Source organism: Neoarius graeffei, chromosome 2, assembly GCF_027579695.1.
Source record: "Neoarius graeffei isolate fNeoGra1 chromosome 2, fNeoGra1.pri, whole genome shotgun sequence".
Lineage (NCBI taxonomy): Eukaryota > Metazoa > Chordata > Actinopteri > Siluriformes > Ariidae > Neoarius > Neoarius graeffei.
In genome coordinates, this window is record NC_083570.1 from 74526465 (window position 1) to 74636735 (window position 110271).

Consider the following 110271-nt stretch of genomic DNA (forward strand, 5'->3'; position numbering starts at 1 on the left):
TTCCCTTTAGCCTGCATGAACTCGGCTATCTCTTTGCGCAATTTGTAGAACCGTTTGAGCACTGCGCCTCGGCTCAACCAACGCACATCGGTGTGATAGGGAAGGCCCTGGTGGATGTCATTTTCAGATAAAAATGCATCGAATTGCCGGTGGTTGAGCCCTCTCGCTCTGATAAAATTGACAGTGGCAATATAATTTAAAATTTAAACAGTCTGTGGAGCGAATTGGACCAATGCAAATGGCAGGGCCATCAGGCAAATCTCCGCCTCTGACGTCAATGCGATCGGCAGTGAAAGACAGGTAATTGTTCTGTAATAATTGTTCGATGGGGTGCGGCAGACATTGATGGCTCTCTGCCGGCCGAACGATTAGAGGGCCATCAGCAAGGGGGCCGGATTAGATGTTCATTTGGGCCGGATCCGGCCCGCGGGCCGCCACCATGGCACCAGTGATTTAGAGATTTGTACACCAGCAGCAATGCTTTAAAGTCAATTCTGTAGCTTACTGGAAGCCAGTGAAGGGACCTTAGAATTGGAGTAATGTGCTCTGTTCTTTTTGTTCGTGTGAGAACCCTAGCCGCTGCATTTTGAACCAGCTGAAGTCGTTTGATGGTCTTTTTTGGCAGGCCTGTGAAAAGGCCATTGCAGTAATCAACCCTACTAGAGATGAAGGCATGTATTAGTTTTTCCAGATCATTTTTTGACATAAGTCCTCTTAGTTTGGAAATGTTTTTTAGGTGATAAAATGCCGTTTTAGTGATTGCTTTCATGTGACTGTCAAAGTTTAGCTCGCTGTCAATGAAAACACCAAGATTTTTAACCATTTCTTTAGTTTTAATCCCTTTTGTGTCAAGAATAGTGGTAATCCTGAGTCTTTCATCTTTTTTTCCAAATAGAATTACTTCTGTTTTATCTGTGTTCAGCTGAAGAAAATTTTGTGACATCCAGCTGTTGATTTGATCGATACACTGGTAGAGACATTCAAGGGGGGCATAATCATTAGGTGATAGAGCAAAATAAATTTGGGTGTCATCTGCATAGCAGTGATACAAAATTGAATTTTTATTGATAATTTGCCCCAGTGGGAGCATATAAAGGTTGAAAAGTAATGGTCCAAGAATCGACCCCTGGGGGACACCACAGGTCAAGGACATTGACGTTGAGGAACAATTTCCCAGGGTAACAAAAGCTTCTATTTTTTAATTATGAATTTAACCAGTTGATAACTTTACCAGTCAATCCAACCCAGTGTTCAAGTCGATATAGCAGTATGTTGTGATCAACAGTATCAAAAGCTGCACTGAGGTCCAGTAATACCAGGACCGATGTTTTGCCTGCATCAGTATTAAGACGTATGTCATTTATAACTTTAATCAGCGCTGTTTCAGTGCTATGATTGGCACGAAATCCTGACTGAAAATTATCAAAACGGCTGTTTGATATCAAGAAGGCAGTTAATTGATTGAAGACAATTTTTTTTCAAGGATTTTCCCGACGAATGGTAAATTTGATATTGGCCTGTAGTTATTTAATACTGAAGGATCCAGATTATTTTTTTTAAGTAGGGGCTTTACAATGGCTTTTTTTTAGGGACACAGGAACAACGCCAGTCTCCAGGGATGTATTTATAATTTGAAGCACATCTGTAATTATAAGATGAAGAACAGACTTAAAAAAGTTGGTGGGCAGAATGTCCAATTCAGATGTTGAGGAACTGAGATTTTGTACAGTTTTTTCAAGAGTCTCATAATCAATTAAACAAAATTCTGACATTGTGTTGAAGTTATCTATCTGTGTCATTGGTGATTGCAGTTTTTCAATTTTTTGCAACTGAGATATATTATGAGGAATATTCTGCCGTATTTTATCAATTTTACCTTTGAAAAAGGATGCAAACTCATTGCATTTATTAACTGAGAGAAGTTCAGGTGCTAATTGTGGTGGGGGATTAGTTAGCTTCTCTACTGTTGAAAATAGCACACGGGCATTGTTCATATTCCTGCTGATGATGTTGGAGAAGAAAGACTGTCTTGCTTTACGAATTTCATAATTATAATTACAAAGCATCTCTTTATGGATTTGATAATGGATGTGAAGTTTAAATTTGCGCCATTTTCTTTCAGTCTTTCTACATTCTCTCTTTAGCAGTTTAACAGCCAGGTACTGCTTCCATGGTGCTTTCTGCTTATCATTGACTCTTTTGATTTTGAATGGAGCAATATCATCCATAATTTGGGTCATATTTAAATTAAAAATTTCCAGTAAATCATCTACAGAGTCTGACATTTTGGTTGAGTTCTGAGAGAGAGCCTGCTCAAAGAGAGCACATGTGTTGTCTTTTATGACTCTCCTACCTATAGTCGTTGAGCTGTTCTGAATGTGAGGAGACAGAAACATCAAAGAAAACACAGAAATGATCGGATAAGGCCAGGTCAACAACAGTATTAGAAACAGTAAGACCCTTTGTGATGACGAGGTCAAGAGTATGACCACGAGAATGGGTCGGCCCCTGTACATGCTGTACTAGGTTGAATTTGTCAATAATTGCAAGTAGTTCTTTGGCATAAATGTTATCAGTATTATCTACATGCAAGTTAAAATCCCCAGATATAATAAGACAATCAAACTCTAAGCAAATGACTGATAACAGTTCACCAAACTCTTCAAGAAAGACTTTGGCTGACTGTCTCGGAGGCCTATAAATAGTTAATAATAATATGTTAGGAGAGCATGTAACAAGTGCACATAAGTGTTCTGTTAGGGTTTTGCTGGGATTTGAACCTGGTTCGTTGGTCTGATAATCCAGCAAACCCCCACTAGGCCACCAGGGGGATGACTCAAATGCAGAGGCGTGAGGCAGAAGTAGAAAAAGAATCAAAAGGTTTATTTATACTATATACACTATATACAGGGCAAAACAAACAAACAAAAAAAAACAAAGAGTATAATCCAAAAAACACAGTCACTACTAAATCCAAAAGAAAAGCAAAGTGCAAAAACAAAGAACACAGTACAGAGGAAACTGGAGATAAACATAACAGCACAAAGACTCCACAAGAGGACTGAACTCAGGGGTATAAATACACAAACTAATTAAGGACACAGGTGAAGATAATTAGGACTAAACAGGCAATTAACAAAAACACAAAACACAGGAACAGTGGCGGCCTCTAGAGGCCAAAATAAACATGACACGAAAAGGAAATAACAGCGGCCTCTAGAGGCCAAAACAGTCCTAGTCCTAACAGGACCCCCCCCTCTAGGAGCATCTCCTGACGTTCCCAGGGCGATCCGGATGGGCCGAATGGAAGTCCCGACATAGTTCTTTATCTAAGACATCCTGAGCAGGAACCCAGCAGCGCTCCTCAGGACCATAGCCCTCCCAGTCCACCAGGTATTGCAACCCGCCGCGGACCCAGCGGGAGTCAAGCAGGCGATGCACAGTGAACACAGTCTGCCCCTGGAAGATGCGGGGGGGTGGGGGGTTCCTAGGGGCAGGGGCATACGTAGACGTCAGTACGGGCCGCAACAGGGAAACATGGAAAGTGGGGTTGATCCTCAGAGTCCGGGGCAACTGGAGCCGGTAGGAGACAGGGTTCACCCTGCGCACCACCTTGAAGGGGCCAATGTAGCGAGGAGCAAGCTTGCGGTTCTCCACCCGCAGCGGAAGGTCCTTAGTGGACAGCCAAACCCGCTGCCCAGGGCGGAAAGCGTGTGCAGGTCTTCTATGGCGGTTGGCCTGAGTCTGGTTGGTTCTGGAGGTCTGTATGAGGGTCTTCCTGACCTTGCTCCAGGTCTTGCGATACCGTCTCACATATTGGTTGACCGAGGGCACCCCCGCGTCCTCCTCCTGGTCCGGGAACAGAGGTGGCTGGAACCCGAATTGGCACTGGAATGGCGACAGCTCGGTGGCCGATGACTGCAGGGTGTTGTGGGCGTACTCTGCCCATGGCAGCCAGGTGCTTCACGATGTCGGGTTATCCATAGCCAGGCCTCGCAGGGTGGTTTCCAGGTCCTGGTTGAGCCTCTCCGTCTGACCATTGGACTGTGGGTGAAACCCAGAGGAGAGGCTGGCAGTGGCTCCGATGACCTTACAGAACCCGTGCCACACTTGGGAGGAGAACTGGGGCCCTCGGTCTGAGACGATGTCCTGTGGAAGACCAAAGACTCGGAAGACATGATTGAACATAAGTTTAGCTGTTTCAAGAGCAGAGGGGAGTTTGCACAGTGGTATGAAGCGGCAGGCCTTGGAGAATCTGTCAACTATGACCAAAATGACCGTGTTACCTTGTGACTCAGGGAGACCTGTGATGAAGTCGACTGCCACGTGGGACCAGGGACGCCGGGGAATGGTCAGAGGATGCAGGAGACCCTGGGGATGCTGTCGTGGGTTCTTGGTTCTGGTGCAAACCTCACAGGACAGGACAAATGACCTTACTTCCTTCTCCATGTTAGGCCACCAGAAGCGTCTTTTCAGGAAGTCCAGGGTCCTCCGAGCTCCCGGGTGGGTGGTGAGAGGGGAAGAGTGACCCCACTGGAGAACCTTGGCCCGGGCTTGATGTGGGACGTACAAGAGGCCCGGTGGCCCCGTCCCAGGACCGGGGTCCTGGTGTTGGGCTCGTCGAACAGCCTCCTCAATACCCCAGCGGACAGGGGCCATAATCCGGGACACCGGGATAATAGGCCCAACTTCATTCTCCCTGTTAGTGGCAGAGAATAGCCTGGACAGTGCATCAGGTTTGGTGTTCTTGGAGCCGGGGCGGTACGAGAGGGTGAAGTCAAACCGACTGAAAAACAGGGCCCACCTAGCCTGTCGAGGGTTCAGTCTCTTAGCTTGCTGGAGGTACTCCAGGTTCTTGTGGTCAGTCCAAACCAGGAATGGATGTTGCGCTCCCTCCAGCCAGTGCCTCCACTCCTCAAGGGCCAGTTTGACCGCTAGCAGTTCTCGATCCCCCACATCGTACCGGGACTCCGCAGGACTCAGGCGGTGGGAGAAGTAAGCGCAGGGGTGCAGCTTTCCTTCCGAACGTTGAGAGAGCACCGCGCCGACACCACTGTCCGAGGCGTCCACCTCCACGATGAATGGTTGGGAGGTGTCCGGGAGGACCAGAATGGGTGCCGTGCAGAAGCGGTCCTTGAGGTCTTTGAACGCCTTTTCCGCCTGAGGAGACCAGACATAAGATCCACCTGTCCTTTTGGTGAGGTCTGACATGGGTGCTGCCACAGAACTGAAGTTCCTGATGAACTTGCGGTAGAAGTTAGCAAATCCTAAGAACCGCTGAACCTCCTTAACGGACTTGGGAGTAGGCCAATCCCGGACGGCCAGGGTCTTGGCAGGGTCCATTTGGAGTTGGCCTGTCCGTACAATAAATCCCAGAAAGGAGACCTCGGGAACATGAAATTCGCATTTCTGGGCCTTGGCGAACAGATTGTTCTGTAGCAGCCTCTGGAGAACCTGGCGGACATGGTGGCGGTGCTCCTGCACGGTCTTGGAGAAGATAAGGATGTCGTCGAGGTAGACAAAAACGTACAGGTTAATCATGTCCCTTAAGACGTCATTGATTAGGGCCTGAAAAACAGCTGGTGCGTTGGTGAGTCCGAAGGGCATGACCTGGTATTCGTAGTGCCCAGACGGGGTGTTAAAGGCAGTCTTCCACTCGTCTCCCTGTCGGATACGGATGAGGTGGTATGCGTTCCGTAGGTCCAACTTGGTGAAGACGGTAGCGCCTTGGAGCAGGTCGAAAGCAGTGGACATCAGCGGAAGGGGATATCGGTTGCGCACAGTGATCTTGTTCAGGCCCCTGTAGTCAATACATGGTCGGAGCCCCCCATCCTTCTTGCCGACAAAGAAGAAGCCGGCACCAGCAGGTGAGGTGGAGGGTCGAATGAACCCAGAGACCAGGGCGTCTTTGAGGTATTCCTCCATGGCCTTGCGTTCTGGCTGAGAGAGGGAAAACAGTCTGCCACGAGGAGGGGTAGTCCCAGGGAGCAAGTCAATGGCACAGTCGTAGGCCCGGTGTGGAGGAAGAACGGCGGCCCTGCTCTTGCTGAATACCTCCTTGAGATCCCAGTACTCTGTGGGAACTTGAGATAACTCGGTGAGATCAGGGGGCTCGGCAGGAGACACAAGAGAGCTAGAGAGCAGACAAGAGGCATGGCATGCAGGGCCCCATTCCACAACCTGGCTTGTTACCCAGTCTATGCGAGGGTTGTGGCGAGTAAGCCAAGGAAGGCCTAGAATAACTGGGAACTCAGGTGAAGGAATCAGGTGCAGGGATATTTCTTCCTTGTGACCTTGAGACTGGAGGAAGACTGGAGAAGTAACTTGGGTGACTCTTCCATCACCTAATGCTTGGCCATCGAGGGCAGACACAGACAGTGGGACTTCAAGAGGGGCAGTCGGAATATTGATGCTTTGGGCGAAGTGAATATCCATAAAGTTCCCAGCCGCCCCTGAGTCTAACAAAGCTTGACAAGAGTGGACAGACTCACCCCAGGAGATGGAGACCGGGATGTAGATTCCTTGGCCAGGGAGTCCGGGAGAGAGGGTAGGCCCCGTCACAACCCTCCCTCAGCTGGACGGGGCGGTCCTTTTCCCAAGAGTTCGGGACATGATGCTCGGAAGTGACCAGGCTTGCCACAGTAGATGCAGCACTTGTCCCTCCTTCTGCGCTCCCTCTCAGATGCGGAGAGGCGAGTACGACCCACTTGCATGGGTTCTGGACAGTCACTGAAGGAGGTAGACGGTTTCCAGGTAGAGGTAGGGAGGCTGGGGGGGCTCAAGGCTTGGTGGAGTTCTCTCATCCTGTTGTCCAGACGAATAGCATGTGAGATGAGGGTTTCAAGGTCACTTGGGCATCCAATAGAGGCCAGACTGTCCTTGATGGGGTCAGACAGACCATGGTGGAAGGCTGACACCAGGGCAGTCTCGTTCCATCCACTTACTGCTGCGAGCGTTCGGAACGAGATGGCGTAATCTGCGACGCTTCCTCCTTGCCGGATGGACATGAGCTTTCGGGCTGCATCGGTACTGATGTCCGCCTGATTGAAGACCCGAAGCATCTCTTCAGAGAACAGCTGGAAATCAAGGCACTCAGGTCCCTGTCTTTGCCAGATAGCAGTAGCCCAGGCTCGCGCCTTACCAGCTAATAAGGTTATCACAAAGGCAATCTTGTGGCGATCCGTAGTGTAGGCGGTAGGCTGAAGCTCAAAGGTGAGTTGACACTGGGTAAGGAACTCTCGGCACTCACTGTGCTTGCCATCGTACCTCTGTGGTGCAGGAAGGCTGGGTTCGCAAGGTGAAGAAGGCAGCATGGCAGGAGGCACAGGAGCAGGAGCTGGATCAGGAGACGCAGGCAGAGATGTCAGCTGTGCCAGGGTTTTCCCGATTTGCTGAAGCAGTTCCTCGTGGCGAGCAAGGGCCTCACGTTGGCTGGTGAGCGTACATCCATGAGCATCCATGGTTGCTCCAAAGCGTGTCAAAGCTGCCATAATTCCCTGAAGGTTGGCTGGGTAGACAGTTGAAGCAGCCTCTGCTGAGTCGGTCATGACGGAGTCTTTCTGTTAGGGTTTTGCTGGGATTTGAACCTGGTTCGTTGGTGTGATAATCCAGCAAACCCCCACTAGGCCACCAGGGGGATGACTCAAATGCAGAGGCATGAGGCAGAAGTAGAAAAAGAATCAAAAGGTTTATTTATACTATATACACTATATACAGGGCAAAACAAAAACAAACAAAAAACAAAGAGTATAATCTAAAAAACACAGTCACTACTAAATCCAAAAGAAAAGCAAAGTGCAAAAACAAAGAACACAGTACAGAGGAAACTGGAGATAAACATAACAGCACAAAGACTCCGAGGACTGAACTCAGGGGTATAAATACACAAACTAATTAAGGACACAGGTGAAGATAATTAGGACTAAACAGGCAATTAACAAAAACACAAAACACAGGAACAGTGGCGGCCTCTAGAGGCCAAAATAAACATGACACGAAAAGGAAATAACAGCGGCCTCTAGAGGCCAAAACAGTCCTAGTCCTAACATGTTCAAAGGACGTAAAATCACCAAGTGAGGATTGTTTACATTGAAAAGAGACTTTGAATATATTTGTGATCCCTCCACCTTTCCCTTGTCGGGTAACATTCAAAAAATTAAAATTTGGGGGAGCTGCTTCAATAAGGGTGGTAGCACTATTTGCTTGATCCAGCCAAGTTTCAGTTAGAAGCAAAAAATCAAGATTGTGTTTGCAAATAAGATCATTAATTAAAAATGACTTGTTTAAAAGTGATCTAACGTTCAGAAGAGCTAGCTTTACAGAAAGTCTAGAAGTAATATCTGCTTGTGCACTCTGATGTTGTTTTAAAACAGGAAGGAGATTAGATTGGTTCACCCCCAGGGTTAAATGTGCTCTATGTTTTCTGTTTCTTATCAACACAGAAATAGAGAATGGCATAGGCACATTGGGTCCCAGCTGGTTTTCAAAACTACCCCCATTTGCAGGGACCCAGAGTACATCAAACAAGACTTTCTAAATGTTCCATTTGGTTTGAGGGTGAAAGGATTGGAGATGACATGTATCTTTTGGATGGTGAAAAAGATTTGTAGCCAGCTGAAAGTCCTGGGCGAACACAATTTTGATGAACTGGGTACACTGCTTGTCGCGACAGATTGGGGCTGGAAAAAGAAAGTGTAGCCATTGGGAGCAATTTCTTCATGCTATTTGGGAAATCCATCCGCGGGGAAGTGGAGTCCTCTGTCTTTGAATCTTGGCAGTCTTGCAGGTCAGATGTCTGTGTGTCCTTGATGATGACTTGCAAAGATGATTGTTTAGGCTTTGTAACTATGTCAGTCTGTGACATCTTATCAACTGTTTTCCTCAATGCTGGCTGAGAAAAGATTGCAAGTCTGTAATGGTCTACTAAGGCCGAATCCCATTTCACCCCTTGGACCAACCCCTTAGCCCTTCCCCTCCATTTTGCGCGTTCATGTGAAGGGGTAGGGGTATCCCAATCCCAGTTAACGCGGAGGGGTAGGGGAAGGGGGAGGGCTTCTGTACCCCTCCAAACGGAGATTTTCCTGGAGCAGACTCCGAACGAAGGGGTTTGAGTGACTTCCCACAATGCCATGCGGATTTCAGAAAGATGGCGGTTCCCGCGGCGAAAGATTGTCATAAATGTATTTTCTCCATTATTTACGTGTTTTAAGTTGTTATCCAGAGGAAACACGCCGCTTGATTCGCTTTCGAGCTGAGAATGAGCAGCGATTTCTGAAATCCAAGCTGCTGCTAAAAAGCTTTGGGAGTGAGTATTGTTTTCGGTTGCTTTACTGCGTACGTTTTGTTCTGTTATTCTCGCTTTTATTGTTTACATGAGTGTTCTGACACCTCATTCTGTCGGATGTGGTGCACGAAGCGCCAAAGATATCCCATTCAGTGGTGTTAGTTAACAAATCACACCCTGCCAGCAGAGATTTCTGTTCTGGCTCTGACTGTAGCGGCTGGTCGCAGCCAATGACGCATTTGGTCGCGTTTTGCTAACGTAAACGCTGACGGAGGTACGCGATGACGTATGCGATCGTTGAAGGGCTATCCCAATACGTAAGGGTTGAATTTCAAGCCCTATCCCTTGTAGCTCAGTTTCAAGGGGAAGGGCCAAGGGGAAGGCGGAGGGGAAGGCGGAGGGGTAGGGGTAGAAATTAGAATTGGGATTGGGCCTAAGACTTTGGCTCCAATCCAGCTGAGTTCAGTGCTATTTGGCTTGTAAAATTCTCTGCGATTCCAGAAAAGGTTAAAATTGTCTATGAAGTTCATACCAAATGAAAAACAAGTTTTTCCAAGCCAGGTGTTAAGACTGAAGAGTCGAGAAAAAGCAAAACTTCCTCTCGCTGGAAGTGGGCCACTGATAAAAGATTGAATTCCAGTCTTATAGAGCTCAGAAAAAAGTTTTCTGAAATCATCTTGGACAAACAGCTGTTCTCTGAAAACATCATTTGCTCCCACATGCACAATACGTTTAATAGTTTTATGCCCGGACATGAGTTTCAAAATGCTGTCTTTGGTGTCAGAGATGGATGCATTTGGAAGGCAACAAATAATCATCCCATAACCTTTTAATTGTCTTACAGTGGAATCACCAAGAACAAGGGTTGTGGGATCAGGTGGTGTTACGAGCTGCTTTTTGCCTCTTCCCACAGCTCTTCGATCTTGGTGCGATCTCTTTTTACTATGTGTTTGTCCGCTTGAAAAATCCTCTTCCACATCCCTGAGGCATTCAAATTTGTTCTGAAGCCTTATGGGCTGTGGATTTTCCATAGGATTGTAGATCCTATTGTAATTTGTAGAACGAGCTGGTGTTGAAGTAATTACTCTTCTGTTTTTATTTTTGGGCTTGCCACCCATCATTTGCCAGTTTTCTGTACTCACATTTTGCCCAGCTTGATTGATGAATTCATCCACTTGATCTGCAATGCCATCGGTCTGTCAGAGTGCAATCTCTGCATTCTCAGCCACTGTTTCTGTACTCCTTTCCTGAGATATCGCTTTTAATTCGTCCGTCTTTGGCAGAGCATCAATCTTTGATTCCAGAATAGAAATCCTCTGTTCTAGTTCTATGCATTTTCTGCAGGATTTTTTGCTCCCTGGCATTTTGTTTTAAAAACTAACTTATCTTATAAAGATGAAAAAAAATAGTGGAAATTAAATTAAAATTAAAAGCTTATAAAGATGAAAAATAAAATGAAAAAAAAGTGGAAATTAAATGAGAAAGTAAAGTATAGAAATAAAGAAAGCAGGAGCAAAGCAAAGAAGCGTCCTACTCGCTTGAGTAGGAGGAGCAAGTACGGTATAAGTACATTTAGTATGGTATAAGAAGGAGGATGGGGCAAAACTGGTGCCAAACGCTCAGTAGGGGCCGAAGTCTCACTCCGAGGGGTTAAACCCTGACGTATTAGAGGGCATGTTGATGTTTTGGACTGAGGATGCTGGACTGGTGGAGGCTCCCTCATACGATCAACCACTCTGTCAGCTGTCAATCATATGTAAAAATATTTAGAGGATGCTCACGCTCACTCAGAAAAATGCTTCCTCAAGGGTCCTCTGGAAGGTTAGTGGTTCTAGCTTTTTCAAGTGGTTCTATGTGGAACCTTTTTAAAATGGTGTGTGTGCTATATTTTTTATATAATATATACAGTGGGGCTAAAAAGTATTTAGTCAGTCACCAATTGTGCAAGTTCTCCCACTTAAAAAGATGAGAGAGGCCTGTAATTTTCATCATAGGTATACCTCAACTATGAGAGACAAAATGAGAAAAAAAAATCCAGAAAATCACATTGTCTGATTTTTAAAGAATTTATTTGCAAATTATGATGGAAAATAAGTATTTGGTCAATAACAAAAGTTCATCTCAATACTGTGTTATATACCCTTTGTTGGCAATGACAGAGGTCAAACGTTTTCTGTAAGTCTTCACAAGGTTTTCACACACTGTTGCTGGTATTTTGGCCCATTCCTCCATGCGGATCTCCTCTAGAGCAGTGATGTTTTGGGGCTGTCGCTGGGCAATACGGACTTTCAACTCCCTCCAAAGATTTTCTGTGGGGTTGAGATCTGGAGACTAGCTAGGCCACTCCAGGACCTTGAAATGCTTCTTACGAAGCCACTCCTTCGTTGCCCGGGCGGTGTGTTTGGGATCATTGTCATGCTGAAAGACCCAGCCACATTTCATCTTCAATGCCCTTGCTGATGGAAGGAGGTTTTCACTCAAAATCTCACGATATATGGCCCCATTCATTCTTTCCTTTACATGGATCAGTCGTCCTGGTCCCTTTGCAGAAAAACAGCCCCAAAGCATGATGTTTCCACCCCCATGCTTCACAGTAGGTATGGTGTTCTTTGGATGCAACTCAGCATTCTTTCTCCTCCAAGCACGAAGAGTTGAGTTTTTACCAAAAAGTTCTATTTTGGTTTCATCTGACCATATGACATTCTCCCAATCCTCTTCTGGATCATCCAAATGCTCTCTAGCAAACTTCAGATGGGCCTGGACATGTACTGGCTTAAGCAGGGGGACATGTCTGGCACTGCAGGATTTGAGTCCCTGGCGGCGTAGTGTGTTACTGATGGTAGCCTTTGTTACTTTGGTCCCAGCTCTCTGCAGGTCATTCACTAGGTCCCCCCGTGTGGTTCTGGGATTTTTGCTCATCGTTCGTGTGATCATTTTGACCCCACGGGGTGAGATCTTGCGTGGAGCCCCAGATCGAGGGAGATTATCAGTGGTCTTGTATGTCTTCCATTTTCTAATAATTGCTCCCACAGTTGATTTCTTCACACCAAGCTGCTTACCTACTGCAGATTCAGTCTTCCCAGCCTGCTGCAGGTCTACAATTTTGTTTCTGGTGTCCTTTGACAGCTCTTTGGTCTTGGCCATAGTGGAGTTTGGAGTGTGACTGAGGTTGTGGACAGGTGTCTTTTATACTGATCACGAGTTCAAACAGGTGCCATTAATACAGGTAACGAGTGGAGGACAGAGGAGCCTCTTAAAGAAAAAGTTAGAGGTCTGTGAGAGCCAGAAATCTTGCTTGTTTGTAGGTGACCAAATACTTATTTTACCGAGGAATTTACCAATTAATTCATAAAAATCCTACAATGTGATTTCCTGGATTCTTTCCCCCATTCTGTCTCTCATAGTTGAAGTGTACCTAGGATGAAAATTACAGGCCTCTCTCATCTTTTTAAGTGGGAGAACTTGCACAATTGGTGGCTGACTAAATACTTTTTTGCCCCACTGTGTGTGTGTGTGTGTGTGTGTGTGTGTGTGTGTGTGTGTGTGTGTATTATATAGTACTATGCAAAAGTTTTAGGCACATGCAGTGAAATGCTGGAGAGCAAAGATCCCTTCAAAAATACAACCCCGATTCCAAAAAAGTTGGGACAAAGTACAAATTGTAAATAAAAACGGAATGCAATAATTTACAAATCTCAAAAACTAGATATTGTATTCACAATAGAACATAGACAACATATTAAATGTCGAAAGTGAGACATTTTGAAATTTCATGCCAAATATTAGCTCAATTGAAATTTCATGACAGCAACACATCTCAAAAAAAGGGGCAATAAGAGGCTGGAAAAGTTAAAGGTACAAAAAAGGAACAGCTGGAGGACCAAATTGCAACTCATTAGGTCAATTGGCAATAGGTCATTAACATGACTGGGTATAAAAAGAGCATCTTAGAGTGGCAGCAGCTCTCAGAAGTAAAGATGGGAAGAGGATCACCAATCCCCCTAATTCTGCGCCGACAAATAGTGGAGCAATATCAGAAAGGAGTTCGACAGTGTAAAATTGCAAAGAGTTTGAACATATCATCTACAGTGCATAATATCATCAAAAGATTCAGAGAATCTGGAAGAATCTCTGTGAGTAAGGGTCAAGGCCGGAAAACCATACTGGGTGCCCGTGATCTTCGGGCCCTTAGACGGCACTGCATCACATACAGGCATGCTTCTGTATTGGAAATCACAAAATGGGCTTAGGAATATTTCCAGAGAACATTATCTGTGAACACAATTCACCGTGCCATCCGCCGTTGCCAGCTAAAACTCTATAGTTCAAAGAAGAAGCCGTATCTAAACGTGATCCAGAAGCACAGACGTCTTCTCTGGGCCAAGGCTCATTTAAAATGGACTATGGCAAAGTGGAAAACTGTTCTGTGGTCAGACAAAACAAAATTTGAAGTTCTTTATGGAAATCAGGGACGCCGTGTCATTCGGACTAAAGAGGAGAAGGACGACCCAAGTTGTTATCAGCGCTCAGTTCAGAAGCCTGCATCTCTGATGGTATGGGGTTGCATTAGTGCGTGTGGCATGGGCAGCTTACACATCTGGAAAGACACCATCAATGCTGAAAGGTATATCCAGGTTCTAGAGCAACATATGCTCCCATCCAGACGACGTCTCTTTCAGGGAAGACCTTGCATTTTCCAACATGACAATGCCAAACCACATACTGCATCAATTACAGCATCATGGCTGCGTAGAAGAAGGGTCCAGGTACTGAACTGGCCAGCCTGCAGTCCAGATCTTTCACCCATAGAAAACATTTGGCGCATCATAAAACGGAAGACACGACAAAAAAGACCTACGACAGTTGAGCAACTAGAATTCTACATTAGACAAGAAAGGGTTAACATTCCTATCCCTAAACTTGAGCAACTTGTCTCCTCAGTCCCCAGACGTTTACAGACTGTTGTAAAGAGAAAAGGGGATGTCTCACAGTGGTAAACATGGCCTTGTCCCAACTTTGAGATGTGTTGTTGTCATGAAATTTAAAATCACCTAATTTTTCTCTTTAAATGATACATTTTCTCAGTTTAAACATTTGATATGTCATCTATGTTCTATTTTGAAACTTCCACATCATTGCATTCTGTTTTTATTAGGGCCCGAGCACCATTCGGTGCAAAGACCCTATTGTTTTTCGAAGGATTATTATTATTATTATTCTGCCATGTTTGGCCTTATTTGAGGCATTTCCCATGCACGAAAACTCATGAAATTTGATACACACAGTCATTGTCACTGCTACTCAGCCACAGACTTTTAGCCCCGGGCATGGCCCAGGGACTTCATAGCGCCCCTTTTTCCATTTCCCATTGAAATGAATGGGTAAAACTTTGGAATGATGATGTCATAAGGCCATTTGGAGTGAAATTACACATGGTCATTTTTAACATACTCCTCCTAGACGGTTCATCAAATTCATGTCAAACTTGGCAAACATGATGCCAAGATATTATTGAAGTTGAATTGCTAAGGGATTTTTGATATGTTGTAATATGTTGAAATGTTATAACATACGCCAAGATATTGCTGAATGTTGAACTTGATATGTAATATGATTCTGATACTCTGGTTTTGGGGACATTGTGGCTCAGGTGGATAAGGTGCCATACCATAAATCCGGGGACCTGGGTTTGATTCCGGCCCAAGGTCATTTCCCAATCCCTCCCCGTCTCTCTCTCCCACTCATTTCCTGTCTCTACTCTGTCCTATCCAATAAAGGTGAAAAAAGCCCAAAAAAAATCTTTAAAGGAAAGAATAGGGTTTTGAATACGTGTCTTTTGACACATGAATTTTAACATGCTCCTCCTAGACGGTTCATGAAATTCATGTGAAATTTGTTATACGTGATGCCAAGATGTCGCTGATATTAAATTGCCAAGGGATTTTTGATATCTTGTAATATGTTGAAATGGCCTTATGATTTTAATATCTTGCCACATAAACAGGAAGCGTGTCAGAAAGCCACAGTGCATTGACTGTATGGTCGGACACTTCTTACTTCAATAGATATTATGATTATTATGATAACCTGACACCCAATGGGCCTGCCTGTTATAGCGCCACCACCTGGCCAAGCAGGAAATGTGCCAGAAATTGGCAATGCCTTAACTGATTGATCTGACACTTTACAAAATATTGTGTATTATGATTGTGATGATATTCACGTGTAATTCAGATGCCTAGCACAGCGCCACCATCTGGCCAAGCAGGAAATGGGGGAAAAAATGTTCAATTCATTGATGGATTGATCTGAAACTTTACAAAATATTGGATATCGTGAGTCTGATGATATAACATATACAATTCTGTGCACACTCATACACACACAGTCATATGCATATTTATGCATATATACATACACTCAAGTATGCACTCACATCATCTATGAGCACACTCTCTTTCACACACACACACTTTCGCTCTCTCTCCCTCTGACAAACAGACACACACACACAATAATAGCGGAGCTCCAGCGGATGACCATACCGAAGAAAAAATTGTAAACCCATCGAGTCGATTTTTTGTGGTTTGTCCGTGTACCACCAGTCATACGCACCGCCTCGTGGTCAGTGTTAGTAATTACCAGTCATACGCACCGCCTCGTGGTCAGTGTTAGTAATTACCAGTCATACGCACCGCCTCGTGGCCAGTGTTAGTAATTACCAGTCATACGCACCGCCTCGTGGCCAGTGTTAGTAATTACCAGTCATACGCACCGCCTCGTGGTCAGTGTTAGTAATTACCAGTCATACGCACCGCCTCGTGGTCAGTGTTAGTAATTACCAGTCATACGCACCGCCTCGTGGTCAGTGTTAGTAATTACCAGTCATACACACCGCCTCGTGGTCAGTGTTAGTAATTACCAGTCATACACACCGCCTCGTGGCCAGTGTTAGTAATTACCAGTCATACACACCGCCTCGTGGCCAGTGTTAGTAATTACCAGTCATACACACCGCCTCGTGGTCAGTGTTAGTAATTACCAGTCATACACACCGCCTCGTGGCCAGTGTTAGTAATTACCAGTCATACACACCGCCTCGTGGTCAGTGTTAGTAATTACCAGTCATACGCACCGCCTCGTGGCCAGTGTTAGTAATTACCAGTCATACACTAGTGGTGTAGTGGTTAGCGCTTTCGCCTCACAGCAAGAAGGTCCGGGTTCGAGCCCCGTTGCCGGCGAGGGCCTTTCTGTGCGGAGTTTGCATGTTCTCCCCGTGTCCGCGTGGGTTTCCTCCGGGTGCTCCGGTTTCCCCCACAGTCCAAAGACATGCAGGTTAACTGGTGACTCTAAATTGACCGTGAATGTGAGTGTGAATGGTTGTCTGTGTCTATGTGTCAGCCCTGTGATGACCTGGCGACTTGTCCAGGGTGTACCCCGCCTTTCGCCCGTAGTCAGCTGGGATAGGCTCCAGCTTGCCTGCGACCCTGTACAACAGGATAAACCGGCTAGAGATGACGAGTGAGACAAACCGCCTAGTGGCCAGTTAGTAATTCCAGTCATACACACCACCTAGTGGCCAGGGTTAGTAATTACCAGTCATACACACCACCTAGTGGCCAGGGTTAGTAATTACCAGTCATACACACCACCTAGTGGCCAGGGTTAGTAATTACCAGTCATACACACCACCTAGTGGCCAGTGCTAGCCAGTAAAGAAATAAAACAAATGGCTATGATAAGAAAATTCTACAACCCAGAAACAGATGGGAGCTCCGCTTTTAGGCAATGCCTAAATTAGTGACCTGCCATCACTGTGGCAGATTACAGCGTGAGATAGAGATAAGGAGGAGACACATGTATAGTTTTGTACATACAAACCCCGAAGTTTCAAAAGTCCATATTTTATTCAGAATAGAACACAGATGACATATCAAATGTTTAAACTGAGAAAATGTATAATTTAAAAAGAAAAATTAGGTGATTTTAAATTTCATGACAACAACACATCTCAAAAAAGTTGGGACAAGGCCATGTTTACCACTGTGAGACATCCCCTTTTCTCTTTACAACAGTCTGTAAATGTCTGGGGACTGAGGAGACAAGTTGCTCAAGTTTAGGGATAGGAATGTTAACCCATTCTTGCCTAATGTAGGATTCTAGTTGCTCATCTGTCATTTAGATGGTTAGCTATAATTTAATTCAAACCCAGTAGGCCTGCCTTATTGTAATGCCAAGAATGAGGTCAAGTCTGCTTGTGTGAAGTTATTTTTTATGTGTCACCGTTGCTTGACACAGTGTGATTTTGTGTTATCAAGTTTGCATGATGCCATGTCATACCTGTTCATTGTGTGAAATTATGAATATTCTTATTTTTAAACATACAGTTGAGTGTCACTATTGCTTGGCACAGTGGCATGTTGTGTTACATCTAAAACTAAATAAAAAAGGAAACACAAAAAGTAAAATGCGCCCATAAAGTCATTGTTGGTGATAAATTGTGTCACATTCATCTCATTATCTTAGGCATAGCAGTGGGTTTAAAAACAGGCTGATGAATATATGGACTAGTTGAATGAGGACTTATTGTTGAGTCTCTAAAATAGTCATTGAATTAAGTGACTTTTGTAGGTAAAATTAGGTGTTTAACAACCTGTTAAAAATACACCAGAATGCAGGAAATGGCATCTAATTAATTAAACATTTTCTGGGGGAGGACCCCCCCATTAAAAATGCTTCTGACGCCCCTGTCTATAACAAAAGTTTGTACTAAAAAAAAAAATAAGGTGCCCAAGACTTGTGCACAGTACTGTGTGTGTTGCATTATACATTTCATACACACACATGAAACATGGCACAAGCATAGATAAAACTTGCTCTATGCCAAGTTTTCTTACTCTGTTGCAGCCATGGATTCCTTCTGAAGTAAAACAATTTAGTTAAAAAAATAAATTATCACAGACCCTCCATGATCACAGTAGATTTACTCTCATGAAATCAATGTATAGATATAAGACACATCAAGCAAATATGCACCATAATTTATTGGAGTCATGAGCCCTTTATCATCCTGAACTCACCAGACATAAAACTGAAAACAGTTATAAACAAACTCAAAACGTTTTGCTGTAAGGGACTTGTTTAACTGTAAAATAAATCCCACACTCAACTGTGCAAATATTAAGCTCCATAATCGTGTACAATAATATTTTGCCCGTTTATTGAACCTGTTCATTCCTGAACTTTGCACCAACAGAAGACATGAGGTACAGATTGACCGGATTTATAGGTTACATGTTTTTAAGACGTTTAGATTTGGATTCAACTTCTTTTCAAAATGACAAATTCAAATGAACACTTAAATACATTAACAGGTCTAACTGTAAGAATAATCATCTTCTCATTATCTCTAGCTGCTTTATCCTGTTCTACAGGGTCACAGGCAAGCTGGAGCCTATCCCAGCTGACTACAGGCGAAAGGCGGGGTACACCCTGGACAAGTCACCAGGTCATCACAGGGCTGACACAGACCCATTCACACTCACCTTAATCCAATCGAAATGTTGTGGAAGGACCTGAAGCAAGCAGTTCATGTGAGGAAACCCATCAACATCCCAGAGTTGAAGCTGTTCTGTATGGAGGAATGGGCTAAAATTCCTCCAAGCCGGTGTGCAGGACTGATCAACAGTTACCGGAAACGTTTAGTTGCAGTTATTGCTGCACGGGGGTTGGGTGGGTGTCACACCAGATACTGAAAGCAAAGGTTCACATACTTTTGCCATTCACAGATATGCAATATCGGATAATTTTCCTCAATAAATAAATGACCAAGTATAATATTTTTGTCTCATTCATTTAACTGGGTTCTCTTGATTTACATTTAGGACTTGTGTGAAAATCTGATGATGTTTTAGGTCATATTTATGCAGAAATATAGAAAATTCTAAAGGGTTCACAAACTTTCAAGCACCACCGTAGATCAAAGAATATTCATGTGTTAGAATGGCCCAGTCAAAGTCCAGACCTAAATCCCATTGAGCATCTGTGGCAAGACTTAAATTGCTGTTCACAGACGCTCTCCATCCAATCTGGCTGAGCTTGAGCTATTTTGCAAAGAAGAATGGGCAAAAATTTCAGTGTCTAGATGTGCAAAGCTGGTAGAGACATACAGTGAGGCAAAAAAGTATTTAGTCAGTCACCAATTGTGCAAGTTCTCCCACTTAAAAAGATGAGAGGCCTGTAATTTTCATCATAGGTATACCTCAACTATGAGAGACAAAATGAGAAAAAAAAAATCCAGAAAATCACATTGTCTGATTTTTAAAGAATTTATTTGCAAATTATGGTGGAAAATAAGTATTTGGTCAATAACAAAAGTTCATCTCAATACTTTGTTATATACCCTTTGTTGGCAATGACAGAGGTCAAACGTTTTCTGTAAGTCTTCACAAGGTTTTCACACACTGTTGCTGGTATTTTGGCCCATTCCTCCATGCAGATCTCCTCTAGAGCAGTGATGTTTTGGGGCTGTCGCTGGGCAACACGGACTTTCAACTCCCTCCAAAGATTTTCTATGGGGTTGAGATCTGAAGACTGGCTAGGCCATTCCAGGACCTTGAAATGCTTCTTACGAAGCCACTCCTTCGTTGCCCAGGTGGTGTGTTTGGGATCATTGTCATGCTGAAAGATCCAGCCATGTTTCATCTTCAGTGCCCTTGCTGATGGAAGGAGGTTTTCACTCAAAATCTCACGATACATGGCCCCATTCATTCTTTCCTTTACACAGATCAGTCGTCCTGGTCCCTTTGCAGAAAAACAGCCCAAAAGCATGATGTTTCCACCCCCATGCTTCACAGTAGGTATGGTGTTCTTTGGATGCAACTCAGCATTCTTTCTCCTCCAAGCACGACAAGTTGAGTTTTTACCAAAAAAAGTTCTATTTTGGTTTCATCTGACCATATGACATTCTCCCAATCCTCTTCTGGATCATCCAAATGCTCTCTAGCAAACTTCAGACGGGCCTGGACATGTACTGGCTTAAGCAGGGGGACACGTCTGGCACTGCAGGATTTGAGTCCCTGGCGGCGTAGTGTGTTACTGATGGTAGCCTTTGTTACTTTGGTCCCAGCTCTCTGCAGGTCATTCACTAGGTCCCCCCGTGTGGTTCTGGGATTTTTGCTCACCGTTCTTGTGATCATTTTGACCCCACGGGGTGAGATCTTGCGTGGAGCCCCAGATCAAGGGAGGTTATCAGTGGTCTTGTATGTCTTCCATTTTCTAATAATTGCTCCCACAGTTGATTTCTTCACACCAAGCTGCTTACCTATTGCAGATTCAGTCTTCCCAGCCTGGTGCAGGTCTACAATTTTGTTTCTGGTGTCCTTTGACAGCTCTTTGGTCTTGGCCATAGTGGAGTTTGGAGTGTGACTGTTTGAGGTTGTGGACAGGTGTCTTTTATACTGATCACAAGTTCAAACAGGTGTCATTAATACAGGTAACGAGTGGAGGACAGAGAAGCCTCTTAAAGAAGTTGTTACAGGTCTGTGAGAGCCAGAAATCTTGCTTGTTTGTAGGTGACCAAATACTTATTTTACCGAGGAATTTACCAATTAATTCATTAAAAATCCTACAATATGATTTCCTGGATTCTTTCCCCCCATTCTGTCTCTCATAGTTGAAGTGTACCTATGATGAAAATTACAGGCCTCTCTCATCTTTTTAAGTGGGAGAACTTGCACAATTGGTGGCTGACTAAATACTTTTTGCCCCACTGTACCACAAAAGACTTGCAGCTGTAATTGCAGCAAAAGGTGGCTCTACAAAGTATTGATGCAGGGAGGCTGAATACTAATGCACATCACATTTTTCAGATTTTTATTTGTTTAAAATTTTGAAGACCATTTATCATTTTCGTTTCACTTCACAATTATGTGCTACTCTGTGTTGGTCTATCACATAAAATCTCAATAAAAAACTTTTAAGTTCGTGGTTGTAAGGTGGAAAAATGTGAAAAAGTTCAAGGGGTATGAATACTTTTGCAAGGCACTGTATGTGGTGAAAGTAGAAAGGAGGTTGAGTTGGGTTTGGAGAGATGGAGGGATGCATTGGAACAAAGAGGAATGAAGGTGAGCAGTAGCAAAACAGAATACATGTGCATCAATGAGAATAGGGATGAGAGTGTAGTGAAGATGCAAGGAATAGACGTAAAGAAAGTTGGTGAATTCAAGTACCTGGGGTCAACTGTGCAGGAAAATGGGGACTGTGATAGTGAGGTGAGAAAGAGAGTGCAGGCAGGGTGGAGCAGTTGGAGAAGGATTTCGGGAGTCATTTGTGATCGGAAAGTCCCAGCAAAAGTGAAAGGTAAGATGTATAAGACAGCAGTGAGACCAGCTGTGATGTATGGATTGGAGACCGTACCCTTAACGAACAGACAGGAGGCGGAGTTGGAGGTGGCGGAGTTGAGGATGTTAAGGTTTGCGATGGGAGTGACAAGGTTGGACAGGATAAGGAACGAGCACATCAGAGGGACAGCACATGTGGAGAGCTTGGGAATTAAGCTAAGAGAGATGAGACTGAGATGGCATGGGCACATCCTGAGAAGAGATGCAGAGCATGTTGGAAGGAGAATGTTGAGGATGGAGCTGCCAGGCACATGAAAATGAGGAAGGCCAAAGAGGAGATACATGGATGTGGTGAGAGAGGACATGAAAGTGGCAGATGTGGTAGAGAAGGATGTGGAAAACAGGGAGCGATGGAGACGAAAGATCCGCTGTGGCAACCCCTAATCAGGAGCAGCCAAAAGAAGAAGAAGATAAGCTTGCTTCCTTAAAAAACCCACTCAAAATGAACTAATTAAGATCATTTTCATTTAACTCTTACTTAATATGTAATATTATTTTTGATTTGTATTCAAAGTGGGTGGACCCCAGTCTTTTGGTTATGTGATTACAACTTATAAAAACTACCAGTTAAGGTATCCAATTTTCATTAAAATATTTTACAGTTTTATTCAGAAGTTAATAAAATATTCAAGTGACAAAAAGATGTGGTAAACAACAAGTCTGCTGAATTCTCGAATCTGATTGGTCAAAAGGTGTTGATTAATTTTCTGTAACAGCAGCTCTGACAGTGCTTCCAGCTGTAATTCAAATCACAGGTTTATATTTATTAACATTTTCTAATACTTTCTATAGTATTATTATGTTTTCTATAGTAATAGCGCTTCACAGGGATTTATAGTGGACATTCCACCATAACCAAATAAGGCTAAAAATAAATGGATTATAAAATGTTATTTAACAAAGACAAGTCTATGCTGGGGGCGGCACGGTGGTGTAGTGGTTAGCGCTGTCGCCTCACAGCAAGAAGGTCCGGGTTCGAGCCCCGTGGCCGGTGAGGGCCTTTCTGTGTGGAGTTTGCATGTTCTCCCCGTGTCCGCGTGGGTTTCCTCCGGGTGCTCCGGTTTCCCCCACAGTCCAAAGACATGCAGGTTAGGTTAACTGGTGACTCTAAATTGACCGTAGGTGTGAATGTGAGTGTGAATGGTTGTCTGTGTCTATGTGTCAGCCCTGTGATGACCTGGCGACTTGTCCAGGGTGTACCCCGCCTTTCGCCCGTAGTCAGCTGGGATAGGCTCCAGCTTGCCTGCGACCCTGTAGAAGGATAAAGCAGCTAGAGATAATGAGATGAGATGAGATGAGAAGTCTATGCTGGTTGATATGGTAAAGTTTTCTACTAGATGTTTATTTTACACATATAGAAGGAGTCTTCAGTGTCAGATCTTTTGTAATGTCAGTACTGTTTCTACCATGAGAAAGTCTTCACAATAAATAAATTAGCATTTTCTACTTTTTTTCTGTTATTCACTTCAAGCAACAAAAAAAAAGATAGGCTGACTATTTATAGCAGTTATAATTAACAATTATTCACCGAAGCTGAGGTGAATATCAGTGAATAATAACAGATGAAGTCGAAGTTATTATTCACTGATATTCACTCAGCCTGAGGCAGATAATTGTTTTAGTATGAATACACAAGGGTTTTTTTTAGTCATATAAAAAACTATTTATTTCAAATTTCAAAAGCGGTTTGCAAATGTAACGTGGGCAGGCTTGTGTCACTTATCTATGCCGACTCACATAAAATACTTTGTTTTGAAATCGATCAAATAAATCCCAGTTCCACCTTACCTTTGAATAGTTTTAGACCAAACTTTGTAGCATCTTTAGTGCTTTTAGGAACAGTGTTTTCTTTCATAATTTGTAATTCTTCCACACTTATGGTGATAAAGCAATTGGCAGCCATTTTGCTGAATCGCTTGAGGTGATTATTGAGAAATAGTTTGAATTTCTCGACCAATCAGTGAGTGTAATCTTCTATAATCACCTGCGTATTTATACTAACAAGTATTAACAGGAGGTTACTGTAAACACCCACTTCGGGGCGATAATGCTAACTCCATATCAGGCTGTCTTACACCACCGGTTTATGATCATTTAGCACAAAAGTCTTTTCACAGAAATCTAAAGTACAAATAAACTGACTTGACTTGGCATTCCACATTGAAATAAGAGTTGTGTGAAATGACTTTAGATTTGTGTGAAAATACTTTTGTGCTAAATGACCAGATACCACACCACCACATTGATTATCTTCCTAGAACACAGCCAAGAGGATTTGTTTTATTCCTTACTTGTGTTTGTATTTTATCTGTGCAGCCAACGGTATTCACTGTGTAGTTACAAAATGTGTGGTGTCCATGGGCAATAAATAAGTTACACACTATAGATTACTGAACACAAGCTAATTTTATTATAGTAACAGAGAAAGGTGGAAATGTAATTAACAGCATGAGGGCTGTAAATCAGTGCTTTAACTGAGACATTGGGACTCATCTTGAGACTCATTTAGGAAACAGTAAAATCCTGAAACATAAATACAAAGGTATACAGTACATGTCAATCAACTAAAGTCCTTATTACACATTTCTGTTCGAAATGTTTATCCTCCCAACTGGAATAAATTACATGGACTTAGTCTGAATAAACGCACAATTTTGTATCTCAGTTGACAACACAGTAACTAAGCGGCACTCATAATGCCATCCTTAGGCTCATGGCAAAGACACTGAAAATGTACTATTATACTATAGACTTATTACTACATATTTTTGCATCAGACAACTGATAATGGGGTGGATCTGGGAATTACATTTACCTTTTATTTTTAACAATTTTTAAAGTAAAAAGGAGCTACATAGCAGTGGAATCTGCTATGGAAAAATGTCTATAGGCATGTGTTCACGTGTGCGCGCGCACACGCACATACTCGCGCACACACACTGAGGTATTCTGTTGTGTTCATCATTTTTACTCTGCTTTCTTGCCCGGTTTCTCTCCTTTCACTGCCACGCAGATGCTGGACCACACCTCAGTGTAGAGCAGCATGCCCAGGAACACCACTGCTGTACCAACCCAGTGCCAGGCTGTGAATGGGTTTTGGAAGTACAGTATAGAGATGATGAGGCTCAGAAATTTACGCAGAGTCACTACTAGTGTAACAGTAAGGGAGGTACACTCTGTGGTTAGGATGAATACACCGCGAATACACACATATCTGAGGAAGCAACAGTGTTAAGGGCTGGATTAACTGATAAAGTTAACAGGTTCTTTAACGACAGTTGTATGCTTGAACAGAGCAATAGTGCATCTTGGGTGTGCACATGCATATGTGTGTGTGTACACTGCCTGGCCCAAAAAAAGTTGCACACTTTCATTGGACCCTCTTTAGCTTTGATTATAGTGCGCCATTCACTGTGGCATTGTTTTGACAACCTTACGCAACATCACAAAATTTATTTCCATCCGGAGTTGTATTAATAGTTTGCTGAGATCATGTATTGATGAAGGGAGAGTTGAACCACTCTGTAAAGTCTTCTCCAGCACATCCCAAAGACTTTCAATAGGGTTAAGGTCAGGACTCTGTGGTGGCCTGCATAGCATGTGTGAAAATGATTCCTCATGCTTCCTGAATGATGCTTTATAAAAATAAAGAAAGAAAAAAAAGAAAAAAAGTGTGGTGTGCTGCACTGGTGCCTTGCAAAAAATAATAAATCCATGGTTGCTCTTTGGCAAAAAGAGGTCATGTCTGGTCAAATAAAAAAAGAGAAGCCAAGGCACTCGTGGTTAATTTTAAAAAGCCTTTATTTTAGTGGGCTCAAAACATATTAAAACATATTTAAAACTGAAACCCACTCTTTCACCATTTGAGCATGACAAATCCTGGTACTGTTGTCCTGGAATATGCCCGTGCCACCACGGAAGAAAAACCCATTGATGTGATACCCTGGTCATTTAGTACATTCAGGTCGTCAGCTGACTTCATCGTATTGCCCCATAACGTTGCTGAGCCTCGACCTGACCAACTGAAGCAACCCCAGATCATAACACTGCCTCCAGAGGCTTGTACAGTGGCCACTATGCATAATGGATGCATCGCTTCATGTGCTTCTCTTCTTACCCTGACACACTCAGGAACAGGGTAAATCTGGACTCATCAAACCACATGACCTTTTTCCATTGCTCTAGAGCCTGATCTTTATGCTCCCTAGCAAATTGAAGCCTTTTCTCCTGATTAGTTTCACTAACACATGGCTTTCTTATGGACACACAGCAGTTTAGTCCCAATCCTGTGAGTTCATCACACTGCGAGTGTGGCAATGCTCTTAATTTCACTATTAAATATAGCCGTGAGTTCTACTGTCGATTTTTGATGATTTGACATCACCAAGCATTTACACGTGATCTCTGATCATGGTCAGTCAAAATTTTTCTGTCCACATTTCTTCTGTGAAGGTGATGGTTCACCACTATCCTTACAGCTTTTAAAAATGTGTTGGACAGTTCTTAACCCGATTTCAGTCATCTCAGTAATCTCCTTAGCTGTTTTCTTTGCTAAAATTGGCCCTTCTGAAACACAGTAACATCTTTTCCATGACCACGGGATACATGTCTTCTGACACAGTTGTTTAAAAAATGAGAACCTACTCACTGCATCAGTTAGGGTTAAAAGAATTGCTGCCAGCTGAAACACATTAACCACAATCCATTTTTGTAGCCAGGCAGTGTATATATACATAACATGCGCGCACATGCACTTTATATAATAAAATATAATATCAAAACACATATTGCAGAATGTGTTGCAAAGGATACTGGGTGATGACATTCATTGCTAAATGCAGCCACATAACTGGGACAGTTTGACCAATCACAGGGATTTCCACAGGAGCTTTAAAAAAAAAAGATATTAAGATATTTAGAGGAATCAGAATAAACATGTCAGCAGTAGGAGGTCTATTCACACAGTGATGCCTGGCAAAATATTCAAAACCTTATTTTTCTACTTATATTTAAATCCCCTTCTATTTCTAGTTTGAAGAAAATACAGGGTGCTTCAAAAAATTTGATGTCATTTCACAGTCTAATAACTTTGCCAATTCTCGTTCAATTGACCTCAAATTAACAGCATGTGTGGAAACGGGTCGAAATTTAATGTTTTTTGATTTTATCCTTTTAGGTATAGAAATGCCATTCACTGGAAAAGAAAAGGCGTTTTGTGTGTTAGAGTCGAACAAAACTGTGCAGCATGCATTTATGAGAGAATTCTCTAAAAATGCAACAACTGCAGTGCAGATTTGGACACGGCACAAAAAGTTCAAGAGGAAGGCTGTCTCTGTGTGTGTGTGTGTGTGTGTGTGTGTGTGTGGTGGTGCGCATAACGAAAATTTGTGAAATTGTTCATGGAATCCACATATCTGTGAATTTCTCATTCAAATTTTGAGGAATAAATCTTCTATTGGTCAACATTAAGCCTGTTCAGTTTTATTTGCCTAAACTATGTAGTTTCTGGGATATTTACATCTCAAATAATATCAAATTTTTTGAAACACCCTGTATACTTCTGCTTTACAATTTAACACCCCCCAATAAATAAATAAATAAATAAATAAATAAAATATCTGGCAAGTTCAAAATAAAACGTGGCTGTATTCTGCAATCTGACAATTTTCTCATATATAAGGAAAAATTGGGGGGGAAAAAAAAACAAAAAAAGTTAAGGTATTGCCATGACCCTCTCAGTCTCCTGATTTGATCTGAAGAAAGCAGTGTATAACATCTGGCGGAGTTACAACAGTCAAGAAAAATGGAGCTCATATACGAGAATATTTGTAAAAGATTCAAAAAATAAAAAGCAAACTTGTGAACTAATATTTTTTCATGATCAATATTTTACCATCCTTCTGTTTTATGATCACTTATTTGTGTGAAACAGAAACACACTAATTTTCTTGTTGATTAAAATAATTTCGTCTTCTTCAAAAAAGTCGCTGAATGGTGAATTTCAGTACACCTGTAGGTCTCCGGCTGCTTTCGAGGATATTGCCACATACGTACTTGGAGAACTTTTTTTCATCTTGCTTCACAGCCGATGAGTTCATGATTACTTTTGCTCACTGTTCAACCCCCACGGGGCTCAAACACTCACTTAACTATGAAATGCATATAAAGAGGAGCTGGACTCACTGGTTTGACTGAAGAGCACAGCGTGGTTATAGATGTCATTTGAGAGCAGCAGAAACCCTGGCAATGGAAGGCAATGCTGAAAGAAGCAGAGAAATTACTCAGACAACAAAATGACCCAGAAAATCAATGCACATTAAATTTGGAGCCCCGTTCACACCTGTGCATCATTCAATGTCATTGTGTAGAAAAAGCTCTAAATTTGGAGTGTGAGAACACAAGTAGAATTGTTATCGTCAGGGATTTTCATCACAGTGCTGTTATAATCTCAGATCTGTTCCTTCGAAATCGGAAGGTGTTAGCAGTATGGCTATCATTCAAATCAGAGACTTGTATTTAAGTAATGTGCTTGTACTAATATTTTTTATAGTAACAAGCAGCTCATTCACAGGGACTTGTATGATGAATGCTCCACATAATTTAAACTTAATAATGAAAACGATTTAAAAAGCTTGATATTTAACAAAGAAAACCTTTAATCATTGATCTAGAGACGTTTTCTGTCAGGAGCTGTTTAAGCATTTATGGACGGAGTCTTCAGTGTGAGCACTTTGTAATATTCAGAGGAAAAATCTATTCTTTAAGGTTAGCGTCTAACGATGGAGAACTTTTTACTTCTTAGTAATTTTAAGAGAAAGTGAGGGAACAACTGATTTTAGTTGCTATAGTGTAAGTGAATAGGAATCAACTTAAAGGGTACCTGTAGTGAATTTTTATTACTAGCTATTTCAAAACATCACGTATGATACCAGTGGTTCCGTCATGTAACGTTCGTCATAAGCTCTTGTCAAGTATGCGCGAGTTTTAAGTCACTGCTCCGCCAGTCAGGCATTGTCAGCAACATGTTGCCTCCTTCATGGGCTGTTCCGGCACCGGTAGTGATGCACAGTCGTTGGTTTGTCCGATTAGCTGGGCTGCAGTGGACTGGTCACTGACCCCGTGCTGCAAACACCAGTCTAAGATAATACATTATCAGCCAATCTGCTCATAAGAAATAGAAGAAATATTTACACCTACTCGAGATGATCTTTGGCTGGATCGAGTCGAAGTTTCAAAAATAAATAAATTGATTAAATAAAACCTAAATAAATAAATAAATAAATAAAAAGGCCACCATTCCTCATCAGTGTCGCAGTTCTCAAGATTGAACCAAGTCGCTGTCCTGAATCATCCAAAGCGCATAAAATCCGCATGCCATCTCACAACAAGTTTTACCTCCAAATAGCCCAAACTATGTCAGACAGATTTTATCCTTTTGCAGTGGGCGTTCCCACTGCAAAAGAGAAACCAATCGAAACCGAAAAAGTGAAAGTGATTTTCATGCCGTTAACATCCCTGTGTCCAAAATTGCTCTCTCGTTCTCTACTCCCTATGGAATTCTATATAAAAAGGACTATATAGTGAGCTCATTGGCAAAATTAAAAAACACTTTTGGACACTAGTAAGTCGCGCTGATATTTATGTCATTATTGTCACATGATTAAAATGTGCCAGATCAGTCGGCTGGTGGGTTTTCAAAATAATAAATACATGCATGTATTTTTTTTTATAAATCCATATTATACTGAGCGTATTTCCCACATTAATCAATACAAAGTACCTGCATCTTTCAGTTTTTTTAAATCAAAGCCGAATACTTTCTTCTTTGCCGCTGCCTTATATTAAATCAAATTCGAGACGTTTAATTTGATTTCTTTCAGCATGACTGCAATGCATGATGGGATATATTGCTTGGTTAGTGACCATCAGTTGTACACTACTTTGCGTGCACTATATAGGGTGTAATAATCCTCACTATCGTTTCGGACAGCGCTACAAAATGGCGTCCTCACCATATAGTGCCCTACTGTATATAATGAGTAGGGAGCGATTTCAGACACAGAGCATGGGAACAGTCTTTTATGAATGCGTAAGTGCGCACTCAGCCTGCCGACTCCGGTGTGACCGAGTAAGGTGACAAATTTTATGTTTCATCTAATTTAGGTAATTTAAAAACTATAATATATATTATTTGGCAGTGGGCACATAGGAAAGTGTAAAGCTTCTGTCAATATGTTTATCATGCTTGTATGATAAAAAAAAAAAAAAAAAAACTTGAAGATATTTCTCTCAATACATGACCTACTCATTCTAAACCTGTCAAGCTTCGCTGGCGAAGCTCTCGACCGCAAAGTACAATCAAATCTACTTGCACATAATGGCAAGAAATAACAGATACGTGCCATAAAATAAATATCTATTACAAGTATTAGATCTATATTTATTCAACGTGTTCTGAAGTTACTTGAGTGGGAATCTCGACCCACAGAACACTGCTTGTTTACTTGCACCCGATAACCCGGAATCAACGACTGTACGCCACTTCCAGCCGGCAATGGCTGCTCCCCGTGGTTCTGCCTCCGCGGGTAATTCACGGAATACAATTGTCCACAAAAGTGCTTTAGTGTTTTTTTGACTGAATGTGCGCGTCTTTTGTCTATAAGTAATACAACCCCAATTCCAAAATAGTTGGGACAAAGTGCAAATTGTAAATAAAAACGGAATGCAATAATTTACAAATCTCAAAAACTGATATTGTATTCACAATAGAACATAGACAACATATCAAATGTCGAAAGTGAGACATTTTGAAATTTCATGCCAAATATTGGCTCATTTGAAATTTCATGACAGACACTACTTGTTTTTATCTATGTCTATTTGTGTATATTTGTAAATGTAAATGTCCGGTCTCTGTAATGATTTTTTTGTTTGTTTGTTTTTGTTCGTTTTTCTTCATTGTTCAATAAAAACTAAATTAAAAAAAAAAAAGAAATTTCATGACAGCAACACATCTCAAAAAAGTTGGGACAGGGGCAATAAGAGGCTGGAAAAGTTAAAGGTACAAAAAAGGAACAGCTGGAGGACCAAATTGCAACTCATTAGGTCAATTGGCAATAGGTCATTAACATGACTGGGTATAAAAAGAGCATCTTGGAGTGCTAGTGGCTCTCAGGCTACGTTTACATTAGACCGTATCTGTCTCGTTTTCTTCGCGGATGCACTGTCCGTTTACATTAAACCACCTGGAAAAGCCGGGAAACGGGAATCCGCCAGCGTCCACGTATTCAATCTCGATCGTATCTGGTCCGGTGCTGTGTAAACATTGAGATACGCGAATACGCTGTGCTGAGCTCTAGCTGGCGTCCTCATTGGACAACGTCACTGTGACATCCACCTTCCTGATTCGCTGGCGTTGGTCATGTGACGCGACTGCTGAAAAACGGCGCGGACTTCCGCCTTGTATCACCTTTCATTAAAGAGTATAAAAGTATGAAAATACTGCAAATACTGATGCAAATACTGCCCATTGTGTAGTTATGATTGTCTTTAGGCTTGCCATCCTTCCACTTGCAAGTAGTAAGTGATATGCGCTGGGATCACACACACAGCGGCTCAGTCCCGAATCGTGGCTTGTGCACTTCACTCGCGCGCTGTGTGAGCTGCGCAGGGCCGGAGTGCGCACCCTCCAGAGGGCACTCGCTGTTTAGGGCGGAGTGATTTGGAGCGCAGGATGCCTACGGAGCCGAGCGTATCCGTGTATTGGTGTTGCTGTGTGCACGGCTAACGGTTTTAGTGTAAACGCGAATCGTTTTAAGAACGTTAATCTGATGATCCGCTGATTCGACGTAATGTAAACGTAGCCTCAGAAGTAAAGATGGGAAGAGGATCACCAATCCCCCTAATTCTGCGCCGACAAATAGTGAAGCAATATCAGAAAGGAGTTTGACAGTGTAAAATTGCAAAGAGTTTGAACATATCATCTACAGTGCATAATATCATCAAAAGATTCAGAGAATCTGGAAGAATCTCTGTGCGTGAGGGTCAAGGCCAGAAAACCAGACTGGGTGCCCGTGATCTTCGGGCCCTTAGACGGCACTGCATCACATACAGGCATGCTTCTGTATTGGAAATCACAAAATGGGCTCAGGAATATTTCCAGAGAACATTATCTGTGAACACAATTCACCGTGCCATCCGCCGTTGCCAGCTAAAACTCTATAGTTCAAAGAAGAAGCCGTATCTAAACATGATCCAGAAGCACAGATGTCTTCTCTGGGCCAAGGCTCATTTAAAATGGACTGTGGCAAAGTGGAAAACGGTTCTGTGGTCAGACGAATCAAAATTTGAAGTTCTTTATGGAAATCAGGGACGCCGTGTCATTCGGACTAAAGAGGAGAAGGATGACCCAAGTTGTTATCAGCGCTCAGTTCAGAAGCCTGCATCTCTGATGGTATGGGGTTGCATTAGTGTGTGTGGCATGGGCAGCTTACACATCTGGAAAGACACCATCAATGCTGAAAGGTATATCCAGGTTCTAGAGCAACATATGCTCCCATCCAGACGACATCTCTTTCAGGGAAGACCTTGCATTTTCCAACATGACAATGCCAAACCACATACTGCATCAATTACAGCATCATGGCTGCGTAGAAGAAGGGTCCGGGTACTGAACTGGCCAGCCTGCAGTCCAGATCTTTCACCCATTTGGCGCATCATAAAACGGAAGATACGACAAAAAAGACCCAAGACAGTTGAGCAACTAGAATCCTACATTAGACAAGAAGGGGTTAACATTCCTATCCCTAAACTTGAGCAACTTGTCTCCTCAGTCCCCAGACGTTTACAGACTGTTGTAAAGAGAAAAGGGGATGTCTCACAGTGGTAAACATGGCCTTGTCCCAACTTTGAGATGTGTTGTTGTCATGAAATTTAAAATCACCTAATTTTTCTCTTTAAATGATACATTTTCTCAGTTTAAACATCTGATATGTCATCTATGTTCTATTCTGAATAAAATATGGAATTTTGAAACTTCCACATCATTGCATTCCGTTTTTATTTACAATTTGTACTTTGTCCCAACTTTTTTGGAATCGGGGTTGTACATAAAGCATGATTAATGTTGTAAGCATGACCAGTACCGGTACACTAATTCTCATGTCGAAGATGACACGAGTATCCCATGACACATTAGCGGTGAGTCTTTTCATGGGAATGGAAACCAATCCTAGAAAAACAAGCTTGATTGCAGGTGCTGCAGATGTAAGAGCAGCATGTCATAATGTTGGTGGAACTGGCCTTTCTCTTTGCCCTTTCCTCATCGAACTGTCTCTTCCTGCTCTTCTCAAAAGTCTACACGCCTTTGCAACAAATGATGCACCATGTCGCGCGCTCTGGAGCAGTGTTTTCCCAGATGTCAGGGTTGATGCCGTATGCCTTGAGGTTGTCCTTGTACTGTAGCCTTGGTCTGTCTACTGGCCTTTTTCCGCTGCTCTAAAGAGAATCTCTGTGGGTATTCCTGTGTCTTCCATTCTGGCGAGGTGTCCTCCCCAACGAAGCTGTGCCTTGATGAGCTGGCTTTCTACACTGGTGACACCACAATGCTCTCGGACCTCAGCATTAGAGACCTTGTCCTGCCACTTAATACCACAGATGGAGCTCAAGCAGCGTTGCTGAAACTGCTCCAGGAGTTTAATGTGGCGACGGTACCGGTAGATTGTCCAAGTTTTGCAGATATACAAAAGAGAAGTGAGAACCACTGCCTTGTACACATTAACTTTTGTCTACAATCTAATGCCATGCTCATCCCACAACCTCCACCTTAGCCTTCCCAATGAGCTGCTAGCTTTGGAGATACGCTGGGTTCTCTCATCATCTATGGTTACTTAGTTTGACAAGATACTGCCCAGGTACATAGAAATTCTCCAGAGACTTCAGAGGTGCATCGTTTATGGTAACAACACTGCTACAACATTAAATATAACTATAAATAGATCAAAAGTATGACATGATCTCATCTCATTATCTGTAGCCGCTTTATCCTGTTCTACAGGGTCGCAGGCAAGCTGGAGCCTATCCCAGCTGACTACGGGCGAAAGGCGGGGTACACCCTGGACAAGTCGCCAGGTCATCACAGGGCTGACACATAGACACAGACAACCATTCACACTCACATTCACACCTACGGTCAATTTAGAGTCACCAGTTAACCTAACCTGCATGTCTTTGGACTGTGGGGGAAACCGGAGCACCCGGAGGAAACCCACGCGGACACGGGGAGAACATGCAAACTCCGCACAGAAAGGCCCTCGTCGGCCACGGGGCTCAAACCCAGAACCTTCTTGCTGTGAGGCGACAGCGCTAACCACTACACCACCGTGCCGCCCTATGACATGATCATTTAATAAAAAAAAAAAAAGTAATACTATATTTGGCAAATTGCTGTGGTAGCAGAGGAATAAAACACTCTGGGACATGAAGATAAATTATGAACTTCAAGGTGATATTGGCACACCCACCTGTAGTATAAACAAAATACTAGCTGTGCCCATCAGTAATTCATTGAAGGAACTAAACAATCCAGAATCTTAGTAGAAAGATGAGTCACACTCAACCGGTTATTAATTAATTCCCTGGAACAGCATATTTTTTTCCATTACTTATGCAACAGCTGCAGTAATTCTCACAACACATGCTGTTACATCTAATATTTTTTTCACCAGATCTCTATCGTTCCGCTGACTATAGCTTGATAAGTCAGATCAAAAGGATGTTTCAAGCTAAGAAAGGCAAAATGCTGTTTCCTAAGTGCTGTGTTTTATTAACGTTTGAAATTACGTATCAGAAACATGCACACGGGTTAACGTGAAGGACATTTTATGAATGTTTAAATGCCTTTTATCTCAAGTTTACATAAAAGTGCGATACAAACAGCAACCGAAGCATGGAATCAATTATTTCATTATCCTTACTGCTCAATGGCAGACAAATGCAGCATTAATTCATCAGTATGTCTAATACTATGAGGTAAACTGCAGAAGCTTACACTGAAGGCAGTGTGCAAAGATTGGACTGTGGAAGTTTTTGTGGTACAGCTGTCCGCTTTTGATTGGATCAGTGGAGACTAAGTGTGAACAGCAACTTCTGATCTAATAGGGAACACAGAATGTCACTTACATTATAGAAGAGAGCCTCCTTCGAGTGCTTGCCATACTGCTTGTACAGAGTCTCTTGGAAAATGCCCATTAAAGCAGACATTATTAGAGCAAAGGTCAGCATGCCAATACCTTAAAGAAGAATAGAAACATCAGGCCTGTACATTGGTGTAGTCTTGAAAACAAACATTGTCCAAAAAAACTGTAAAGGAAGCTAAACTGATCACGAAAAAAAAAAGCCCCATCAAAACCCGCAGTTATGGCTCAATATCATAAACAAAAACATACATACAGTACCAGTCAGAAGTTTGGACACACCTACTCATTCTATGTTGGGTTTTGTTTTTTTTAAAAGACACTTCATGTCAAAGTAATGATGGATGTTTCTCTTTACTTACTTGATCGGTTCTTGACATAATATGGATTACTACAGTTGTGGAATAGGGCTATTTACTGTATTCTTATTATTTACTGTTTGATCTCAAACAGTAAATAATACTTAAGAAGGAAAGAAATTGCACTAATTAACTTTTGACGAGGCACCGGTCAGTTGGAAAGCATTCCAGGTGACGACCTCATGAAGCTGGTTAAGATAATGCCAACAGTGTGCAAAGCATCATCAAGGCAAACATTGGCTACTTTGGAGAATCTAAAATATGAAACAGTTTGTTTTTAACACTTTTTGTTTATCACATAATTCCATACATGTTCCAGATGACAGTTCATAGTTTGGACATCTTCAGTATTGTTCTACAATGTAGAAAATGGTCACAATACAGACAGATCTATGAATGAGTAGGGGTGTCCAAACTTTTGACTGGTACTGCAGATCCACAGCTACCTAAAAGCCAGTGCAAGAATGCATACACTCCTTCCTCTTCTGTAGCAGCTTTTTCAGCACTCTAGGAACACAAAGAATCAAACAAAAGGTAATTACATCCTTGCATAGCTGTTCTATGTAACTAAGAACTATATATAAAATTTTATACCAGTCAGAAAAAAATGACAAAGCACTGGCGCTTACCACTTGTTTAGCAGACATGATGGTACAGATAAAGATGCCTACTGATACGAAAAATATGGAAAGGTATTTACTTGATGAATACCTGAACCAGAGACAAAAAACAGAACATTGGTAAGGATGTGCACGCTCATTATGATTCAGTAATCCTCAAAAATTTATATTAATATGCTACAATACAGTGTGTGACTGTAATTAAATATAGCAGAGACAATACTAAGACATTAATAAGAATGCAAATAGCCATAGATAAAACATGGCACTGACTTGAACATGTAGATATTATACATGGCCCTCCAGATTTACAGACACCCTTCATAAAAATGAGTAAAAATGATTGTATAAGCATTAATAAGGTGATTAGAGGAAATCACGCATATGGATTGGTCAAGAAATTCAGACTATTTCTCGATAATCACCTCGAGCGGCTCGGCAAAATGGCGGCCAATCGCTTTGTCACCATAAGTGAAGAAGAATTACACATTATGAAAGAAAATCCTGTTCCTAAAAGCACTAAAGATGATATGAAGTTTGGTCTAAAACTATTCAAAGGTCAGGTGGAATTGGGATTTATTTTATCTATTTCAAACCAAAGTAGTTTATGTGACTCGCATAGATAAGTGACAAGTCTGCACCACGCCTTTATTATATTTGAATGTCGCTTTTGAAAATGTAAATTTTTTTTTAACAATAACCTGTGTATTTATACTAAAACAATTCTCTGCCTCAGGCTCAGTGAATAATAACCTCGACTTTGTCCCAGTTATTATTCACTGATATTCACTTCACCTATGGTGAATAATTGTGAAGTACACTAATTAAAAATTCCCAAAAGTAGAAACAATTGATCTCAATTTTAACAAAAAAAAAAAAAAAATCTCATTAAAAGTTCTTTCGTTTATGAAGACTGAAGTGGGTGTGAAGATTTGTGAAGACTGATATGGTTGCCTCTGCCAGGAGGTTCAGATTTGGCCATAGATAGAGATTTCAGCAAGATGATGATGATCCAATGTGGTTAAAGAAGCACAAAATGAAGACGGATCTCAGTCTCTGGTTTTGATCCCTACTGCGATCTGAATTAAACAGGACGCTCACATGCACAAACCTAAAAATAAAAAGAACCCTAGAATGTTCTGTGAGGAGGAGTGGACCAAGATAAATATACTGTACAAGTATCGCTAATCTTGTTAGATGTTACAGATGGACACTCAGTGCTGTTTAATTAAAATCACTAAAAAATAATAATAATTTCAAGGGTGTTGGTAATTTTCAAATCAGTGCTTTGTAGAAAAAAAATACTGTGTGTGTGTAAAAAAAAAAAAAAAACAACAACCCACATTTAAGTTATAAGTATACAACCTCCCTGTATATTTGAGGTCAAAATATTTTATATATGTGCAAATAACTCTGGAGAGCGCTGTACTGTATCTAGCTTACCTTCTTTTCAGTATGATGATACCCAGTATCATGTTTGCTATTAAAGAGCCCTGCAGAGGAAGAAATTCCTGTCAGTCATATAGTGTAAAGCATATACTGATCCCGATCAAAAGGAAGCCTGCAAACTGACGGACTACTGAAGAGATGTGAAGGACTTACAGATCGGAAGATCATGTGTAGTGGCATTGCGATGTTGAAGTTGAGTGCGTAGTTGTTTATAACACTTACAGTGAAGAACATGGTCACCATAATCACATAGTTTCTACAGAGGATCAAAACACAGAATAGAGCATGTAACACACTTCATATCTGGACCAACAGCACTGCTAAAATACAGTGGGGCAAAAAAGTATTTAGTCAGTCACCAATTGTGCAAGTTCTCCCACTTAAAAAGATGAGAGAGGCCTGTAATTTTCATCATAGGTACACTTCAACTATGAGAGACAGAATGAGAAAAAAAAAAAAATCCAGAAAATCACATTGTCTGATTTTTAAAGAATTTATTTGCAAATTATGGTGGAAAATAAGTATTTGGTCAATAACAAAAGTTCATCTCAATACTTTGTTATATACCCTTTGTTGGCAATGACAGAGGTCAAACATTTTCTGTAAGTCTTCACAAGGTTTTCACACACTGTTGCTGGTATTTTGGCCCATTCCTCCATGCAGATCTCCTCTAGAGCAGTGATGTTTTGGGGCTGTCGCTGGGCAACATGGACTTTCAACTCCCTCCAAAGATTTTCTATGGGGTTGAGATCTGGAGACTGGCTAGGCCACTCCAGGACCTTGAAATGCTTCTTACGAAGCCACTCCTTCGTTGCCCGGGCAGTGTGTTTGGGATCATTGTCACACTGAAAGACCCAGCCACGTTTCATCTTCAATGCCCTTGCTGATGGAAGGAGGTTTTCACTCAAAATTTCACGATATATGGCCCCATCCATTCTTTCCTTTACACCAGGGGTGTCAAACCTGATCCATAAAGGGCCTTGTGGCTGCAGGTTTTCATTCCAGCCATGCAGCAGCACACCTGACTTGGCTCATTCAATCAACTGAACTGTCTTCACACAGTCAAATACTTGCAGCCACACCCAACCTTGATTAAAGGGTGGGTGTGTCAGTTGATTGAATAAGCCAAATCAGGGTGCTGCTGCATGGCTGGAATGAAAACCTGCAGCCACACGGCCCTTTATGGATCAGGTTTGACACCCCTGCTTTACACGGATCAGTCGTCCTGGTCCCTTTGCAGAAAAACAGCCCCAAAGCATGATGTTTCCACCCCCATGCTTCACAGTAGGTATGGTGTTCTTTGGATGCAACTCAGCATTCTTTCTCCTCCAAACACAAGTTGAGTTTTTACCAAAAAGTTCTATTTTGGTTTCATCTGACCATATGACATTCTCCCAATCCTCTTCTGGATCATCCAAATGCTCTCTAGCAAACTTCAGACGGGCCTGGACATGTACTGGCTTAAGCAGGGGGACACGTCTGGCACTGCAGGATTTGAGTCCCTGGCGGCGTAGTGTTACTGATGGTAGCCTTTGTTACTTTGGTCCCAGCTCTCTGCAGGTCATTCACTAGGTCCCCCGTGTGGTTCTGGGAGTTTTGCTCACCGTTCTTGTGATCATTTTGACCCCACGGGGTGAGATCTTGCGTGGAGCCCCAGATCGAGGGAGATTATCAGTGGTCTTGTATGTCTTCCATTTTCTAATAATTGCTCCCACAGTTGATTTCTTCACACCAAGCTGCTTACCTATTGCAGATTCAGTCTTCCCAGCCTGGTGCAGGTCTACAATTTTGTTTCTGGTGTCCTTTGACAGCTCTTTGGTCTTGGCCATAGTGGAGTTTGGAGTGTGACTGTTTGAGGCTGTGGACAGGTGTCTTTTATACTGATCACGAGTTCAAACAGGTGCCATTAATACAGGTAACGAGTGGAGGACAGAGGAGCCTCTTAAAGAAGTTACAGGTCTGTGAGAGCCAGAAATCTTGCTTGTTTGTAGGTGAGCAAATACTTATTTTACTGAGGAATTTACCAATTAATTCATTAAAAATCCTACAATGTGATTTCCTGGATTCTTTCCCCCCATTCTGTCTCTCATAGTTGAAGTGTACCTATGATGAAAATTACAGGCCTCTCTCATTTTTTTAAGTGGGAGAACTTGCACAATTGGTGGCTGACTAAATACTTTTTTGCCCCACTGTATCAAGCTTGTTCTAAACAACCATCAGCTGCCAGAACACGGGATGAGCTGCTCAAACTGGTAGACCCGGCATTTGTAGCTGGAGATTTTCCAACTTCCTTATTTCTTGCCAAATTGTTCTCATTGCCTTACTGTTGTGTTATTTTCACTGGAATAACTTGTCTCGTAGTGGAAATTCAGAAACTGCTTCCTTTCTACCAGCACTTACTAGCTGGCAAAGATGGCCTACCGGTGTTTTGGCAGTTGGTAGCTGACTGGATTAATTCTTTATTTATCACAATAAAATGGATCAGAGTACCAGAATATCTGGTAAAATTAGGTCAGTTGCTCATTCAAAAGCATTCACAGCTGCAGAATCCCCACTTCCTGAGTTCGGTTTACTGTCTGTGTGAAGTGCCACATGTTCTTCCTGTGTCTGTGTGGGTATCATCTGGGTTTCCTCCCACCAACAAAAAACATGCATGTAAGCAGATTGGCCATGATAAAATTTCCCAGTAGGTGTGAATGAGTGAGTGTATGAGTGTTTGTGGTGCTCTGTGATAGACTGATGTCTCATCCTGGGTGTAGTCCCACCTCTCACACACTGTTCCTGGGACAGGCTACAGATCCACTACAAGCCTGAGCAGGATAAAGTGTTTTACTTAAGAAGAATAAATAAATGAATACTCATTCAAAGAAAGCTAAGCCAATGGCATCAATGCAACATAAAGTATATATTTATTTTACATATATACACACACATCCCTGGGGCGGCACGGTGGTGTAGTGGTTAGCGCTGTCACCTCACAGCAAGAAGGTCCGGGTTCGAGCCCCGTGGCCGGCGAGGGCCTTTCTGTGTGGAGTTTGCATGTTCTCCCCGTGTCCGCGTGGGTTTCCTCCGGGTGCTCCGGTTTCCCCCACAGTCCAAAGACATGCAGGTTAGGTTAACTGATGACTCTAAATTGACCGTAGGTGTGAATGTGAGTGTGAATGGTTGTCTGTGTCTATGTGTCAGCCCTGTGATGACCTGGCGACTTGTTCAGGGTGTACCCCGCCTTTTGCCCGTAGTCAGCTGGGATAGGCTCCAGCTTGCCTGCGACCCTGTAGAACAGGATAAAGCAGCTAGAGATAATGAGATGAGACATACATCCCTCCTTTTTCTATAATGCTTATCCAATGTGAGCACCGTGAGCTAGCCTAGTGGTTAGGGTGTCCGCCTCTCGACTGGGAGATCCTGAGTTCTACTTGCGGTTGAGTCATACCAAAGACCATCATAAAAATGGTACCTACTGCCATCTGGCGAGGCATGCTGCAATACAGAGGTGAGTAGGGAGTCAAATTCTCACAGTTACCAGAAGACCGGCCCCCCACTGTAACCCCAGTTATGTAATAGGCGAGAGGCCGAGGGCTACAGATCGGCACTGCCTGATGTCCCCTGTAGCATGGGAAGGACTTTTTTGCCACTTTTCCACTACCAACGCGGCTGAGTTGGGCTGAGCCGTGCCGTGCTGAGTTGGGCTGAGTCGAGCTGAGCGGGGCTGTTGGAGTTGCATTTCGACTACAACCGCGCTGAACCGTGCTGGCTGGAAGTGGGTGGACACATTGGGTGGAGTTAGCGAAAGTGGGTGGACGTCAGGTGATGTCGTTAGGCGGCGCAAACAGTGACATCAGTGATCTTTTAAGCGGTAGTCTCACAACCCGGAGAGTAAACAATAAACATGGAGGACATGGAGTTGTTAGTGTTGCTGGTCTTGGTGCTGTGGCTTGTTGTCGCCGACAACGCCAACAGATACTGGCAAGAGCGTATAGATGAGGCGAGGCGCATAAGGCTTCAGAAATTCTCGTAATTCGTAATTCTTCTTCTTACGGGTTTACGGTGTTTACAGATCCCAGCGTGCTCGCGGGGCGTGTGCGGGCGTGTGAGGACACTCCTCTTCACCAATCAGTGCACAGGGGAGTGTCTCCTCACGCCCCTAGCCCCACTCAGCTCGGTTTGGCTCGCTTCAGCCCCACTCCAAAACCGTGCGAGTTTTGGGGGCTGAGCAGGGCTGAAGCGAGCTGAGTCGTGCTGTTCTTAGATAGTCGAAACGCGAGCCGTGTCAGGCTGAAGTGAGCTGAAGCGAGCTGAAAAAGGGTAGTGGAAATGGGCCATTTGATATCCAATGTCGGTCACAGGTGAGCTGAAACCAGCTGACTTCAGCCAAGAGGTGGGGTACACCCTCTTGATGTACCCCACCTCTAACAAATAAGAGAGATAAACAGCCATCACACTCACATTCCCTCTTATAGGCATTTTAGAGTAGCCAGTTGACCTAATCTGCATATGTTTGGACTATGGGAAGAAACCAGAGCACCCGGAGGAAACCCACACAGGCATGAGGAGAGGCGACATGGTAGTGTAGTGGTTAGCACTGTCGCCTCACAGCAAGAAGGTTCTGGGTTCGAGCCCTGTGGCTGACGGGGGCCTTTCTGTGTGGAGTTTGCATGTTCTCGTGTCTGCATGGGTTTCCTCCAGGTGCTCCGGTTTCCCCCACAGTTCAAAGACATGCGGTTGGGTTAACATGGGGTGGCCTTGGGCTGAAGTGCCCTTGAGCAAGGTACCTAACCCCTAACTGCTCCCCAGGCGCTGTAGTATGGCTGCCCACTGCTCTGGGTGTATGTGTTCACTGCTTCAGATGGGTTAAATGCAGAGGATGAATTTTACTGTGCTTGAGTGTGCATGTGACAAATAAAGGCTTCTTCTTCTTCTTAACATGCAAACTTCATATAGAAATGTCCCATTCGGTCAGAGGCCCAGAACCTTCTTGCTGTGAGGCGACAGTGATAACCACTGCACCACCATGCTACCCTACATATACTAGTATATAATAATAATAATAATAATAATAATAATAAATTTTATTTATAAGCGCCTTTCAAGGTACCCAAGGACACTGAACAGTAAAAAAACAAACAATAAAAAGCAAAACAATAGAATAAGAACAATAATAAGGTAATGAGCAATCAATATAATAACATTATTAAAAATCAAAGAGATGTGTTTTTAGCTGTTTTTTGAAAGTGGACAGTGTTGAGCATTGGCGCAATGCTAGTGGCAGGGCATTCCACAGCTTAGGGCCATTTACACTGAAAGCCTTGTCACCCATAGAGCAGAGCCGAGAGTAAGGGACTGCTAATAGGTGGACATCTGTGGAGCGAAGATTTTGAGGTAGCAGATATGGAGTTAGGAGATTTGATAAATAGGGAGGGGCCAGGTTATGTAGGGATTTGTAGACAAGTAGGATAATTTTGTACTGAATGCGGTATTTGACTGGGAGCCAGTGCAGGTTATAGAGAATAGGAGTAATATGATCCCAGGGCCTGGTGTGAGTGAGTACCCTCGCAGCTGAGTTTTGGACATATTGCAGCCTATTTAGTTGCTTGGCTGGAATGCCATCGAGTAGGGCATTGCAGTAGTCCAATCTTGAGGTGATAAAAGCATGCATAAGCATTTCAGCTGCAGATGAAGTTAAAGAGGGACAGAGTTTAGAGAGACTTTTCAGGTAAAGACTGTATATACTGTAGTATATACAGTACTCTGCAAAGGTCTTCTGTCTGTCTGTCGCCATCTTCATAGCTGAGGATCAGCGATCCAGGAAGCCATCAACTAGCTTCCATGAATTCTCTTGGGTGATTATAATGCACCAGAGGGACCCAAACCCTCATCTGGTGGTGGGTTCACATACACACCTATGGGCAATTTAGAGTAGCCAATTGAATTAATCCACATCTTTGAAATGTGGAAGGAAACCAGAGCACCCAGAGGACGCATATAAGCATAAGGTAGCAAACAAGAAATTTTGACAAGAACAATCTTGTTCCAATAGTGAAGTTCAAGCAGAATTACTACAGGTCTTCATTCTTTCCAAGATCGATCAATCTGTGGAACAGCCTCCCAAGTGAAATGAAATGTCAGTCTTTGTACAAATTCCAAACCTGCATTAACTCTTTCTACTACACGAAACAAACATTTTACCAAGCTCCATAAACTGTATTAGTTATTATATGTAGGTTGCTTAGACATTTTACATATCTCATTATTATTTAGTTAGCCACCCAATTTAAGATTGATCTTTTTTTTAGCCTAAATTAACTCCTTTTAAAGTATACATTTTTTTATTCCTTTAAATTAGTGTATATATAAATTTTTTCCTTTGTGGAAAGGGTTGTCAATTGGGACGAGAGTCCTGTTTCCTTTTCCAGTCACAAAAATTTATTTTTTGTTTCATAGTATTTTTTCAGTTTGATTTTTGCTTGTGTATATAGATAATCTTTTTGGTCTATAATATTTTGTAACTTCTTCTTCTTCTTTTGGCTGCTTCCGATTAGGGGTCGTCACAGCAGATCTTTCGTCTCCATCGCTCCCTGTCTTCCGCATCCTTCTCTACCACACCTGCCACTTTCATGTCCTCTCTCACCACATCCATGTATCTCCTCTTTGGCCTTCCTTGTTTCCGTATGCCTGGCAGCTCCATCCTCAACATTCTCCTTCCAACATGCTCTGCATCTCTTCTCAGGATGTGCCCATACCATCTCAGTCTCATCTCTCTTAGCTTAATTCCCAAGCTCTCCACATGTGCCGTCCCTCTGATGTGCTCGTTCCTTATCCTGTCCAACCTCGTCACTCCCATCGAAACCTTAACATCCTCCAACTTTGCCTCCTGTCTCTTTGTTAAGGGTACAGTCTCCAATCCATACATCACAGCTGGTCTCACTACTTTCCTATCACAAATGACTCCTGAAATCCTTCTTCAACTGCTCCGCCCTGCTTGCACTCGCTTTCTCACCTCACTATCGCAGCCTCCATTTTCCTGCACAGTTGACCCCAGGTACTTGAATTCACCAACTTTCTTTACGTCTACTCCTTGCATCTTCACTACACTCTCATCCCCATTTTCATAGAAAATCGTCCAAATCATCTAACATACGAATTGGACGATTAAATAAACTGTGTTAAAAATCTATACTCAAAGCTTAAACCTAGTTTAGCGTGATTCGATCCAATTCAGTTTTAACTAGTGGTTTTTTTTTAGCAACAAACCATGTTCACACTCATCTCATCATCTCTAGCCGCTTTATCCGGTTCTACAGGGTCGCAGGCAAGCTGGAGCCTATCCCAGCTGACTACGGGCGAAAGGTGGGGTACACCCTGGACAAGTCGCCAGGTCATCACAGGGCTGACACATAGACACAGACAACCATTCACACTCACATTCACACCTACGGTCAATTTAGAGTCACCAGTTAACCTAACCTGCATGTCTTTGGACTGTGGGGGAAACCGGAGCACCCGGAGGAAACCCACGCGGACATGGGGAGAACATGCAAACTCGGCACAGAAAGGCCCTCGCCGGCCACGGGGCTCGAACCCGGACCTTCTTGCTGTGAGGCGACAGCGCTAACCACTACACCACCGTGCCGCCCCCCATGTTCACACTGACCCTAATAATCTGTTCATACAGTAACTGGATTCAAGCTGCGTTCAAAGTGCGTTCACATCACCTACACAGAGTTATTCCTTAACCACAAGTTAATGAGCTACAGGGCGACGACGACTTCTTTTGGCTGCTCCTGATTAGGGGTCACCACAGCAGATCTTTCGTCTCCATCGCTCCCTGTCTACCACACCTGCCACTTTCATGTCCTCTCTCACCACATCCATGTATCTCCTCTTCAGCCTTCCTCATTTCCATGTACCTGGCAGCACCATCCTCAACATTCTCCTTCCAACCTGCCCATACCATCTCAGTCTCATCTCTCTTAGCTTAATTCCCAAGCTCTCCACATGTGCTCGTTCCTTATCCTGTCCAACCTCCCATCGCAAACCTTAACATCCTCCAACTCCTCCTCCTGTCTCTTCGTTAAGGGTATGGCCTCCAATCCATACATCACAGCTGGTCTCACTACTTTCCGATCACAAATGACTCCCAAAATCCTTCTCCAACTGCTCCACCCTGCCTGCACTCTCTTTCTCACCTCACTATCGCAGCCTCCATTTTCCTGCACAGTTGACCCCAGGTACTTGAATTCACTAAATACTGTATGAGAACACACTAACTTCATACAGTGGGTTCGAACCCAGAACCTTCTTACCGTGAGGCGACAGTGATAACCACTGCACCACCATGCCACTCTGCAAAGGTCTGACGCACATGTTTAAAAAAAAGAAGAAGCTTTAAAGCAAAAATACTTTCTATTTATAAAATGCATTCAGAGGAATTGAGGTTGTCATTTCTTTGTGACACTGTTGCTGTGTACCTGATGGGTATGGCTGGTTTCTTGCGTCCAAAATTGGTCTCGAAGAAGAAACCCTCCAAGGCAATAAAGACAAACTGGGCAAATGTCACAATGTTTCCGCATCCTGGGAAATCACTAAAGAGATCAGAGCACACAGAGATCAACTTCCCTTCCATTCAATTAAAAACAGAGCATTCACTGAAACTAGAGACAACAATTCCCCTGCGGGAAATCGTGAGAGGGATGCAGTGCGCGCAGCAGTTTGGTCACGCATGTTAGCTAGCTGTGAATGTGTGGCTTGCTATGATGCTACAATGCTGTGATTATGTAGTCTGGCTAACGCGACTTCAAAGCTCTGCGAGCATTTGGTCTGGCAAAGATATTAAGCCCAACCGTTTCCCAAAGTGCGTGGTTGACCCGCCTCCCTGAAATGCCTCAGTTTGCTACTTGTCGAAGCCAGAAAAGGCTGTGACGAAGCTTAAACCAATCACATCACTCTTTCCTCTGACGTATGTGACGCGACGGGGCTAACTGGTAGATTAAACTCTTACTGAAGCCGGTCGGGAGCAAGGCGAAAACATCCTTCCTTTCAATAAATACCTCCAGGGCTGCTCTTTGCTCCGTTTTCAATGAGAACTTGCTCCATGTTCGTAATGTTTCTAGTGAATGAAGCGCTTCCGGCATAGATTCTGTAAACAATCTATGGCTTCCGGTTGCAGTTCTACTATGTCACTGCCTTGAACACGCCTCTACCCAGGGCCGTTGGAGATGCTCAAAGTTGATTGGTTCCCGATTTTTCGGGAGCTTGGAAGAGCTGTAGATAGCTTGCCTGGCCAGACTAAGCTCGCAACAGGCCCTCGTGTTGCGTCACGCTTAGGATGGGCGGGCCCAGGCTAGTGATTATGTGTGTGCTTGAGACAGCAGCCCCTCCCCTCTCTGCTCCCTCACTGCTCCCAGTTGGCATGGCGACGGACCTGAGTAGGAGCGCTGAGTCACACAAAATCTTGTCAGTTTTTTGCTCAGGAGCAGGCCTCGAACAACGACGATTTACTCGAAAATGAAAGGAGCTATTCACAAAATTTTCACATTGAGCGCTACAAGACTCTCATGAACACATTGATGTAATTTTTTTGTCCCTAGTGTAAAAAATGTGGACAATAGAGCGAGTAAAAAACAAGTGACATTTCTGATTTTGTAGTAAAAGCACTGTCAGGATTATAATGGGAGTCTATGGGGCAGCGCGCCTGTCCTCTTGTTACTTTCAGCCTTCTCATTCAAAAACTGTAAAGCCTATCACTCAGGTAGACACATTGTGTGAATCAAGACAAGTGTGACTACAAGTTTTGAGAAAATTATGTCTGTAGAGTGAAATTTGTGGCTGAAAACACAGTTTAAATGAGAAAGTTTGAGCTACTTTTTCAACCTCTCTACACTCTAACTTAACGATCTCCACTGAAGTGTAACGCCATAGACACCCATTATAAAGTCTGAATTTCTCATCATGGTGTTTGATCTGTGACTGATCAAAAAGTATACAACCTAGCAAAAAAGTTGAATGCCAGATCCACACAGGAGAAGTTTGTCTACGTTTTAAAGTTTGAATCATGTCTCTAGGTGAAAGCATGCCAGAGCAGCGGATGTTTGAAAAACATTGAAAATGTGCGATTTTTTTCAATTAATTCCATAGAAATGAATGGGAAATTTTGCGTGATTTTGATGAACAAAGTAATAGCACACCGAGTCCGATCGAGCCGCACGTTTTGACGTATTGTTTGTCTGTGTGCGATGTACGGTTATTGGGTTATTAAAAATCGAAATTTGTACGGAAGATGGAAAAACAGAAGGTTGCAATGCATAGCACTACATCACTAATGATACCAAATAGACGTTCTTAAATATATATAAAACTACAATGCGCATACATAACATACAAAGCACAATCTATGAATAATAAATTATTTAGCAGCAATTAAGGATCTATACAAGGCTCAGAGGTAAACAGAAGTTACACCGACCTCACCAAAACTTCCAAAAACACAACATTGCTACAGCAGCCCACAAACACCAGCGTCAGTGCAAAAGCCGTGTTCATCTTCACTCACGTTAAAGACTATTCTTAGACGAGAAAAAAAAATACAAAAACTACACTAATCCCAGGGTTGACATGTTGGCATAAACTGTCGTGTAATCTTCTCAACATAGGCAAAATACAAAAACGTTCAATGAACATGTTCATTTTCGCTTCATTTTCATGGTTTTGTGGGCATTGTAGTCTTTACTTTAATGTTTTTCAAGCTATAGGAATGGATACTAGAAACTACGTAAACTACATTTCCTATAAAGCAGTGTGTTCCTGACTAGCACGTGCATTCTAGACAGTCAACACGGCGTTCACTCTGTGCAGGCTATAAAAAATATATATCATGAGATTTATAAACTAATACATGACTTAGTTAGCAGGAAATTGGTTAACTGACCAGATAAGATGATTAATAAAATTAAATGTGCGAATATAAACGTCATTAAAATTGATTTCCGTGGCTTGATTGCAGAGTTTTATTGCGTAAATAGAGCGCAGAAATAACTCCCTAAACGCTCCTGAGTGTTACGTAGTTACGTGTTTCCGGAAGACGTGGCGCTGGCTAAAATTATAACTGTGCGGCGTTTTGCCTTGATTTCTGTTCACACGGAAGCAAGTTCAGAGAGCACGAAAATGATCTCCTTAACAGACTCGCAGAGTGAGTGGACTTTGATTGTGTTTATCTCAGGATTAGCGGTTCTTATCCAGATAGGCACTGGAGGATTTGATGGGTGAAGATATGAAGCTAGTTTGAATGAATGAGAGGCATCATGGCGTGGCCTGAGACAAACACACACACTGAGATTCTCACACAGCTGACTAGAGTCTTCATCATCAGATAAATATTGAGCTGTAACCTTAATGCCACTAGAAATATGTCGTGTTAGGAAGCGTGGCAGGATCATGTTTCATACTGATGTCTGGATGTGCTGTCTCTGTGTTTGAACAGAAATCGGGATGGGATTAACAGGCTTCGGCGTGTTTTTCCTTTTCTTTGGGATGATCCTGTTCTTCGATAAAGCTCTACTGGCCATAGGAAACGTGAGTGTGATGGAACACTGATTGATTTTAGGTCCGAACTGAGTAACTCCTGAACCCTACTGAATATGAGCCAGATCAGATCAGATCATGTTTTGCCTTTAAATTGGAAGGTTGTCCAGTAAGTTTCTCAGATATGTGTGTGTGTGTTCAGATCTTGTTTGTTGCAGGTCTGTCATTTGTTATTGGCCTGGAGCGCACCTTCAGATTTTTCTTTCAGAAGCACAAAGTAAAAGCTACGAGTTTCTTTTTGGGAGGAGTGTTTGTGGTGTTGATCGGATGGCCCATCATCGGTGTGGTGTTGGAGATTTATGGCTTCTTCCTCCTTTTCAGGTGAGTTGGATATCCCAACAGGTTCACTTGAGCTTTCTGTTCTGTTACAGAAAGAAAGCACAACTTTATTCATCACACATTTAACCCATCTGAAGCAGTGAACACAGACGTGAGCAATGAGCGCACACACATACCCAGAGCAGTGGGCAGCCATGCTAACAGCGCCCGGGGAGCAGTTGGGAGTTAGGTCAAGTCAACTTTATTGTCAAATATGCTATACATGCTCGACATACAGCACAGATGAAATTTCAGTCCTCTCTGACCCACGGTGCAAACAGGCAATGCAATAAATAAAAATAGAATAACTGAAATAAACAGTATAAACACACTAGATAAGAAATAGACATAGACTAAACACTCACAGGTGTGTGTGTGTGTGTGTGTGTGTGTATACATACACACACACACACACACACGAGCAAAAGGACATAAAATAGTCAAGGGCACTTGAGGTATAGCAGGTCAACATGAAATAAGCAGTATAAACAATAAACTAATAGCTGTTAAGGTGAGAGAGTGCAAATGAGCGAGGTAAAGTGAAATGTGCAGACCCTGAGTTCAGTGTGCGAATGAATGTTGACAGTGTGTGTTGGGGGGGGGACTGTGATATCAGATGCTGAAGGGGGGTCTGGGGGGGAGGAGGGGCAGAACAGGGAGGTAGTTGAGCCTCCTGACCGCCTGGTGAAAGAAGCTGTCCTTGAGCCTGCTGGTTTTGGCCCAGAGACTCCGCAGTCTCCTCCCTAATGGCAGCAGGCTGAAGAGGCTGTGAGATGGGTGGGTGGGGTCACCTGCAATCCTGATGGCTTTGCGGGTGAGGCGGGAGCTATAGATATCCATAAGAGAAGGGAGAGAGATGGAGGCAAGGGCACCTCAGCCCAAGGCTGTCCCATATTAACCTAACCGCATGTCTTTAGAATGGCATTTTGCAGATATTCTTATCCAGATCGACATACAACCTACCCAGAGCAGCCTGGGGAGTGGTTGCGTGCCTTCCTCAAGGGCACTTCAGCCATTCCTGCTGGTCCAGGGACTCGAACTGACAACCTTTTGGTCCCAAAGCTGCTTCTCTAACCATTAGGCCATGGCTTCCCCTGTTTGCTTATTTTGTATTCCTGATACTAATTTTTCCTTTACCACTTAATTCTGTTTGCAACTGTTGTCTGGCTATTTTAATAAGGTAATTTCCCTTCAGTGTTTTAAGATCTAAGATTATAATTACCTGTAGCACACTTTTTATACATGTACTTCAATACTGGATGGTGGTTGTTTTTCATTACAGGAAAACTAGAATATAAAGGAGTGTGTTTTCATACTTTCTGTATTTGGGTCTGCCTACTGTTTACTCACCACAAGATTTTAAAGTGAAATTAAAAAAAAAAAATGCAGTAGTTGAAACATCTGATTAATTCCTGCAGGTCATTTTACCATTGGGGGGAAACACACAGAGTAGAAGCATGAGGACATTTCCCATCCTCTTTGAGTCAATCTGGTCAGCTGTCATCTTGGTCAGAGCAGTGGACAGATGACTTAATGACGAGACGTTCAGTCACATTGCTTATGTCTTACGTTATAATGCGTTATGGATTATGGCTAAGTTTTATGAAGGTTGATGAAATCTGCTAAGCCTTGAGAAGGTGAAAATGCTGTACGGTGCGTCTATGCAGCTGCTGGCTATTTAAACCCAACATCTTGCATCTCTGTGTTGTAGGGGCTTCTTCCCAGTGGTCGTGGGCTTCATCAGAAGAATACCTATTCTCGGGTCTCTGCTTAATCTCCCTGGCATCAGTGGGGTAAATACTGCATGATTTTATACTGTACATTAATACAGCACTGGGGTTTCAGACAGACTTTACAAAAAATAGGGTGAAGGGATTAATGTTTACAGCTCTGGCTATACTTTGGGATTTTATTGTCCCTTTTATAGTCCTAAGATTATCACACTGGATGAAATAACCCATGCTCAGTCACATACAGTGCCTGAGATTTACCCCTTGTAAAGATTAATAAAGTTAGAAAAATCCACTTTTTGAAGTAGTTTCATGTCGCACTGAAAAAATGAGAAATCCAACCTTTAATTGAAAGTTATTCAGAGAAAAACAAATCCCTCATCAAGAAAGAATTATTTAACAAACTATGTGCCACTATTATTGGCGACCCTGGAAATTCAATTCACTATAGTGTAACTGAAGCATGTTTCCCATTTAAATTGTACATTTTTGAGTTGATTGGAGTGTGTAGGAACTTTCAAGCTGTAATCCATGACTTCCTGATTAACTGGGGGACAAATATGAGGACACAGAGGCCAGATTCCCTTTGCCATCTATCAGTGTGGGACAGATAAGTGCGCACACAAAGCAAATGAGGGAGAAGTGTGTTGACCTTCATAAGTCATGGAACAGTTATTCCAAAAAAAAAAGGCTACTCACCTGAAAATGTCCCATTCTCCTGTTGGGGCCAAAAAAAAAAGTGGATGTCAACTGGAACTGTTAAACTTGCCTGGAAGAGGACCCAAATTTATTTTGCCCCCACATACAGTGAGGAGGAGGGTAAGAGAAGTGGGGGGAAAAAAAGTTCACGGTTGGTAAATTACGTACAAGGAAAAGTAAAATCTTAGTTTCCAAGTCTCCAAAGCCACCATCAGATGCCACCTCCCTGCCAACAGATTATCTGGAAGGTTTGACAAAGTCTTTTCTGTTAGTTAACCACAAACATGCGTGTCTGAAGTTTGTGAAACGCTACTACAACTTTGACTGGAACCGCGTTCTATGGTCTGATTAAAGAAAAATAGAGCTTTTTGTCAATAAACACTCAAGGTGGGTTTGGTGTAAAAAGAAGGATGGCTATAATGAAAAGAACCTGATCCCAACTGTAAAATATGGTGGAAGTTCTGTGATGTTTTGGGGCTGTTTTTACTCCAAAGGCCCTGGAAACCTTGTTGGGGTACACGACATCATGGACTCCATGAAATACCAGGACTTTTTAAATCAAAATCGGGCTGCCTCTGCCAGGAAACTCAAACTGGGTCATCATTGGATCTTCTAGCAGGACAATGATCTGAAGCATATGTCCAAATCAACACAAAAATAGTTCATTGACCACAGAATCAAGCTTCTGCCGTGGCCATCTCAGTCTCCTGACCTGAACCCCATTGAAAACCTGTGGGGTGAGCTGAAGAGGAGGGAGCACAAGAGGGGGCCTCAGACCCGGGATGATCTGGAGAGACTGTGTAAAGAGGAATGGTCTCAGATGCCCCGCTCTGTATCTCCAACCTTATAAACTGTTATGGGGAAGACTTGGTACTGTTTTACTGGCAAAGAGAGGTTGTACAAGTATTAAATTCAGGGTGCCAATAGTGGCACATGTGGCTTTTGTTAAATTCCCCCCCGTGAATAAAATGTTCAATTAAAGGTTGGATTTTCTCATTTTTCTGTGCAAGATGACGTTACTTCACCAAAAGGTGGATTTTCTTTTCCCCCCCTTAAAATTTACAAGGGGTACCAATAATTGTGGGGGGCACTGTAACACTGACCTGTAACTTGTGGATGGAGGACACAACCATTAATGGCTTTTTTTTTTTTTTAAAGATTTTTTGGGGGGCTTTTTTCACCTTTACTGGATAGGACAGTGTAGAGACAGGAAATGAGCGGGAGAGACGGGGAGGGATCGGGAAATGACCTCGGGTCGGAATCGAACCTGGGTCCCCGGATTTGTGGTATGGCGCCTTATCCACCTGAGACATGACGCCCCCATTAATGGCTATTTAAAAAAAACAACTATTTCCTGTAACTTGAACAATAAAGCCAAAAAGAATCCTCACAAAGAATGCTGGAGTATGTGCAGGAACAGTTCCAAGTAATCGCCTGGTAAAGTATAATGAATAAAGTAAAACAATATTGTGATAATCTCCAGTGTATAGCCTGCTTAACAGACACACTGATTAATCTGCTATAATATTGGTGTAAATGTCCTTACGATCTCGTGTGATCAGACTGCACGCAAGCTGCCATAAGCTCATACTCTCTCAAAAAAGCTGCTTCACAAAACAAACAGGATCATTACCAGAGCGGATAGAAATAAATGATCATTCTCGCAGGCCTGCGTTATTTTGTGATCATGTCTGCTGTCAGCACAAATCCTTTTGCTGTGAAAATCCAGTCACTGATCATTGAAACTGACTCCTTTTTGTTAAACCGTGATGTCCCACTGTAGGTGTTCGGTTGCTTCGGACAAGATTGTTTTATAGTTTGCTAAAATTCACCCATGCAGAATTCTCCTTTTGTGAAATCTTCAGAAGACCAGGCTTCACGCACTGACAGGTGTGGTGCATGTACTGTAGCAGGCCAATAAATCAAATCCCAGTTTAAAATGACGAAGAGTAATTATGATGATATTCTGATCAGCTGATGCTGAGAGAAATATAAATTCTTGCTAATTGAGTCATCACCTAATCAGTTAGTTGATCTTTAAGTCCAATCTGATGCATTTGAAGATTTTTTTTTTTTAAATATATCACACAAGTAATGAATGAAGATCAATAATGGCTTTGTATGTTTTTGGTTTTTTTCCTAGCTGGTGGACAAAGTTGGTGAAAGCAACGCCATGGTATAACAAAAGTACACTTAAAAAAATGTCTTTGTTGTCACCACTTATTTAAACTCCAATCTTATTTGTAACTTGATGCCCTTTTGGCAACCAGTGAATGTCTGTCTGAAATGAAACGAGAGTTCCTCATGTTTGAGAAAAGGCAGTGCTTTTACGTGGCACATTTATTCACCTTATACAAGCAATGTGACCAATAGAGAGCTGTTATTGCTGGGAACTGATCCACAGCCCAAATTGGGCTCGGCTACTTTCTCTTCTGCATACCTCCATCAGAGAGGTAATCAGTGACTGACTTGAACCAACAGAGGGTGTCTTTCGACGGTGCACCTGTTTTCTGGCTTTTGAATGACATGCTATGGGAGGGACACGAGCTCGCTACTTCGTTCTTGGCTTTCTTTATGCCGCTGTGACAGAATTGAAAGATCTCCATGTTCAGGTGCACGCTGCTTTTTTTGGGTGTGCTGTATTGAAGCTGTTGCAAGAACTGCACACTGGATCAGCCACAAACTTCATGTTACTGACTCAGTAAGGAATTGGTAGCCTTTTTGAAACACATGATACTACGTACATGTAAATATGTATTTTAAGTAATGTATTTTTTTTTTTTTTTTACACAGAGATGGTAACAATTTAATAAACCTCTCACTGTCTGTAAATATTGGCTGTTTTGAGTCTTTATTTCCAAACATCAAATGAATTTGCACATTCAGTGTACATTTTCCAAGGCAGACGAGAGCTGCATCTACATCTGATCATATTAGTGTTATAAGCAGGAGATAAAGACAAACCTTCTAAAGCTGCCATATTAGTCAAGATGTTTACTTGAAAAGCATATGAGTGAGTGAACTTTCTTGGGAGTGTGACTCTTACAGATCTTTTAGGCCTTTTTGAATGTTCCACAGTGTGTCTGCGCTTTTCTTCAGCTGAGACACCTCGTCCTGGGTCAGGTTCAGGTTGACCACGCTACTCACGCCTCTTCTGTTCAACACACACGGGAGGCTCAAGAACACTTGGTCACTGATCCCATACATCCCCTGTGGGGCAAAATCAAGGCAGAAATGTTCATCAGTGTAGTTAACCTCTCAAACATGTCCAATGAATAGAGAAAGGCCTCTACACTATTTATTAAAAACTACTACTTTCAGCTGCTCCCATATGCTAGGGGTCGCCACAGTCGGCCTGTTCCGTATATTTAATCTGGCATAGGTTTTATACCGGATGCCCTTCCTGAGGCAACTCTCTCCAATCTGTCCGGGTTTGGAACCAGTGCTGAAGTATGCACTGGCTTGTACAACCCCGCTGGCTGGATATTTTACCTAATCTGCATGTCCCATGGAGACATGGGAAGAACATGCAAAGGCCCCCATCAGCTGTGAGGTGATGGTGCTCACCGTGCTGCCACTATTTATTTACAAGAAGCTAAGTAGCAAAATTGTAGGATTTAAAAAGTATTCCTTCTTTTGTAATTCTAAGGCTAAATTTGACTTTGCGTTGATTTCTGGAAAGGTTGTTATATAATGCATTGAGAAACACTGAATAAAGTGTGTAGTTCATTTCAATGCATTAAAAAGAAATTGGAAATAAAAATATTTAAATTACAGTGACCGGGTCCAGCTCCGAACCCTAGTCTCAGAACAGGAATGGCACTTACTGTATTAGAGCAGCTGCTGCAATACAAACTGCTGCTGTGAGTTTTGAGAGCCAGCGACTGTAAATGGTGTTCATCAATAGACGAGTTCCAAGATTGAGATTTATAAAGCAGTGGGACGGAAGAAGCTCCTTAATGCCCTCACATGAAGTCAATGTGCAAAACAACTTGGAAGCCATCTTGTGGTCTAGTGAAACTTTGTCTTAAAAGCCAAGTGGTATTTGTTGTGTACAAATATAAAACTGCACATCAGCCTGCAGTGTAAACTTTAGTCACTGGAGCATTGTTATAATCAATAGATAGATAACTTTGATATCAATCAATCAATAGATACCTTTGCCATTCACCTGTACATTCAGAATGCACATTTGAGTGAAATTTCGTTCCACTGGCTTACGTCAGTATAAGTGCTGCATATAATTATTGCACATAGTCCGGTAAACAAATTTCACAATTAGATACTTTAAAAAAAAAAAAAACTTGAATAAAATATACTAACTATCCATCCATCCGGATAGCACGGTGGTGTAGTGGTTAGTGCTGTCGCCTCACAGCAAGAAGGTCCGGGTTCGAGCCCCGTGGCCGGCGAGGGCCTTTCTGTGTGGAGTTTGCATGTTCTCCCCATGTCCGCGTGGGTTTCCTCTGGGTGCTCCGGTTTCCCCCACAGTCCAAAGACATGCAGGTTAGGTTAACTGGTGACTCTAAATTGACTGTAGGTGTGAGTGTGAATGGTTGTCTGTGTCTATGTGTCAGCCCTGTGATGACCTGGCGACTTGTCCAGGGTGTACCCCACCTTTCGCCCGTAGTCAGCTGGGATAGGCTCCAGCTTGCCTGCGACCCTGTAGAACAGGATAAAGTGGCTAGAGATAATGAGATGAGATCCATCCATCCATCCATCATCTGTAGCCACTTATCCTGTCCTACAGGGTCACAGGCAAGCTGGAGCCTATCCCAGCTGACTATGGGTGAGAGGCTGGGTACACCCTGGACAAGTCGCCAGGTCATCACAGGGCTGACACATAGACACAACCATTCACAGTCACATCTATGGTCAATTTAGGCTACATCCACATGACAACGGCAACGAGATTTTTTTTTTTAAATATTGCGTCCACATGGGCAATGGATCAGTAAAATATCAGGTTCATATGGCAACGGAACGCTTGCTGAAAACGATGTAATACACATGCCACACCTCTACGTGCGCTGTAAGACATCGGAGACACCATCGGAGACACCAGAACAATAGAAGAAGTAGATGCATGCGCATAAACCCCTTCTTCTGTAGCATCAGCCACATAAAGTTTTGATTATTAATCAGCAGCGTAAAATAGTATCTATTGTCTAAGACACTTACTTATATTTCATATTAAAACGTCTATGTAAATTAATACATAGAAAGCCTGGCCAGGCGCTGAACGTTCTTCTGCCTTCACTTTAAGAGAAATTCAGGGCGAGCATGAGCCTAGGTTCTTCCCTGTCACTGTCACACGCGCACACCTTCTCACTCCCTGTCCTATGGCTATAGTCCCTTTAAATCACGTGCTCGTTTTTTGAATGGAGACGCGGAAAGAGGAATGAACAGGGGTAGATGGAGAGAAAGAGGAATGAACGGGGGTAGATGGAAGCCGGTACGCCAACATTCTGAGATCCTCCAGAATTCTTTAATGGTCCGGAATAAATTGAATGCTACACGTTGATGGATTACTTTGTTCTTCTACGCCCTTTTTGAGGAATGTATTGTCGGACTTAAACCAACATCTGAAGAGGTGAGATCGCTCCTTTTTTTTCCCTATTTTTGCTGGCGGGATTGTCATGTGGTTGTGACGTCATCGTAAACAAATCCGTTCTACTCATCCAGACGACTTCGCAACGGCGCCGTTGCCAGATTTTTCCACTCTGGAACCCGTTCTCAAAAGATTTCGTTTTGGGGCACCCAAAACGCCGGTGCCCTGTGGACGCCAGGCCGAAATGATAAACAATTTTATCAGATTCACCTGAATCCGTTGCCGTGTGGACAGGGCCTTAGAGCCACCAGTTAACCTAACCTGCATGTCTTTGGACTGTGGGGGAAACCGGAGCACCCGGAGGAAACCCACGCAGACACTGGGAGAACATGCAAACTCCACACAGACAGGCCCTCGTTGGCCGCCGGGCTTGAACCTGGACCTTCTTGCTGTGAAGTGACAGTGCTAACCACTACACCACCATGCTGCCCAATATACTAACTATGCTATATATATTAAACATATTGCACAATAAAGGATTTATGTTATAGAATGTAATTATGGATAGGGCTGGCTGGTATAAATGGGCAAGTTAAATGATTGCATAGAGTAAAACCTCTCCACTGTGATTAATTTAGTGCAGCCCACTTTACAGACATATCCATAACAAACCATTAGTTATGACTGAGAAGGCACACATGTAATACAGTACAGGCATGCTAAAAATAAATTATATTACTGACACTCTTCTTATTTCCCAAAATACTTTTATTAGGGGAAACTAGAAGTCTTTTCAAAGCATGACTTGCACAAAGAGACAAGTTTGGAATGAAAGTGCAAGCTAACTTAGTGGTTTCCTGACAGTTACATTACATTATATAACATAAATGGCATTTAGCAGACACTCTTATCCAGAGCAACATACAACATACCCAGAGCAGACTGGGAAGCAGTTGGGGGTTAGGTGCCTTGCTCAAGGGCACTTCAGCTATTCCTCCTGGTCCAGGGGATCGAACCAGTGACATTTTTACTCCCAAAGCAGCTTTTCTAACCATGAGGCCATGGCTTCCCCTGTAACACTGTTATTGATGGGTAGTTACATGTTTTATGCCCCTGCTACTCAGTTATGCGGATGGTTTCTTAACAGCAGAAACTGGCAATATGATCAGTGGTGGTAGGGAGCTAACCTCTGCCAGAAAAACTGGTAAGATAAGGAAGTATGTTTTTCAGGAGGACAACATCCAAAAACAAAACAAAAAAAAACCTTTCCAGGCCAACAAAAGTCTAATTTTGTAGAGAGAAATAAGGAAAAGCTTTCTCCGTCATACTGCAAAAAAACAGTAGAGTTATCGAAATTGGCTACAACCAAATATTGAGCAATGGGGGAAAAAATATTTATGGATTGCTGACATTTCAGTTTCGGATGTTTGTCTTCCTTTTTTTTTTTTAAATATCCATACTGACAGAAAAATCTTCACAAACACCCAGTCCCAATCAATAACATATTTGAAAAATGTTCTGGGAGCTCAATGCCTTTCCAAAACACCGCATGTACTTGTCCTGTATCAGCTACTGACCTGGACCATCGTAGAAATGGGATGAACTCTGTTCAGGTTTTTAATGAGACTCTCTGTCAGATCTGCTACACTCAGTCCAATAGCCCAGTTAGTGTAGCCTTTCAGTCTGATCACCTCATAGGCACTGCAAGTAATCAACACAAATACACAGGGTATCGTTACAGCTTCCGTGGTGCTCACATAAAGTTTGTCATTTAAGTTGAATAATTAGCATGCCTGTTAACGACCATCTTGTGAGTCTCTTTCCAGTTCTCCCTGTCATTGTCTTTGCCAATGTTTGGGTTCAGTTTCTGGAGGTTCACACCTGCTATATTTGCCCCACTCCAAACAGGAACTAGGGAGTAAATAGAAAATCAGTCTTTGCGAGTCCATGTGAATGAGTGTACACAGAAACAGAGACTTGTTCCACCTCATACATACTGCTCGCTGACAGGAAAGAGTGTAAGCATGTATGAGTATGCCAAACTATAAACAGGACCGTTTTTAAAACGGCGCAGTGATTCTGCCTGCTGTCTTACCACTGGAGTCACCGTGTTCTCCCAGGATCCAGCCATTAAAGCTGCTCGGGTGGACTCCCAGTCGTTCCGCCATCAGGTACCGAAAACGTGCTGAATCCAAATTAGTGCCACTGCCGATGATGCGGTGTTTGGGTAGGCCACTCAGCTTCCAGGTCACATAGGTCAAAACGTCCACTGCATACACAACCGACTCAGGATCACAAAGGAAAAACTTGCATCGATTCTTCTTTTTGAACAAGAACATGTCTGAGTACCTGGGTTAGACACCACAATGAGGATGCAGTTGGGGCTGTATTTGATTATTTGTGGGATTATGTGCTTGAAGACATTGATGTTCCTTTGGACAAGGTTAAGCCTGCTTTCACCCTCCTGCTGGCGTACACCTGCTGTCACCACCACGATGTGCGAGTTTGCGGTCACTGAGTAGTCTGTGGAAACATGAGCAACTATAAGTCAAAATTATAGCCAGTGGTTTTAATGCACAAATGGCTGCCTTATTGTTATAAATCGGTGGCACGGTGGTGTAGTGGTTAGCACTGTCGCCTCACAGCAAGAAGGTTCTGGGTTCGAGCCCAGCGGTCGGCGGGGGCCTTTCTGTGTGGAGTTTGCATGTTCTCCTCGTGTCTGCGTGGGTTTCCTCTGGATGCTCCAGTTTCCCCCACAGTCCAAAGACATGCAGTTAGGTTAATTGGTGGCTCCAAATTGTCCATAGGTGTGAATGTGTGTGTGAATGGTTGAGAGGAGAAAACCTCTATAATAATCCAGTAGAAGGCAACGGGAAACCACTACTGTAATGTTCCCTCGACACTTTGATAGCTGAAGCTGTTAGAGCAGCCATGTCACCATAGTGATATGCCAAAATGGATGGATTGTTATAAATCATAACATGATCACATCATTCTACTTGAATTCAAGACACTCCAGACATGGGGGAAATAAAGAAAATATATCAAATAGGTCACATGTCAATAGATTCCCTGGACTTCCCCAAGTGTCCCTCTGTGACAGCAGATCTGGTCTCAACTATAGCCATGTAATAATTCTGCTAACTAGGAACACTTACCTTTTCCTGAGACGATTTTCGGAGTTTTGAAAAAGAGACTTCCATGCTGCAGGTCCAACATCTCTCCTTTTAGCTTGTCTTCCATCACATCCACCAGGGCCAATTCATCAGCCAGCTCCTGTACAGCAATAGAAGACGGAGTGGTCTGATCTCATTCATTCATCTTCAATATTAACATTGTCCTGGTCAGAGTCACAGTGGATCTGAGTCTATCCTGGGAAGACTGGGCAGAATACAGCCTGGTCCTGGTACACCCAGTCTACCACAGGGCACCAGGTACACATTTACTCACACTTAGGTGCACTGTAAAGTAGCCAATCCACTGGCGTGTTTTTGGGAGACGGGAGGAAATCGGAGAACCCAGAGGAAGTCCACATGGACATGGGGAGAAAATGCAAAACACAACTGCATAGACAGTAACCCAAGCTCAGGAGTGACCAGAAACCCTGAAACTGTAAGGCTTCTACACTACCTGCTGTCTAATTTCTTTGTTTTATCGTCTTTGTTATGGGCAGAATTGTAGTAGCATGTTCATAATTAAGCAATATCACACTCAAGGTCGTGCTGTTGTACTGAGTATCAGCACGAGGCTGCAGGCTGAGTGCCATCACTAATCAAAGCCATGCTGATATTCAGTACAACAGCATGACCTCAAGCATGATATTGTTTTTATACAATAGTGCTATAAACAAGAAATTAATATTGAGAAAGTGACATTTTGGACACGACATGCCCAAATGTTCTGTTTTTGCTCTGCTGGCGTAAACAGATCCTGAAGTAGCCACACATCCTTTATAACACGTCAGCTAGCTAGCTCACATTGATTTGTACATTCCTGTTAAAGGTGACTCCAGGAAAACTGGCGTCCTTTGTTCCTTTTCATCTTTATCTGATGAGCTTTCATATTTTAAGTCAAAAGTTATATTCCTGAGAAGTAGCATTTGCTAAGTCTGCTGATGATGTTGCTATTAAACACTACTGTAATAACGGTTTCAAACTAGGAAGTGGAATTTTACATGCAGGACACAGACGGGCAGAGTGATACACACTGATAGGTCCCAGTGCCATTATGTGAAACATCAGCACTATTGGAGCACTGCTCGACCAGTCAAATCTGGTACTAACTGGTACAGTTAAGGGGAAGCCATAGCCTAATGGTTAGAGAAGCAGACTTGGGACCAAAATGTTGCTGGTTTGATTCCCTAGACCAACAGGAATGGCTGAAGTGCCCTTGAGCAAGGCACCTAACCCTCAACTGCTCCCCAGGCTCCTGTGGGTATGTTGTACGTTGCTCTGGATGAGAGCGTCTATTAAACGCCAGTAATGTAATGTACAGTTAGTAACTAACTGTTGTATAATTTGGCAAGAATCAGTGAAAAGAGCCTTTCACTTAATTTACGGTAAAAGTTTAAATATTTACCATCAAATATTTACTGATTAAACAAAGAGGAGTATTAAGTTTCACGTTTTGTCCTTCGGCCTTTTCTCCAGCGCCGCAAGCAAAACGACTGCCTTGTATTTCTGCACTTACTCTTTTTGTGTTGTAGGTTTTAATGATTATTCTGTTTTTCTTTTCTTTTTGCACTTCGTTTCTGACTGAATCACTCCAGCACCTGTGTAAGCCAGCAAGAGTCTCTGGTCCTTCAAGTTATGAATCATTAAAAATTCTGCAAGGTCTTTGTGTCATTTCACCTTCAGCTGTTTAAACTTCCTGTGAGTCACTCTGATTAAAGGTGGCTGCTAAATCAGGGGTTCTCGAACCTTTTACAGCAAGGGACCTATTTCACAACTGAAAAATACATACATTAAACCACCTCGGCACAGAATCAAACTATTCAAATATTAGCTGTATTATTCAATAATAGTCTAATCATGTAAAACCAGCTAATCACTATATGACCTTAATAATAAATGTAAGAAATTTCATAATGGTGGGTTGTGATTTTGACCACTGTTACAAAATTAAAAATGACTTATCCCCAGGTTATGCATCAAAGAACCCTTCAGGTCCACAGATCCCACTCTGAGAACTAGTGCGCTAAATGAGTTCATGTAAAATATAACCATGAAGTTGTTGTAAATAGTTAAAGAAAGAAAAAGTAATGGTAGTTGTATTGAGAGAATTATAAAAGAGTGCCGCTGTCCACAAGTCTTACCTGCAGCAGGATGCTGACAGCACATGCCATGCCCACCTGACCCACTCCCACCACCGTCACCTTGTTCCTGGGAGGCTCAACTGGTCCACTGATGAGGGGGGTGATGAGCTTCTGCAACACCGATGCTATGTTTAACACTGGAAGAAAGAAATCACACACATCAATGCTAATGTACACAAATATGCAGGAGTCGGAGAGATTATTACTTATTTGATGCATGGTTTAAAGCAACCGTTGAAATGTCGTATGTGCTGTTTAATGCAAAAATAACGGAAATCGGAGAATCTTATCAACAGGTTTCAACATTCGTATACAATTTACAACCCCGATTCCAAAAAAGTTGGGACAAAGTACAAATTGTAAATAAAAACGGAATGCAATAATTTACAAATCTCAAAAACTGATATTGTATTCACAATAGAACATAGACAACATATCAAATGTCGAAAGTGAGACATTTCGAAATTTTATGCCAAATATTGGCTCATTTGAAATTTCATGACAGTAACACATCTCAAAAAAGTTGGGACAGGGGCAATAAGAGGCTGGAAAAGTTAAAGGTACAAAAAAGAACAGCTGGAGGACCAAATTGCAACTCATTAGGTCAATTGGCAATAGGTCATTAACATGACTGGGTATAAAAAGAGCATCTTGGAGTGGCAGCGGCTCTCAGAAGTAAAGATGGGAAGAGGATCACCAATCCCCCTAATTCTGCGCCGACAAATAGTGGAGCAATATCAGAAAGGAGTTCGACAGTGTAAAATTGCAAAGAGTTTGAACAGATCATCATCTACAGTGCATAATATCATCAAAAGATTCAGAGAATCTGGAAGAATCTCTGTGCGTAAGGGTCAAGGCCGGAAAACCATACTGGGTGCCCGTGATCTTCGGGCCCTTAGACGGCACTGCATCACATACAGGCATGCTTCTGTATTGGAAATCACAAAATGGGCTCAGGAATATTTCCAGAGAACATTATCTGTGAACACAATTCACCGTGCCATCTGCCGTTGCCAGCTAAAACTCTATAGTTCAAAGAAGCAGCCGTATCTAAACATGATCCAGAAGCGCAGACGTCTTCTCTGGGCCAAGGCTCATTTAAAATGGACTGTAGCAAAGTGGAAAACTGTTCTGTGGTCAGACGAATCAAAATTTGAAGTTCTTTATGGAAATCAGGGACGCCGTGTCATTCGGACTAAAGAGGAGAAGGACAGCCCAAGTTGTTATCAGCGCTCAGTTCAGAAGCCTGCATCTCTGATGGTATGGGGTTGCATTAGTGCGTGTGGCATGGGCAGCTTACACATCTGGAAAGACACCATCAATGCTGAAAGGTATATCCAGGTTCTAGAGCAACATATGCTCCCATCCAGACGATGTCTATTTCAGGGAAGACCTTGTATTTTCCAACATGACAATGCCAAACCACATACTGCATCAATTACAGCATCATGGCTGCGTAGAAGAAGGGTCCGGGTACTGAACTGGCCAGCCTGCAGTCCAGATCTTTCACCCATAGAAAACATTTGGCGCATCATAAAACGGAAGATACGACAAAAAAGACCTAAGACGGGGGCGTCGTGGCTCAGGTGGCTGGGGTGCCATGCCATGGATCCGGGGACCCGGGTTCGATTCTGACCTGGGGTCGTTTCCCGATCCCTCCCCGTCTCTCTCTCCCGCTCATTTCCTGTCCTGTCTTTATACTGTCCTATCCAATAAAGGTGAAAAAAGCCCAAAAAATATCTTTTAAAAAAAGACCTAAGACAGTTGAGCAACTAGAATCCTACATTAGACAAGAATGGGTTAACATTCCTATCCCTAAACTTGAGCAACTTGTCTCCTCAGTCCCCAGACGTTTACAGACTGTTGTAAAGAGAAAAGGGGATGTCTCACAGTGGTAAACATGGCCTTGTCCCAACTTTTTTGAGATGTGTTGTTGTCATGAAATTTAAAATCACCTAATTTTTCTCTTTAAATGATACATTTTCTCAGTTTAAACATTTGATATGTCATCTATGTTCTATTCTGAATAAAATATGGAATTTTGAAACTTCCACATCATTGCATTCTGTTTTTATTTACAATTTGTACTTTGTCCCAACTTTTTTGGAATTGGGGTTGTACACACACACACAAGTACAGGTAAAGGTTTATGAACGAAAAATATTTTTAACTGAAATCACCAGCTGTTCTTGAAGGCATATACAGTACATCTGTACATTGTTTTTAATTAGTGAGCTCTTATTTGTCCTCTGAAAAGCTCCTTCAGTATCTGTTCCATGTCTCCTTACATCAAGGTCACATCTATGACACACCCACACTATGAAAGACAGACACACAAACCCACTCATGTCCCAGTACACAAAATCTACACATTCAAACATTTATCTGCATTCCAGCTTGGCACAAACAGCTCAACACTTGCCTTTCCTGTAGATGCTTTGAGCTCCCAGGTACAAATACCACCATGAAATCATCATGGCTGGGCAGCTGAGAGAAGAGCAGGTGACTGCAGTGTTTCGGCAGTGGCGTCGCTGTGTAACACTTCCCCAAAGCTGCAGCAGAAACAGAGAGGAGAGGAGGGCAGAGGAGGGCCGAGTCTCAGCAACTCCACGCCTCCTCCTCCTGTGAAGACTGTGTAATAGAACACTGAGCCTCATCTGCAGACACTTTCTTTGCATGAGCCCTGTTCTGAATAGCTCAGAAAACCAATCAAGAAAGGACCAGTTGATAGAATGTTGAACTTGGTATGTTGACCCAGCTATTACTCAAATTAAGGAGTTTTCAACTGGCTTTTAGAAACTAACAGAAATTCACTGAACATTATTTTTTTGAAATTCAGCTGCATTTAATCATGTCCTCATGAATTTAGAACAAATCATGAGATTAGAAAATTCTCAAAATTAGGATATGTTGCTAAAGAGGGTGAATAAAATGAGTTAAATTCATTCCAATTTGTAATACATATTAACATATAGATATAAAATGTAAATGGAATCTAATGTTAATTTTAAAAAAGGGTATCATGCTCAGATCAGGAAAAAAAAAATCACACCAATAAGGAGGCAAAATACTGTACATATTTAAAAAGGTCTTAATTTAATAGTTCAAGAATTAAATCTGTACTGAGGGTCCATACATTTAAAAACTTAAAAGATCCAAGTGTAAAACCCCTGGTTTAGAGGAAAGTTTCTAACTTGCTCAAGAACACTTACCAATGAACATTATACACATAATCTAGTATGGCTCATTTTATGGGAATAGTTGTTGATGGATTGTAAGGGTCAGAAGGCTTCCACCAAATTGTTATATAGGCGTGGAAATACAACAAGGGAATGTCACACACTAATCAAGCTTTTAAAACTACCAACCCAAAAAAAGAACCAATATTTATTTTGCTGCTGGTTTTCTAGTCACGTTACTCATGCAAATCAGTTTTATATCAAATGAGGCCGCCTTGTTTTAAAGGGGGCACTGATTTTGTGGGCCAAAGCCAACCAGGTCAGTTTTTGAATATGATTTGCATATCATACCTGCCTACCCAGACAACCCAAATGCATATTCATGAATATAAAACCAACTTCTTGAGCTGTATGGAAATTGTGGCCATGTTGCAAGTCCAATGAGCCCTCAAGTCAGGACTTAATTTCTGAAAATGTAGAATGGATTGTGACCACATCCTTAATAAAATAGCACAGGGGAAAATCTCTGCAAAAAAAGATCCCTTAAAAATAATGGAAGATTAATGAGCTGATCATTTATTTAAAAAAAAAAAAAAAAAACGAGCTACAAACAACGTAATATTAACTGTGGACATTCTTTATTTCATGAATATCCAAATAATGCACAGCTGTACTCAGTGTGAGCATGGAATACTTTTGACAAAGACTGGATATTAAATTTTCTTGTAGTTGAGAGCATGTGCAAAATGACATTTAAACAAACTGAAAGACAGCTTCGCACCTGTAATTTCCAGATCTTTTTAATCATAGTATTGACAAACAGTTTAAAACCACATGGAATTCACTTATGTCAACCTAAATGAAACTTCTATACATGGAGAAAATCCCTCTCAGTGTCCAGATGGCCAAGACGAGCAGCAGCAGCCTGGGAGGAATAGTGTAGCAGTGGGAGCTTAAATATAGAAAACAGGAGGGAAGGTGATGGACAGGGGAATGAGCAGTTCTCTACTCTGTGAGACCCAGCTTCTTCTTCAGAGACTCTGGCATCTCAGGTGGAGGAGGGCGGGGCAGGCGGAAGTACACCTTCACAGAGTCATAGATGAACCACTGCAGGGCAGTCAGGGTACCGATCATAATGATACGGGCAAACAGACCCTTCCACACACCTGGGGGGGGGAAAAAAAAAAAAGAGCCAAGTCAGAGGAAACAAGCAGCAAAGTCTACTCATTCCATGATCATACTAAAAGTTCTTGTCCGCCCTCCAGCTTGTCTACCCTGGTGAAGTCCACTATGGGAGCCAGGGCAGAGACTGGGCTGGAGGAGCAGGTAGACTGCTCTCACACGCCAATGACTCAAGCACCTCCAACTGTACAGCCAGAAAAGCTGCTGGGAGCCTCCAGCCTGGAGCTCTGACACCCAGAGCTGGAAGACTCCCCAGAGATGGATCTAAGGAGCGTGTGCTCCATGTAAAAAAACACCCCCATTCTTGTCCCAGGCAGACATTTACTTAATACCAAATTTTTTTTTAAGTGTAAATTAACACATAGGGCACAAAGCACTCACCCATGGGCCCAAGCTTCTTCAGCACTTGAGCTGCTGTGCTTCCCTTCTCCTTGTTCAGCACAGACACCACAGAGTCAGCAGGGTGGGACACAATGGCACAGAACACACCAGCTACACAGGAAGATTAAAACCACAGAAGTCAATATTCAAATGCACCTTTACACCCACCCTTTAATAATGCAAAACAGCAGTTGTGGCACTGCTAAAAATTAAAGCTCATAAATTAGCTTAAATTTTCAAATGTATTTATTTATTTTGGGGGGGGAATGCTGTAAGCCAAGTCTGTATAGTAGTGTAGATGTAACATGGCTGTGATCAGCCAAGCTTACCAATGTAACCAGCTATAAAGGTGACCACCAGCTGCTCAGGCTTGCTGCACTCACTGCGGGGTTTGGGCACCACGTACTTGTAGAGCATCTCAACTGTGCGCTCAAAGCAGGCAAACTTCATCATGGTGTAGGGAATCTGCCTCATCCATAGTGGAACCACACCCTTGTAGAACCTGCCAAAGAACATTCATATAGGAATTTACTCCACAGCTGCCAGGCTTGTGATTTTATTTATTTATTTTAACTTGCAGCCTCAAAAAACTACCTGCTTACAGCTTTAGCACAAAGCTTTGTCCAGCCAAATAATCAGTGTTTGACAGCTACAAGTTAAATCAAAAGCAAATGTAAATAGAGAATTTGCCTCAAGTTTTTTTTTTTTTTAAGTCTACAACGTGATAACTGGATTTTGACTTTATTTCAGTCCTTTTAACATTGTGTCTGAACAAGATGGCTTGGTGGAAGACAGTTTATGTTGTCCGCCCTCCAGCTTGTCTACCCTGGTGAAGTCCACTATGGGAGCCAGGGCAGAGACTGGGCTGGAGGAGCAGGTAGACTGCTCTCACACGCCAATGACTCAAGCACCTCCAACTGTACAGCCAGAAAAGCTGCTGGGAGCCTCCAGCCTGGAGCTGCACACTCAGAACAGCAGCAGAGCTGAAGAACTCCCCAGAGGTGGATCTAAGGAACGTGTGCAGCAATTTTGCTAAAGAACATGCCATGGCGAGGCCTCTAAATCCTTATCCAATACATTTTGGATGTTAATTTACATGAACTCAACTTTGGAAATGAAGAAAAATGATACTCACGCCCAGAGACCCTCCTCAGCATACATCTTGGGGGCACACTCCCTCAGGGTGTTGGCATAGCCAGGCTGGGTCTGGATGCGCACTTTACACGCCTCCATAGGGGCCAGAGCTATATCAGCAAAGAACTCTGCACTAGCAGAGGCTGCAAGGTACAGAGAGGTTCTCCACAAGTAGGCATTTTCCTGTTTGAGCAGAATGAGGAATATTAAACTATGGCCTGCCAAGAGAGCATTTGTACATAATTTCATGGTAGGAAAACTGATTGCCTCAAAGTAGCAATCAGGCTAGCAGAGTCACTCACACTGCGCATCAAATAAAGAACCACCTGGACTATGAACGGACAGTGAAAATTAACAGTTAACTTTATATTTTGCTGGGGGGGGGGGGGGGGGGGGGAGAGAGTAGTACCTTTATAAACCTGCCTGTACTGCAAGCACGACAAATGGTCACTGGTTACCATTGATCCTTTTTATTTTTAGAAATAAATAACCAATATGGTAACAGATTAAGCAGATATACACAACTGTGTAAAGGGCAAACTGATTTCAATGACAATCCATTGACAAGTTTTATGCATGCACACTCATTATTGAAATCACTGACACATGGCTGAATAAATCTGTATTGACACTAGGTTGTCCCAACAGGAGAACCCACCTCCCCAAGCAGATCACCATACAGGATCTTGAACACCTCATAGAAGCCAAACTTGCAGAGACCTTGCATGGAGTATCCAATGAAGGTGGGAGCCCATCCTTTAGCGAGCCCCCGAACACCATCTTCCCTGATTGTGACTGAGAATCCAGTAAAGATAGTCTTGTACTTTGCAGGGTCAACCTAAATGAGATAATCAATTAGTGTAGCAGCTCATTTTGCACATACAGAAACATGGTCACTTTCATTCTGTGAACTGGTTGGATGAGTGCACACCATGTTCTCATGGCAAAAATAGGATTTACATGCATTAAGTGGATTTAAAAAACAAAACAAAACACCATGTTAGTTTTTTTTATTTTAATTTCAATTTCCTGACGTCAAATGAATGATCACATTGTAAGAAGACATGAAGAGACCCAAATGCAACCTTTAATACAACACCACACAAAACATCCCAAAAGGGACAGTAAATTGTTCTGAACATTCCTTTATGTAAATATGATAATACAAAAAGTTCTCCTGTTCATGCCTGCTTAAAATGGATATTAACCATCTACAACGAGCTAAACTTTTGTTTCTCAAAGTGATACAGACCTGAAGCCGACATTTGACCAAGTCAAGGGGCACTACAGCTGTGTGCGTGAGACCGCAGCTCAAGATGCCCCCAAAGCCGCAGAGTGCGTAGTATTTCCCTGAACCAAACTCACAGCTATCACCCGTCTCTGTTATATGAAGAACAACACAACACACACATGCTCATGCATCACAACACAATATGTAACATGCTGGGTAAGTGCCAGGGCCACACACTCCACATGACTCCGGCAGGCAGACACAAACGGACCTGTATCCTGCATTTAACCAAGTCGAGTGGCACCACCGCTGTGTGTGTGGTGCCACAACTCAGAATCCCACCGAAGCCACACAGGATGAAATACTTCTGTGAACCAAATTCACAGCTGTCTCCCTCTGAAGAGAAACACTGTATTACAATCATTGGACACTTCACATGATGTGTTGATGGAAATTAGTGGAATGGCGATATAATGAAATGTGACTTTTTGAAAGTGAGTGTCAAACTTCTTTGAAAATAAAACTTCCATTTATATTTGTGATTTTAGATAAACTGATCTGCTCAAATACATTGTTTTAGATCAGCGTTTCTCAACCTTTTTTCAGGTCACAGCACCCTTCAGAAGTATGCAAATTCTCAAGGCACCCCCATACAAAATATACGTAGTCACGCTGACCCCGGCAGTGACATGGTGACATGGGAAAGGGGGCAGTGACATTGTGACATGGGAAAGGGGGCCGTGAGACAAATTTTGATGCATGAGGTGGCGACGATCTGCATTAGTGTAACTTTTTTTTTTATAGTTTATTTCAACATTAGAACATATAATTTGACAACACCCCTAACGAAGCCAGACGGCACCCCGGTTGAGAAAGGCTGTTTTAGATGACCCAGTCATAGGGAAGGCATTAAATGATCATCAAGGCAAACTTTTGCCCTTTAAAATTCAACACCTTCGACCGATTTTACACTGAAACATTACCAGACATTATGTTCACCTTTCCTTCCTATTTAAAAGACCTTAGACAACTACATGTTAAAAACAGACAACCCAAAAAGGATCTGAAATAATTTACGTTTCTTGTTTTTTTTTTTTTTGGTCTGAGAATTTTTTAAAACCCTTTTATCAAATCAGACCTCAAAGAATTAATGGGACGTACATTTTAGGGTGCTGTGATTTAAAAAAAAAAAAAAAAAAAGGGAGTAAGTAAAGTTCCCAATTGATCCAGTAACTACAATATAGTAGATGATGAACAGAAAGCCACAGATGCGACAGGAGCCAATGGCGCTGCGCCTTATTAAGATGTCCAATATACACGATGGTCATGTGACTACAGCGCCATATACTACAGCACACTAATAATATTTCATATTTATTAGCTGCATGTCAAATTAATATGCTACTGATAAACCAGTAGAAGATCATAGTGAACTTCTACCCAGATCTAGGTTGACCTAACTTTGTCCTTCATTGCCCTCCATGGAAATACCAACCAGGCCTGGAATCTTATAGACACAGAAGGAGGGGAAAAACAGTCAAAAATATATACATTATTATTATTAAAACCCAACAAAATTATAAACGCACCATACACTAACTAGCAAAGGGAAGCAAATGGGAAAATAAAGCATTACTCAACCTAGCTACTCTGGCTAACTAGCTTGCTAACGCTATGCTAGCTAGCTAACGCTATACTATCGAGTTAGCAAGCTAACATTAGCTTGCTAATATTCTGACCTTTTAATTGCGACCTCCAGTGCCATGGACGTCCACTGAAGCAATAATTCAACGATTAAAAAAAACAAACAGTTAAAACAATAGCACTAATGAGGAATTAGTAACCATTGTTCATTAGCTCCAATAACTAAAGACAGAGCTGATAATGAATGGCCAACAGTGGCTCTGCTACAAGCGATGGATTAGCAGTAGTATTGAGGAAGGAAGAAAAAAAAAGGAGAAAAAAAAATCACAGCATTATAGGTGTAAAAATGTAAACCTCGTCCTTCCTGGCAACCCACCAGCCACTGAAGCTGCTGCCAGTCTCCGGGCCTGTCCATCAGCGGCTGGCCGTGACGGCTCCTCCGTCTTCTGAAGCGTGAACAGCGGGGCGCTGAAGGGGTTTGCACGGGCTAGATGGAGCAGCGTGTTAGGGTACATTTTGTCGGTAGCTAAAAGTAAAAAAGTACAAATCAGATCACTGGCCAAGATGGTACGAGAAAGAAAACAACGCAAAGGCTGACTTCAATAATAATAAAACAGACAGCTATCCAACTAGGCGGCTTATCGGCCACATTATACTTTTCAATGACAAATCGCCTCAGTTAGCTTAGCGGCGCTCCGGCAGTAACATTAGCCTGTTAGCCAGGTCACACAGAACACAGAGCCTCCTAAAGGAACAATTACTTTTAAGGACAAGAAAACAGCCACAAAACGCAGCAGTATGGATTATCTATGAAGACGTACACAACGTCACAAGCAACAACAAAAAGCCGGCATTATATTATAAAGTCCTTACAGCTGAACACGTCGCAAAATGGCGCCTCTGTCCTCCGCTACCGGCCGCTCATAGAGAACCCGATCACCGCACCGGCGCCTTCTAACCCGACACAGGGAAGCGGAAATGTGCACGTCATCAACCATCCTGACCAATCAGATTTACGACGGGTGGAGCCTTATTAGAATATTATTATTTATTACTCATTCATCTCATTATCTCTAGCCGCTTTATCCTTCTACAGGGTCGCAGGCAAGCTGGAGCCTATCCCAGCTGAGTACGGGCGAAAGGCGGGGTACACCCTGGACAAGTCGCCAGGTCATCACAGGGCTGACACATAGACACAGACAACCATTCACACTCACATTCACACCTACGGTCAATTTAGAGTCACCAGTTAACCTGACCTGCATGTCTTTGGACTGTGGGGGAAACCGGAGCACCCGGAGGAAACCCACGTGGACACGGGGAGAACATGCAAACTCCACACAGAAAGGCCCTCGCCGGCCCCGGGGCTCGAACCCAGGACCTTCTTGCTGTGAGGCAACAGCGCTAACCACTACACCACCGTGCTGCCCATTATTTATTATTATTATTATTATTACTACTGGGGCGGCACGGTGGTGTAGTGGTTAGTACTGTCGTCTCACAGCAAGAAGGTCCGGGTTCGAGCCCCGTGGCTGGCGAGGGCCTTTCTGTGTGGAGTTTGCATGTTCTCCCCGTGTCCGCGTGGGTTTCCTCCGGGTGCTCCGGTTTCCCCCACAGTCCAAAGACATGCAGGTTAGGTTAACTGGTGACTCTAAGTTGACCGTAGGTGTGAATGTGAGTGTGAATGGTTGTCTGTGTCTATGTGTCAGCCCTGTGATGACCTGGCGACTTGTCCAGGGTGTACCCCGCCTTTCGCCTGTAGTCAGCTGGGATAGGCTCCAGCTTGCCTGCGACCCTGTAGAACAGGATAAAGCGGCTACAGATAATGAGATGAGATAATGAGATGAGATTATTATTACTGATATATACAGGCCCTTCATATAATCTTTTTTTATTCGCCTTGTTAGATAACGACATAATTAATTCAGGATCTCGAGAAAACAACACAACTAATTCGAGATCTCGAGAAAACAAAACCGTTATTTCGAGATCTCGAGAAAACAAAACAATTATTTCATGATCTCAGCTGGATCACTGTATCTCTGTCGGTAGAGATGAAGCCGGGCCAGTCTTCTGCGGAGGTGCCGCGGACTAATTTTGAAATTATCCCTTATTAAAAGACTTAATGCAATCTCTCCCTGTGTCAACCCCTGATCAAAATATTGCCTTATTAGGTGATCGATTATTCCAGACATTCTAATGACCAAAGTTGCGTCTATACAGAATGAGAAATAGCCCCAAAGTCAGCATATCACAAGTCTCTTGGCGCACCTGAATGAACCATTTCTCAGCTGTTTACTCGAGATTATGAAATAATTGTTTTGTTTTCTCGAGATCACGGAATAATGGTTTTGTTTTCTCGAGATCTCGAATTAGTTGTGTTGTTTTCTCGAGATCCTGAATTAATTATGTCGTTATCTCGGGATAACAAGGTGAATAAAAAAAAGGCTTATATGAAGGGCCTCTCTCAGCTTCCGTAAGAAAGAGTGGAGTGAATGAGAAGTATATTAGAGCGGTGCAAGACATGTATGAGAACAGTGAAACAGCAGTGAGGTGTGCAGTTGGAACGACTGAATGGTTCAAGGTGAAGGTGGGACTCCATCAAGGATCTGCTTTGAGTCCTTTCTTGTTTGCCATAGTGATGGACAGCTTGATGGACAAAGTGTCACCATGGAACATGATGTTTGCGGATGATATTGTGATATGTGGTGAAAGTAGAAAGGAGGTTGAGTTGGGTTTGGAGAGATGGAGGGATGCATTGGAACGAAGGTAAGCAGGAGCAAAACGTGCATCAATGAGAATGGGGATGAGAGTGTAGTGAAGATGCAAGGAGTAGACGTAAAGAAAGTTGGTGAATTCAAGTACCTGGGGTCAACTGTGCAGGAAAATGGAGGCTGCGATAGTGAGGTGAGAAAGAGAGTGCAGGCAGGGTGGAGCAGTTGGAGAAGGACTTCGGGAGTCATTTGTGATAGGAAAGTAGTGAGACCAGCTGTGATGTATGGATTGGAGACCGTACCCTTAACGAAGAGACAGGAGGCAGAGTTGAGGATGTTAAGGTTTGCGATGGGAGGTTGGACAGGATAAGGAACGAGCACATCAGAGGGACAGCACATGTGGAGAGCTTGGGAATGAAGCTAAGAGAGATGAGACGGAGATGGTATGGGCACATCCTGAGAAGAGATGCAGAGCACGTTGGAAGGAGAATGTTGAGGATGGAGCTGCCAGGCACACGGAAACGAGGAGATACATGGATGTGGTGAGAGAGGACATGAAAGTGGCAGATGTGGTAGAGAAGGATGCTGAAGACAGGGAGCGATGAAGACGAAAGATCCGCTGTGACGACCCCTTATCGGGAGCAGCCAAAAGAAGATGATTACTGATATAACGTATATAAAAACAATGCACTAAATGTACTGTTTATTGCTGTACATTACCTCAAACCAGCAAAATCACCGTTCATGATTCAGATCTTACACATATATAAGATTAGACAGCCTGCCACTGAAGGTCAGACTAAACTGAATGACAGTGAAGCCTCACATTCCTGACATACTCCACCAAGAGTCCCAGTACACAACTATACACACTATTGGATAGATGGTAACGACTAATCATAGTTTCACATTCTTATGCGTGAAACATATGGACCTTATGCCAAAAGAAAAACAGTTATTCATCCATCCACAGCCACTTATCCTGTCCTACAGGGTCGCAGGCGAGCTGGAGCCTATCCCAGCTGACTACGGGCGAAAGGCGGGGTACACCCTGGACAAGTCACCAGGTTATTGCAGGGCTGACACATAGAGAGAAACAACCATTCACACTCACACCTACGGTCAATTTAAAGTCACCAGTTAACCTAACCTACGTGTCTTTGGACTGTGTGGGAAACCGGAATACCCAGAGGAAACCCACACAGACACGGGGAGAACATGCAAACTCCGCACAGAAAGGCCCTCGCTGGCCACGGGGCTCGAACACGGACCTTCTTGCTGTGAGGCGACAGCATTAACCACTACGCCACTGTGCCGCCCAAAAACCAGTTAATTAAAACTAAATTTAATAACAGAAAACATAAAATAACAGTTCAGCTGTCTTTCATATTTTTTTTTTATTTCGCACAACTCTTGTATTTAACCAATGATAGACATTCACTTCATCCAGAATGAAATGCTCCAATTAACCATTAGATCCTATTAGCTGCCATGTGACCAAGTGCAAAATTTATGTTCATTTTTAAAAACACTTTCTGCCTTTCACACAGCAGGTTTAAACATCAATGTTTGCTGCATACCATTCCAATGAACTGTTTACCTGTCTTTAAAAAGGTGTTTTTAGAAGAAAAAAATATTAGAAAAATATTGCAGTTAAAAAGCAGACATTTTCAAAAACCAAGTAGTAAAATACAAAAAAAAATTTTGCAATCTGTAGAACAAAAGTTTACTGTAAATGTATTGAACTAAAAGGTTCTACACTACTTCATGCTTGTCAAACAGACACAGACGTGACCTTCTGATTTTTTTTTTTTTAGCTGCAGCAGAGAAAATATTCCACCTAGATGATAACCAGTGTTTGCCCAGAAAGGGGAAAATGCAGGCAGGGTGGTTTAAGTTTGTGTTACGATGACTTATTAGCATTTGACAAGTATACTTCCACAATACATAGAGATAACATACCTAATGAGTTATCACCTAACACAAAACCAGTCATACATCGATGATAAAAAAAAGCATGTCTTTTGCCTGAGAGGAGAGCAGAGAGGGTAGAGATGTGAATGAAGGTCTGATGAAGAACCAGCACAAGTGGCACTAAACGCGAACTGCATAACTGACCAGGTAGTCTAATAGTTTGGGCACATTTCCATGCTACTATACAAACAGACAGAAACAAAGATATAATTGCCAAAGAAGACATCTTTGCTATCCTGCTAACAAATGAAAATTAACCAGCACAGAAAAAAATGTATGTACATACAGTAATCTTTACTAAAAATTCACTGCACACAAAATAGTACTTTTAAGCATGCCCCAATATTTTAACTCACGTGATGAGCTACAATGCATGTGATTAACACAATCAACGGCCTTTAGAAAAGCATTTTGTTGATATCTAAAACAAATCTGATTTGTAATGATGTCTAAAAGCGCTAAAGGAAAACATAGAGGCAATTGTTTCATCATGATACAAGGTTACAAAAAAAAATAAAAATCACTATTTCTTCCTGTCTGGATAACCTGCTACAAAACAGTAAAAACAAAAGGCAAGATGAAAATACAGTTCACACAGTTTAAAGACTAATTAAAACACACAGCTGGACATGACTGAGAAGTTGGATTGCAATAATTATAAGCACAAACCCTGCCAATATGTTGATCGTCCAATCTCTCAGATGGGGATGTGGCTCAAGTCTGAGAATAAAGACAGATCATGCAACCAGTGACAGAAGATGCATTCACTTGTTCCCAGAATTCTCTTCCTGGGTAATAACACCAATCGCAGTTAGGAGGGGCGTGACCACCCTGTCCTGTAAGAAGAGCATGCACGAGTCGATCTGCTCACTGCTCACATTCTGAAAGACATAGTAAAGTGAGGCCACCAGTATGAGGAACACCAGCAGTTTGAGCCAGATGGAGAAGGAGCGACGGCGTGGACGCAGCTCAGATGGTGGACAGAACGATGGAGCATGAGATGGAGTGCTGTGACTGTATGTGAGTGATGACTTGGTGGTTGTGAACACACGCTGTTGCAGAAGAGACTCCTCTGGCCAGAGGTCAAGCAGCCTTGCTGGACGCCCAGCTGCCCCATGGATAGGCCGCCGACAGGTGGCACTGTACACAAGTTACAGACAGTTTGAGGATGAGGTACTAATACCATTTCCAGAAAAGTTGGGATATTTTCCAAAATGCAATAAAAACAAAAACCTGTGGTTTGTTAATTTACGTGTACCATTATTTAACTGGCAAAAGTACAAAGAAACGATTTTCAATAGTTTTACTGGCCAACTTAATTGTATTTTGTAAATATAAACAAAGTTAGAAATTGATACCTGCAACACACTCAAAAAAATTTGGGACAGAGGCAAAATAAGACTAAAAAGTGCATAGGATATTCAAGTAACACCATTTTGGAAGGTTCCATAATAAGCAGGTTAACTGGTAACATGATTGGGTATAAAAGGAGCATGCACCAAAGGCTCGGTCTTTGCAAGCAAGGATGGTCGTGGCTCACTCCTTTGTGCCAAAATTTGTGAGAGAATTGCTAGTCAATTCAAAAAGAAAATTTCTCAATGTGAGCTTTTAGATAATTCAAAATCTAAAGTACATACTATTGTGAAAAGATTAAGGGAATTCTGAGACATCTCAGTGTGTAAAGTGCAAGGTCGGAAGCCACTGTTGAATGTGCGTGACCTTCGAGCCCTCAGGCAGCACTGCCTGAAAAACTGTCATGCAAATGTGACAAATATAGCCACATGGGCTCTGGAGCACTTCAGAAAAATCCTTGCCACTTAACACAGTCTGCCCCTGCATCCAGAAATGCAACCTAAAACTGTATTACGCAAAGAGGAAGCCATTCATGAATTCTGTGCAGAAACGCTGCTGATTTCTCTGGGCCAGAACTCATCTCAGATGAACCGAAAGAGAGTGGAAACGTGTTGTGATCTGATGAGTCCACATTTCAGCTTGTTTTTGGGAAAAGCGGACGCTGAGTTCTCAGTACCAAAGGTGAACATGACCATCCAGTTTGTTATCAGAGAAAGGTGCAAAAGCCAGCATCTGTGATGGTATGGTGGTGCATCAGTGCCCACGGCATGAGTGAGTTGCATGTGTGTGAAGGTACCATTGATGTATTGAGGCATTTATTGGGATTTTAGAGAGACATATTCATCAAGGCGACGTCTCTTCCTGAGAAGTCCATGCTTATTTGAGCAGGACAATGCCAGGCCTCATTCTGCACAGGCTACAACAGTGTGGATTTGTAGGAACAGAGTGCATGTGTTTGACTGGCCTGCTGCCAGTCCAGATCTGTCTCCGACTGAGAATGTATGGCGCATCATGAAAAGGAGAATCAGAGAACGCCGACCACGGACTGTTGAGCAACTGAAGTCTTGTATCAAGTAAGAATGGGCACACATTCCAATTGTAAAACTCCAACAGTATCCTCAGTTTCCATATGATTAAAAAGTGTTATTAAAAGGAAAGGTAATGTAATACAATGGTAATAATGCCTCTGTTCCAACTTTTTTGAGTGTGTTGCAGGCATCAGATCCTAACTTCATGTATATTGTTTTTCAAACAATGTGCAGTGTTTTGTAATGTCTTTGCTCTTTGTTATTTTATTTATTATTTTTTCAATTTCTCGTTTTCTTTCTTTTGTATGTACAAATAGTTACATACATTTTTTTATACATGTTCAAAATAAAATAAAAAAATTCAAAAAATTTACAAAATACAATTAAGCTGGTCAGTAAAACTCTTGAAAATCTTTTGTTTGTACTTTTGTCAGTTAAATAAAGGTTCACATGAATTAACAAGTCACAAATTTTTTGTTTTTATTGCATTTTGGAAAACATGCCACCTTTTATGGAAACGGGGCTCATACTACTTAGTACAAACTAGCCATAGTACTTAAAAATGGTGATAATGACTCAATTACTTTGTACAAGATGTGATCTTCAATTTAATGCATCAGTCTAGTATGTTTAAATTTAGGACCATAGTTGGATTACTTTGACTGCTACTTTAGATACACTTCAATTTAAACCTGTACATGTGTGTACTGTGGTAACAATTTTACTTACATTGAATAAGACCACTAATCTGAGGAAATTTTAAGATTTATACTCACCTAATGCCTGTGGGTGTAGAAGGTTCATTCGGGAATATTTCTTTTAAAATATCACTTCTGTCAACAGAAAATGACTGCTCGTCAGCTGCTGTCGCCTCCTCTACCTGCTAAAAAGTCAAATTGTATAGTCAAGTCAGTCTTTGACCCTGTGGTCTTATGGAGTAATAGTATCAAATGACAAAGGATCATTAGAGAGTTTACTAAAGGTTGCTTGATCTCTAAGACACAAAAGGCCAGATTTACTAACAGTTTGAACCAGCACAAACCCTCTTTTGGTGTAAGAAGACTACAGTTGGCATTTACTAAAAGAAATGGATCAGGACGCATGCTGCGACCGATCACAGGTGGACGCAGGTGTTTTGTGTCAAATCCTTCGTTGTGGTTAGACATACTGCAAGACGCAGAGTTTTTAAGCTGCTACGACAGGATGCAGCCAGTTGGAAGCAGACGCAGCTAGATGCAGTGCACAGAAAACCTTTAAAAAATAAGGCCATAAGACTGCTCACAGGTTGTTGTAAACTATTTGCAGGTGCAGTCTGCGTCTACCTGCGATGCATCGCAGCCACCTCTAAAGACTTGTCTTCCCCTGCGTCTAGCTGCCACTACCTGCTTCAACCTGCGATTGGTCACTCAAGCGTCGCACGACCGTCTGCCTCTACATGCGTCAACCTGCTATTTGCACCGACTGGAAGCAAATCGCAGCTGAAATGCGAACAGATCGTGATCCACTTGCATCAGCCTGCCTCTACTAAAAGACCCCCTGCAACCCTGTGCATCGTCGTGCATCGACACGAGACCAGTCTTGCGTCTACCTGCGATTTTATCATCATGGGTAGACGCAAGTAGTTGAAAACTAGTTGCAGCCTGCTGTCTGACCTGGGCATAATTTACACTGCTCAGTAAATCTGGCTCAAAGAATACAATTAAAGGGAAAAACAAATTATACTGAGAAAGACTTCTTGCAGTCAGATCATTTCCAAATGATTACATTTTGAAAAGCCAAAACATTATCTTCATTCTGGCAATGTTATGGTCATAAATTCTGCAAAACATGTGCTCTCTCTCTTTCTTTCTGTCAATTTTCCATTGTTTAGTCAGCACTCTTATAATGTATAATTGTCCATTTTAATGTTAAACTTACAATTAGCACAAAAAACCTGCATAGGTTGAGGTCTCTCACACTGTTCACTTTAACCAGATTTATTGTGCAGTTATGAATACAATCAGTCACTGTCTATAAAGATAATGAGCTGTGTATTGCATAATGATGAAATTCTGTCCAAGAACTGGCGAATTGCCACTCAACTAAGAAATGCCTACTTTGTTTTGTACAGACACCTTACTCAGCAATTTCCAAGACAATAAAAAAAAAAAAATTGGATAAACTTTATCATGTTAGAAACAGTATTTGAAATTTCTACTGGTTTATGAATTTCTAGCAACTTTGTGGTACTACGACACTTAATTATCCACTAATAATAACTGTGCAATAACTTTCTTTTCTTTACATGTTATTATTGCTGTCTATAACATATACTTTTTCATCCTTTTAATATACCATTGACATATGGTTTACATATCTTTAATTTTGTAATTTCTTTTCTCTACTTGAGTGTGAGCAACTGCAGATGTACTCAATTTCCTCTTGGGATTATTAAAGTATTTCTGATTCTGATCTCGCTTTACACTTTACCTTACTGCTGTGTCGGCTGCTTGTCCTGGTGGTTACTGGTGTTTTTCCTCGGCTTCTCACAAATTTTGCTGCTACAGGAACTGGCTCTGGCACTGGTTCAACATCTACAAAAAAAAACAGCAGACACAAATGGATGGAAATCAAGAAAATCACTCACTCATTATCTCTAGCCGCTTTATCCTGTTCTACAGGGTCGCAGGCAAGCTGGAGCCTATCCCAGCTGAGTACGGGCGAAAGGCGGGGTACACCCTGGACAAGTCGCCAGGTCATCACAGGGCTGACACATAGACACAGACAACCATTCACACTCACATTCACACCTACGCTCAATTTAGAGTCACCAGTTAACCTAACCTGCATGTCTTTGGACTGTGGGGGAAACCGGAGCACCCGGAGGAAACCCACGCGGACACGGGGAGAACATGCAAACTCCACACAGAAAGGCCCTCGCCGGCCATGGGGATCGAACCCAGGACCTTCTTGCTGTGAGGCGACAGTGCTAACCACTACACCACCATGCCGCCTCAAGAAAATCAATGTGACAAATAAATATATTAACAACTACCCACTTCAAAGCTATTAATGTATGGATTATTGAATTCAGCGGACTTCTTAGAGTCTTTCCATACTCGTTTAGGAATTATTTATATGACGGCGTGAGAAGAATCTCCAGTCTTATCTGTTCTACATCTATGTAGACGTACTAGCATTTTCTGTTTCATTTCAGGAGAAGCCTTGTTGTCTTTGTTCATTTTGAAGAAGTTATTCCACAACTAGAATAATAATGTGAATTTAGGAGGACTGTCACTTGTTCTAGCCCTGGTGCGGAGTTTAAAAAAAAATAAAATAAAAATACACTAGCGAAGAATATTACTACCTTCTTCCTTGTCGCTGTACTGATTTTCCACCGTGTGCGTGTTGCCATTCTGACTGCCGTCTGCCTTCACAGGTACCGTCTCTGGAACTGCAGTCTCAGGTTCAGGTGACGTGATCTCTGCAGGAGGCTGATCCAATAGCTTTTGAAGTCTCTTCTCAAAAAGTTTACGGGTCGTGGCTGTTGCACATGGATAAAAGAAAAAGATCTCACAACCACTCTGCTTTGCCATTTAGCGAATAACAGATTCACCAAAGTATATAATCTGCTGGAGTAAATTTATGAATAAAGTAACATAAAGGATGAGTGAAAAAAAATCCGTACACACTTACTTCAATGGGATGAAGTAATTTTTGAAGACAATATATTTAATGCAAGTTCCTTTATTATTAACTATCTAAAGGATCAGAGCGTATGCTATCAACAATCAAAAAGATTATTCTGAATGTGATGTAAACAATAATAATAAGTTCACACTGTAAAACATTTCAGCCTTGTTTAGTTATATCCACTTACCTTTTCTCTTTAACTCAGTGAGCTCTGAAAAGTGTTTTAATTTGAACTAATCTGTGCAAGTTTTCAAAGGTTAGACTTCAATTACTTAGTTGTCTTGATTAACTGAGACCTTTTCTGAGTTGAAACAAAGATAATCATCAAATTGAGTTAACTTGTATTTTCAAGGCAGCAGGTGAACTTGCATTTCCAAGTTAAACCAATTTGAAATGTTTTACAGTGCAATTTATATAGCACCTTTATAAATAAATACATTATATTTAAGATCTCTCTAGCAGTTTTGCTCTGGTTATTTTTCTTCCAGTCTCTGGCAGCGTCTTTGCGTATGTTTACTCCATTTCTGTATTATGGCCTTCACTGTTGGTAAGGTGATTTCTTGACACTTTGGGTTTTGGGTTTTTTTTCTCATATACTTTGGAATTTTTGCAAAACATTTTATTGAACCCACTGCAAACTGTTTGAAGCTTTCCAGCCTTAAATAACACTTAATAAAGAATCCAAGCTGACAGTTTCAAGTCTAGAAACGAGAAGTCTAATGGGGCATTGTTTGATTTCCTGTACAGGGTTTTGTGATAGTTGTGGAAAGACTTTGTCAAATCATTTTTGAGGATTTTTGTCATGGCGGCACGGTGGTGTAGTGGTTAGCACTGTCACCTCACAGCAAGAAGGTCCTGGGTTCGAGCCCAGCGGCTGACGTGGGCCTTTCTGTGTGGAGTTTTAGTCAGAAGGTCACATCTGTGTCTGTTTGACAAGCATGAAGTAATGTAGAACCTTTTAGTTCAATACATTTACAGTAAACTTTTGTTCTAAAAATTGCAAATTGTTTTTTGTATTTTACTACTTGGTTTTTGAAAATGTCTGCTTTTTAACTGCAATATTTTTCTAATTTTTTTTTCTTCTAAAAACACCTTTTTAAAGACAGGTAAACAGTTCATTGGAATGGTATGCAGCAAACATTGATGTTTAAACCTGCTGTGTGAAAGGCAGAAAGTGTTTTTAAAAATGAACATAAATTTTGCACTTGGTCACATGGCAGCTAATAGGATCTAATGGTTAATTGGAGCATTTCATTCTGGATGAAGTGAATGTCTATAAGAGTTGTGTGAAATTAAAAAAAAAATAAAATAAAATAAAAATAATAAAATATATATATATATGAAAGACAGCTGAACTGTTATTTATGTTTTCTGTTTTTTAATTAACTGTTTTTAGGGTGGCACGGTGGTGTAGTGGTTAGCACTGTCGCCTCACAGCAAGACGGTCCTGGGTTCGATCCCAGTGGCCGGCGAGGACCTTTCTGTGTGGAGTTTGCATGTTCTCCCAGTGTCTGCATGGGTTTCCGCCACAGTCCAAAGACATGCTGGTTAGGCTAATTGGTGGCTCTAAATTGACCGTAGGTGTGAATGTGAGTGTGAATGGTTGTTTGCGCTGCAATAACCTGGCGACTTGTCCAGGGTGTACCCCACCTTTCGCCCATAGTCAGCTGGGATAGGCTCCAGCTTGCCTGCGACCCTGTACAGGATAAGCGGCTAGAGATAATGGATGGATTTTTGTCACTAGGGCAGAAAACCTACCGACTATAGGGCCAGGATTGATGCCATACTTCAGCAACTGACCCTTCAACTCGCTGTCAGTCAGACTGGAAACATCCACCTCCTCTTTTCGACTCTTATCCGTCTTTCTTGTAGCTTTCTGCAGATTGATCACAAAAGAAATGAATGAACTGAACGCTTCAGGTTTTCATCATTAGGTTGTTTTACAATCAGGGTCCAAAGTTTGTGTCACAGGGGTCCAAAATTCAAATTGATTCAAACTGGTTCTTGTACCAGTTTTTCAGTGAAGGACAAGTTAAAGAACAGATTTCAGGTAATTTTTTGACATGCATGTATGGTAGTTTTGTGCAATCTGCTATAAGATGGGAGAAACAAATGAAGTGATTCTCGGAGAGGACATTTTTTTTCTGACAATTCAGAATCCACTACTTCCATAGTGCTTTTAAATATAAGGCTGTAAGCGTTGTGTTAGTTGTCTCTAATATTTATGTCCCAATATCTTGACCACGTTTTAGGATGAAAATAATCATTTTAGATATGTTATTTTATATTGGGCGGCACGGTGGTGTAGTGGTTAGCGCTGTCGCCTCACAGCAAGAAGGTCCGGGTTCGAGCCCTGTGGCCGGCGAGGGCCTTTCTGTGTGGAGTTTGCATGTTCTCCCCGTGTCCGCGTGGGTTTCCTCCGGGTGCTCCGGTTTCCCCCACAGTCCAAAGACATGCAGGTTAGGTTAACTGGTGACTCTAAATTGAGCGTAGGTGTGAATGTGAGTGTGAATGGTTGTCTGTGTCTATGTGTCAGCCCTGTGATGACCTGGCGACTTGTCCAGGGTGTACCCCGCCTTTCGCCCATAGTCAGCTGGGATAGGCTCCAGCTTGCCTGCGACCCTGTAGAAGGATAAAGCGGCTAGAGATAATGAGATGAGATGTCTCGGAGAGGACATTTTTTTGACACAGTTACATACTAATTTGATCAAAATAGTCTGAAAACTTACTGGCATTCAACATTAAAACTTAACTATGTTTCCAATGATATGGAACCAAATATGTGTTTTATGGTATAAAGAATGATGTAAGTGCATCCCTTTTGGAGCTACCTGTGTTCAAAAAAGCACTTTGTCTAAATGACACGAGTAATTTTGCTAAATATGACATATATTGCCATACATTCACCAAAAATAACGTCATCACCAAGGGTTTTTTTTGCATGGTAAATAGAGCTATCACAGGGCTACAATAAACAACCAAGCTTATTTAGTCAAGCCTTTTGATATTGAAGATAATAAGTGTTAAATGTGATTTTTAGCTTGCGCACCCTGATTGTAAAACAACCCTTAAATCACACTTACTTTTCCTGATCGACTTCTGTTAGAGATCACTGGTGTTATTTCGTCGTCGCTGGAGAAAGTCTCTGCCGGAGAGTGTTTCTTGTTCAGTACAGTCAGGTGTTTGCGGTAAAGTTGGACATAAACATCCTTCCTGTGCTCGCCGCTGGGAAGACGGACATCATTAGCGAGCAGTTCGCTCTTCAGCTTGTCCTTTGTGAGGACGGACGGGTCTTCAAGGAATTCCGCCATGCTTCACCGGCTCGGTTCCAGACCAAAGTAGACACAGCGTATCTAATAAAAAGCCAGATGAGTTGAGAGTAAGTAAAGCGCAACACCGCGCCGCGCAGCAGCAGCAGCTCTGTCCCACAGTTAATCAACTTGCGCCGTTGTTGACAAACGTCAAACCGGTCGGAGCGCGTCGCTACGTTTGAATAGACTCAAAGATTTACGCGGCAAAACACCAAATATTACTCTTTACTTCCAAACACGGCTTCCTATCGCCCATGTTTTAATTAATTAATTACTAAAACACAGTTATGTTCTAAATACATACATGCAAGCTCTGTAGACAGAAGTAAGAACAAATAACTACCTCAGCGACTGCTTTGCTGTCTCCTGATGGTCCGTGCGCGCGCCTATCTGGCACTCTGGAATAAACTCAGCGCCGATTGGCTAGTTTGGTTCAGTAAAGCGGTCCGTGATTGGTCCAGACCGAAGACAACCAACCGCCGCATCAAAGAGCGCGATAATGGACTCGATGAAGCTCTTCCGTAACCCAGCGTTTCAGTTGAAATCTTCTGGACGCCTGTAATGAAAGGGACAGAGTTAAACACAGGCCCAGCAGAATAAAATGTTATGTGAGGTGGGGGAGGCAATTTGAACTTACAGCCCTTTTCAAAACCGTTCCAGGACTGGCGGTGTGGAACAAAACGAAAGTGCCTCAAGATGGCGGCCTTCACCACACTTCGAGCTGCAGGCAGGCTGGTGCTGGGCCAGTCTGGAGTCTTCTCATTTATTTTCAAGGACCTTTCTGTGTTGTTTATCCCAAGGCTCAAATAATTTGCTAAAAATTAAAGCCAGTTGCTACAATAATTTTCTCTAATATTATTTTTTCAAATGTATTAAAATATGTAAATGAAGCAGATGTGTGCTTATATTTCATTCATTTAAAAAATAAAATTTACAGTGGTGTAGTGGTTAGCACGGTCGCCTCACAGCAAGGTTCTGGGTTCAAGCCCCGTGGCCAGCGAGGGCCTTTCTGTGTGGAGTTTGCATGTTCTCCCCGTGTCCGCGTGGGTTTCCTCCGGGTGCTCCGGTTTCCCCCACAGTCCAAAGACATGCAGGTTAGCTTATTTAGAGTGGAAATCATGGATAGTTTAGAGCCTGTCAGCTCTAAATCTCTGGAGCAAACAGGGGCCAGGCCTTCTTCTGATGTTGCTGAGGCTAGAGTTCAGAATTACTTTATTAATCCCTGGAGGGAAATTCAAATTTGCAACCAAGCTCCTGAATCAAACAAGAAGTAAACATGTCTAAAAATAGAAGATAAAATAGTCTGAAAAAAAAAATTTAAGTTCAATAATGGTGGCACGGTGGTGTAGTGGTTAGCGCTGTCACCTCACAGCAAGAAGGTCTGGGTTTGAGCCCCGTGGCCAACAAGGGCCTTTCTGTGCAGAGTTTGCATATTCTCCTGTGTCTGCGTGGGTTTCCTCCGGGTGCTCCGTTTTTCCCCACAGTCCAAAGACATGCTGGTTAACTGGTGACTCTAAATTGACCGTAGGTGTGAATGTGAGTGTGAATGGTTGTCTGTGTCTATGTGTCAGCCCTGTGATGACCTGGCGACTTGTCCAGGGTGTACCCCGCCTTTCGCCCGTAGTCAGCTGGGATAGGCTCCAGCTTGCCTGCGACCCTGTAGAACAGGATAAAGCGGCTAGAGATAATGAGATGAGATGAGACAAGAAGCTAACAGATAAATTAATATTATTTTATGGGGAAAAAAAAAAGTTTGTGAATATAGGTGTCAGGCAGGCCCACTAACATGAACCAGTCCTGTGTTTGCCCAGTTACTGCTTTTCGTCCAACGGGGAACAGGTTCTTGAACTGGTTCCGTTCAGGATTCTTAAAACCTTGGTGCCAGCTAGTGAATCAGCCCACATTTTCACCAGTTTGGAGCAGAACCGTTGTAATCAAGGATGCGTCATGAATGGAGGGTGTTGCACAATTCACAATGGAAGTAAACAGTAGTAGCAAGATGGTGGAGTGCACTGATTACCTACAAGCTTTTTTTCTATTACTGCAAATATTTGGTTTTGGTCCACTTTTTTTCTGAAGATGTATGCTCTTCCATTGCGTTCTCCATTGCTGTGCTCCGCTTCCTCTCCAAACTAATGACACACCCAGTGATGTTGTCATGGTTCATGCTGGAAAAACTAGCTATATTTTGGTTTCAGCTGGGAACCAACTTTTCAGGTTCCAAACCAATTTATTTTTGGTCGAAATGCTCTAAACTGTACAAAATTTGGTGCACGAAGAAGAACAGAACCCGTTCCCTTTTGGTTGAAAAGGGGTCAGTGTAAATTACTTATAATCTTAGCATATAAAAAGGAAGAGTCTGCAGAACCAGTTCAGCCTCCTCAAAACTAGAAACAGACAGAAACTGCCATGCTTCTTGTGAACAAGGAAATATACTCAGGAGAAGCCTTTGTTTTGGACTGTGGGGTCTACTTCTTCAAGGCCCTGTCCATGAGAGAATGTACTTCTTGGGTAAGAACAATAACTTTGTTGGTGTCTGATATCATCTAGGCCTTGAGGTTAAGAGCTAGGTAATTCTGGTCAGGCAATTGAGATTAAGATTAGATAATTGACCAATGTTGTGCAAAAGAGTACATTTGGGGCTGAGGTTTGAATAGTACCATCTAGTCTTACTTGCACCTCTGCAATATTTAGAGTGGAAATCATAAATCTCTGGAGCAAACAGGGGCCAGGCCTTCTTCTGATGTTGCTAAGGCTAGAGTTCAGAATCAGAATTACTTTATTAATCCCCGGAGGGAAATTCAGATTTGCAACCAAGCTCCTGAATCAAAGAAGAAGTAAACATGTCTAAAAATAGAAGATAAAATAGTCTGGAAAAAAAATTTAAATAAGTTCAATAACGGTGGCACAGTGGTGTAGTGGTTAGCGCTGTCGCCTCACAGCAAGAAGGTCCAGGTTCAAGCCCCGTGGCCGGCGAGGGCCTTTCTGTGCGGAGTTTGCATGTTCTCCCCGTGTCTGTGTGGGTTTCCTCTGGGTGCTCCGGTTTCCCACACAGTCCAAAGACATGCTGGTTAACTGGTGACTCTAAATTGACAGTAGGTGTGAATGTGAGTGTGAATGGTTGTCTGTGTCTATGTGTCAGCCCTGTGATGACCTGGCGACTTGTCCAGGGTGTACCCCGCCTTTCGCCCGTAGTCAGCTGGGATAGGCTCCAGCTTGCCTACGACCCTGTAGAACAGGATAAAGCGGCTAGAGATAATGAGATGAGATAATGAGATGAGATGAAGTTCAATAGCTTAAGTAAAAGCAAAATGAACATGTTTCCACTGCTATGTCTTTATAACCTGAGAAATATCTCCCAGACACAGCTATGTGTCATCTTCATGCTCCTCTGATAAAGAACGAGTCAGATGACTTCCAAGTGGACTAAAAGGACAGCTCTGTTCAAAGGCACAAGACTTGGAGTTGTACAAAATCAGCTCCCGCCATCAATTTTAGCTGATTCAAATCTACCGCGAGGTTGAAATGCTGATTGCTTTCTGAGTTTCATGTTATACTATTCAGCCATTGCAAGACAAGCATTTAATTTCAGACCCAATAGGTTTTCGCCTCAGATGTCAGCTCCTTTGTTATGTACAGTACATCACATGATTTAGGAATTTTTCCTCATTAAAATTAATAAAGTTGAAGAAAGTTCAATGATTTGTCAATAGGAAGTTCCAAATAACTTATAAGAGTCAAGCATTTCCCTCATGGCTCTCATACAGGAATGTGAAGAGAAATATTGCAGTGATGATAGTCAGAAGTGTAAGGACATTTCAAAACTTTGAATTCCTCCTAAAATGTAGGGTTAAATGAATGCTTTTGAAAGTCATTAAATCGTTTTGTAAAAACAAAGATAAAGGATTTAAAAAAATCCCATTGGTGTCCATTGTAGACATTCAGTTTTAACTGATGTTGGTTACTGTAAGCACATTTCTATGGAAATTCTGTTATAGTAACTTATAGAGGATATTGCATGGTTGTGCAAATATATGAAGTTTATCTTCGAGTGGTGAAAGTATATATTCACAAGTGAGCGAAGCAAATGAGTAAAAATATTTTCAACACGAGAAGATAACTTTCATATCTTCATGCCACCGTGTAATGTTCTTTAGATTATATAATGTCCACAAAAAAACCCCGCAAGTTAATCAAAATAATTTTAATTTTGAACCAGTTCGCCATTTTGACAACGTATGTCTAGTCAAAATGCCCCTCCTAGAACTGCCACCTTATTGTGGTGGAGAGATTTGTGTGCTTGAATGATCCTAGGAGCTATGTTGTCGGGGGCATTACGCCCCTGTTAGGGTCTCCCAAGGCAGACAGGTCCTAGGTGACAGGCCAGACCAAGATCAGTTCACCAAAACCCATTATGGATAACACTCAATCAAGGACCGTGACGTCGCCTGGTATGGCGCAGCCGGGGCCCCACCCTGGAGCCAGGCCTGGAGTTGGGGCTCGTATGCGAGCGCTTGGTGGCCGGGCCCTTGCTCACAGGGCCTGGCCGGGCTCAGCCCGAAGCGGTGACATGGGCCCGACTTCCTGTGGGTTCACCACCCACAGAGGTAGCCATAGGGGGCCGGTGCAGTGTGGATTGGGCGGCAGTCGAAGGCAGGGGCCTCGACGACCTGATCCCCAAACACAGCGGCTAGCTGTTGGGACATGGAATGTCACTTCGCTGGGGGGGAAAGAGCCTGAGCTTGTGCGGGAGGTTGAGAGGTACCGGCTAGAGATAGTCGGGCTCACCTCCACGCACAGCTTGGGCTCCAGAACCCAGCTCCTCGAGAGAGGCTGGACTCTCCACTTCTCTGGAGTCACCCATGGTGAGTGGCGGCAGGCTGGTGTGGGCTTGCTTATAGCTCCCCAGCTCAGCCGCCATGTGTTGGAGTTTACCCCAGTGAACGAGAGGGTCGCCTCTCTGCGCCTTTGGATCGGGGAGAGGGCTCTTGCTGTTGTTTGTGCCTACGGGCCGAATAGCAGTATAGAGTATCCGGCCTTCTTGGAGTCCCTGGGAGAGGTACTGAGAGGTGCTCAGACTGGGGACTCCATTGTTCTACTTGGGAACTTCAACGCTCACGTGGGCAACGACAGTGACACCTGGAGGGGAGTGATTGGGAGGAACGGCCTCCCCGATCTGAACCCGAGTGGTGTTTTGTTATTGGACTTCTGTGCTAGTCACGGTTTGTCCATAACGAACACCATGTTCAAGCATAGGGGTGTCCATAAGTGCATGTGGCACCAGGACACCTTAGGTCGGAGGTTGATGATCGACTTTGTTGTCGTTTCATCGGACCTTCGGCCCTATGTCTTGGACACTCGGGTGAAGAGAGGGGTTGAGCTGCCAACTGATCACCACCTGGTAGTGAGTTGGATCCACTGGCGGAGGAGGAAGTCGGACAGACCTGGCAGGCCCAAACGTATGGTGAGGGTCTGCTGGGAACGTCTGGCCGAGCACTCTGTTGGGGAGGTCTTTAACTCCCACCTCCAGGAGAGCTTCTCCCAGCTTCCGAGGGAGGCGGGGGACATTGAGTCTGAGTGGACCATGTTCTCTGCCTCCATTGTCGACGCGGCTGTTCAGAGCTGTGGCTGCAAGGTCTCCGGTACCTGTCATGGCGGCAATCCCCGAACCCGGTGGTGGACACCGGAAGTAAGGGATGCCGTCAAGCTGAAGAAGGAGTCCTATCGGGCCATGTTGGCCTCCAGGACGCCTGAGGCAGCTGACGGGTATCGGCAGGCCAGGAGTGTCACAGCTCCGGCAGTTGCAGAGGCAAAAACTCGGAACTGGGAGGAGTTCAGTGAGGCCATGGAGGAGGACTATCGGTCGGCCTCAAAGAAATTCTGGCAAACCATCCGGCGCCTCAGGAGGGGGAAACAGTACTCTGGCAACACTGTTTACAGTGCAGGTGGGGAGCTGTTGACCTCGACTGGGGACATTGTCCGGCAGTGAAAGGAATACTTTGAGGATCTCCTCAATCCCACCGTCATGTCTTCCATTGAGGAAGTGAAGGCTGATGACTCCAGGGTGGACTCATCCATTATCCAAGCTGAAGTCACTAAGGTGGTTAGCAAGCTCCTCGGTGGCAAGGCACCGGGGGTGGATGAGATCCGCCCTGAGTATCTCAAGTCTCTGGATGTTGTGAGGCTGTCTTGGCTGACATGCCTCTGCAACATCGCGTGGCGGTTGGGGACAGTGCCTCTGGAATGGCAGACTGGGGTGGTGGTCCCTCTTTTTAAGAAAGGGGTGTGGAGAGTGTGCTCCAATTATAGGGGAATCACACTTCTCAGCCTCCCAGGGAAGGTTTACTCCAGGGTACTGGAGAGGAGAATTCGGCCAATAGTTGAACCTTGGATCCAGGAAGAACAATGCGGTTTTCGTCCTGGTCGCGGAACACTGGACCATCTCTATACCCTTCATAGGGTGCTCGAGGTTTCATGAGAGTTTGCCCAACCAGTCCACATGTGCTTTGTGGATCTGGAGAAGGCATTTGACCATGTCCCTCTTGGTATTCTGTGGGGGGTGCTTCGGGAGTATGGGGTTCAGGGCTCTTTGCTAAGGGCTGTCCGGTCCCTGTACGAACGGAGCAGGAGTCTGGTTTGCATTGCCAGCAGTAAGTCAGACCTGTTCTCAGTGCATGTTGGACTCTGGCAGGGCTGCCCTTTGTCACCGGTTCTGTTCATAATTTTTATGGACAGAATTTCTAGGCGCAGCCAGGGACTGGAAGGAATCCTGTTTGGGAACCACAGGATTTCATCTCTGCTTTTTGCAGATGACGTTGTCCTGTTGGCTTCTTCAAACCAGGACCTTCAGCATGCACTGGGGCGGTTTGCAGTCGAGTGGGAAGCGGCTGGGATGAGAATCAGCACCTCCAAGTCCGAGGCCATGGTTCTCGACTGGAAAAGGGTGGCTTGCCCTCTCCAGGTTGGTGGATAAGTCCTGCCTCAAGTGGAGGAGTTTAAGTATCTCGGGATCTTGTTCACGAGTGAGGGAAGGATAGAGTGTGAGATCGACAGGCGGATCGGTGCAGCTTCCGCAGTGATGTGGTCGCTTTACTAGTCTGTCGTGGTGAAGAAGGAGCTGAGCCAAAAGGCGAAGCTCTTGATTTACCAGTCAATCTACATTCCAACTCTCACCTATGGTCATAAGCTTTGGGTAATGACCGAAAGAACAAGATCATGGATACAAGCGGCCAAAATGAGTTTCCTTCGCAGGGTGGCTGGGCGCTCCCTTAGAGATAGGGTGAGAAGCATAGTCACTCGGGAGGAGCTCAGAGTAGAGACGCTGCTCCTCCACATCGAGAGGAATCAGCTGAGGTGGCTTGGGCATCTCTTTCGGATGCCTCCTTGATGCCTCCCTGGGGAGGTGTTCCAGGCATGTCCCCCCGGGAGGAGGCCCCGGGGAAGACCCAGGACATGCTGGAGGGACTATGTCTCTCGGCTGGCCTGGGAACGCCTCGGTGTTCTTCCCGAGGAGCTGGCCAAGGTGTCTGGGGAAAGGGAAGTTTGGGCTTCCATGCTCAGACTGCTGCCTCCGCCACCCGGCCCCGGATAAGCGGAAGAAGACGAGACGAGACGAGATGTCTAGTCAGCAGCAAAACACTTAGAGTATTGGAAAATATGTCACTCAGATCCACAAGGTATTTAATATGAAAAAAGGCGAGTTTTTCAACACAAGAAGATAAACTTCATATCTTCAAGCCAATGTGTGATTTTTTTTTTATTTATACATATTCACAAACAAAGTACCCAAATTTATCAAAACAATTCATCAATTTCCTCACGAGTGACATATAGAAATTTATGTCATGGTTTTGGTTCCCCATGTCCCAGATGTACTGTAGCTCGTATGAAAAATACAAGTGGCATATTTCCCAGTAAAGCATGTGTGTGTGTATATATATATATATATATATATATATATATATATATATATATATATATATATATATATGTACACACACACACACACACACACACACACATATATACAACCCCGATTCCAAAAAAGTTGGGACAAAGTACAAATTGTAAATAAAAACGGAATGCAATGATGTGGAAGTTTCAAAATTCCATATTTTATTCAGAATAGAACATAGATGACATATCAAATGTTTAAACTGAGAAAATGTATCATTTAAAGAGAAAAATTAGGTGATTTTAAATTTCATGACAACAACACATCTCAAAAAAGTTGGGACAAGGCCATGTTTACCACTGTGAGACATCCCCTTTTCTCTTTACAACAGTCTGTAAACGTCTGGGGACTGAGGAGACAAGTTGCTCAAGTTCAGGGATAGGAATGTTAACCCATTCTTGTCTAATGTAGGATTCTAGTTGCTCAACTGTCTTAGGTCTTTTTTGTCGTATCTTCCGTTTTATGATGCGCCAAATGTTTTCTATGGGTGAAAGATCTGGACTGCAGGCTGGCCAGTTCAGTACCCGGACCCTTCTTCTATGCAGCCATGATGCTGTAATTGATGCAGTATGTGGTTTGGCATTGTCATGTTGGAAAATGCAAGGTCTTCCCTGAAAGAGACGTCGTCTGGATGGGAGCATATGTTGCTCTAGAACCTGGATATACCTTTCAGCACTGATGGTGTCTTTCCAGATGTGTAAGCTGCCCATGCCACACGCACTAATGCAACCCCATACCATCAGAGATGCAGGCTTCTGAACTGAGCGCTGATGACAACTTGGGTCATTCTTCTCCTCTTTAGTCCGAATGACACGGCGTCCCTGATTTCCATAAAGAACTTCACATTTTGATTCATCTGACCACAGAACAGTTTTCCACTTTGCCATAGTCCATTTTAAATGAGCCTTGGCCCAGAGAAGACATCTGCACTTCTGGATCACGTTTAGATACAGCTTCTTCTTTGAACTATAGAGTTTTAGCTGGCAACGGCAGATGGCACGGTGAATTGTGTTCACAGATAATGTTCTCTGGAAATATTCCTGAGCCCATTTTGTGATTTCCAATACAGAAGCATGCCTGTATGTGATGCAGTGCCGTCTAAGGGCCTGAAGATCACGGGCACCCAGTATGGTTTCCCGGCCTTGACCCTTACGCACAGAGATTCTTCCAGATTCTCTGAATCTTTTGATGATATTATGCACTGTAGATGATATGTTCAAACTCTTTGCAATTTTACACTGTCGAACTCCTTTCTGATATTGCTCCACTATTTGTCGGCGCAGAATTAGGGGGATTGGTGATCCTCTTCCCATCTTTACTTCTGAGAGCCGCTGCCACTCCAAGATGCTCTTTTTATACCCAGTCATGTTAATGACCTATTGCCAATTGACCTAATAAGTTGCAATTTGGTCCTCCAGCTGTTCCTTTTTTGTACCTTTAACTTTTCCAGCCTCTTATTGCCCCTGTCCCAACTTTTTTGAGATGTGTTGCTGTCATGAAATTTCAAATGAGCCAATATTTGGCATGAAATTTCAAAATGTCTCACTTTCGACATTTGATATGTTGTCTATGTTCTATTGTGAATAAAATGTCAGTTTTTGAGATTTGTAAATTATTGCATTCTGTTTTTATTTACAATTTGTACTTTGTCCCAACTTTTTTGGAATCGGGGTTGTACTTTGTCCCAACTTTTTTGGAATTGGGGTTGTATATATATATATATATATATATATATATATATATATATATATATATATAAAAGGTCAATATATGAGATATGTTTTCAGCCTAGACTTAAACGCTGTGACTGTGTCTGATTCCCAAACATTACTTGGAAGGCTGTTCCATAACTCTAGGGCTTTGTAAGAAAAGGCTCTGCCCCCTGATGTAGCCTTCACTATACGAGCAGATAGCCTGCACCTTTTGATCTAAGTAGGCATGGCAGGTCATAGAGGACCAGAAGTTCACTCAGGTACTGTGGTGTGAGACCATTCAGTACTTTAAAGGTCAATAGTAGTATTTTATAATCAATACAAAATTTGATTGGGAGCCAATGCAGTATGGATAAGACAGGGGTGATGTGGTCATATTTTCTAGTTCTAGTGCCAACCCACTGGAAGACATCATGTATCGTTCCAGTTCCCAAAAAGAATCGGCCCAGTGAGCTGAACGACTTCCGACCGGTGGCACTCACTTCACATCTGATGAAGACGTTGGAGCAGCTCTTCCTCAGCCTCCTCAGACTCCAGGTACAACATGCCCAGGACTGTCTGCAGTTTGCGTACCGGGCAGGTGTCGGTGTGGAAGACGCCATCCTTTACCTGCTACACCGAGCCCACTCACATCTGGATAAGGGAAATGGCACAGTGAGGATCCTCTTCTTGGACTTCTTGAGTGCCTTCAACACTATCCAGCCCCTATTGCTCCAGGACAAACTGAACAGGATGTGAGTGGACCCCTGCCTGGTCACCTGGATCTCCAGCTACCTCACTGACAGGCCACAGTACGTCAGGCTGAAGGATATCACATCTGACACTGTGATTAGCAGCACCGGAGCACCCCAGGGCACGGTGCTGGCCCCTCTTCTCTTCACCCTGTACACCACAGACTTCTGCTACAACTCGGAGCTGTGTCACATTCAGAAGTTTGCCGATGACACAGCCATCGTTGGGTGTATCAGTGACGACAGAGAAGAGGAGTATAGGAGCCTGGTGAGGGACTTTGCTGTGTGGTGCAACAGGAACCATCTGCAGCTCAACACCTCGAAGACCAAGGAGCTGGTCATTGACTTTGGGAGGTCCAGACAAAGGTCACGACCAGTTCTGGTCGAGGTGGAGGCTGTGGATTCCTACAAGTACCTCGGGCTGTGGCTGGACAGCAAGCTGGACTGGACTTGCAACACCAAACACTTATACAGGAAGGGACAGAGCAGGCTATACTTCCTTAGGAGGCTGCGGTCCTTTAACATCTGCAGGAAACTCCTGTGGATGTTCTATCAGTCTGTGGTCTCCAGTGTCCTGTTTTACACTGTGGTGTGCTGGGGGGGGGGGCAGCACATCCAAGAAGGACACATCCAGGCTGGACAAACTGATCAGGTGGGCCGGCTCTGTGGTCGGCATGAAGCTGGACTCTCTGGTGACAGTGGCAGAGAAGAGATCTATGGACAAACTATTGAACATCATGGACGATGCCAGTCACCCTCTGCACACTGTCATCAGCAACCAGAGGAGCCTGTTCAGTGACAAAATGCTCCTTCCCAAGTGCAGGACGAACAGACTTAAAAACTCCTTTGTCCCTCACGCCATCAGACTGTACAACTCCTCTCTGGGGGGGAGGAGGGGTAACAGGAGGACAGAGGATGGGAAGGAGCAGTAGCCTAGCCTAACAATAAGCAATACCGGACAATGTGCAATATAATGTGCAGTATAAAGTGCAATATCTCTCCTGCCGCCGCCCCCCTTTCCCCCCTTCCCTATATCTTATTCTTTTTATATTTGTATATGTAAATAATTTATTTTAATTTATCTCGAAGTTTTCTCTATTTATTTTCTCTGTTTATCTGTAATGATGCTGCTGGAATCTTAATTTCCCTAAGGGAACCCGCCCAAAGGGATCAATAAAGTTTTATGTAATCTAATCTAGTAAGGATAGTAAGGACTCTTGCTGCTGCATTTTGAACTAACTGGAGCTTGTTTATGCACTTATTGGAACATCCAGACAGTAAGGCATTACAGTAATCCAACCTGGAGGGAACAAAAGCATGAACTAGTTTTTCCGAGTCATGTAGTGACATTAAATTTCTTATCTTAGCAATATTTCTGAGATGAAAGAAAGCTATCTGGGTAATGTTATCAATGTAAGTTTCGAATGAAAGACTGGGGTCAATAATCACTCCAAGGTGTTTTACTGCTGCACATGAAGAAACAGAAAGGCCATCCAGAGTTACTGTGTAATCAGAAAACTTACTTCTAGCTGCATGTGGTCCTAGTACAAGTATTTCAGTCTTGTCAGAGATAAGCAGAAGGAAGTTAATAAGCATCCAGTGTCTAATGTCCTTCACACATTCCTCAATTCTATTAAGCTGGTGTCTCTCATCAGGTTTTGCAGAAACATCCAACTGTGTGTCATCAGCATAACAGTGGAAACTAATACAGGGTCTCCGCGGATCCTTAAAAAGTCTTAAAAAGTCTTATTTTTAATATGTGTTTTTTAAGGTCTTAAAAAGCATTATATTTCGCTATTTTTTGAGCTATGGTATTAAATTTCACATGGGAGGTATTAAATTTCATCCGGGTAGCCTACGGTAAATGAAAAAAAAACATATGTCTGGATTTTTTTTCCGCGCTAACGTTATTTATTCAACCAGCGTCGTTTGTTATCAAGATGCTGAACAAGTAGCACAAGAGCCGTTGTGTGTCTAGCACTAGTTCTAATAGCGCAGGAACCACGCCACTGGGGGCAGTGTGTTCTTTTATCCATGTAGTAGACAGTGATGGGAATAACGGCGTTAGAAATAAACGGCGTTACTAACGGCGTTACTTTTTTTTTAGTAACGAGTAATCTAACTAATTACTTTTTACATCGTTATAACGCCGTTCCCGTTACTTACAATAAAATACTATGCGTTACTTTATTAAAGCTGTTCTCATCTGGCACGCTGCTCGCTCAGCCTTTCTTTACTCTGCTTTCGTGTGGGGCGGGGAGACACGAGACAACGGCACAGTAAGCCAATCAGAGTAGATTTGGACAACAGACGTAGGTAGGCCACGCCTACTGCACTACTGCGCGCTCTTTCAATCGGAAGAGCCAGCGATGGCGAGCAGTCAGCCCAGCACTGCGCTTTCACACTGGAAATACAGCCAGGACTTTTCATTACTTGAAATAAAAGGCAAGAGTGTTTACGTGCAATGCACATTATGTCGAGGAACAAAGCGTTTGTCCTCGTCAGTGGCCAGTAATTAGTAACAATTTTAATAACTACAGAAATATATTACATTTGATAGATGTCTTATCTCACATTGTCCCACAAAAATATTTAATATAGTGTAGATAACATTACTAATTGGTTCTGTTAAGTGTCCATTTCAGTCATTAAACACATTTAACATTCACTTTTATTATGATTACACTAATTGAATTTTTTTTTTTTTTTGAGGGGGAACAAAATGTAACGGAATACTTTCTCTGGTAATTAGTTACTTTTATGACAAAGTAACTCCGTTACTAACTCAGTTACTTTTTGGGAAAAGTAACTAGTAACTATAACTAATTACTTTTTGAAAGTAACGTGCCCAACACTGGTAGTAGAACCATTGAGAGTAGAGCAGACGAGGAAGAAGTGGTTGAACTTGAACATGAACAGAGATGGGGAAGTGTAAATTTAGTAACAAGTGGCTTGAGGAGCCAAAATACAAAAGTTGGCTAACAACAGCAACTTCAGAATATGAAGCGAGATGTAAGGTATGTCGGAAAGACATCAAGTTAACAACAATGGGCTGTAAAGCCCTTGACGCTCACTCGAAAGGGGAAAAGCATATGCGCTGTGCTGCTAGTCGGGCAACAACAGTCCCCAGAGGCAGTTCGATCAGTAGTCAGACTTCCTTGCTTCCTCACTGTTTGTTCATGGCAGTACCCTACTATTAAAATATTGAGAAAGCAGTTAATGTTCTGTTTTGTTAACTGAAGATCAATTTGTTTCCTCACTGTTTGTTTACAGCAGTACCCTACTATTAAAATATCGAGAAGGCAGCTAATGTTCTGTTTTGTAAACTGAAGATGCACATTTTTTATAAAAAAAAAATGCTTTGAACTTAACCTAGAGTGTGCTTTTTTTTTTTTTACTGTACGTATTTGTTCCGCGGTAGTGGTCTTATTTTTTATACTCAGTGGTCTTAAAATGGTCTTAAAAAGTATTATTTTTGCTGGTCAGAAATGTGCAGAGACCCTGTAATACCATGTTTACGAATAATATCACCCAGAGGTAACATATAAAGAAAAAAGCAGTGGACCCAAGACAGAACCTTGTAGAACACCAAACTTTACCTCAGTATGTCTAGAAAAATCACCATTTACATCAACATACTGATAGCGATCAGTTAAATAAGACCTGAGCCAGGAGAGGGCTGTTCCCTAACTCCCACAACATTTTCTAGTCTATCCAGAAGAATGGAATGATCAATGGTATCAAATGCTGCACTAAAGGTCAAGCAACACAAACAGCAAGACACAGCCCTGATCAGACGCCAATAGTAGGTCATTTACTACTTGAACCAGAGATGTCTCTGTGCTATGAAGGCTACATCAGGGGGCAGAGCCTTTTCTTACAAAGCCCCACAGTTATGGAACAGCCTTCCAAGTAATGTTCGGGAATCAGACACAGTCTCAGCATTTAAGTCTAGGCTGAAAACATATCTGTTTAGTCAAGCCTTTTGTTAATGGTGTTTATGAGGTAAAGGTATAGATCTAGAGGGTCCTCAGACATAGAGTGTTTTGGTACACTGGGATGTATGGGTGCTGTCAGTCCCCACTCGCTTGCTCACTCGAGTTTGTTGACGGTGTAGTGGCTGGCTGCTTTATGTCCCGGGGCTCCCTCATGCCTGTGTTACCTTCTGGCTCTCTCCTTTTAGTTATGCTGTCTTAGTTAGTTGCCGAAGTCCCTGCTTGTACTCGGTGCAATATGTATACTGCTCCTACTTATTCAGGTGACATTGGGCATACCTAACAACCTGGGTTTTCTTTCCCTCCCCCCCTCCCCCACCCCAAATCTGTCCCTCTGAGTTACATGGAGTCAACAGGAAGTCTTTTGGTGGAGAGGGTGGAGACCTCGACTGGCTATCGTAGCCTGCAGGGAATCGGTCGTCAGACTTCTGTCGCATGTCCCAGACCCGGTGAAATGTAACTGAATTGTCTTGGCCAGCCCTATGGGTCCCATCTGTATCTCATCATTGCTGAGGAATGTGCTCCCATCACCCAATCAAGCATCCAGCCAGAGCAGGTCATGATATATTTTTTACCATATTAACATGCCATTGTTGTGTGTTATGCCTGATGTCAAGACTCTCGTCTCTGTGAGCCTACCACACAGATTTAATACTTGTCATTTTTAGGGCATACCTAACAACATGTGTTTTCTTTCTCTCTCTCTTCCCCCCCAATCTGTCCCTCTGAGTTACATGTTGGTCCTGGGATTGAGATGCTGGCCTCTTCTGCCCCTCGGACCTGCTTGATCCATCATGGTGCCCTGTGTCTGGTCGGAGTTTTATTGCATCGCTCCTGTGAAGGACGGCCCCATGAGGATAGTTGAGGGTTATACCTGGAGGATGCTCTTGACTCTTACAGTAATGCTTTTATGGCTGAGGACTACAGTTGTCTTGCTAACTTTAGGACTGCAGTTATCATGAACAGTTTTGCACTCAAGTTTCCATCAATGAAGAGTTATAACATCAACGAAACTGTCCTCATGTTAAAACTGTTAATATTATAGTCAGGCTGTCTGTTGTTGCCCAAATGAGGATGGGTTCCCTTTTGAGTCTGGTTCCTCTCGAGGTTTCTTCCTCATGTCGTCTGAGGGAGTTTTTCCTTGCCACCGTCGCCACAGGCTTGCTCATTGGGGATAGATTAGGGATAAAATTAGCTCATGTTTTAAGTTGTTCAAATTCTGTAAAGCTGCTTTGCGACAATGTTTATTGTTAAAAGCGCTATACAAATAAATTTGACTTGACTTGACTATGATGAGATCTAAATCCTGATTGATACATTGCATGGATGTTATTCCTATGTAAATATGAGCATAACTGCTGTGCCACAGCTTTTTCAAGGATCTTGGAGATAAAGGGGAGGTTTGATATTGGCCGATAAGTTGACAGCTGACAGGGATCAAGGTCAGGATTTTTAATCAGGGGTTTGATAACTGCTAGTTTAAAGGATTTGGGTACATAGCTAATCCTAAGAGAAGAATTTATTTTTTAGAAGTGGTTTAATTACTTCAGGTATTATCTGTTTGAATAGACGTGTAAGTAAGGGATCTAGTACGCAAGTTGAGGCTTTTGATGCAGAGATTAGTGAAAGTAATTCAATTTCGCTAAGGGGAGTAAAATATTCTAATTGCTGATCTGATACAGTTATATTTTTAACTGTCAGGAATGGCAAGCTGAGGTGAAGTGAGGACCCAAGAGCAAACTCAGAAAACAGGCAGTGTAAAGAGAAAACTTCTTTAATGAAGTAGATGGCAGAAAGGCAAAAGGTACAGTCCAAAAGAACAGGCAGGCAAAAACAGGGACAAAAAACTGGACAGAAAAACAAGGAGAAATTCAGGCAGGGGGAATCAAGAAGCCACAATACCAATGAGCTATAGCGAGTCAAAGAAAGTCTACAAGAGACAGTCTGGCAAATGGAATGGCTCCAAACAGTTCTTAAAAAGCCCTGGCTGATGGGAGAGGAGTGGTAGCAGGTGTGGGAGTGCCACTTCAGGAAATGGCCTTCAGCAAGGCAGGACTGAATTCCTGTCCTGGATCTGGCATGGAAGTCCCACAATCTAAGGCATGGAAGGACTGGACCGGACTGTAACAGTTAACTACAGGGTCACTTACATTGTCTGACCTTAAATTAGTAGTTTGAATTTTTTTGTCAGATATTCTCAATTTTGTCATTAAAAAAAATTAATGGTCGTTGCTACTACATACTGCAGGTGTGCATGTGCCTATAGTGGACTTATTCCTGGTTAATTTTGCTATAGTATTAAATAGGAATCTAGGATTATTTTTGTTATCTTCTATTATGGAGGAGAGATATGTTGATCTAGCAGCACTAAGAGCTTTTCTATACTTCAGGAAGCTCTCCTTCCAAGCTAATTTGAACTCTACCAATTTTGATGTCATTTACGTTCCAATTTTTGAGTGGTCTGTTTTAAAGTGTGAGTATCATCATTATACCAGGGTGCTAATTTTTTGTCTCTGACCATTTTCCTTTTAAGAGGAGCTACATTATCTAAAGTATGGCGGAACGTTAACTCTAAGCATTCAGTTGCCTGATCAAGTTCTGCAGGGGCTGACAGTGACCCAATCAAAGTTGATAACTGGGAGATCATTTATAAAGCTCTGTGCAGTAGTTGACGCGAATGTACGTTTAATACAGTAGCGTGGTGAGGTGCATATATTATTACTCAGACATAGTTTGAATGAGATGAGATAATGATCTGAGATAACTTCAGACTGTGGAAGTATGACTATATTTTCTACATTTAACCTGAATGTTAGTATTAGATCGAGGATGTGACCACCATTATGGGTCGGTCCTTTGACATTCTGATTAATCCCTACTGAATCTAAAATGGACACAAACGCTGTTTTCAAAGGGTCTTCTGGATTATCGAAGTGAATATTAAAATCTCAGACAACTAAAGCTTTGTCTAAGGAAATAACCAGATCTGAGATAAAATCTGCAAATTCAGAAAGAAACTCAGAATATGGCCCTGGGGGCCTGTAAATAATAAGTAACGGAATTAACTGGGTAGACCTATTTTTCAAGGCTACATACATTATATGAGTATGAAGAACTTCAAATGTATTAAATTTACAACCCCGATTCCAAAAAAGTTGGGACAAAGTACAAATTGTAAATAAAAACAGAATGCAATCATGTGGAAGTTTCAAAATTCCATACTTTATTCAGAATAGAACATAGATGACATATCAAATGTTAAACTGAGAAAATGTATCAATTAAAGAGAAAAATTAGGTGATTTTAAATTTCATGACAGCAACACATCTCAAAAAAGTTGGGACAAGGCCATGTTTGCCACTGTGAGACATCCCCTTTTCTCTTTACAACAGTCTGTAAATGTCTGGGGACTGAGGGGACAAGTTGCTCAAGTTCAGGGATAGGAATGTTAACCCATTCTTGTCTAATGTAGGATTCTAGTTGCTCAACTGTCGTAGGTCTTTTTTGTCGTATCTTCTGTTTTATGATGCGCCAAATGTTTTCTATGGGTGAAAGATCTGGACTGCAGGCTGGCCAGTTCAGTACCCGGACCCTTCTTCTATGCAGCCATGATGCTGTAATTGATGCAGTATGTGGTTTGGCATTGTCATGTTGGAAAATGCAAGGTCTTCCCTGAAAGAGACGTCGTCTGGATAGGAGCATATGTCGCTCTAGAACCTGGATATACCTTTCAGCATTGATGGTGTCTTTCCAGATGTGTAAACTGCCCATGCCACATGCACTAATGCAACCCCATACCATCAGAGATGCAGGCTTCTGAACTGAGCGCTGATAACAACTTGGGTTGTCCTTCTCCTCTTTAGTCTGAATGACACGGCATCCCTGATTTCCATAAATAACTTCAAATTTTGATTCATCTGACCACAGAACAGTTTTCCACTTTGCCACAGTCCATTTTAAATGAGTCTTGGCCCAGAGAAGACGTCTGCGCTTCTGGATCATATTTAGATACGGCTTCTTCTTTGAACTATAGAGTTTTAGCTGGCAATAGTGGATGGCACGGTGAATTGTGTTCACAGATAATGTTCTCTGGAAATATTCCTGAGCCCATTTTGTGATTTCCAATACAGAAGCATGCCTGTATGTGATGCAGTGCCATCTAAGGGCCCGAAGATCACGGGCGCTCAGTATGGTTTTCCGGCCTTGACCCTTACGCACAGAGATTCTTCCAGATTCTCTGAATCTTTTGATGATATTATGCACTGTAGATGATGATATGTTCAAACTCTTTGCAATTTTACACTGTCGAACTCCTTTCTGATATTGCTCCACTATTTGTCGGCGCAGAATTAGGGGGATTGGTGATCCTCTTCCCATCTTTACTTCTGAGAGCCGCTGCCACTCCAAGATGCTCTTTTTATACCCAGTCATGTTAATGACCTATTGCCAATTGACCTAATGAGTTGCAATTTGGTCCTCCAGCTGTTCCTTTTTTGTACCTTTAACTTTTCCAGCCTCTTATTGCCCCTGTCCCAACTTTTTTGAGATGTGTTGCTGTCATGAAATTTCAAATGAGCCAATATTTAGCATGAAATTTCAAAATGTCTCACTTTCGACATTTGATATGTTGTCTATGTTCTATTGTGAATACAGTATCAGTTTTTGAGATTTGTAAATTATTGCATTCCGTTTTTATTTACAATTTGTACTTTGTCCCAACTTTTTTGGAATCGGGGTTGTATAACCAGGTTTTTGTGTTACACCTAGATAATCATTATAAATAACCGTGACGCCTCCTCCTCTGCCAGTTAGACGAGGCTGGTGTATATAACTGTATCCAGGAGGACTAGCTTCATTTAATGCTATATATTCATTTGGCTTAATCCATGTTTCAGTTAAACAAATTACATTAAACTCCTGTTCATGCATTTGTCATGAACAGTCTTTCACTCAAGTCACCATCCATGAACAGTTGATAACTTCAACAAAATAGACTTCATGTTCGGGCAGCGGGGCCGTGGCCAAGTGTTGGTTTGTGAGTGGAGGGCGGGGCCAGGGAAGGTGAGTGACAAAATCAGTACACCTGTTGTCAGTTAATGTGGTGTGTGTGTGTTTTGCAGTGATGGTGGACGACAGAAAAGGAGGGAAAGCACGAAGAAGGGGATCTCTCTCCCAACCAGAGCACGTGTGTGTGTGTGTGTGTGTGTGTGTGTGTGTGTGTGTGTGTGTGTGTGTGTGTGTGTGTGTGAACAAGCGAATGAGATTAGTAAAGCTGAAAAACAAGCACAAAGTCAAAAATAAAGTCTGTGTTAACATCATTTCACGCCTGCTGCATTTCAGTATTCCACCCACGTCAGGGACATATTACAGTGGTGCTGAAAACCGGGATACTGGAGCGAAACACCCATGGAGTCCTCCCCGCTCAAGGACCTCATCCACGCCCTTGCTGCCACCCAATAGAGCCAGCACCAAGCACTGATAGCTTTCTGAAAGGAGCAAAAACAATGCATCAAAGCCTTGCTGCTGGCCCAGCAGGAAGATTGCCAGGCGTTCCGGCACCTGCTCGCATTGGCGGGGCCCTCGACCGCCACTATAGCAGACCCACCCCACGTTACACTCATGAAGATGGGGCTGCATGGCGTTCCAAAGGCGTTCATTGCTCTCTTTAAGCAAGCAGCCGAATCGTGGGGGTGGCCGGGCCGCGTGTTGCTGACTGGAGAGGTGCAGCTCGCTGTGCAATGGCTCCCTGCCGACAGCTGGCTTGTCTATGCCGACTTGAAGCAAGCCATCCTGCAGCATGTCAGCCACTCCTCAGAACAACACCGCTAGCCTTCCGTACGTTGATCCTGGAGGAAGTCAGCCAGCCATTCACATTTAGCCAACAGCTCCACGACGCCTGCTGGTGATGGCTGAGGGTGGATGACCGTGGTGCCGAGGAGATCATCAACATGGTGACACTGGAACAGTTCATCGTGCACCTTCTGGAAGGAACAGCGGAGTGGGTCCAGTGCCACCGCCTGGCATCGCTGGATCAAGCCATTGAGTTGGCGGAGAAATATTTGGCAGCAATTCCGGGTGGCAGGCTGACATTCCGCTCTTCTCTCTTTCTCTCTCCTTCTCCTTCCTTCTCTCTCACCTCTTCCCGTCCCTGCCCCATTCCCCAATCATGGAGGCGGGGGCCAGCTCCCCCCCAGCTGGCCCACCGCATGTGTGGTGTCCCCCTCCTGTCTTCCTCTTCTATGTCTGTGTCTTCTCCCCCAGATGAATGACTCCCTTGTTCCTGGTGCAGAGGTGAAGCCTGGGCCGGTATGCTGGCACTGTGGGGAGCCTGAGCATCTCCAGGGCCAGTGCTCTGCAATGGAAGTGGGAGCTGTGGTCCAGATCCCTGACGCACCAGAGACCAACCTCAATCAGGCCGGAGCCTATTGTATACTGGTGAGTATCCAAGGGAATACATGCCATGTGTTGGTGGATTCCGGCTGTAATCAGACCTCAATCCACCAAAGCCTGGTGCAAAGGGAGGCATTGGTTAGAGCACAACTGGTGAAGGTTTTGTGTGTGCACTGGGATGTTCATGAATATCCGCTAGTATCTGTCCACATCCTATTTCAGGGGAAAAAGCATAGTGTAAAGGTGGCAGTTAACCCACGTTTCACCCACCCACTGATTCTGGGAACTGATTGGCCAGGGTTTAGAGGCTTAATGGAACATGTAGTAGTGGGTGGGTCCTGCAGTAATACATCATGGGAGGATCCTGGTGTGGCATTGACTGGGAAAGCTGTCTCAGTGCCGTCTATGTCAGCACCACGTCAGGGCAATATAAGGAGTGGGGAGCAGCTTGCCCCTCTTCCCTCTTTTGGGGATTTCCTTGAGGATTTCCCATTAGAACAGATGCAACATGAGACTCTGCATCATGCATTTGACCAAGTGATAATAATCAATGGTCAACCCCTCCAGCCAAATGCGACACCCTCCTTCCTGTACTTTGCTGTTATTAAAGATAGGCTGTACCGAGTGATGCAGGACATTCAAACCAGCAAACAGATAACCCAGTTGTTAATCCCAAAGAGCCGTAGGGAGCTCGTATTCCATACAGCTCACTTTAATCCAATGGCCAGACATTTAGGACAGGATAAAACACTAGCCCAAAAAATGGCCCACTTGTATTGGCCAAGGATTTGTGAGGATGTCCGTCAATGGTGTGTGGCATGCTGCAAACACCAATTAGTAAATCCAGCGGCCACCACAAAAGTGCCTTTGTGCCCTCTCCCTCTAATCAAGACCCCCTTTGAGAGAATTGGCATGGATCTTGTCGGGCCATTAGATCAGTCAGCATGGGGATATCACTTTATTTTAGTCCTGGTGGACTATGCAACACAATATCTGGAAGCCTCTCCACAATATTTCAGCATACAGTATTGCGGAGGCACTCTTCCATGTTATCTCCCGAGTCAGGATTCCCAAAGAAATCCTGACTGACCAAGGCACTATGTTTATGGCATGCACACTTCATGAACTGTATGGGTTATTGGGAATTAAATCTATCCACACCAGCGTGTGGAATGGTTCAGTCAGACACTTAAAAATTTAATTCAGAAGTTTGTAAGTGAAGATGCACATAATTGGGATAAATGGCTTGAGCCCCTGTTATTCACAGTACGAGAGGTCCCGGAAGCTTCCACGGGATTTTCCCCGTTCAAATTGTTATATGGGCATAAACCTCGCAGCATTTTGGATGTGCTGTAGGAAAATTGGGAGGAGGGAGCTTCAACTAGTCAAAATGAAATTCAGTATGTTCTCAACCTGTGTGCAAAGCTCCACACCCTCACGTACTTAACCCAGGAAAATTTACGGCAGGCATAAGAACGTCAAGCCCAACTGTACAACAGGGGTGGGTGCCTTAGAGAGTTCACCCCGGGAGATAAAGTACTCATGTTATTGCCCACTTCGAGCTCCAAATTAGTCACCAAGTGGCAAGGGCCCTTCAAGGTCACATGGCGAATCAGGGACGTTGACTATGATGTGAGGTGAATGGATAGGGGTGGGGCACTACAAATATACCACCTCAACCTGTTAAAATATTGGAACATGGGAGTCCCCATGGTATTGGCTTCAGTAGTTAGGGAGAAGGCGGAGCTGGGGCCAGAGGTAAAAACAAAAATAACCACTCAAACTGCTCCGGTCCCCTGTGGAGATCACCTCTCACTGGCCCAACTCACGGAGGTAGCCAGGTTGCAAATGGAATTTTCCAATATGTCCTCACCCCTTCCTGACCACACCCACCTCATAGAACACCACATTGAGACGCCCACAGGGTTGGTGGTGCATAGCCACCCTTACCGCTTGCCCGAACACAAAAAGAAGGTGGTTCAGGATGAACTCAAGGCCATGCTTGGAATGGGCATGATCGAAGAGTCCCACAGTGACTGGAGCAGCCCAGTGGTCCTGGTCCCCAAGACTGATGGGTCAGTCCAGTTCTGTGTGGACTATAGAAACATCAATGTGGTGTCTAAAATTTGACGCATACTCAGTGCCTTGCATTGATGAGTTGCTCGATCGATTAGACACTGCTCACTTCTATTTGACACTGGATTTGACAAAGGGGTATTGACAGATCCCCTTGACTCCACTATCCAGAGAGAAAATGGCCTTCTCCACACCATTCAGATTAAACCAATTTGTCACACTTCCTTTTGGGTTATTTGGGGTTCCTGCGATGCTCCAGTGACTCATGAACAAGATCCTCTGCCCCATGCCGCCTATGCTGCGGCCTACCTAGACAACATTATTATATATAGCAATGATTGGCCGCGGCAGCTAGAACACCTTAGGGCCGTTCTGGAGTCACTGAGGTGTGTGGGTCTCACAGCTAACCTAAAAAACTGCTATTGGGCAGGTGGAAGTACAGTATCTGGGTTTCCACTTGGGTCATGGGCAGGTGCGTCCCCAAATTGACAAGACAGCAGCGATTGCGGCCTGCCCGAGGCCCAAGACCAAAAAGGGGGTGAGACAGTTCCTGGGGCTGGCTGGCTACTATCATAGGTTCATAATTATAAAGATGTCACCAGCCCACTGACTGATCTCACTAAAAAGAGAGCACCAGATCTAGTCCAGTGGACAGAGCAGTGCCAACAGGCCTTCATCAAGATAAAAGCTGCACTGTGTGGGGGGCCATTTTTACACTCCCCTGACTTCTCTCTTCCTTTTATTTTACAGATGGATGCATTGGACAGAGGGCTGGGGGCCATTTTGTTCCAGAAGGTGGATGGCAAGGAATATCCAGTGCTGTACATCAGTCGCAAGCTCTCGATGCATGAAAGCAAGTACAGCACCATCGAGAAGGAGTGCCTGGCCATCAAATGGGTGGTCCTCACCCTCCGATACTACCTGCTGGGGTGCCCTTTCACACTCTGTTTGGACCACACACTGCTCCAGTGCTCCACCGCATAAAGGATGCTAATGCGCAGATCAACCATTGGTATCTCACCCTTCAGTCTTTTAAATTTGAGGTGGTCCACAGGCCAAGGGCACAAATGGTGGTGGCGGACTTTCTGTCTTGTCAGGGGAGAGTCCACTGCAGGCCGGACAGCTCCCCAGTTGGGCAGTGAGGGTATGTGGTAGTGGGGGTGTGGCCAAGAATAGGTTTGTGAATGGAGGGCGAGGCCAGGGAAGGTGAGTGGCAAAGTCAGTACACCTGTTGTTGATTAATGTTGTGTGTGTGCATTTTGCAGTGACGGCGGAGGATAGAAAAGGAGGGAAAGAGCGAAGAAGGGGATCTCTCTCCTGACCAGAGCACGTGTGTGTGTGTGTGTGTGTGTGTGTGTGTGTGTGTGTGTGTGTGAGCAAGTGAATGAGATTAGTAAAGCTGAAAAGCAAGCACAAAGTCAAAACTAAAGTCTGTGTTAACGTCATTTCCCGCCTGCCACGCTTCAGTATTCAGTAATACGTCAGGGACATATTACAGTGTTAAAACTACAGTGAATTTCCTGGTTACACAATTAAAATTTTTGACGATAGACACACTTACAGAAACAAGTTATTTATAACCACACTATCTGTTATCACCCAGATGAGGATGGGTTCCCTTTTGAGTCTGGTTCCTCTCAAGGTTTCTTCCTCATGTCATCTCAGGGAGGTTTTCCTTGCCAGGCTTAGTCATCAGGGACAAATAAATTTATTAGGGATAAAATTAGTTAATATGTTTAAAGTCGGCGGCACGGTGGTGTAGTGGTTAGCGCTGTCGCCTCACAGCAAGAAGGTCCGGGTTCGAGCCCCGTGGCCGGCGAGGGCCTTTCTGTGCGGAGTTTGCATGTTCTCCCTGTGCCCATGTGGGTTTCCTCCGGGTGCTCCAGTTTCCCCCACAGTCCAAAGACATGCAGGTTAGGTTAACTGGTGACTCTAAATTGACCGTAGGTGTGAGTGTGAATGGTTGTCTGTGTCTATGTGTCAGCCCTGTGATGACCTGGTGACTTGTCCAGGGCGTACCCCGCCTTTCGCCCGTAGTCAGCTGGGATAGGCTCCAGCTTGCCTGCGACCCTGTAGAAGGATAAAGCAGCTAGAGATAATGAGATGAGATGTTTAA

At 43.0% G+C, this 110271-nt stretch overlaps 5 protein-coding genes and 2 non-coding genes across 12 annotated transcripts; 1 reads left to right on the plus strand and 6 right to left on the minus strand.

Annotated features, from left to right (window-relative positions):
* Positions 1-24071: 24071 nt before the first annotated feature.
* slc35b4 (solute carrier family 35 member B4) lies at positions 24072-47986 on the minus strand. 2 transcript variants are annotated; one of them, XM_060914963.1, is made up of 10 exons: positions 47773-47986; positions 45774-45887; positions 37459-37561; positions 37300-37349; positions 35866-35947; positions 35683-35743; positions 34864-34973; positions 27868-27943; positions 26497-26572; positions 24072-24898 (listed from the first exon to the last, which is right to left on the minus strand). In XM_060914963.1, the coding sequence occupies exons 1-10, from the start codon at positions 47793-47795 to the stop codon at positions 24652-24654; spliced, it is 942 nt and encodes a 313-aa protein (XP_060770946.1). In that variant the 5' UTR covers positions 47796-47986; the 3' UTR covers positions 24072-24651. The 2 variants fall into 2 exon arrangements, with proteins under 2 accessions (XP_060770946.1, XP_060770945.1); XM_060914962.1 differs by having other exon boundaries at positions 47768-47986.
* Positions 47987-48382: 396 nt separating this feature from the next.
* On the plus strand, positions 48383-54461 carry golt1bb (golgi transport 1Bb). Its single transcript, XM_060914970.1, has 5 exons — positions 48383-48490; positions 48782-48873; positions 49025-49203; positions 50912-50993; positions 53773-54461. The coding sequence occupies exons 1-5, from the start codon at positions 48466-48468 to the stop codon at positions 53809-53811; spliced, it is 417 nt and encodes a 138-aa protein (XP_060770953.1). The 5' UTR covers positions 48383-48465; the 3' UTR covers positions 53812-54461.
* A 2-nt stretch (positions 54462-54463) lies between these two features.
* On the minus strand, positions 54464-65024 carry ldhbb (lactate dehydrogenase Bb). 3 transcript variants are annotated; one of them, XM_060914967.1, is made up of 8 exons: positions 64917-65024; positions 62495-62631; positions 60339-60456; positions 59530-59703; positions 59276-59449; positions 58974-59091; positions 58758-58881; positions 54464-54839 (listed from the first exon to the last, which is right to left on the minus strand). In XM_060914967.1, the coding sequence occupies exons 1-8, from the start codon at positions 64969-64971 to the stop codon at positions 54672-54674; spliced, it is 1068 nt and encodes a 355-aa protein (XP_060770950.1). In that variant the 5' UTR covers positions 64972-65024; the 3' UTR covers positions 54464-54671. The 3 variants fall into 3 exon arrangements, with proteins under 3 accessions (XP_060770950.1, XP_060770951.1, XP_060770952.1); XM_060914968.1 differs by lacking the exon at positions 64917-65024 and adding an exon at positions 64666-64732; XM_060914969.1 differs by lacking the exon at positions 64917-65024 and adding an exon at positions 64675-64699.
* A 1433-nt stretch (positions 65025-66457) lies between these two features.
* Positions 66458-72208, minus strand: slc25a3b (solute carrier family 25 member 3b). 2 transcript variants are annotated; one of them, XM_060914965.1, is made up of 8 exons: positions 72119-72208; positions 71622-71771; positions 69623-69750; positions 69029-69208; positions 68372-68553; positions 67566-67738; positions 67237-67347; positions 66458-66839 (listed from the first exon to the last, which is right to left on the minus strand). In XM_060914965.1, the coding sequence occupies exons 2-8, from the start codon at positions 71758-71760 to the stop codon at positions 66679-66681; spliced, it is 1074 nt and encodes a 357-aa protein (XP_060770948.1). In that variant the 5' UTR covers positions 71761-71771; positions 72119-72208; the 3' UTR covers positions 66458-66678. The 2 variants fall into 2 exon arrangements, with proteins under 2 accessions (XP_060770948.1, XP_060770949.1); XM_060914966.1 differs by lacking the exon at positions 69623-69750 and adding an exon at positions 69873-69997.
* LOC132882334 (small nucleolar RNA SNORA53) lies at positions 66923-67133 on the minus strand. The gene has a single exon (XR_009654201.1). It is a non-coding gene; the product is annotated as a small nucleolar RNA SNORA53 (small nucleolar RNA).
* Positions 68037-68257, minus strand: LOC132882335 (small nucleolar RNA SNORA53). The gene has a single exon (XR_009654202.1). It is a non-coding gene; the product is annotated as a small nucleolar RNA SNORA53 (small nucleolar RNA).
* A 3112-nt stretch (positions 72209-75320) lies between the features above and the next one.
* Positions 75321-85785, minus strand: tmpob (thymopoietin b). 2 transcript variants are annotated; one of them, XM_060914972.1, is made up of 7 exons: positions 85641-85785; positions 85070-85339; positions 83745-83862; positions 81661-81837; positions 80784-80887; positions 79091-79194; positions 75321-77073 (listed from the first exon to the last, which is right to left on the minus strand). In XM_060914972.1, the coding sequence occupies exons 2-7, from the start codon at positions 85295-85297 to the stop codon at positions 76698-76700; spliced, it is 1107 nt and encodes a 368-aa protein (XP_060770955.1). In that variant the 5' UTR covers positions 85298-85339; positions 85641-85785; the 3' UTR covers positions 75321-76697. The 2 variants fall into 2 exon arrangements, with proteins under 2 accessions (XP_060770955.1, XP_060770954.1); XM_060914971.1 differs by having other exon boundaries at positions 79091-79197; positions 85641-85771.
* Positions 85786-110271: the final 24486 nt, after the last annotated feature.

Coding starts and splice junctions, on each gene's coding strand:
- golt1bb (XM_060914970.1), top strand. CDS start 48,466: ATGATCTCCTTAACAGACTCGCAGA. Junction 48,491..48,781: donor CTCCTTAACAGACTCGCAGA/GTGAGTGGACTT, acceptor GTGTTTGAACAG/AAATCGGGATGGGATTAACA. Junction 48,874..49,024: donor CTCTACTGGCCATAGGAAAC/GTGAGTGTGATG, acceptor GTGTGTGTTCAG/ATCTTGTTTGTTGCAGGTCT.
- slc25a3b (XM_060914965.1), bottom strand. CDS start 71,760: ATGTACCCTAACACGCTGCTCCATCTAGCCCGTGCAAACCCCTTCAGC. Junction 69,209..69,622: donor TGGTCAAATGTCGGCTTCAG/GTCTGTATCACT, acceptor TATCTCATTTAG/GTTGACCCTGCAAAGTACAA. Junction 67,739..68,371: donor GCTGAGGAGGGTCTCTGGGC/GTGAGTATCATT, acceptor GTTCTTTGGCAG/GTTCTACAAGGGTGTGGTTC.
- slc35b4 (XM_060914962.1), bottom strand. CDS start 47,844: ATGAACACGGCTTTTGCACTGACGCTGGTGTTTGTGGGCTGCTGTAGC. Junction 45,888..47,767: donor TTTTTGGAAGTTTTGGTGAG/GTCGGTGTAACT, acceptor TGATCTCTTTAG/TGATTTCCCAGGATGCGGAA. Junction 26,573..27,867: donor TGTGCTCTTCAGTCAAACCA/GTGAGTCCAGCT, acceptor TTTTTTTTAAAG/CTCCTGTGGAAATCCCTGTG.
- tmpob (XM_060914971.1), bottom strand. CDS start 85,297: ATGGCGGAATTCCTTGAAGACCCGTCCGTCCTCACAAAGGACAAGCTG. Junction 83,863..85,069: donor ACAGAAGTCGATCAGGAAAA/GTAAGTGTGATT, acceptor ATCAATCTGCAG/AAAGCTACAAGAAAGACGGA. Junction 79,198..80,783: donor GCAGCCGACACAGCAGTAAG/GTAAAGTGTAAA, acceptor TTGACTTTTTAG/CAGGTAGAGGAGGCGACAGC.
- ldhbb (XM_060914967.1), bottom strand. CDS start 64,971: ATGATGATTTCATGGTGGTATTTGTACCTGGGAGCTCAAAGCATCTAC. Junction 59,092..59,275: donor AGAACACGGTGACTCCAGTG/GTAAGACAGCAG, acceptor TTTACTCCCTAG/TTCCTGTTTGGAGTGGGGCA. Junction 54,840..58,757: donor CCATTTCTACGATGGTCCAG/GTCAGTAGCTGA, acceptor TTTGCCCCACAG/GGGATGTATGGGATCAGTGA.